Source organism: Prionailurus bengalensis, chromosome B4 (assembly GCF_016509475.1).
Source record: "Prionailurus bengalensis isolate Pbe53 chromosome B4, Fcat_Pben_1.1_paternal_pri, whole genome shotgun sequence".
Lineage (NCBI taxonomy): Eukaryota > Metazoa > Chordata > Mammalia > Carnivora > Felidae > Prionailurus > Prionailurus bengalensis.
In genome coordinates, this window is record NC_057358.1 from 125,805,452 (window position 1) to 125,949,630 (window position 144,179).

Genomic DNA, 144,179 nt, shown 5'->3' on the forward strand with positions numbered 1-144,179 from the left:
CTTCAAGCCAGCCATGGCTGGCCACTGAATCCTTCTCGTACTTGGAACCTCTGTGGCTGTCCCTTAGCCTCCCTCGGCTGCCGTGAAGAGTTCCTGTGATCGCACCTGGCCCACCTGGGTCTTCTCCCTATCTTAAGGCCAACTGATTCTCACCCAAATTACACGTGCCAGGTAGGTAGCCCATTAGGGCTGGAATCTCGTGGGGGCCCCAAGCGTGCCCACCATAGCCTCCTCCCCAAAGCCACTCTGCAATGCGTGAAATTCCCCTCCTTGCTAAGCAGGTCGATGTCACCTAGAAAATGTCTTGAAGTGGGGTCGGATGTATGCTTTAGAACCACAACTCCAGAGTCTGTGTTCCTACGTGCAGGAGTGAGAAGGGGCAAAGCAGTTGGGGAGTTCGGCTCCTGAGAGAGAAGATGAGGGTGAAAGCCAAGGTGGTGGTGGTGGTGGTGGTGGAAGGAGAGGCAGCCTGGAGACAGAGAGGGGGAGGAGGAGGGGGGAGGGGAGGGGAAGGGAAGCAGGGCTGGCTCCTCCCAGGTTTCCATCCTGTACATCCGGTGCCATTAAGCAAAATGGGAAACCAGCGAGGACGGGAAGCAGGTTTCCTGCGCGGGAGGAAGGGATTCTGATTTGAACGCAATGAACTGGAGAGGCCTGAAGTGTATCAAAGGGAACATGCATCCCCAAGCGCTGCGAGGATGCAGGCGAAACCTGAGAACACGGCAGCTAAAGCAAAAAGCAAAAAAAAAAAAAAAAAAAAAAAAAAAGAGCGAAAGCAAGTGAGAGGGGAGGAGGAAGCCGGAGAAAGTGCAGTCGAAGGAGGAAGGATGAGACACATGGCGAACATATGACCACTCTGCCGGGGAGTCAGATGCTGCTGGCTGTGGCCGCGCCGCTCCGCTGCGCGATTTAGGCTCCCATCTGCGGCAGCACCCTGCGCGGCCGCCTCTTCCCAGAGCACAAGACTCATGTGCTTCCGTGCCAAGCTGCAGCCCAGCATGCACCTGCTGTCCCGATTTTGCGGGAATAAATGCTGCTTTGGGGCTCCGTGGAGCTCCAGATGGCACTCCGGGATTCCTGCCCACATGCCTTATGCTTCCCAGCCCCAAGAGGGTCGTCGCCACCTGAATGCCCCTCCACTGCCGCCCACCTTCTCCAAATGTCCCGCGCTTCTTTGCCTCGCTCTCCTTCGCCCTTCCTCTCTTGCCTCGTGCCGCTGCCCCACGACACGATGGAAGGATCATGGGCTCTGGTATCCGACAGACCTAGGTTACTACCTTACTTAATAACCCAGCTGTGTGGCTTTGAGCAAGTTACTTAGCCTCCCTGAGACCGAGGTTCTTCACACATGGAACGGAACCCGTAACACCTGTCTCAACGGGCCTGTCACATTAACTGCCTAGTCCCTTGTCTGGCACAAAGATGAAACCCAGTCGATGTCAGTCCCCCTCCTCCAGCCTGGCACGCGGGCCTGCGGGTCTCTTGGCAGAGGCAAGAAGGCACAGCCAGAGGCGCCACGGGGACTGGTGAGCGCGAGCTGTATAGTGAGGGGAACGCGCCGTCATGTCTTTGCCACATCTTATTGCTAGAACCTTGGGCTTGTTATCTGGCCGAACGCTCTGAGCCTTGGTTTCCTTGTCTAGAAAACAGGGACAATGGCAGCATGTGCCTCTGCTGGGCACCTCCCACCCGCCCCTCCAGAGACACCCTCCGTCTTGCCCCACTTTGCTCAAGGTGACCAGTGGCAACTATGCCAACCGAGATCCCCGCCAGCGTGGTCATTTCTGAGCTTCCTCCCCACAGGGTCACGGTCGAGCAGGATTCCGCACACCAGCTCCAATCCCAGCAAGGACTCTAAACGCTTCTGCCCCCTGCATCTTGGTACCGGAGTTGCAAGAAGAACATGACACGGCCAAGTACCGAACGGAACAATGCTTTCCATACACAGAGAAGAGACAGAACAAGGTCAGCTTCGATAGTGGGCATGGGTCCCCAGGGCAGGTAGGTCTCCCCCAGTGGCCAATGCAGGGAAGTTGGCCTCTGGGCACCCTTCTGTGCCACGGCAGAAGACAACTCTCCTCTCCCCATGGAGGACAGATCATTAACAGTGGGGTTGGCCAAGCGCCATATGACATGCATGCTTTGGACAAAAGAGTATCCATCCTGCCTGAAACAGGGGAAGATATTCCCACACAAGGTGATAAGCCTGGCACGGGTCATAGAGGGTCCTTATCTCCCGGGAAGGCCTGAGAAGGCCTGTTCTTGCATGGCCAAGTGGGGCTCGAAAAACTGCACAGGAGACAGCCTTTTCCAGTGGTCACTTCTGGCCAGCCGCTTTGCCTGATGACAGCTCCTGTCCTGGAGGCCTTCCTGACATAGCTGTGTCCTTCTAGAGCCCAGGACCCGCCCCATCCTCACTCCTTCTTCATTACCCCTGAGTACTGAAGTTCCCTGGCGTCTGCCCTACTCCCTAACCATACCCCCAGAAACTGTCCTTTTATGAAAATCTCCTCAAGTTATCCTATTTCGTGCCAGAACCCTGCTGGTGAGGAACGAGTGAATAGATGCCAAGGGCTTAGAACATTTCCTGGCATAAACACTAAATATGTGTTAGCTCTTATTGGGTCATTTCATCAGGTTTTCATGAGACTTCAATGAGATCATTTTTATAAAGTGCTCAGTAGCCTGTCTGACACAGAGGAAGACCTCAAGTAATGATGGTACCAGGAGAGCACTGACTGCTCCCGTTTGGACAGAGGAGGGCGGATGTCCTTCCCTCTTGACAGAAGGGAATATTGGTAAGAGGGGCACATGCTGTCCTTACCTTTTCTCCTCTCTCCCATGGTGCGCAGCGATTATCTACCTGGTCAGACCAGAAAAGGGGCATAGGGCAAGCTCCCCTGGGGCCATTTGGGGTCACTCTCTTGCTTACCATCTGCCCACAGGAATTTCAGTTTCTTCCCCTGGTCCCAGGTGATACATCCTGCATGGGGGAGGCTGTGTCCATCCAGTTTCTCCACCTCTCCCTGCCTCCCTTAAAGACAGAAAGAGCAAAAGCCCCAATATGGCCGAGGGCCCAAGCCATAGCCTCTAATTTTTCTTTATCAGCAATAAAGCTAGTAATCAAGCTACCCACCTAGGTGGGTCTCTCCATAGACTCAGAGCTGAGAGTAGAAAAAGTGAGATTATTCGCTACCTTATCAATCTCAAACTGGAAGTTAATTTTGTCTCATGTTTAGTATTATGATTCTACTAGGAGGTAATTTGCAAGCAGGAAAGAATCAGCGTTCGTTGTGTGGCTTCGTGGGGAAAAAGGCCACATGCGCCTACTTTGCAAAGCTTGTCCGACCTGGGCCTCCCATGCAGCACACTTCACAGTTTTTGGAGTTGGGGCTGAAGATGGTATGTGCTCAAACTTAACCTTCCCTAATATGGTCAACACTGTGGGGATTTGTCATCCTATCTGGCTACCTAACATATTTAAGGCATGTGCTATGTCCAAAGACGTCCCCATCTTGTGAGGCATGATGCAATGTAGAGGTTACTAGAAAGACCGGGTAATTACTTCCGCTGCTATCAGAGTGCAGGCATGCAACCTCATCCCCACCTATTAGACAAATCCATGCTTAGCTTTGACCCAGGTACAGACCCCACAGAGGGTCTATTCTAGGAAAGGTGGTGGCAGCTACCTCCAATTTTCAGAGGCAGTCACCGTGACAGATACTGTGTTAATAGTGGCCTGTCCCCAGCATTACCCTGTCAGATGTTGGCAGTGCAGGGGGCAATGTCTATGACCACTGGGGCTGGCTGGGGAGGGGGGGGGGGTCCCCTCCTGACAAGTTCTACAACAGAATTCTGTTTCTGCACCTATAGTCTCAAAGTCTGGCCTTCCTGAAGGTTCTGTGTTTACTGAATAACCTTCAATAATTTCCATTTCTGCATAAAAGAACCAGAACTTGTGTCTGAAGTGTCTGAAGCTAAAAACTCTGACTAATACAGCCATCGAAATGACAGCCCTTTGGACCATGAACAATGTGAGTGCAGAAGCCAAGTTTGTCTTCATCACCACTATTCTACTAAGAGTTTCATTTGGCTTTTGAGTCCGTGTTATGCTCAGAGACTGTATCAGTCAAGAATCCTTCAGTTGCAAGGGACAGAAATCCAAATCAAACTAATTAAGCCAAAAACCAAAACCCAAAGCAAAAAACAGGGACTAAGTCACATAATTGTAAAGTCCTGGGTTAGTGTTTGCTTCAGGGACAGCTGGACCCAAGAGTTCAAATAAAGCTACAATACACATTTAATTTACTTTCTTAGTTCTGTTTTGTTCTCTCTTGGCTTCATTCTCGGGTCATCTTTCTTACCACCTGGTGATAAAACTGGCTGCCATTAGTATCTCTAGGTTTACATCAGTCCCATGGTCATTCCAAAAAGAAAAGAAAGAAGGAAAAGAATACAAGTCACTCTACCCCAACATGCACACTTAACCACCCACGTGGTACTGCTGGGCTCTGTTTTGGAGTGAACCCAGGACCAATAATTGGGTCCAGGAGAAAAAGAAATCCAACCAGTTAGGGTGGGTGAAGAGCTCATTCCTCCTTCAGGGTAGAAGGTGATGCCCCCCTGGAGCCACCTTGCATTGGGAGTGGTTGATCCCCACAGAAAGTGGTGCAGGACCAACAAAAAGAGCAGATTTGTATTATAGAGCTTTCAGTGACAGAATATTATTCAACAAAAGCTACTAGAATGGAAACTAAATGGGCTCGTCTAAGACTGATACATTTCTCTGTGTCCCTCTCTCTGTCTCTCTCTCCCTTTCATTGTCCCCTCCCCCCATGCACATCTCACATATGCATACAAGGCAGAGATTTCAAACAGTCCCTGTGCCACTAACAGAGGAAAAGGACCATGAGGATCAATCCCAGAATTGCTCAGAGGACAGAGCTAAAGTCTCTTGTTATATCAAGAGGAAAAGAAAAATCATGAGCTGAAGCATAAACTTCCAAATTATAAGGACCATGATTGCTGGGCAGCGAAAACCTCATCATTCTCAACTAGACCATAATCTTCAGGAAGCTTTCAATAAATAACCTGCTACTTTGACATGAATAAAGTTGAGAAGAAGTGAGCTGTGCTGCGACAGTAAAGGCTGAAAGAGAAAAACAAAAGTTGTTTCTGATGTCCCTTGGTGTCGCTCTCTTATCCAGACACTGAAATTGAAGCACCACAATGAGCCAAGTATCATATTCTCAAAAAATCTGCCAGACATTCCTGCCATTTCAGCTTTATTGAATTACTATGGAGTGCAAGCTTAGAAATATAAATCAAGGGGAATCAGGAAGTGCGTTTATTTCATTAACCCATCTAGCCTTGTCTGAGGCCTGCCGGTGCCTCTGTTGTAAATAGCCTTGCAACCTCACCCTGCAAATACGTTGCATTTTGTTTTCCAACAGCAGCAAACCAATGATAGGCTATCGCTTTGTTCCTGCTTTCCTCAGAAGCGTTTTCTGCCCAATTTAGTTGCCCAGATGGAGCACAGAGCTTTAAGATGAGAACATCTCTGTGTCCTTTTGTTTGTCATTTCTTGGTCTCCCAGGCGCTCGTTGGCCAGACTTGCTTTTCACATCCATTCCAACCGACCAGCCACAAAGGGGAAGAACTGGTTCCCAAGATGGGCCACAAACATCTGGAGGACACGCATGAGCCCAGATGACCTTTGGCACAAAACGTAGTGTTGTGTAGAGGGGTTGCACATGCAAAATGCTTAATAGATGACAGGGGTAATGAAGGCAGAGATTTTTTGGTCAAAGCAAGCAACTTTGCATTTTCAGATGACACAGCAGACTTGGGACGGGAATCCCCGTAGTCAGATTGACTGAGTTCAGGTTCAGACCATGCACTTACCAGCTGCATGACTTGAGCCCGTGACTTCCTTTCTCCAAGCTTCCATCTCTTCTGCGGTGTTGATGTTTACTTCCAGGGGCTATCGAGAGACAGGACAAAATGAGCTTGGGGAGGACCCATAACCTACAAGATGTCACTCACCTTGGTTGTCATTATGACACCCAGACCGAAGAGGGCAAGAGCCAGATCCTTAGACGGTTCAGCTTGAGGCAAAATTTCAGTATCTCTTGCCACCTTTCTTGTGAGAATTCCCTTGCCTTTGCCTTCTGTCCCAAGGATTCCCAAGGGGTCTGTGCTGTTCTCCATTCTTACTCCCAGTTAGCACTTAATAAATCTTTCCTGAAACATTAATGGCTGGCTAAGGTTCAGCTGACAATAGCTTAATGTGCGATATCCTCCCAGGGATCCTGGCGCTTATTTTAATAGGGAAAGAGGCCTTAACTTCCCTCCTAACCACTCAGAAGCTCCACCAGAATCCAGGGAGAGACAAACCTACAATGTCACCATCTGGGCCCTTTCCACATGCTCATGTTAAAGGTTTGGGGGAGCGAGCAAGGAGAGGGGGAAAGACAGTGAAAGAAGATCTTTAGGAGTTCCCTCTCCCTTCCCCTCTCAAAGAGAAGCCTAGTGCCCGGAACACAGTAGGTGTTCCATAAATAATCTTGAATGGATGAATCAATGATAGAATTGGTAAACGAGTGAGCAAATAAATGAAGAGCTGTCCCACGCTTTCTCCGCTCACTCACAGGGGAAGAAAATAAATGAAAGCTCACTTTGGCAATGGCACCTCTGAGAAGCAGCCCAACTCTAATAGCAAACTCCCTGGCTAACCCTTTTTACTGAAATTACCAGCAAGCAAAATAACCAATTTGCTTTTCACTGATAGAATTTTTACTTGACTTCTTTCTGGAATGTGATATTTTAAAAAGAGAGAGAGGTTGGGGGGAGAACAGGATCTTGATAAGAGTGAAAAACATAGGGGGCCCCTGGGTGGCTCAGTTGATTAAGTGTTCAACTTCAGCTCAGGTCACAATCTCATAGTTCATGAGTTCGAGCCATGGGGCCCTGTGCTGACAGCTCAGAGCCTGGAGACTGCTTCAGATTCTGTGTCTCCTTCTCTCTTTGCCCCTCCCTCACTCACAGTCTGTCTCTCTCAAAAATAAATAAATATTAAAGAAAAAAAAGAGTGAAAAACATAGGCTTTGACGTTTGTCATATCTGAGTTTAAGACCCAGTTCTGCCATCACCTATCTCTGTGATTGGGCAAATGGCTTAATTTCAACTTTTCTTCTATCTATGAAGGAGAAACTCCTATGAAATACCTCCTAACCCCATTGTAAAAACAAAATACAAGACAGAACAGATTATATTAAACAATTGTGCTCAGACATCAGGCAACAAGCAATGTAGAACTATGATCCCCAGTAGAAAAGAAAACACAAGGTAAACCTTCCAATTGTACCAGCTTAACCTGGGGGAAATTTCTATGGTAAATCTCTTCCCCAGAAAGAGGAACCCAAACAGAGATCATGAAGGCCATGGGCAGCTAGATTGTAGGGCACAGAGTACTGGAAAGGAGGGCACTATACAATCAAAGAGCTCCAGAAATCTTCATGGGGATACTGAGCCTTTAGATAAATACTGATCTGTGCATGTGTAGGGAGAAAGCCCATGAAGCTGGGCAAAGGAAAATAACAGGAAGAAGAAGAAGAAGAAGAAGAATCACTGGGAAGCTACAAGCTAAACAGTTCTCAGAGTTCACCCAGGGCTGGAAATATTCAAGTTTCCACCAGCCAGAGTACAGAGACATTGCTGAACGCATATGTATACCAAATGGAACTTATAGGGATGAAAAACACAAAATCTGAAATACAATTTCACTGGGTGGAATTAAGAGCAAATTAAACACTATCAAAGAAAAGATCACTGAATTTGAAGACACGCCAAAAAAAATCCAAAACAAAGCACAAAGAGGAAAAAAAGATTGAAAAATGTCAACAGCCTCATTGTCAAAAATGTCGACAATATCAAGTGGCATAACATGTATGTAACTGGAGTTCTAGAAGGAGAAGAAGGAGAGGAATAAATATTAAAAGTACTTGAATACATAATGGAAATTTTAAAAATCCAACTTTTGGGGGCACCTGGGTGGCTTAGTTGGTTAAGCATCCAACTTCAGCTCAGGTCATGATCTCGTGGTTTGTGGGTTTGAGCCCCACCTGGGGCTCTGGGCTGATGGCTCAGACCCTGGAGCCTGCTTTGGATTCTGTGTCTCCTCTCTCTCTCTGCCCCTCCCCTACTCTCACTCTGTCTCTGTCTCTCTCAGAAGTAAAAATGGAACATTAAAAAAAGTTTTAAATACAAGTTTTGATGAAATCTAGAAACTTATAGACATAAGGTCAATGAACCCAAAGAAGGCTAAACACACACACACACATACACAAAGTATCAAGAGAAATCATAATCAAATTGCCAAAGGAAAAAATAATAAATAAAAAATATTAGGTGTTGCACAGAAAAGAAAAATGTCACAGAGAACAGAGAGAAAAATGATCACAGACTTCTAATCAGAAGGTATGCAAACTAGAAGATAATGGAGTGATAACTTTGAGGAAGAAGAGATAAAAATGATCACCTAAAATATTATAACTAGAAAAAATATCTTTGCAAAATAAAGTTGAAACAAAGATTTTTATTTCAAAGAAAGAAAACCTGAGAGAAGTAGTCTCCAGCCGACCTTTACTAGAAGAAATGTTGATGAAAGTTCTCCATGAAGACCATGAAGAAGTATGATACCAACGGGCAGCTTGGAACACAGAGGATAGAAAACACAGCAAACATAAAGTTATGTGTAAATATGAAAGATACTGTCTGATTTTTAATTTTTAAGGTAATTCTATTTATTTGTTTCTTTGTTTAAAAGGTCATTTTAAGGTCATTTAAAACAAAACCAGTAATCATGCATAGGCTTCTCAACAAATTGCTCTCCAACAACTGAAGATCTGTATGTAAAAAAAATGAAACTCAACCCTTTCCCACACGGTAAACAAAAGTTTGCCTCAAAATGGAGCATACACCTAAGTGTAAAAAATTGAATGTAAAGCTACTAGAAGGAAACAGAGAAAATATTTGCAACACTGGTATAGGCAAAAATTTCTTTGGACATGAAAAGCACAAACCATTAAGTATTTTATGAAAAGGATTCTGGCAAGATTCAAAACATCTGCTTTTCAAATCCCTCTGTTAAGAAATACAAAGGCAAACAAACAGAATGGGAAAAATATTTGCAAATATATATCTCATAAAAGCCTGTGTCTAGATATATGAAGAACTCCTACAACTCAATAATATGAATATTACCAACCAAATTTCTAAAACTGGCAAAATTTTGGAGAGATACTTTACAAAGGAAGATACTCAGCCCAAAAGCACATGAAAAGGTGCTCAATATCATTAATCATCAGGAAAATTCACATTAAAACTATAATGAGATACTACGTACCCACTAAAGTAACTAAAATTAAAAAGACTGACAACGTCAAGTGCTGGAATAAATATGGAGCAGCTGGAACTCGCCTATGTTTTCGTAAATAATGTCACACGGTACAACCACTATAGAAAACTCTGTGGTTCTTTTAAAGTTAAGCATACATGTACCATAAAATCCAGCAATTCCACTCCTAGGTATTTACCCAAGAAAATGCTAACATATGTCCCAATAAGGATTTTTACACAGATGTTGAGAGAAGCTTTGTTCATAATAACAAGTGGTGGTATGTTCATACAATGGAATACCACATAGCGATAAACAGGAATGAACTACATGGGGTACCTGGGTGGCTCATTCGTTAGGCATCTGGCTTTGGCTCAGGTCATGATTTTATGGTTCATGAGTTCATGCCCCGGATCGGGCTTCCTGCTGTCAGCACAGAGCCCACTTCGGATCCTCTCTATTTCTCTCTCTCTCTCTCTCTGCTCCTTCCCTGTTCACTCTCTCAAAAATAATAAATAAAAAAAATTTTTTAAAGGAATGAACTACAGCTACTTGCAACCACATGGATGGATCTCAAAAGCGTTGGACTGAATTAAAGAAGCTGGACACAAATGAGTACATGCTGAAAACTTTCATTTGTATGAGATGGTGTCAGAAGGCAGATTGGGAGTTTGCCTAAGACCAAAGGTGTGGAGTGTAGACAAACTGGGAAGAAGCATTAGAAAGACTTGTGGATGGTGAAAATGTTCTCTATCCTCACTCTGGTGGTGATCACGTGCACATACTCATTTTTCAAAACCTCCTCAAAACTAAACTCATGTATGTTTTATTGTATGTGAATTGTACCTCAATAAAGCTTATTTTTAAAAAGACACCCCCTTTATAATGGTACAGATAATGGAATAATAGCAGCCTCTAGCATTCTAGGTTGTAGTGATGAGGAGAGATGAGATGTGAGCACCGCACCATGTGTCACTTCCAGTGGAAACGTAAAGAGCCAGGACGCATTTCCCCACCCTCCCTTTCCAGTGGTGCACTGGACACAGAAGAAGCACATGTCAAGATGCTCTCTCATTAGCTCCAACAGCCTCAAGGGCAGCAGCATCCCACGATTCTGGATCCCAAAAGGATCTGAGCATGTGATTATGAGTTGTTTCTCTGAAAAGGGGAGCTGATGTTTCCCAAGCCTCCACGACTCTTTACTTTATCACCATGGTGCCCAGATTTACATGTTTATGAGAAGCCAGTCTAAGCAGCTTCCCCTGCCAGGAACCATCTGTACCCCACAGGGACTGAACCCACAACCATGGCCTCTTAGGAGCTGACCAGCAGGCCTGGTTCAGAGGTCTGCATCTGGCTTTCTGCTCTGCACACATCCTTTTGCCTGGGCTCCAAAGCCTAATGGTTGAACCTTCTGGAATGCCCCAGGCACTGCCGCATCAGATGTTTTTCAGCTTCAGTGATTCACAAATTTCTATTTGAAGTACTTTCTCAGGATAGCTATATTATTGGAGCCCCTTTTCTCCAGCTGCCTCCAAAATGAGCAGTTCCCCACCCTCAGTTTCTCCTGACAGGGAGGTGTTCCTCTGGAAGTCTGATTTGAGGCCATGCCTGCATTGTCACCTTGCTCTAGGTTTTGAAAACACGGTGATGTTTTGTGTTTTGTGATGGAAGTTTTCGCAATGCCTGATGCCAAGCAGGTCCGTGCAGCCAGCCTGGCATCCCGTGTTTCCATGTGACTCCAAAGCAGTTGCTTTGAGCTTTCAGCCCTCGGGTAGTGGGCTCCCCTGAGATGACACATCAGCACAGGAGAGAGTTTATACAGCACTGTTGGGTGTGTGTGAATACACATCTTTGGACAGAAGAAATCTAGCCCCTGAAGGCCTACTACTGAGTTTGGAGCCACAGCATGTGCTCAGAATAAAGACTCATTCTCCATCCCGTTCCACTCAAGAGGAGTTAAGACACCTGAACCTACTCTACTAATTTTATCTACTGAGATGAAATCTTCTAGACCCTGGCACCATATTTGTTCGGAGAGTGCATTGATTTGGGCCCGTGTCTTCATTCCCGATTGTGTCCATTTAGCTCCTGCAGGAAAATGCCATTTACATGGACAAGGATAGTGACAAGAAGGGCCTTATGATCAAGGAGTTTGACTTAAGGAAGGATCATCCCAGGGGCACAACACAGCAGTTAAGAGCTTGGGCTCAGAAGCTAGTCAGCCAGGCTCGAATCCAGCTCCACATTTAATAGTTGGGTGACTCAGGCAAGATGCTGCACGTCTCCAACACCGTTTCCTCATCTTTAAAAATGGAGATCAGGAAACATTGAAACGTTAAAGGAGCATTAAAAGGGATGATGTACGTAAAGGGTAAGCACACTGCCTGCAGCACAGTAAGCACTCAGTTAATATCAACAGAAATGACTTTTCTTTGTGCTGGACCTCCCTGTGGAGAGCAGACGTAAGCTGTGGAAGAGCCGTTGTTATGTGCCCATCTGACTCCATTTTATTTTCCACTTTTTAAGTATTATAGGCTCAAAGACTACCCGGGAAATTAGGTTGGAGTCAGGTGACTGAGTTGTGGCCAACGGGAGGAGGGTACACGTGATGTATACACATTCAGGCCTGACCCTTAAAAGGTCCTCACTTGTGGTCTCTCTATCCCTCATTTGCATAGCTAGAAATGGAGGACCCCAAGATGGCGGACCCACAGGATGGAGGAAGCTCAGATCCCTGAGCGCCTGTGTGGAGAAGACATGACAAAGAGAGCTGCCCCACATGTTTTGGACTTGGTGACAGTAAGAAATAATCGCTGATCATATTCAGCCACTGACCTTTCGGGACTTGTTACTTTAGCATAACATAGCCTATCCTGACTAATTCACAAATGAAAACCAGCACAGGGGCTGGATGGGAAAACTAGCGGGTCGTGACGCAATGCACATTCCCAGACAGGTGGAGACGAGCACCATAAATTTTCCTTCACTAGGAAAATAATTGTCATAATTTAAAAACATTGACTGCCAATTCCCCTCCCCCCCCCCCAATTTCCCACCGGAACTAGACGGTTGTGACAGCATGGGGCAGGTTTTGTGACATGAAGCCCTTCGTCTGAACTTTCTGGTCTTCATAGAGCACTACTGTTGCTCTGCTTCCATGCCCCAAGCTTTGCATGATTCTGCGGATTAAAAACATCTTCTCCATAAATTTCAATAAATTGGCAGTGATTTTTCTGCAGTGGAAACATATTCTTATTTAAAATTGCACGCCATGGCATGTATCTCATCTGGGGACCACCTGTCAAAGGAGGCGGCCATTTGTAATTAAGGGTACACAGAGTCCTAAATGATCGCAGCCAGTCCACGTTAGAACCTGACCACATATGTTTAGCAAAACACCACACTCCCGGGACCAGGATCGTCCTATGCCAATGGGCCAGAATTAACCCTGTAAAGCTCTGTTTTGAAGACCCCAGGGCCTTTGCATATACTATTCCCTTTGTTCTGGAATGCTCCCTCTTCATAGAACTAGTTCTTCTTCCACTCTCTTACCAAATGTCACCTCTTCAGAGATACCTTCCCTGACTATTCTTTCTATAAAAGGTACCCCCTCCCTTAATTCTCTATCTCTGTACCCTATCCATATCCTTCATGGTAATTATTACAATCTATAATTTGGGTGGGTTATTTGCTTACTTGTGTATTATTCATTTTCTCACTCCAGTCCAGTTTGAAGGAACCGGGCCAGTAGTCTCTTCTGGAACCCAGAACTGAGACTACCTGCAAGGTATGGGGTAAGTCATAAAATCAGGGAGAAAGCAAGGTTACAAGAGGAGGAGGAGAAGAAAGCTGGTGTGCAAAGAAGGGCGGAATAAAAGGGCCTGGAGTTCTCTCGGCTCCTACTGCTCCAGTTCTGGTTCCAGCTGCATTTCCTTCTCCAAAAACTTCAAATAAGTTCCCCTTTTGTGTTTCAGCTAGCTTGGGTGGGTTTCTGCTACTTACACCCAGTCTGTCACTTAATTAACTCAGAGGAAAACAACCAAATAAAGAAGCAAGGTCCCAGTTCAGTTCAGTTCATTGCAATTTATTTAATTTAAAAAATAAAAACGGAAACAAAACAAAACGAAAAATGAAAAACAAAACAAAAATCAGTTTCCAATGAAAACACACACACTTTGGGTGGTTATCCAGCTTTTTCCCCCCCTGTAGGCTGTTCTGGGCTCAAACCAATCAAATGAATGAAAACCAATTTTGACTGGAGCCATAAAGCATGTTGCACCAATTAAATTACACCAATATATTATTATAATACCTTTGAAATGCCTTTCAGACCAATAAATAAAAAAAGACAAATTCAAATAAAAAAGTCAACTTTTTATTACCAAAAAAAAATAGAAATTAAATAAAAGTCACAACACGGATTTTTAAAAAAAAAAATGTGCAGTCAAGTTTCTCTCTCTCTCTCTCTCTTTTTTTTTTTTTTTCTTCTTCTAGGAATGATACCATGCCAGTAAATCCCTACAAAACATTTCCAGTTTGGCAATAAGCAGTCAGTCGATCATTCACATTTGTACTCAAGACAGCAGGCCAGAGCAACACTCACCTGAATTCCCCACCCCCCGCAAAGGGCTCCCCATCATCTGAAGAAGCAGCACCTTATAACAGGGATGGAAAGTCAGAGAGCACTTAGCATTTTCATTTCGCCTAGGGTCTTGAAGCACTTCCTGAAAACTGATCATGCCTTCAAATTTACCTGTAAAAAGAAGTATAATTCTACTCCTTTGGCAGATGTGTAAACTAAGACACCGAGAGGCCCACAGAGGCAGGGAAAGGACCAGGACAGCTGACACGGATTCTCCTGCTTGGTCCACCAGGTCATGAAAGTGTCTCTCACCTGTAAATTCCATGGAAATGAATCGAGCATGACTTCCTTGGTTGGGGATTGACTGGTAGGGACGATAGGACTTAATCAGGAAGCAGGGGAGCTGCTCGTAAGAGCTCTTCTCTCTATTCCAAGGTTTTCCTTGAAAGGACACAGTCAACATGGCATCTAGAATCACAGGACGTTAGCAGAATGTCGGAAGCAGGCAGGGCCTGAGAGACTGGCTAATCCACCCCTCCAGCCCTCGCTGAAGGGAGAATTTAGCCCTCAAAACACTGCAGGTGCCTAAGGCCATCGACTGGTTAGCAGCACACCAGGACTCAGCTCAGAACCTCCGCCTCTGAGTGGAGGCTGTCTTTGCCACAACCCACTGTTGGTGTTTATTGACAAAAGAGAACATGCAGGTGTGGGGCTTTGGGGGGAGGGGGAGAAGCAGAGTGATGTTCCTTAATAGTGTCATTTTAGAAGGAAGGAAAATATTAAACAAATGCAATCACTTGGCAAAAGGAAAAAACACATCAACCAGTAGGTAGGCGCTATACCTTCGTAGGTGTCATACCTTAAGTCATACTGACAGCCACCAACTAGGCTGGCTGAGCTGCCACGCGTGACGGACCAGCAGTGTGGCAGTAGAGGCTGTTCAGAAAAGGTTGCATGAAATGAGACATGGAGTGGGGAGCTCACAGGCTGCAGGATGCCCTCCATGCACCCACACATCCCCCACACACAATTAGCTATCTACAGATTTTTTTCCCTTTGAACCTATACTGGAGTTCAGGAAGGAGGCAGCATTGAAGGAAAGAGAATCGAGAAGCTTCCCGTAATGCACCACTCAGCTCAACCTGAAGGCACGCACAAGCCACAACCCCAGAGCTAGCGACAGGGGACAACTGGAGCCATCTCCTCAAGAAAAGGGCAGTTTCATTCCAATGATTGTTCTCAGTGCCTTAAGGTGAATTCTTTCTCATCTCTTTATGAACGACTGTCTATTGGTTTTCCCAAAAATACCCCCAAGACTAGTCCTCCTTATATATCTATGTGGCTACCAGAGGTTGGCCATCTTGCATCAAAGGGTTCAATTTTCCCAGGCCAGTAGGATCTGAAGTCATCCCAAATTCCCCAAAGAAACCACAAATTCAATACCCAGTATCTGAAGATGTCCCACTGTGAGACTGGCATCTTACCACCGGCAGTCTGGGGGTCCAGAAGTTAAATACTTAGTATTATTACTTTTTAACCAAAGAGTCCTGCTACACCTCTTTCCTACCTCCTCCAGAACCATCTGGATGGCTCCTTGGGAAATGTTCCCTCTCCTGTACGCTTTCTCCCAACCCACTCTGCTCTTTCAACACCTTATTCATTTGAATAGATTCAGCTTTCTTTTCCCCCAAAGCCTAGGAGTTCAAACCCATGACAGAATACTTAGATATGGGCGGGGGGGGGGGGGGGAGGGAGTACCTTCTGCCTAACTTTCCTTTTCTCATCCAAATATCCCACCAAACACGAACTCCCTGGAAGCAAACTCACCTGCCTCTGCGGATTCCACACTCGGTGGATGGGAACCCATCTGCTATTAGTAAACAGGGTAAATGGTTGAGCCCATGACTCCTATGGCAACATCACATCCAATTCGTGCAGGTGAGAACCCCAGAGGCAGCATTCCAGTTAACAGTGAGATGTTAAAGAAAGCGACAAGTTGCCCCCTTGCTGGTGAGGATCAATTTCCATTCATCTGCCCAAAGACCACAGAGGGTCCCGAGCTCAGTTACACACCATGGTTTGACCTCTGATGCCACCAACTTTTTCCCTGTCCATCCTTGGAAGGCTGTGCTGAAGAGCAAGGCAGACATCAGGAAACAAGTGGCATACGGCAAAAAAAGCCCCCAAATCACCACGGGCTGACTCTTCTAAGTCCTTAGCAGTGTTCAGAGCATTCTCCTCTGACCGAAGCCCTGTCTTCCATTCCAGGTAGACTAGCAAATTAACAAAGGTCACACTAGCGGCATGAAGGACAAACACAGAGCCCACAGGATGCCTTGACCCAACACTCCCAGGGCTGAGCTGGGTCCAGGATGGCGACTACGTGGCTTGGGCACTACCACCCTCTCTTTCCACTCCCATGGCACCACTGCGGTTCAATCACAACACTCCTTCCCATTGTGCCTAGGCGACTCGAACCAGCACCCCCAGCAGCCACTATCAACAAATCACTGACTCAACTTCAGGTTGCTGAAATCTACTTGCCGACCCCATGCAGTCAGACCAAGCCTGCCAATGGGAGGAGGAGAGAAGCAAGCTCTGAGCTCACCCCAAGCAGACGGCCCCAGGCTCTCTTGCCCCTCCTCCAGAAGCATTTGGATGATGTTTAGGGAAACGCCGCCGCTCCCATATGCTTCCTCCCCACCCTCTTAGCGCTGGCCACCACCACCTCCCCCGGAAAGCCGGTCCTCCGAGAGGTGCCGCAAAGTAAATGCCAATTCGGACCCAAATTCTGACTGGCAGCTGGCAGGACTGGCAGAGAACCCACTTCTCCCTTTCAGGTGCTGGCGCAAGGCTGCGGACTTGGCCAAGCAAGATGGTACCAATCCTTTTTCAGTCTATCATCATGGCCAGCAAAGAGGTAACCAGCTCACAAGCACAAGTAATTGCTCCCACTCCTCCCCCAAAACCCACCCACAACCCACCCCCTGCACCCTGGGGAGCTAGTTAAGCTTGTTGCAGATCTCCAGCGCTTTCTTGTAGACCTGAGTCACATCGTCCATGTCCACGAGGAGGGAGAAGCTGCTGTCTCCCAGCCGGTTCCGGTACCGCTTCAGGTACTGGGGCCGCGGCCGGTTCTGGAGCCCCTCAAAGTCCTGGATCTGGAGGAAGTTTTCAGCAGAGACGCAGCTGCGGATGCGCTGGCGGGCAGGGCGATTCTCCTGCAAGTCCAGCAAGTCGAAGGAGTCGCTGGACAGGACGCTGTCGTCACTGATAACGCTGGAGGGCCGGCTGTAGCTCCGGGAGAGGCCTTCGGCGGGGACGCCGGGCTCCAGCAAGGATTCCAGTGTGGGCATTTCGGGGCTGACGAGGGCCGGGTCCATGGTCCCTGCTGAGTACTTGCTGCTGTGTTTCAAGATGCCCTTCCTGCGGCAGGAGAGGCTGTGGGAAGTGCCCCTGGCTGGGTCTGGGGGGCTGGGCGATGGGATGCTGCTGCCCAGCCCATCATTACTGTCCAACAGCTCGGAAGATTCGCTGCGCTCTGGGGACGAATAGTACCCCGATTCTCTCTGCTGGGTCTTCTTCAAGATGCCCTTCTTGGGCATCGTGGCCGACTGCTTGGGGCTGAGTTTACCTGGCACCTCTGCCTCGGGGGAGCTTGGGAGGGGCACACCAGTCCGACATAAGTCCTGCTCCATCTTGAAAGCAGAGGGCAAGGCAGGGCTGACCACGCCTTCGATAAAGCCCGTGCTGTGGGAGCGATGTTCACTGTTGCTCCGCTTCTTCAGGATCCCTTTGGGCCTCTTGGAGCTCAGCTTGGATGGGCTTTCGGGCACCGAGTCCTGGCCAGACTGGGCAAAGTCATTCTCTTTCTTGGACTTTTTCAGTGACCGCTGCCGCTCCAGCATGACTTCTGAGGCCCCGGGTTTGGCCAGGCCCTTCATTTTGGCTTCAGCCTCAGCCTGCAGCCCCGTGGAACGGTGATGCCAATCGATAATGCGAGCCAAGAGCGGTGACTCGGAGTTGTGCAGTGCGTCACAGTCACAGACACTGCTCTTGTAGCCCCAGTTCACCCACCAGTGGTTGGCGATGTCCTCAATGGTGGCCCGGCGATCGGGGTTCACCATCAGCATCCACCGAATGAGTCCTCGAGCGTCTGTGGGACAAGAGAAGAAGAATGATACGTCGCACGGAAGCCTTTGGCCTTGACGGGGCCACCACTGTAGGGGTAAGGAGACCCCACTAGGGAATGGGAGCCAATGTCTTCCAGACAGTACATCAAAAGCATCATCAGGATGCAGAACCACAGGCCAGTGCATCGTCACATCTTGGCACGTTTTTGCATAGAAATAAAGGAATGTCCCAGAACTACCAAGCTCTCCATCAGCTCAGATCTTCATTAAGTGGGGAAGTCCAGGTAACCAGAACAGATTCCAGACCCGGCCCCAAGCAGGCCCCACCATTCCTTCGGTGGCTATCATTTTACCAAAAGGGAAAACAGGTGGAGGTTACCGAGGCTTTTCTTTCGACCTCCAAGGTAGGCTCGTGGAAACACACCATGCTCAAGGTCACGGGGAAAGTGCGTCAGCATGAAAAGGAAACCGAGGGCTGAGATGGTGAGAAAAAGGCTCCTCATCAGAGAAGGAAAGCCAGAGAAGGGTGGAGAGGGGCTCACATCTGGCATACCTGGGCAGGGAGAGGGGCCATCCCCAAGGCTGGCCTGACCCCGGGCCTTGGCCAGGTTCTGAGACCCACACCCAGTGAGCTCACCTCTTCTCCCTCTCTGACATAAGCTGTCGCCTACCGAGCTGTCAGATCCGAGAGCTCATCTAGATCTGCTATCTGCTTATAGCCTGGCTGAGACATACCGTGTGCAAGTCTCTGCTGCCAGAGGATTAGGGGAAAGGCCCAAAGGGATGTGGAGGAGGCCACAGGAACCAACTGACTCTCACAGCTTATAAACTGACTTTTCAGATCAAACTGTGCTTCCCCCAATGGGAGTTGAATTAGATCCTGGGAAGGATCTAAACTTCCCAGGCCCCACCTCCCCCCTCAGCTGCTTGTGTAGGCTAAAGAGTAGCCGGTGGGGGCCAGGCAATGAGACCAGGGGTGAGCTACGCCCCTGAAAAGTAACAGGATGATCGTTCCCTTCAGACATTCAGGAAATATCTTCTAAATTCCTGCAATGTGCCAGCCTGCAATGTGCCAGGAACTGTGTTTGTGTGTTGGTTAGCCGATGAGGCAAATAAGACCACCGTGAGGGTCACCTGGAAATTTCTTAAAAAAAAAAAAAAAAACACCAGGCTGGCCTATTTAAATAAATAAATAAATAAATAAATAAATAAATAAATAAGCATCTACATATATACATATATGTATAACACAGTAGTCAAGAGTCAACCCTCATTCTTCACAGATTCTATATTCTCGATTCTCCTGCTCACTAAAATGGATTTGTAACCCCCAAACCAATACCCGGCCACTCTCCCTGTCATTCGCATACATTTGCAAAGTGGCAAAAATTTGAGTCACCCCCAGCCTGTACGTGTGTTCCCAGCTGAGTTCGAAGGAGGCGATGACGCCCTGCCTTCCTTCTTGCTTCCACCCTCATACTGTAAAAATGTGTACTTTTTACAGCCTGTAATAGTCCATTCTTTTCCATATTTTTGTCCTTGTTTTTTGGTGATTTCACCGTGTAAAATGCCCCCCCCCCACCATAGTGCTAAAGCACTGTCTATGGTTCTTAAGTTCGAGAAGGCTGTGACACACCTTATGGAGAAAATACGTGTGTTCGATAGGCTTCATTCAGATAGGAGTCATAGCGCTGTTGGCTATGAGTTTGATGTTAATGAGCCAATACGATATTTCAAATGAGGTGTCTTTAAACAGAAATATACATAAAACAAGATCATATGCTGATCAGTTGACAAAAATATTGTGACCAGAGATTGAACCCTGTATTTCCTCTCAGAGTCGTGCTTCAGTATTCACTACCTCAGTGCTCAGAGCAACTTTGTAGAACGTAACTACTGGGAAGAATGAGAATCCATTGTGTGTGTGTGTGTGTGTGTGTGTGCGTGTGTGTATAGCATGTCTATCTATGAAGGTCTGTGTTAACTACATTTCAAAGATGTGCACAGACTTTCCATCCACACATGACCTTCTCCTATCAAGGGATGAAGCTTATGACCTTGGCTGCTTTGACCCACAGAACATGGCAGAAGTGACATTATCTGGCTTCCCGGTGCTGACATGAAAAAGGCCTGGAAGCTTCTTCTTTCTCTGTCTTAAGAGCCCTGAGCTGTCATGTTAGAAGTCTAGGCTTCCTCCCGGAGAGAGAGGCCTGGGGAGGGACTTCGTGCAGGGGAGCCCACGTGGAAGGGCAGTGAGCAGGGGTCATACAACCAGACCCAGCCAGGTGGCCATCTGAATGCAACTGTAGGAGAAACCCAAGCACGGCCAGGAGAGCTCTAGCCAACGCAGGGAATCGAGAGATACGGTACCTAGTTGTTGTTTAAACCACCGAATTTTTTTTTTTGATTGATTACTCAAGATTTTATTTTGTGATTCCATTTTACTTTGATATGAGAAGAAAAATCAGGAATTGAATTAGATTTGTTATCCAAAGTAGTAAAACAGATCGGAAAAACTTCATGAAAGAAGAAACATCCAGAATCCTTCATGACCCAGCTCATCTATTTTCATCCTAAACATACAGAGAAAAGAGCTAATTCAGAAACCACTAGCTGGATGCGTTTTGATAATTGTTCGTGAGTAAGAATATTAGAGACCCAGCTCCTTCTAAACCCTTACGTAGCTACTATTTCTCGAGGTGTGTATAGTTCTTCTCTCACTTCTGATCAGTAACTATAATTTATGAGAGAACGCCTTACTCTGTAAGAGTAAATGTCCCCTGCTTTTGTATATTCAGCTCAGCTGAATTTGTTAGTGCTGTCTCTTATAGGACAACTGGTTAGGCAAAAATTTAAAAATTGGATATATTTAAGGCGTATAACATGATCGGTATACATACACATGATTAAATGATTACTACAGTCAAACCAATTAAATTCATCTCCTGACATAGTTAAACTGTGTGTGTGTGTGTGTGTGTGTGTGTGTGATGAGAGCATCTGAAATCTATTATCTTAGCAAATTTCCAGTATAAAAAAGAAAGAAAGAAAGAAAATAAGCCACCAATTTACTTGGAGTGGTGGGGGGAGGGGTAGAGTTGCTATAGCAATAAATGATGCAATAAATGACGCCAAGCGCCATACCACATGCCCCCAGGGCACAGCAGTGAAAAAGAGCGGTTGCCACCCTCCCGGCACTGAGTCTAGTTGAAGGTGGTTTATATGACTGCATGGGCTAGAAAGGACTTCATAGGATATCTCTTCCAAAATTAAAAAAAAAAAATTTAATGTTTACTCATTTTTGAGAGAGAGAGAGAGAGAGAGAGAGAGAGAGCACGAGTTGGGGAGGGGCAGAGAGAGACAGACACAGAATCCAAAGCAGGCTCCAGGCTCCAGGCTGTGAGCACAGAGTCCGATGCAGGGCTTGACCTCATGAGCCATGAGATCATGACCTGAGCTGAAGTCAGACGTTTAATCGACTGAGACACCCAGGCGCCCCTCTTCCAAAATTTTAATTAACAGTGGAGAGACTAAATCCAAATGGTAAGGGACTTGCCCAGGTTCGCGTAAGCAGGACTCCCAGCCTGCCTACTGTATAGAGCATTTGTTCTAGAAATTCCATTTGGGAAGGTTTGGGCAGAGCAGCGTTATCAAGCCAGCTTTGCCAAAAGGCAAAAATCTGAAGAGGAAAAACAGGAGACTCCTTATAGACATTCAAACAGAAGCAGCAAGTGTGAGCAAAGGCAGGACAGCCAACCACTCCCGCTCGACCTCTGACCCTCCAAGGGCACCGCACCTGAGGGCTGCGTGGGCTCCCGGTACTCTCCACTGCTGATCTGCCGAATGAGGTTTTTGTGATCGAAACCATCGAAGGGCATCGTTCCATAAACGAGGGTGTAAAGCAACACGCCCAGGGCCCAGCTGTCCACCTGGAGCAGAGAGACAGGGTATACAGGAGCTCAGAAGCAGGTTCCAGGATGCCTTCCAATCCATCGGCCTCACTGCCTGTGAGCAGCCACCCACAACGACCCCAGGAACTGAACGTAGCCCCTGGCAGACAGGTTCCCGCCCGCAGCCTGACAACTATAGGCAAGGCAGCTGTGGGCTGCTTCAGAGCCTGACCTTTCCATTTCCAACGGAGACCAACAGTACCAATCTACGTGAGAATTTTCTTAAAAAGATTATCTTCTTGGATCCTCAGTATAATGTGAAATAGGTAGGGCCTGGATTATATTCAACTCCATTTGACAGATGAGACTACTGAGGCATAAGAAAGCCAAACGATATTTCCCCAGAGCCGCTCTCTGCCAACGTGATGGGTACAAGACTGGGCCATAGGACCCTTCACTCTGAATCCAGGAATCAATTCCTTCCTGCACCTTCTTCAGATGGGTCAGGGGCTAAAGACTCAAATGCTTATGAGAGCCAGGCACGCAACAAACATGAACAAAGCAAGGGAGAATCTGGGGTACGACGTGGAGCACTGGGGACGGAGACAAACGGTAGAGTGCATTGATCCACCTTACAGAGGCAGCCTCCCCTTGGCAAACTGCTTCCACAGAGCCAGGCGAGCCCAGCACTGCCAGATCCTCTGGTTTTTCAGGAGAAGTCAGAAACTGGACTTTGATGTGAAATCTCCCCATTATTAAAGGTTTGGTCCATTTTCTTTTAGAAAGACTAATGTGGCCAAATAAAGCCTGCTTGCTGGCCAGATCGCAGGCTGCCAGCTTAGAACCTTGGAAAGAGATCATCGAAGATCAAAGAAGCATTTATTACCTCTGATAAATGTAGTGTGTCAGGTTTTTAGAGTTTCGTAAATTGAGTCTGATGCTCCTTCCTTACACTCTTATTTTAGAAAGACTTTCTCTTCACTACAATTGGTAGGGGGCCTTGGCATCCTTCTTTCAGCCTTCAGTCCTGCCTTCAAACACTCTCAGAGAGATAAATATTTGGAAGGAAACATTTCAACCCACTGAGCAGCTGCTATTTAAGGGATAACCAGCGGGTGGATCTCTCGGTAAAGAGAACCTTCCTTTTAAAGAGAATCATCACTCACAACTCACGCATTTTCAAAATAGCATTTACACATACGCATCTCTCACAGTGGCCCTGAGAGCCTTTAGGCGTATAAAGAAATAAACACATTTCTCGTGAATTAGAAGGTGCAGTTAAAACTGTAATTCCTTAATCAAAAATACATGCTGTCAAAAATACATGCTAAAAGACAGTCACTGCAGAGTTAGGGGTTTGGGGGTTTGTTTTTTGATTTGTCCTAACAGGGAAAAACTAAAAACAATCTGTCTAAATCTAGGGAAGTGATTAAGTTATGGTATATTCGTACAATAAAACATGTCTTTATCAGAAACCACGCTTTTAAGTAATAACAAATTTAGAAAATGTCACAATACGATTTTAAGCTAATAAAAAGCCAGACACACATATGTATACACATATACATAATGACTGCAATTATTTTTTGAAATGCAGAGATCTACATTGGAAAAAAGTCTAAAAGAGAAGTCACAAAAATGTTAAGGTAACTTTATCTTCTGGATTTCTCAAATTTTCTCCCAGGTGTCTACATTATGGCTTTTATAATCATATAAGGAAAAGTCTTCTTGCATGGCATGCTTTTTTGTTTGTTTGTTCTTAAGTATTGCTTAGATCCAATTCTCGCCCTCCCTCCTCCCTTTCCTCCCCCACCTCCACCCCCCACACACCAGCAGCTTGCTCACCTCTGGCCCCCGGTAAGGTCTCCCATTGACAATCTCAGGAGAAGCGTAGAGCGGGCTCCCGCAAAATGTTTGCAAGAACTTGTCCTTCTGGTACAGGTTGGAAAGCCCAAAGTCAGCAATCTACAAAGAGAAGCAAGGCCAAGGGGGGCCTGTTAGTGTCCCAGTGAATGTCTACATTAGATCATCTGAGCACGAGGGCGCCTGCGTGGGTCTGCGGCTGGGTCACCATTCTCTCTCCGGTCCTTAGTCTTCATAAAGGAAGGAGTCCACAGGACCGGGCCAGGGACTCCCAGCTGCAGTCCCTGCCACCCACCACAACTCTGTCACATCCGCCCACTACATGCTCTCTTACTTACTCAAAATTACTCCCCACGTGGCCTTTATCTTCACTGCAGTTTAGGCCTGCCCTGAGAAACACCCAGGAAATCACTGGCTTGATGTTTCTGATGCACAACGAAGTACACAACTATTAATCTGGAAACCGCCCATCTGTGGCCCAGCTAAACTCACTCTGCACCCACAGAGCGTATCACACATTGGAAAACCCCGACCAGTGCCGCTGATACCCCGGCATTTTCATCTGCCCACACTCTGACCAGAACTCTGGGTTGAACCACCAGAAAACGGGAACCCAGGGTCCTTTCCTGTTCTGGATCACAGGCTTATTGTGAGAATTAAAAAAAAAAAAAAATCAATCAATCCAGATGAGAACATGAATGTAAACCTTTAAGTCTTCAAGCTCCACGCAAATGTTTTACCCAACGCTGATTCTCTGGTACTGCACATCCCTTAGAATCACTGTCTTCTGTCCTGGTTTCATTACCCTGTATGGCAGTACTCTTCTCTGTGTGTGTATGCGTGTGTGCATCGTGCATAAATATATACATCACATAAATACACACCCATATATACAGATAATGTACATTTATGTACGTATGTATACACACATGGCGTATATATAACTTCCCCTTGCCTGTTAGACTCCAGTCCCCGAGGCAGGTTGCATGTTCCACGTCTTCCCTCCCCACCCAACGAATACTTGTCACGCCAATAGGCAAAATATTTTGAAAAGCACAAGGTAATTAATAGAAAAATGAAGAAGGTGGAGGAGGAGGTGGAGAAGGAGGGAGAGAAGGGGAAAAGGAAGGAAGGAAAGAGGAAGGAGAAAAAGAAGAAGGGGAAGGGGAAGGGGAAGGAGGGGAAGAAACTTGCACCACTTACTGAACAACCTCCAAGTATCGAGCACTGTTCTGAGCACTTTCCCCTTCTCTAATCTCATCCAAAACCCCATTTACACAACAACGCAAATGTACTTCATGCCACTGAACTGTGCAGCTAAAAAGATGGTTAAAGTGCCAAATTTCATGTTATGGATATTTAAACACAATTCTTTAAACAGATGAGGAAACGGGTTTAAGGAGACGAGGTGATGCACCTCAGGAGAGCTGACTAGTAGGTGGCCATGGAAACCCCGTGCCTCTAAAGCTTCAGTCCACTGTGTGCACAAGACCACCCCCCGATAATCTGCAAGCTTCACCCCAGCCTTCCGAGCTGAGCTTCTGCCATTCTCCAAGCCGATTTCCATTTGGGGCTTATAAATAGGCTGAGTGATTCACATGCCCAGAGCTCAGCCTGGCCCCAGTGGCGCTGAGGCTCTGTCTTGAATGCAGCCCCCAGAACAAGGCTATTTTCTAAAAGTTGTCCCTGAATGAATGAATGGAATGTCATTGAAAGCAGCTGGTGTATAACCACGCTCAGAAAACGCATTCTCTGGGCTCACATTGCACTTAATTGCCCTGAATTCCACTTTCTTATCAAGGCCTCCGATTTGCTTGCAGGAAGTTGGTTGGAAGCTTATGAAGTGTGCCCTGTGGATCAGGAAAGGAAGGGAATGGCTGGATGCCCTGGGGCCTGCCCCGAAGTCCCAGGGCTTCGGCCTCTGCAACTGCAGCCAAGGCAAGGTGCAGACACAGCGCAGTGTGCGTCCCGAGGAAAACATATCCCCTTCCTACCCCGCGATGTCCACGGTTGCCAAATACATGCGTGAGAGGCACCCACCACCATGGCGTGCAAATCCCTGCACGCACACACTCGCACCAGACTTCTCTAAGTCTGGGCGCCCTTGCTTTCTGTGCAGCTGTCCTGAGAAGCAAGTTTATGTTAGGGACCCCTCCCGTCCTCTCAGACTGATGCCCAGTAAAACTGTCATTGCCACTGACAGAAGATTTATAGAAATGTAGATTAGCCCCGTGTTCTTGGCACTTCAACGGAAAAGAAATATTAATCAACACACACACACATACACACACACACACACACACACACACACACACACACACAGAGTTCTTAAACCTTGAACCACCTAAACTTAGGCTCCAGCTCTAAGATTTCATACCATCGGGAGTGTCTATCGACTATAAGAGCAGAAATGGCCACTGGTTAAAACTTCTCAAAGCCTCAATTTCTTATCTGTGAAATGGAGGTAGGGAGGTGCCTGGGTGGCTCAGTCGGTTGAGCGACCTGCTCTTGGTTTTGGCTCAGGTCATGATCTCAAGGTTCATGAGATCGAGCCCTGTGTCAGGCTTGGGACCAACAGCAAGGAGCCTACTTGGGATTCTCTCTCTCTCTCTCTCTCTCTCTCTCTCTCTCTCTCTCTTTCTCTCTCTCTTCCTCTGCCCAGCTCATGCTCTCTCTCTCTCTAAAATAAAAATAAAATAGGGGCGCCTGGGTGGCGCAGTCGGTTAAGCATCCGACTTCAGCCAGGTCACGATCTCGCGGTCCGTGAGTTCGAGCCCCGCGTCGGGCTCTGGGCTGATGGCTCGGAGCCTGGAGCCTGTTTCCGATTCTGTGTCTCCCTCTCTCTCTGCCCCTCCCCCGTTCATGCTCTGTCTCTCTCTGTCCCAAAAATAAAATAAACGTTGAAAAAAAAATTTAAAAAAAAATAAAATAAAATAAAAATAAAATAAAATAAAATAGTTAGGAACAGTACCCACCTCCACAGTGTCATGGTGAAAATTACATGACAAAAAGTATGTAAAATGCTTAGGACAGACATTGGCACAGAGTTGGGCCTCCATAAATATTTGCTCCCCACCATTAAATCTGTATCCATAGCTTTATCAACCTCACGGTATTCAAAACAATACTGGCTTTCCAGTTCAGGAAATTATTTAAGGCCCCTTTTTCAAATTAATACATTTTTTACAAGTGAACGGAACAAAATAAAAATATGAAGTAAAATAGCACAGAAGATACGAGGGAAAGGCAGAAACCATGAAGACAGTGTAATAAAAAAATCTGGGAAATTTGAAAAACCTGAAATTTTGGAGATAGTGATTTTATTTATTTTTTTTTAATTTTTTTTCAACGTTTATTTATTTTTGGGGGGACAGAGAGAGACAGAGCATGAACGGGGGAGGGGCAGAGAGAGAGGGAGACACAGAATGGGAAACAGGCTCCAGGCTCTGAGCCATCAGCCCAGAGCCCGACGCGGGGCTCGAACTCACGGACCGCGAGATCGTGACCTGGCTGAAGTCGGACGCTTAACCGACTGCGCCACCCAGGCGCCCCGAGATAGTGATTTTAAACATAATAAAACAAAAATAACCGAATTAAAGTCGTATTTTGCTGACACATCGGTAACCTTTGGAGAAGGTAACTACTTTGAATTTTTTCTGGTGATGGGCTTGTTCTGCCCCGTATCGGCTCAAAATCACGTCCCCACACTGGGCCAATACCCGTTCGGCCTGGGCCCCAGAAAAGAATCTGAGAAGACAACACGCAGGTCCTTAATTTTTGGAGTTTTTGTTATCATCAAGCCATTCTAGAGGGATGTCCTGCTGGATAAAAATCAAAGGTAGAAAGATACGGTAGGAAGTGATTATTCACATTTCCAAATAGCCTCGCTACAACACAGATGCACCTTGAAGACTCCCAGCTAAGTGAAACAAGCCAGACAAGAAAGGTTAAATATTATATGGGTCCACTTATACGCGGTACCTAAAGGGGAGGGGCGGTAGTTAACCCTGGGTCTCTGTGAATAATCGCTGTGAGCTCACAGGATGAAAAAGGAAGTATCTGCTTGCCGGTGGGTAAATGCTGGGGGAAAGTGCTGACGAGGAGGGTGTTGGAAGCAATGGTCTGACGGTCATTTGCAGTGTCTAAGAGGAAGTGCAGCAGACTGGACAGATCAGAAGAATCTGGGGCTGACCTTGGACGTGGCACTAGTGGGTGATGGGTGGGACCTGCCACGTCACTCAGTTTCCTCACCTGCAAAACGGGACTAATAATAGAACCCACCTCGAAAAGCTGCGTGAGAGAGAAGAACAGGCACGAGAAGCCCTTGGAATAGTCCTGGGACGACAGACTCTAGATTACAGCCGTCATGATGTTGCTGGTGGTTTGGTCTGCTTAACAATTGTTTGCTAAGAAACAAACCCACCAAAGAGCCAAAGGGAAATTACCATCACCCACTTCTGGAATAGGCATGCCCAGGGTGGGAGGCTGTTCTGCACGACGGGAGAAGTAAGGGATGAAGGGTTTGAGGGTTTGGGTTCAAATCTCAGCCCTACCGCTTACCAGCACTGAGTTTAGGTGGTTCGTTAATCCTTCCCTGCTCCACTGAGGTCCTCGGGTCGGCAGCTTCCGCACCGGCTGGGAGATGACCAATCCCAAGTGACCTGGGAAAGCTCTTAACTGAGAGCACCTCCGAGAAGCAGCTTCTCAGGGGATGCTAACGAGCAACCCATCACGGCTCACCACACACTCGACTGGGGCGTCCCTACACAGCTGCCCTGGCCATCATGACTCCGGCAGCCTGGCCGGTGGCTACCAACAGCTCTTGGAGAGTCCCTCCTAGGAACAACTGTCTACAAGCTGCCTACAGACAAGGCAAGGCAGACTGAAGCAATGGCCAAAAAAGTGCCCGTGTGTGATGCTCGCCTAGATTTGGGGCAAAATTGGGTAGTAGTGGTAGAAGGCAGAATTTATCAGGTGCCTGGGTGTTTAGAGTCTGGCGGCCTTAGGTTTGCAGCCAGCCCCATTGCCAATATCAGCTGCAGGAACCTCCTCATCTGTAAAATGGGGATAATCAGACCCACCCCAGTGGAGACATTCTGAGATCCAAATGATGCAAGGCATGTGGCAGGTCCGGCACAGGACTCCGGCTTCTAGCAGAGGCTCACTGAAGATCACTTTCCTTTCCCAGCCTCCGTGCGCTATTCTTGTGCTTGCTGCTCCTTCCCTGTAGAAGGCGGTCAGCACATTTCTATCAAACTCCTACCCATCCTTCAAAACCCAGTTCAATCACCACTGCCTCAGCAAAGGCTTTTTGGTCCTCTTATAATTAGCAGAATCACTACCTCCTGCTCAGCACTTCCAGAGCACATTATACGGGCGCTATGAGGCACATAGCAAGACCATCTGGTCTTGAAAGGAGGATCAGGGAAGGCTTCCTGAAAGAAGAGGCATTCAAGCTGAGACTGAAAGGAGGGGTAGGCAAAGAGCAGTGGGAAGAGCATTCCAAACACAGGGAACCACGTGTGCAAAAGCCAGATTGTCCTCACCACCAGACAATTACATTCTATATCTGTTCGTCTGTTGCTTGTGTCCCCAGCTGGAATTCTAGGTCAAATTCAGTACCTTATCTTCCTCACTCACCTCTATATCCTTCTCATGGCTCATTATGCTGGTTTAACAACTGTGAGTTTCCGAGCTCCGAGAAGATAAGGACCTGGCCCTCTGGTTCACTCTTAAATCCCAGCATCCAGCACGGGGCCAGGTACACAGTAGGAACTTAGCACATGTCTGTGGTCAAACATGTACTGCCCATAGGACATACTCAATTTGCTCAACAAGTAAGTGCGGAAATAGATGAGTGAATGCAGCCACGCACGGAGACGCGCATATACACAAACACACACGTAAATGGGTGAGTGAACAAATGAACAGATTAATTAATGCACAAATGCAGAGTTCTCACACGCATGTAATCAAAGCCCAGAGGCCATATCCTGGGCTGCCCCATTTGGCCTTGTGAAGCCTCAGAGATTTCTATCTCATCTTAGCCCTAGCCATTCAAATTTCTTTTCTTGTCCGCAGCCGCTTTGAGTCCATTGTCATCAGGGGCAACAGGCCATCTCCCCTATGCCCCTCTACTCTGAGCCCTGGGAGCTCACCAAATTCCCAGCCCTCTTTGAGGAGGCGAGCTGACCCCAGTGCTTGGACCTCTTACTTCAAGGCATTTTTACAGGACCCTTCTATGGGAATTGTCAGCATTCCATTCTCCCAGAGAGTGGGATGTGAATCTGGCCCATTTTTATTAATTGCAAATTACTGCTATGCCGGGCGTCTATTTTAGTAGACATAGGCTTACTCCACAGAGGCTTTAACAGGCCTCTCCGCAGTACGGAATGCAACCCAAAGAGGCACATTGCTCTCATTCTTTCTGCCAACAGACTATTGTGAATATTTTTAGAAGCCACGCCCTCTCACAGTGGCCCGATAAATAATTTCCAATGCCAGATGTGCCCTTTGCAAATCAACATCAGGCAGAGAAGAGGGGACAACGAGTTACCTGGCTCACACCAAAGTGCAGCGGCATGGATCACATTTAAACCAGTAGCATGCTTAGAGGCTTCCTGGGCCAAAGCCCCCCGCCCCCACCCCCAGCCTTGTAATCCCGGAGAAGGAATCGGAACTGAGGCTAGGGAGGCACCAGCGGGGGCTGTGAGAAGGACCTGGCTGCTCTTATCCCGCTGGCTTTCTCCCTCCGGTCCAGACGCTGATGCCATGGGCTCTCCAGAACACGGAGGCCGGTGTGTGGTCATATGTCTGCTGCCTCTGCCACCAATGCCCTTTCTAAGTATGTTTCCAGCAAAGTGCTGAGTCAGGAAGAGAAGAGCCAGGCAGATACAGCCGGAAGACAAATCAACACCAGCTGAAACGTATTTAAAAAATAAAAAAAAAAAAAAAACCTTGGGAGTGCGTGTGAAATGATGAAAGAGAATTTGCCCAGAAGTCAAACATGGGAGTTGTAATCCTGGCTGTCATCCTTTCACCCCAAACCCAAACAGCTTAAGGGTACCCGCTGTGTGGCAAGTGCTGGGCCACACTCTGCAGAAACAGAGACACAGAAAGCCCACAAGGATTCACTGCACATGATCATGGGCATGTCACCTAGACCTCCTGGGCCTTCATCATGCAAACAAGGGGGTCAGAAAATGACCCTCAACGTTCTTCAAGCTCTAGGATTCTCAGATCCTAGCAGCATCCCTTGAACAAGCAGAAGGAAAAATTCGTGTTGGGGAATGGGAAGGTCTGTGCGAATGTGGCGGGGGGGGGGGGGGGAGGGGGGGCGCGCGTGGGCCCATGCTTGTGTGTTTCACCTTGGGCAATGGCAGGAGTAGAGATTCTTAACGAAAAGACAAGGAAAAAAAACATGACCGACAGTTCAATTTTATTAACATTCTGTGCATCTGCTATTCACCTACACAAAGGACAGGGAGCGCAGACTGAAGGGCTCAGTCCTGGGAGCCTTGAGGCCCAACCCCACTGCCCTATGGCTCATTTGCATGAGCCATTCCCCTGGGCTCCTGCACCATTGTTCCCAGAACAATTGCCTTCAGAATTCTAACTGTTCTCCTCCATTGGGAAATTCTATGACTCCATAGGAAGCTATGTGCCTTATCACTTCTGGGACTACATCATGGGACCAAGAGGTCACATTGTCCCACAGAAGCCAATCCCCAAGCCAGAGGCTCACATTCCAGGCCTTGTAAAGACTACATTTCATTTCGAGAGCTCCCAGGGCAGGTGGCAGGACGAATCGCTGAGAAAGTTACCAGGGTGGAAGGCACAAACCCTTAGAAATGTGTCCCTCGGACAAGAACCCAATTATGTAGCCATGGCCTGGCCACCACTCCCCAGGACCCAGGCACCGTCCCAGCAGCTGACTCCCTGTTCAATGTCCTCTCCGGTGGCCAACCATTTGCACGGGTGCTTCGGACACGAAGACCTGAGTGGCAAGTGCTCTGAGTATATATGGTCTAAAATCCTCACATTTGCCATGGACTCCCCAGGACTGGGCACAAGGCATGGCACATGGTAATTGCTCAGGAAGTAGTCACTGTAAACTTGGACAAGTAGACAACAACCCCCAGAGACAGGACCAGCATCCCTACTGGACAGACAAGGAAACTGAGGCTTAGGCAAGTACTTTATCCAAAATACCGCCATTAGTAAGGGGCAGAGTTGCAGTTCAAATTCAAATTCCAGGCTACCCAACTCCGAAGCCGCCGCTCTGAACCCTGACTCACTGCATGGTGCTCAGCAATGTACGAAGCTACACACGGGGTATCTTGCTTAGTCCTCAAAACAAGCCTGTGAGCATCACGGTTACCCTGTCTTATAGTCACAGAAGCAGGATGAAGTGGCTTTCCCGATGGCAAACAGCTAGTAAGCCACGCAGGACAGAATTTTCCAACCACACAGTCAGTGCTCCTACGAGAATAATCCAGCCGCTTTGCCAGAAAGGGAGAGACCTTGAGACTGCACCACCTGATCCTAGGAAGAAATTGTTTGACCAATTGTTCCCTCCTTATTCTGTGGACTAACACAGAAATGTGTGACCACAGTCCACTACTCGCAAAAACAAGACGTCACCCTAACATGGCTTCTGGGAGCCTCTCAAAGGATGATGCTAACCCATGGTTGCCACCATGATCTGCAAACAGAATCCAAACTCCAAGAGAGGAAACAGTCTCCCTGTGATGCACCCCCTCAAATGAAAGCAACAGCAACAAAAAGAGGGGACGATGCGAGGTCATTCCCATGCTTTGTCCCGGGACCAGGGATGAGGCACTAACGTCACCAGAGGCCAATTAGAGGGATCCCCTGGTGGCGGGAGTACTGAGGCCATTTCATAATGAAACCCATGCGGCGGGCTCCGTTTATTTTGAAACCGTATTTGCTTATTTTGCAGACGTGATCAAAAGGACATTCAGAGAGCTCCGCGGGAGGCACTTGAACCCCGTTGGCCGGGAGAGCTTGCTTCAGCTCCAGCGGCAGCCAGCAATAACACTCTCCGTAGAAGTACGCCCACCCCTTGATGGTATGCTCCTTCCCGGCAGCACAGGCCATCATCCTGTCCGGCAGCTGCCCAGTCCCAAGGCTGGCTACGGGGGTGGGAGGGTTGGGAGGGCGACGGAGGCGGCATGGCAGTGACAGGAGGGTGGCAGGGAAGGAGTTCCAACTCTTCCATAACCTGGGACCCTGCTGGCAACTCAAGCATTCAGGAGTCACGCAGACATGGGCTCACACCCCAACTCCACTACTTACGGCTGTGTCACCTTGGGTTGGTTACTTAACTTCTCTGTGCCTCACGTCCCTATCTGTGAAATGACGCAAATGACAGTGCCCGTGTCACAGGGTTGGGAAGATTAAATGGAAGTGATATCAGGCGAGTTGCATATCAGTAACATGTGCAACCTGTTACTGTCCTAAGTGTTTTTATGGAGATGATTATAGACCATGAGCTTCCTGGGGACGGGGACTGTATTGTAGTCATCCCAGCGTGAAAATCAACGTCTGGCATCCAGTTGGAGCTGGAGAAATGCTTGTTGAATCTCAGTGTTCGAACTGAACTGATGGCTTAAGCCCCATGACTGCCTGCACCTGCCTGCCAGGGCAGGACCCAGCAGCCGCCTGATGCCTGACTTCTGGGCTGCAGCCTGGGGCTGCTTGAGCCCCACCAGCCACAATCCCCAGGCTCCGTATTATCAATCAACGAGACACGAGCTTTACCTTAATATTGCAGTTGTCATCAAGCAGTATGTTTTCCAGCTTCAAGTCCCGGTGGACCACACCGTTCTGAAACGAGAACACAGGCAGGGGACTGAATGGGATGGCTGGGATGAGATCAAGAAAGAGGGAGCAGGAGCCGGGGAGCAAAGGGAACGATTTGACAGATTAAAGAAATGCGCCAGCCCGGTGGTCTTCGCCTCCAACCTTCAGGGCCTTTCTCACTGTCATGAAGCTCTCCGCCAGCCAATGACCAGGGACAGGAGAGCATTAGTCACTTGCTGTGTGGTTAAGGGAAAAATGACTGGAATCCATTCTCCCTCAGAGCCTGTAAAACAGCAGGGGGAGTCTTTGTCGGAATGTAATTCCACTGTGTGAAAGCAATATAGTCGCAGGCAGGGACAAACAATGTCTGTCTGTAGTGTGCTTCCCAGGGAAGAAGCAGATATCTCTGCTGGAGACTCAGAAAGTGGGGCTCACAGACCTGGCTTGTCTGTCTGTCTGTCTGCCTGCCTGCCTGCCCAAGGCTGGAAAGGGGACTTGCTCAATCTATTCTGACCCATGAAACTAATCCAGATCTGTTCAGAGCAGAACAGTAACACCCCCATGGAAATTTCCTAAGCAGCTGGAAGGGAAGGTTCAATAAGTCCCTCTCTGCTGGCAGGACTCAGGTGATGGGAGGCGGTGGGAGGGGCCAATGAGACCCTAGCCACTGGACCGACCAAAGCGGGTCCCTGCCATCCTACGTGACCTTTCCATTCAAGCCAACTCTGGCAAGGCTGGACGCTGAAGTGCAGTGACAGGCTGCTAGCCTACAGAGGGTGAAAAGCAGTCATTAACCAACAGACTGCTGGTCTATACAGCAGTAACAACTAGTACTCATGATCCTTTGTAAAGCCCAATGATCTTTTAAAGAGGTGGGTGGGCGTGGGCAGAGAGGTGGAACTGAGACAACCAGCTACATTGGGCTGGGTGCACAAACAGCAGGGAGTGAGTTTTTAATATCATTCGGCATAAAGGGCATTTGCAATCGAAGCTGCTGTTGTAAGCAAACCAACTGGCTAGAAGTTCTTAGTGTTTCATTCAAGATTTCTTTAGGGGAGCCTGGGGGGCTGAGTCGGTTAAGCTTCAGACTCTTGATTTCAGCTCAGGTCATGATCTCACGGTTTGTGAATTTGAGCCCCCACATCAGGCTCCGTACTGCCGGAAGCTTGGGATTCTCTCTCTCTCCCTCTCATCCTGCCCCTCCCGTATGCACTCTCTCTCTCTCTCTCTCTCTCAAAGTAAATAAATAAACTTAAAAAAAAAAAAAAGATTTCTCTAGTTCAGAATCTGCATGTTTATAGTTGGTGCTTTATTGTTTATTTTCCTTTCCATTTGACAGTTCCTAATATCCCCAAAAGCACTGGCTGAAGACACAAAAGTTGTATTTCTGCTACGCTTTTTCTAACACAAAATTTCAAGGGTGTGTTTTGAATTCAGAAATATACAAACCAAGGCTCCTGGAGGAAAGATACAGAATACAAGCTACCCCATTTTTCTCTAGTTTTAAATATTGGGAGCAGTTTGGTTTATGTTATTGCATTCTTAGTTTTCATAGTAAGATGGAATGAGTCTGATAAAGCCCCATTCATACAAAAGCCTAAATCTTCACCCACTTCAAATAATGAAAATATGATCTGTAGTGCTTTAAGATGATGCCTGATGACAAAGCATAAAATACTGTTTGATCGGTGCCTTTGGAGTCAGCAAAGTGAAGTCCGACAGTGTTCGTGTGGATTAAAGGTTTTAGATTTGAATTATCAAATTTTTTCAATTTTTTAAAGTTTAATTTGAGAAAAAGAAAGAGAGAGTACCAGCAGCAGAGGGCCAGAGAGATAAGGAAACAGGGGATCTGAGGCAGGCTCTGTGCTGACAGCAGAGAGCCTGATGCAGGGCTCAAACTCCTGAGCCATGAGATCATGGCCTGAGTGGAAGTCAGCCGCTTAACTGACTGAGCCACCCAGGCGCCCCTGAATAATCATCTTCTAATTACTTACAGAGCCACTCTCAATTAACCAGAATATTTAACAAGCCAGAAGGCCCCATGTGGCAATCATTTGAATGAAGAAGCTGACTCTATTTTGGACGCCATGTTGGATTCAAGTCACTATTGTCCTCAAAGTGAAAGAATGTTCCTGAAATAAACAGCATGAATAGGATGGGATCATGATTAACATAATTAGTAACAATGATGGCTGAAATACGTCTTGGAATCATTTGTGCCCTTCATTTCCTTCTCCAGAGACAAAGGGTAGCCAACCTGGCTGTATCATGAGCACATCCCATTAGGCGTGTTGCAATAAAACGTACGTGTAGGGACGTAACCTTTGTGGGTGTAACCTATGTGAGGAAAGATACCAAGAGCACAGGAAGTTCACAACCAGCGGCTTAGTAACTCCATTTCTGGAATATCCCTCAGGTAAATCATTCAGATGAGTGAAAAAGGTTAATATATAAAGATAGCAATCACTACAATATATTAACCAGAAATTGGAACCAGTGTAAATGGCCAACAATCACAATAATTACAGAGAATTTTTAGTAATGTGGGAAAATGGTTTACATTAAAATACTAAGTGAAAAGGCAAGACACCAATATAAAAAATACACATACTGTGGTGCTCTGGATCCTGGAATGGAGAAAGGCCACGGGGGGGGGGGGGGGAACTGGTGAATTCTAAATAAAATCTGTAGTTTTGTTAACACCAATGCCTGAATGTTAGTATCTCGGTTTCAACAAATGTACTGCCGTAATGTCAAATGTTCCCATTAGGATAAAAATGAATGAGGGGCAAATGGGAGCTCTCTGTATTATCTTGGAAACTTTGCTGTGCCTCTAAAATTATTCAAAATAAGAAATTCGAATAAAAAAATAGATGTTAGGAGTAGGAGGAAAAAGACTGGAAAGCAATGAACAGAAGTGTCACTTGTGGGCTATGCCTGGATTCTGGAATCACGGGGGATGGTGATTTTCTTCTATTTTATAAGTTCTCCATGCACATGACAATGAACAGATATCACCTGAATTCTATGAAAAGGATCACGTGGCACCATCAAAACCATCTGTGAGCAAAGCCCCGGCGGGGCGCAGCCGTACCTTGTGACAATAGTGCACGGCGGAGACAATCTGGCGGAAGAAGTGTCTGGTCTCCCTCTCGCTGAGGCGTCTCCTCTCACTGATGTAATCGTACAGCTCCCCCTTGCTCGCGTACTCCATGATGATCACAATCTTGTCTTTGTTCTCAAACACTGTGGGGGGAACGGCAACACACAAACACCCTGTTTATCCAACAAGCTCACTTATGACCGCAGAGGGTGCGAGGGAGGACGACGGAGATGTCACTGAGCAGGGGCCAAGAGACAGCAGTCAGGCCATTCCACGTCACGAGGGGCTGGGCGAGTGTTCCGGCCAGGTAGATGATGACATCACGCTATTGTTACTGGACACACCTCTGTAACCCTAAGGGAAAGGTGTCTCTCTCCTCCGATGGCCCCCTGCCCTTGATCAGGATCATTTTCCTAAGCCCCGCCCACCAGAACAGCCCCCTGTACGACAAACAACTACCATCTATTAACCATTCGATATGGACCAGCGACCTGGACCTCACGAGCTACTCTGAACCCAAAATGGGTGGCTGGACTTGTCACCTCTTTGCTCAAAACCTTCTAGACTTTTCCATCTCACTCAAAATAAAACCCAAAGTTGCAAATGTGGCCCACCAGGTCCTGTGTGGTCCTGTGGACCCTTCCTAGCCCTATTCCGTGTATTCTGCATATTTATTGATTTAGTCACCCCCACTAGAATGTAAATGAGGGTTGGTCTATTTCATTCACGGCTGTATCCCCAGCACCCAGAGCGCTGACATGGGAGCTCAATGAACAATTATCGAATGAGCGAGCTCAAAACTTCCTAAAGGCATTCTGGACAGTTACAGTAAATAATTACATAGCCTTTACTCTGTGCCAGGCGCCTGTAAGGTTTTGAGTGCCCCACATGTACTGACTTATTTAGATCTTACAGCAAACTTTCAGGGAAATACCAGTAATCGAAAAATGAGGACACTGAGAGAGAGAGAAGTTCGGCGACTTGCACAGTTTGGCTGAGCTGCCAGACTGGGACACGGCTCACCTCTGGCTTCTGGCCTTGGTGGGGACCCGAGATGCCATAGCCTAACGTGGTGGCATGTCAGGACCACTGCAATCCGCCCCCCCACCCAGGCTGGGTTCCCTGACTCAGCCCCTTCCTACTCAACCCCCACACCACCAGGGAACTTGTTTTCCAAAATGCTTGTAACCGCTTCTCTCTCCCCAACCCTGATACTCTCTCTAGCAGTGATGTTCACACTCTGCCAGACTAAGTCCTTGGGAGGGAGCATCAAGCAGATGCCCATGGGTGCTGGTCAGGGGAGGCCACAAAGCACAGGCACTAGGTCCTCGACACCACCTGCACCAAAGCCACTCTGCTGCTATTGGGCTCCATTGGGCTTTCACAAAGATGGACATCCTTTGAGAAAAGACAAAATAAAGAATAATTGTTTTGAAAGCCATCACTCCCGAGGGACATGGTATAAAAACCTTTGTAGGGTACCCAAGACCGTCCCTGAAGGACCCCTGCCTACATCTCATCAGTCTCTACCATTCCCCCATCAGGCCCCTGATGTTCACCATTGCTGGACCATTTGTTGTTTCTCACAATCTCTCTCTGTCTCTGTCTCTGTCTCTGTCTCTCTCTCTCTCTCTCTCTCCCCGCCCCCCCCCCCCCCACCAATGACTGCTGTTTCCCACCTCCTTCCCCCTGCCTTTATTCCTCCCTGTCTTACCTGTCTGGGAAACTCCGGCCCGTCTGTCAAGATTGAACTCAAATATGGCTTCTATTTTGCTTCCCTCTGCCCCGCACGGTGGCTACTTAATACGTGTATCACTTTCAAACCGCATACATTTATGTGCTGATTTACATACCCATTTCCTCTGCCTGGACTGTGAGTCTGGACTTTTAGACATAAAACGTTTGGTTTTAGAATCAGACATGCCTAAGTAGGATTCCTGGGTCTGCCTCTTAATTGCTGTGTGACTGGGGGAGTGGTCCGCCCTCTCTGTGCCTCAGTTTGGTCAACTGTAAAATGTAAATAATGTCAGTAAGCACTTCTTAGAACTGTTGGGAGCGTTTATTGACACTGGGTTTGTTAAATGCTGAGAACAAGGCCTGCACTTATGGCATGTGCTCAGTGACATTAGCTAGTATTGTGACGATGGATACTATCGGACCCCAGGGCCTTAGCACGGAGCCAGACTCCCAGATACACTCAATGAGAACGGAATGGAACTGGAACATGCCCCAGGCCTGGGTCCTCTGTCCTCCCACACCTTGTCACTGGCTGTTAGAAGCTCCAGCCCCTCCAGTTCCTTCTTGGCTCCTTCAAGTCCAGCCAAACGTCTCTGATAGAATGAAGGGGGGAGGAGGAGGAGGAAGGAGAACAGCCAGACAAAATTGGCCGCTTCTGCGTCTGCTGGCCTCGGGGTACCCTGCAGCCTTGGCTCCTGCCAGGGATTTCAGCCTGTTGTGCCCTTTTCATTAACAATAAACTTTGGAAACTGGAAAAGCTGCCTCGGGAGGCACGGCTCAGGCTCCAAAAATGACGGAGTGATATGTCCTGGACAGGACGGCGGGCTTTCTAATTTTAAAAGGTGCGGAAGGAAGAAAGAGGGAAGGTTCTCTGACAGGGGAATAAAGAAGGAGCCTCACCCCCCTACACACGAAAGTCTGATGCGTCCCCAGGGGAGGCCAAACCACTGGTCCCCTCAGTGACTATCAGAAGGTGTGGGTCACTCGCCTGGTACAGACACAGGACCATTTCGGTCTCTTTCCAATCGGCTGACTTGGTATCATGCAGACATAAACACACTCGTTTCAACAGTTCACTGCACCGGACGTTTTCATACACAGCTTCCATCAGTAAGTCCTGCTAGGCCTCCCTCTAAAATACATCTCGATTCTGTCCTGTCTGACGTCCCCAGCCACCCCTTGCTCTGCAGGCCCCATCCTCACTGGTCTCCTGCCTTTCACTCTTGCCCCTCAGCTGGCTTTCTGTATTTAGAGGGGGGCCGGGGAACGGTTCCAGATGCATGTGCTGTGGAGCACAGTCCTGCAAGAGACTCTGGAGGAAAAATAGGGTTCTGCGATCAAACGTAGGCAAAATGTTTGGAAAATGCTAATTAATGCTCGATCGCCCTAGGAGAGTCTGGTTTCTTTGACTCTGAGTTTGGCGGGTTGATTTGGCCATTTCAACACCCCTACTGACATCCAGAGGAACTAACCAGGAGCCAGGCTGGGGAACAATGGGTGAATGAGATAATATCCAAGTGATAAAATCGGCCCCTCAACTGTTGCAGGCCGGGCTTGCGGGCAGCGGGTGACAGAACTGTCCAAGTGGCCACGCTGGGCTCTGCGACCCCACCCCCACCCCTCCCACAGGAAGCAGCACAGCCAAGCCTCAGGGTCAAGGCCCTGATTGCAACCCTAGATTAGCTAAATGCAAACAACAGTTCCAGACTTGGTACCTCAATGACTCACCAAGGAGGCCACACGGTGATATGCATGAAGCTTCCAGGCCCTTCTGGTAACAACGCGCTTACTGAAGGCTACTGTGTGCTGGCACTGAGCTGACCAGTGTTTTGCAGGAATTGTGTCATATGGCTTCGGTCCTATGAGTATCCTCATTGTACACGTGAGAAATTCTGGGTTCACCCAGGTTAACAACGGCCAGGGCCACAGAGAGTCTGAGGCGGAGCCAGGCCGAGGCCCGCAGTCTGACCACACACACCACGCTCTTAGCCACTACACTAATACACCTATACGTGAACCCCCTGACCCTTGGTCTCATCAGTCAAACACAGGGCACTCCGTGAGCTCACGGGTCTTGCTCCTCCAGTGTGCTGCCTCGGCCAGTGCTCAGTAAACGGGAGCTCTCCTCAGAATTACTTCATCTGCCTCTTAGCCAGCTCCTGCAAAATAAAACCCTACGAGACTTTGCTCTCCCCGCTGCCATCGCTCTTTAAAACGTGTTGTGGCTGCCGCAGAATCACAAAATTTTCAAACAGGAAGGGCCTTAGATCAAGTACTATTTTTTCCAGAAGAGCCCAGGGTTTCTAACATATAAGAAAGAGCAAGGCCTTGGGGGTCTGTCCTAAAGAATAACCAGCTTCCGCGCCCTTGGCCCCAGACTCCTTGCCCACGTTAAGGTCACTATCAGCGAGGTGATAGGAACTCTTGGCCATTCTTCTGGCAAAAAGGGCCGCTTCCCTTGGGCACTTTTACAACTGGTTATTTATAAGCCCAGAAATCTTGTCTGTGTTTATGTTATTAGTCACTAAGCAAAAGCTTATTTTCCACCAGTTGGGAAGGGTTTCCTTTCTGAAAAATGAAAGCCTGTGTCTCTTGGCCAGTCTTACCCAGAAGCCCAGTGGCTCCAGAATGGTAAGGAAAACTATGGCCCTTGACATGCCAGGCCTACCAGGAAAATCAAAACCCTGAATAGAAACTTAGCTCAGCTTGAGTCAGCCCACAGCACGGGGCCATGTCCATTTGCTGCAGATCCAGGATTTAAGTGTAACGATACACTTCTGTAAAGTACCCACGATGGGAATGGCACGGGGGGCGGTTACTAAGAGAAGACTTTACCAGGTTAAGACTGGGGAAGGCAGGCCAGGCAGAAGGAGCTGCATGAGCCAGGGCAGAGACAGGAGCAGAACCAGCGGCAGTTGGCAGGTGCTAGGAACTAAGGGACAAGAAAGGAGAGGAGGGCTATGAATGAGCCGCAGAGGCCTTGAATGCCCACAAGGAGTTCTGGGGGGGCGGGGAGGGTCAGATATGCCCAAACATTGCGAAGAACCATCATAAATAGACGGAGCAAGGGACAGGGCAGCACCCAGGATCCTGGGCCTAAGAAATAGACCAGAGCTCCCTTCCCCTCAAGAGCTCCCTTCCCTGTCAGATGGTAATCTCTCCTTCCTCAGAAGGCTTATTTGTGATAACAATAGTTAACACTTAGTGGACAATTACTGCATGCCATGGATTGTCACCTTTAATCCTAACAATCCTACGAGATAGGTATTAACATGATCCCTACTTCATAAATAGGGAGCCGGCACTCCGATGGTGAAACAACAGGGCTGACCCCCTGCAAGGCTACATCCTCCAGGCTGAACATCCTCCGTGATGAATATCGGTCAATACCAGGGATAAATTTTGCCAATTTTCTAAAAATGGAATCATGCAGTATATCTTCTTTGTGTCCGGCTGGCTGCATTAGCTCAACACGGTAAGAATAATCCATGACTGTTCCACGTAATGGAAGACTGTTCACTCTCGTTGCTGACCAGTACTCCGCTGTGTATGTCAGGGCTGTGTCCATTCTACTGTTGATGGGTATTGGGGCTGTTTCCAGGTGCGGGTCGCGGTGAATAGTGTTGCCGTAAACATTCTTGTGCATGTCTTTCGATGCTCATCTGTACGCATTTGTGTTGGGCGGGTAACCAATATGGATTTGACCCCAAATTTATATGACTTACAGGTTTCTGTTCTTCCCACGACTCTCCACCACTTTCCACCATCATCCATTTACTTTCCTTGCATAAAACTCAATAAAGAGCCTCCTTCATTGAAGAGACCAGCATCACTGCTTTTCTGAAAATGCTTTTTTACCAATCTGGAGCACTTTTTGCTTTGTTTAGTTAAAGGGGATACAAAGGCAACATAAGGCACTGCTTTGGCCCTGAGGAGCTGCAACCTAGCTGGATACAACCAGCAGTGTTTATAAAATAAATCAAGTGCTAACCTGTGTGATACAGACTTTAAGCACCTAGATGATCAGAGAGGAAAATCCGTGAGATAACTCGAATGGCTTGAAAAGATTGCTAAAGAAACAGGCATGGAACTGGACCACCCAAAATGCCTTGAGAGTTTTGCTTGCATGAGATGGTTTTACCATTGTTTCTGCACAGACTGATATGCAAACTCTGTCCATTTTCTTCCACTGTCCCGCAGAAAGGCCTTCTTCCCAGACACCAACTTGAATGATTTCTCTTGTTTTCTGTTTATTTTCCATTTCAAGGGAGAGTGGGGATTGGTTACTATAGCAACAGCTACCTCTCCAAATTAATTCTGAATTTCATCAGATGTTCAGTTTGACAGTCCAGCTCTGCCTTCTGATTGTCTGGCTTTCACAACCACGCTAATTACCCAGCTCCTAACGACTCCCTCCTGCTGCCCCCGGGGGGGAATAACACAACTTGTATAACTCGAGAAAATGCGTATTACAAAACAATGCTCTGGCCTGGGAGAAACACTGATGAGTGAGGAGATCTTGGGATTTTAACCATCCGCCAGCCATTTTAGAACCAAATACACAAGGCCATTTGGGAAGAAGACGGGCTTGGGAAGGGAGAGGGTGGGAACTGTTTTACAGGATGCTCCGTGGAGAGCAGGTTACAAAAAATGGAGGATGTCTTTCTGGTTTACATGTAACGTCAGAAGAGGAACATTAGTTTCTGTCGATGTGAAGCAAAATGGCCAAGGGCCTTGGCGCCTGGGTGGCTCAGTCGGTTAAGCGTCCGACTTCGGCTCAGGTCGTGATCTCGCAGTTGGTGAGTTCGAGCCCTGCAGTGGGTCTCTGCTATCAGCACAGAGCCCACTTCGGATCCTCTGTCCCCCTCTCTCTCTGCCCCTCCCCCACTCATGTTCTCTCTCTTCCTCTCTCTCTCTCTCTCTCTCTCTCAAAATAAACATAAAAAAAAAAGACAAAGACAAAGCCAAGGGCCTAGAGTGGACCAGTCAGGATTCTCCTCATGCCTTTGCCTTCAATTAACTCCGTATCTGAAATTAGTTCATTCTTTCCATGGGATTGCCTCCCTGCATGACAGCATTTTACTGCTTCCCTGAAACCTCAAACAGACACACCGTTCCACTCCTCAGAGATGTGCTCTTATTAAAGGTCATAGGATCCTCATGGAAAGTCGCTTATTTTTCATTTCAGAAATGGAGTTATCTTTCCTTTGCAAGAACTGTCTGCAACCTAATTATAGGCCCTTTAGTCAATACAAGATCCATTCTTCAAAAGTTTCCTCCCCAGAACTAAATTTCAAGCACCTCACGGGCTCATGGCTTCATAAAATGGTCCTCTGATCCCTTAAGTCCGAAAGCCCATGGCAGTGAGAGCGAGAAAATTAAACTGGGCTGGCAGCTCTCCACTGTCAATGAGTTGGTCAGAGTTGAATCAATGTGTTTCCTGGCTTAGACAATGAAAGGCTCTTTAGTTCACTAATTGTCTTTTCTTAAACCCAAACTCTCTCTGGATGTCGGTTGGCATGTGCAAGGAGAACCATAGCCAACCAGGCCACCCACTACCAGCAGTGGACCCCACAGAAGGCAGAAGAAATAGTAAGAAAGCGTATGAGCTACCTGCAGAAGAAAGGATGCAGAAGGCTTGTCAAGAACCATTCATTCCTGGTAGGACCATCAGTGCTACTTGGGAGCCCAATAACAAATCCTAGGAGGGCAGGGGATGTGGCCAGGAAAAAGGAAGGAGTTTCATGGGAGAGAGAATCAATGGCACCATGTTGGTCCAGCCATTGGACTCCATCTTCCTTCCACAACCACCCCTGGGGGTATTTCCATGGAAACAAGCAGGGCTATAAGGTGATGCGTTCCATCAACCATCACCACACACTCATCAGCCATGCCCCACAGTCTCCCTGATCGTTTTCTCTATTGCTCTGTCCGGGCCTGTCTGTCACACACACACACACACACACACACACACACACACTCACCCAATCCTGAATCTGAGAGAGCCCTGACAATTGATCAGAACATCTCAGAACCACCCCAGGCTGATGCTAAGGCTCTTGTACTTGACACAGTGAAGTTCCAAAAAAAACATGCAGTTTGGGCAACGGGTATAGTAGAACCTCTCCCCACGGTGAAGACCACCTTACTGTTCCCCTCCCCACAGAGGGCTTTGCTACAGGGGCTCATCCCACCCTTACCAGCAGTCAGGGTGGAAAAGTCAGTCCTGCTGTTATCACACCTCTGCTTCTAGCCATTGTGTGCTCCACCATGCATGGTTCAGGACTATCTTGTCAACTCTGAATTCTGATCTGCCTCATCATGCAACACAGTACCGTAGTTAAGAACCTGACTCCCTGAGCCAGGCTACCTGGGTTCAAATCCAGGCTCTGCCACTTACCAGCTGAAGGACCTTGGCAAGTTACCTTACCTTTCTGAGCCTCGGTTTCCTCATCTGGTAAGGTGAAGATCACCTATCCTCATTGTGCAGATTATCACAGCACGTGTACATGTGTTAGCCTGTTATTAGTAAGGAGCGAGTCTTAGTCATGCCTGAGTCAAATCCAGGACTACTAAGGATATGTATGGGCAAAATCTGCACCTGAGGTCACATGTGTGCTCTTGAGGGATGAAAGGGAGGTGGGAGAACAGAGAAATAGAAGACTAAGACTCAGGGACGTCTTCCTCAACGCATGCCGCTGACCTCTGAGGCAAATTAGCAGAGCCATCCCACTTAAGTTCAAAAGATCCTATATTAAACGACAACACGGTTCCATTTTTTTTCTCTTTAAAAATTAACTTCAAGTACAAGTGGTATTATTTGAGGCATTAGAAAATATTGAATTCCAGGAAACCCAAGAGGGCGAGGCAGGACAACCACGGAGTAGCATTAGTTTTTAGTTGTTTTATTTCTAATCTCCAGCCTCTAGAAAAATGACTTGGGTGTAATCAAATGAAAACAATGAAAATAATACACTCAAAGGTCAAACAGCTAACTTAATAGGAAACTCATTAGAAACGTGGCTGGACAGATTCAGGGCCGAAGAGCTCGTTCGTCTGACTAACAGTGAAGAAAACTCCGGTGCTGTGTTATTAACCAGGGAAAGTCCTCACTTTTGGATCCGGTCTGCAGAGACGTCGCGTGGAACTTGCGAATCTGGCAAGTGTGTTAAAATGCTCAGCGATTCGCCATGGGTTCAAAAGAGTAAACACAAGCATAATACACTACTTTGCCAAGTTCAACAAACTGTTTCATGGGGCTCTGAGTCCCTGATGAGGGCAGCAACCAAATGGCTAAGTAAACCCAAGCCCAAAGGTATCGCTCACTGCTCACTGGGGATCACTGCCAGACACACGTTCTTCTCTGGAATTCACCGATGACAAATGATCAGACCAAGACAAGTTTCTAGAGCAGGGCTCATTTCCTCTTGGTTGCAGGATTAAGTCCATATTTCTCAGGCTGGCCAATTAAATCTGAATCCCCAGGGGTGAGGCCCAGGCATCAGCATTTTTTACAGATGCCCCATGAAACTTCAGTGTGCATCCAGCATCCAGAATCCCTGATGTAGGCGATCCGGCCTCAACCTTCTCTTCTAGCACCTCCCAAAAGAAGGTGATACTCTAGCCATGAAAAGACCTCTCAGAGCCCTAAACACCACATCAGGAATAATCAATATGCTTTATTAAGCATATTTATTAAGCATGTACCTGCCACTGTACTTAGCAATTTTATTCATGATCTGGTTCAATCCTCACACCCTTATCTAGAAAGTATGGAGCTACTGGCCCAATATTATAGATAACAGAACTGAGCCTCAGAGAGGTTAAGTCACTAGCCCAAGGTTACATAATAGCAACTAGAAGAGCACCTGGCTCATTCAAATCGAAGCCCACTTGGATCAATAAAATACATATTCACCCTACTGGCAAAGTACCTGGGACATAAGTACTCACTAAATTTTTGTGAAAGTAATAAGTGATCAAATGAATGAATGACTAGACGAGCGAATGAATGAATGAGAACACTGGGTAGAATTAATGACCAACAGCCTTTGTTAGATCAATTCTGCCATCCCTGCCTTCAAAAAGGCCTCAGTCAGGATCTGCTTGCTGCCTGAGAAAGCTGGATTAAGGCACTCGAACCTGAGAAGAAAAATGTGAACTGCTTCGACTGTAGGCATTTCCAAACAATTGATGCTAGAAATGAGCCCTGCCTTGGTTTGTGACCTGCTGAGCTGCTGTTTCTCTAATAGAGTGGTTCTCAAACTTGAGAGTGCATCACAGTCACCCAGAGGGCTGGTTATGACACAGAACAGGGGACTCCACCTCCATCCGGGGGGGTGGGGGGGACAAGCAATGTTGTCACTGTGGTCTGGGCTCCCTCTGAGAACTGTGGCTCACGCACATTACTGGAGTTTATCAGGGTTCTGCCATTCTCAAGGGGTTACTTTCCAGAGGCAGCCATACTCTGGGACTCCAGGACCTCTGCTGTATCCCAGGGACGCACGTCTTGCACCAGCCCCACCGCCCCTGGCTGTAAGTTGAGAGGTGGAGGTAGAATGCTGTCCTCCAAGCCTGCAGCGCACAGTACAGCCTTTGCGCTCTTGCAAAGACCCTGTCTCTTGGTTTCTCCTCTGCATCTCTGGCTGGAGTTTTACGGCAGTGATTTTCGCCAGGAGGCAAGAACAATAATATGCCCTTCCAGAAAGGTCTATCACATTCTCAGGAGGCAAAGGTAGCTTGAAAAAGCGTACTGTAATGTACACATCTAGGAAGGTGGAAGGAGCTTTTAACTGATAGAAAACCCACCCAAAGTGTCTTTATGGTAGGAATTCAGAGAATTTTCTAGAATACGGACTCCTTTACATCTTCTCCAGGGCGGCAGGTCTTAGGCTCACCAGACCCATATGCTTATCGAGGAAGGCACGTTTGTTTGTTTGGTTTTGCTTCTTTAAGCTTCAGAAACTCTTCCATAGGTGGGAGATCACAGCTGACCAATGCCCAATAGGCTTCCCACTTGGTTCCAGAAAGCCAGGACCACCCTTACCTAAGATAGGAGACGTGATGAAAGAGTTGGCCCGGTCTAGCATATGGCAATGCAAAGGGCCAATGAGGCAATGTAATCTTGCAGGGCCAGGAAGAGAGATTTCCAGGAACAAAAACCAAGGGCAGACAAGTGAAGGCACCAGGGGAATCTCCCCCACTCACTCCACACACCCCCATCCCCCTCCCTCCCTCCACCCACCCCTCCCCCCCACCCCTACCCTGAGGGGTGCTGTTACCAGATGGGGTGCTAAGTTTCCCTAAAGTGTTGTGCGGCAAGAAGTTCATTTCTGGTGGTTTTGCGGATCGGGTCTCCTAGGCTTTCAAAGGGGAAGCCAGGGCGAGACAAAGTGCCTTTGATGTTTGCGCTCTGGGTCCTGAAATCAGAACCTCAGGCAAAAACTGTTTTTATCTCTTCCACCCTAGGCAGCCGAGTTGAAAGCTCTGGCGGGCACTTCCTTTTCAGCTGTTATTTCCATACTGTCAATTCCCACCCTGCTGAGAGAATGGAATTCCTTTGACTGGAAACAGGGTCCATCTCAGAGATGGTGCCGGAGATTTCTTTTTTCCTCTTCTCTCTCCATTAAGTGATTATCCTTAGTACCACGTACTAGAAGGTGTAGGTCTATCCTCTTTTATTTACTTAGCATTAGAAACCAGTTACGGCTTGTGTTGACACAGAGTTGACAAATTTGAGGGTTAATCACCTTCACCCACAGGTCAGTAGGAAAGTAACCCCAGGGTCTGGTTTGAGAAAGAAACATTTGAAAGGAAACACTTGATCTTCTAGTCTACCAGATCTGGGCCCCACACTTCTTCCTGAGATGTCTGCAGAAATATTGTCTAAAATACCCACAAAACTGGGATTTAATGCTCTCACATATTTAGGGCAGCAACCCCTATGAACGCCAGGGAATTCTCTCGATCATGGGTTCCAGAATAACGCTTGTCCCCAATTAGGGGCATCTGCAGACCACTAGATGATCTGGCTTGGATCAGGAGCACCGGCCTCAGAGTGCCAGGGACTAGGTTCAGCTCTCGGGTCCACCACTGGTTAGCTGGTGTGACCTTGGGAAGTTATTTGGCCGCTAAGACAAAACTTCCTTACCATAAACCAGAGCTGTTAACAGTATGCATTTCGTGGACATAAGGAATTAACTGAGATGATACAAGCACACATCCTAGCACAGGGTAAAACTCAATAACTCATAGCTATTATTAGTATCATTTTAAAGTGTAAATAAAAACTATTTTCTTCCTCAAAACCAGTGGCTTTGCCTTATTCCTGGAATGAAAGCCACAGCCCTCCTTTAGTCAATGTGGTCAAAATCTGGCCCTCCTCAGCCTCCTCCACCCCCTCCTGCTCACTCACTCCCTCAGCCTCATAGACCCTCTGTCACTTCTGTCAACACGAGGTCCTTCCCTCCTCTGAGCATTGGTTCGTTTGCACATGCTGTTCCCCTTGCCTGGCATGCCCGCAACTTCGGGGGGCTCACTACCTGTTCCACTGAGGCTTCAGCTCAGTAGCCACGTATCTGTTCACTCCCTGAATGTCAGCCCCGTGAGACCAGAGCTTGTCCTGTTCACCCCAATATTCTTAGTGTCTAGAACAGGCCCTGGCATGTAATAAGCATCCAATTTGTATTTTTATTTTGTTAATGAATGAATTGCTTTTTCTCTGGAACTAGTATGTCAATATCATGGATAGTACAGTCCAAGATAGCGCCTTCCCCTTGTGAAAGCCCAAAGTTCCTAAACATATGGGGTTAGATACATCATTGCTCTGCCACGTTGCTACTGCTGGGACTGCTGCTGCTGCTACTGGTGTGTGTGTGTGTGTGTGTGTGTGTGTGTGTGTGAGAGAGTGTACACGCTTTAAATCATAAAAGTCCTGGCTAAAGAAGAAATTGTAAGGATCTTCAATAGTCCTATTCACTTGGCTAATGTCCAAACAGCCGGTTAGATGCGAAGCACTGATTTTTCATTCGGCAAATTTGTACATTTCCGTACTCAGCTAAGGCTCTTGATTGGCCTGTCAGGCAACCAATCAGCTTCCAGGGAGAAGGTTCCCCTTCACACTGTGATTGGCTGAGAAACCACACACTCAGGTCCCCCCACCATTGTTGCCACCAAGCTGCCCCTACCACACCCCAGGGATGCAAAGGATTGAAAAGGCCAACCTAAGGAGGATGCCTAGGGCACAGAGGTAGGCTGAGGAGCCTGCAAATTAAGACACAAGATCAGAAATACAGGGTTGAGGCCCGGCGGAGGAAAAGACAAATGGGGTCACTAGGCCTGTGTGCCAGGGCCACCAGCTAGCCATGATACCCTGTTATGAACTGAATTGGGTCCCCCAAATTCATAGGTTGAAATTCCAATGCCCAGGACCTCAGAATGTGACCCTACTTGGAGACAGGGCCTCTAAAAAGATCATTAAGATTAAATGAGAACATCAGAATGGGCCTTAGTCCAGTGTGACTGGTGTCCTTATAAGAAAGGGAAATTTGGACACAGATGCATACAGAGGGGAGACCACATGAAGACACGGGGAGAAGATGGCCATCTATAAGCCAAGGAGAAAGGCTTGGAGGAAAACTACCCTCTGACTCTGATACCCAGAACTGGGACTTCTAGTCTCCAGAGCAGAGGAACAACACGTTTCTGTTGTGCAAGCCACCGAGTCTGTGGCGTCCTGTTGTGGCCACTACACCAAACTGATACACCCAGCAAGTCCTAACCTTCCAGAGTCTCAGTCTCTACAACTGAAAAATGGGACACCTGGCCTGCCCACCTCACAGGTTTGCCACAGGGAGCAAATAAGGTGCGACATGGGGGAGCTTTGCAAATTATACAGAGTTCTACAGATGACATCGAGAGATCTAACTTAGCTCTCAAAGCCGGGTCCCAGGGTCCTGGGCAGCAAAGCAGATAAAGTCAGAAGACCCTGGAGACTGCGGGGTCACAGGTGGAGGTGTAGGGGCTGGAAGAGCGCCTTGGCGATCCCTGGCTCCAAACCTCCGGGGAAGGGAGGGGAGCTGCCCTCCTCCACAGTTATTTAGTGGATGTGGGAGAAACAGAACTTGCGTGGGAGAAGGGAAAGAGAACAGAACAGAAACCAGAGATTTCTAAGAAATTAAAAGCCAAAAAAAAAAAATCCACATTTAAGTCCCTGGGAGTTTTTTGGATAAAAACAATTCATTTCATTTGTATGGTATTCTGCAGGCCATAAAATGTTTGGTGGCAGTAGAGGTTTTTTTTTAACCTATTTGAGGTCAGGAATCCCTCTGACAATCTAACAAAACCTACCCACCCTCTCCTCGGAAAAAACTAATGTAGGCACTGCCCAACATCTAAAACATTACATACCAGCATGGTCCTATCCTGCAAGGATGAACAAGATCTGAATCTACGCTGTCCAATATGGCAGCCAAGACTCATGTGGCTATCGAGGACTTGAAATGTGAGTAGTGGGGCTGACAAATTGAATTTTTAATCATTTTATTTTAGTAATTCTAAGTTAAAATCCATCTATGGCTAGTGGCTTCTGTATTGGACAGTGCAGTTATACACTATTTCAGGGGGTTTATAAGCACTCTGCAGTTCACCCACTGGCCCTTGCCAATGGACGAGGCCAAAGGAACCACTTGTAATGAGTACACTGTCTTCACGATAATTACCTTTTTTGAGCCTATCAGAACATGTATCATCTAATTTAATTCCTGTCAACAACCCTTAGAGGTTGAACTGTTACCCCCATCTTATAAGTGTGGTTATTGATGCCCTGAGAAACCCCTCAACTTGCTCAAAGTCTCATGTTGAGGCCACAGTGAAGGATTTGGGACTAAAACACAAGAGTCTGATGTCAGAACTCAGGCTCTTTCCTGACTCCCGAAAACCTATTGATAGGGTTTTATGAATTGAGGCCCAAACTCCCACCTGAGACCTTGAGGGAAATTATTTCTAGTCGCCCAAAGAACTTTAAATTATGTGGTACCCACCTTTAAAGTTATAAGCAAGGGCTTCTCTTCTTCTTGAAGCCTCCAGCAGGAGCTGAACTGAGACCAACCTGACCTTGATAACAGAATGTTTTTCCATTAAGTTTCATCTCTGTCCTTCCCTTGAGAGTACAGATTCCTGTTCTCCATTCCACCTTCAGGATTCCCAAGGCCAAAGTGAGCACGATGCCGGTGAAGAAGTCAGGCTTCTCTGTGCCAGACTTCAGTTATCACAGACCATCTCCCAAATAAAGAGTCTGCAAACTTCATACTGGGTTCGCACTCTCTCCAACTTCCTGATAAAGAAGGCTCCTCCCCTAAGCCAAGAAATCCCAAGCACAGCACCGCACACAGAGCATGGCACCCACACGGGTCTACACTGTACTGATCATCCTTTACAGCTGCCTTCAGGTTTTCATGGTAATCAGGTCACATGGAGGAAAAACACTCAGAATTGTATAAAACTCACTCTCATCCTGCATTTTGTATCTCCACTCACTTCTAAACTCTAGAAATTCCCCTCATTGACAGGCATATTCAGATTCATTTTATCAACGTAGAATTCTACTTTTGCCAATTCTTCCCCCAAAAAAACAAAACAAAACAAAAACAAAAACACACCTCCTTCATGGCCCAGCCTGTATGTCATGAAAACATCTAAGCTCCAGGACTCCACAGTGCTAGATATGTTGCTTGTATATCTCCATAGTATTTTTCTATCATGCTTTGTATTGTGCCTTGAAAATGAGATTTTTAACCACATTTAACACAGTGCTTAACCAGACACAGATACTCGGTAGGCCACTGGTTCCCATCCTCGTTAAAACACAGACTTCTGGGCCCCACCCCAGAGTTGCCCATTCATCAGGTCCTCAGTGAGGCCCTTGAATCTGCATTTCTAACAATCCTAATTGATACTAATGTTACTGGTTCATAGTCTGCACTTGGAAAATGACTGCAAAGGATGTTTGTGGAGAGAATAAATGAATGAACGAAGATTTCCCTCAAGCATTCTATCCTCAAGGGCTCCAAAAATGAGCTTCAGAAAAATCAAGATAAAACCTGTTACCAACATTTACTTCTGGATGAGGAGAAAAAATAGAGACAACAGGGGGAAAAATGGCAAAAAACAGCAGAGAACCAGAAGAAGGAGCACTTAGAATAGATACCAGAAAAACTTTCAGGTTACCATCTGGCTTCCTCTTAGCCACTACTGTGTAACTTATTATGCTCAGACCATAATTAAAAATATTACGATTATACCAAATTAAAAATAGGTTCATTTTTCTGACTCGACTGTATATTTAAAAATATTCTGGAGAAACACTTTGACTCAGGAAGTCCAAGCCTAGAAAATTTCTCATAAGAAAAAAAAATTACGGAAATGAATATAAAAATGATTACAAGGAGGATCACTAAAGCTCTGTTTATAATAACTAGAAATCTGAAACAACTTAAATATTTAAGAAAAGGAATTAGATTCAGTAAATTATGATACATCCATAAATGGAATACTATAGTCTTTCAAACTGTCCCTACAGGGAGTATTTATTGACATAGAAAGAGATGCATAGTATAAAACATGAAACAATTTTAAGTTAAAAAATGGTATAAACAGGGGCGCCTGGGTGGCGCAGTCGGTTAAGCGTCCGACTTCAGCCAGGTCACGATCTCGCGGTCCGTGAGTTCGAGCCCCGCATCGGGCTCTGGGCTGAAGGCTCAGAGCCTGGAGCCTGTTTCCGATTCTGTGTCTCCCTCTCTCTCTGCCCCTCCCCCGTTCATGCTCTGTCTCTCTCTGTCGCAAAAATAAATAAACGTTGAAAAAAAAAATTTAAAAAAAAATGGTATAAACAGTAAGATCTAACTTTGGATAAAAATCATGTACAGATATAGAGAAGTAGATAAAATATAAATAAATATAGCCAGAGTGATATTAGAACTGGGGGGTTAGAATTGAATTATTTGTTTATTTATTTTTTTATTTTTATTTACTTTTGAGAAAGAGAGACAGAGTTCAAGCGCAGAAGGGGCAGACAGAGAGGGAGACACAGAATCCCAAGCAGGCTCCGGGCTCTGAGCTGTCAGCCCAGAGCCTGATGCGGGGCTGGAACCCACGAACCGCAAGATCATGACCTGAGCGAAAGTCAGATGCTTAACTGGCAAGCCAACCAGGTGCCCCTGAAAATATTTTTAAATTTTAACTTTTGTATTTCAATAATTCCTGCAATAAATACATATTGCTCAAGTAATTTTTTTACAAGATATTAAAAAAAAGAAAAGATAGGCTATAGGAAGTTTATACTCTCCATTTCTTCCCAGGAAGGACCAACGAGTTGAAGTTCAAGCATTTGTGTGACTTTTTTCCCAGCCCCGCTCTTCCACAAACACCACTTATGACTTGGACTCCATTTGTGAAGCATCTGCTCCGCCAAGAGATCCCTCCTCTTTCTTGGTACTTCCCAGACCTGCTCAAAGCTAATTCCCAACTCAAAGAGCCTAACTTGGAGTCACTCATTACTCCACCACTGGGGCATTTGCGTTAGGCAATGACCTTTACAATGGATCCACCATGACCCTGGTCACCCAGCAAACTGCCATTCTTCAGAAACCATGGCTGTCTCCAATACTGGCTTTTAATAAGGCGGGTTGCCTAGCAACCGCCAAGGAACTGGCCGGGAGGCGGAAGAAGGCACCAGCCGGAGCTATTTATGACCAAAGGGAGCCGTGCTCCGTGTGTCTGGTTGCGTTCGAGGTAACCAAATAGGAGATAACACCCAGCTATTTTTGCATCATGAAGAAAAAAACTACTTGGCTCTTGCCCAGAAGGGCAATTACCTAAAAATCTTGGCAGGCCCCATGGTATGAGAAATGGTAACTGATACGCGGGTGAAAAAAAAAAAATCACTGACCTTCATAAATACTGATGATATGAGGATGGTTGAGGGATGACATGATCTCAATCTCTCGTCTGATGTGAACCATGTCTTGTTCATCCTTAATTTTGTCCTTACGAATGGATTTTATAGCAACCTATAAAGTCAGGAAATGAAATGTTACTCAGAGGACTAAACAGATGCAAATCAGCCATTGGGGGAGTTTGGAAAATAAATACAGATGTTACTTGTTGGCAGAACCGACAATAACCAAAACAAAGCTTCGAAATACCCCCTGTCACGTCTTTCATTTATAGCAAAAACACCCTTCTCCTGACAACAGAAAACATCAGAGTCCAAGAGCCTGGGGTTTGGGACGCTGGGTTAGGGGGTTTTATTTTGGTCTTGTTTCCCTTGTTTTGTTGTTGTTGTTGTTGTTTTTCCATAAAGCAGAGGTTGCTTCACGTGGCCAAATTCGTTTACTCTAGGAATCCTGATGCTTTGAAAAAAGGAAACCGAAGAGCTCAGTTGACAGGGTATAGATGATTAAACATGGATGGGTGAAATCAGTATCACTCAGCCCCAGCGGGCAGCTGCCGCAGCAATGGCTGGTGAAAGCTTCCTTGCACGGCGCTTCTCCAGGCCAGTTCTGCTCAAATGCAGGGTTTTAAGACTCCAGCCTGTGCTGTGGTTGTGCAACTGCTCAGAGGCCAAATCCTTCCTTCATCCTTCCTCTGGCCCCGGGCACCTTCCATCGCACGTGACGTGACGTGACGAGACAAAAAGGCTCTGCTATAGAAAAATCAGGATGAAACAAAGGGAGGGACAGCCAGACTCCCTGCCTGGCCCCAGATGATCCCCGTGCCAATGTCTGCAAATGCAAACTGTAGAGGCCTGCCAGGGCCAACGCGCAGAGCAATCGCTCAAAAGAAACACATAAATAAAAAGGCATTAAATGACAACGGGAATCTAATGAGGAAAAATATGTTGGCCAGTGGATTCATCTTTGCTCCTAAACAAGTTGCTTGGTAATTTAGTTCACCCTGGCTCTAAGGGAGGCAAAAAGTACTCTGGGCAGGGCGGGGGGGGGGGGGGGAGGAAGGTGTCCATGGGTAACAAGGAAGCTTGTTACCAACAGCCAGCTTAGTCCCTTCCAAAGTGGTCCTCCTATGACGTCAGCTCTCACCTGGACCACCCTCTCCTAGATGAAAGGCATTTAACTCATCCCTCTGGATCACAGAGACATGAAATACCCCAGAGAGACAGCGTCCTCATTACCAGCAGCCCACGGCCACACCTCGATTACGACAGGGGTAAGCCCCGTCAGCCTCAGCAGGAAGCTACTCACATCTGGGAACGTTTGCATCTTCTGGTTTACACCGGGTCCCCACCAGGCACTATACATGGAAACTACCATCAGCCCATCTATAATTCAATGAGAATTGGGCAGCTACTATTATTATTGCTGTTTTTGCCATTTGCTGCCCTCCCAACAAATGTCAATGGACTAGCAGGCCCACATATCTCTCCTTTGCAAAAGCCTCCCCAGCTGTAATGAAATCAGTATTTGTGTCATTACTTGGCTCTAAACTAGCGGGGATCTTATTCACTGCTTTATCTCCCGTGCTTAACTCCGCGTTGGCACGTGGCAGGCCTGAAAAACCCTTAGTGTGGGCAGGCAGGCAGGTGCTAGGTAGACAGAAGGGGAAGGAGGAGGGAGGAGAAAGAAGGGAAGGGAGGGGGAGGCAGGGGTGATGTCTGCGGTTAGGTGATGAGAACCCAGACCAGAGAAGCGACAGTGAAACCGGAGCATAAAAACAAGGACCACTCTAGTCAAACACCACCACCAAGACAGGCACACTGGGACGATGCTTCGTTTTTCTCTGGCATCCTACTGCAAGGGCAATCGAGGAATGGACAAAGCAGACTGGAAACGCTGGACGCCCTGCTGTAAACCCAGGGAGAGGCACCGTCCTCCCCTAGACTGGGAGCAGACCCCGAGGCGGAGGCCGGATAAAAGGAGGCTGCCCAGAGATGAATGAGCCTCCAGCTTCAAGGCCCCTTTTCACCAGGGTGCCGGGCTCAAGGCCCTCCGAAAGCCCCATTCAGTATGCAGCGAGAAAAGCCTCCCTGCGCTGACGTCAAATGTAAAGATATGACTGGAAGGCTTTATTTTGTCTGAGCAGGGCCTGCGATCCTGGGAGCTTGTTCTCGGAGGAAGCAGACAGTGAGCACACACAGGCCATGGAGGATGTGGGTGGCTGTTGGACCACCTCCTGCATTCCTCCATGGACTAAAGATGGGCCAGGGGAGAAACCACCCCTTTGATTATGCAGCAGGCTGAACTTGGCCTCAAGGAGGCTCTACTGTCAAAGGACAATAGGAAGAAATTCTTTCCCCATCCAGGGTCTGGGGAGGGTAAAGACATTCTGGGGGGTAAGAAAATAAGCCCACTGGTCAGCTCCCCCCAACAGTGGGGCAGGAGGCCGACTGTCTCACAGCGCCGTTTGCCAGGGGGATGTTTCCAGCCCAGTATGAAAAGGAAAGTGCTCACATTCTAACAAAACCCCACTCAGCACTGAGGAAACTAAAAGGGCTCCATAAATGTTAATAACCATGGTGGTTGTCCCTCCACAGAAGTTCCCTCTTCCTACAATGAATCTTCTATTGAAAATGTAAAAGAGGGCTCATTCTGCCCCCTCTTTCAAAGGGTTGGTGGGAAGTCCATCGAAGAAGGCGGGCTAGAAATCACTTAGAACCATGCAATTGTCAAGGCCAGGGGGAGACTCTCATTTCAACTCCCAAGGGCAGTGAGATGACCCACCCAAGGTCGCAGAGCCAGTTAACGGCAAACCACAGACACAGTAACCACCACTGTAATAACAGCAGGTGGTCGTGGAGCACTTCCTATACGGTGCAGACGTTGTGCCAAGTGCTCTACACGTCACAGATCTTTACATCCTTATTCAGGCTTCAGCTCCAGGATCCCTTAGGGAAACCCTCCCTCTGACCCCTTTAGGGGATGAGGCAGCTCCTGGCCACCTCCCTCTCTCCACACCTTTCCCTACTTCATCTTCGTGGGGACATTCTGCACCCTCTGAAATGCTTCTTGGTTTGCTGCATATTCAGCCTGTGACCAAATCCAGCTCATGGCCTGTTTCTGTAGGACCCAGAAAGCTAAGAATGGTTGTCACAATTTTAAAGAGTTGTTTATAAAAGGAGAAAGAGATCTATAAGTGTAGTTCCTGTAACTTAAGGCGGTGCCTGCTTCATGAAGTCGAAGGATAACCTGAGCCAGCACAAGGCAAAGCCGTGTTGTGTAATGGTCAGGAACATGGCTTTGAGTCCGGGCTAAAACCACTCATTAGCTGTGTGACCTTGGAGAGGTGACATAACCTTTCTGTGCTCCAGTTTCCTCATCCATCAAGTAGGGAAAGAAGGGGACGTCAGGTGCTTGGAACATGCCTGGCCCAGGATAAGTGTTCAATAAATGGCAACATGTTTAACCTGAAGAGACTGCCCCCTATATAGAGCCTTCCTGCTTTCCTTCCTTTCATTCTTGGAGCACACTTGAATTCCTCCTGGTTCCTCGTGGGCCAGCAAGTAAAGGCCTAGGGAACATATGTTCCCCAAGTACATAAAAGTCAGGAGAATCTCTCTCCAGGTCTTTAAACTGTACCCTCCTCTGACATGTCAGGAAGCCCAGAGCAGCTGGGGCTCCCCCACCATGATCACCATGGCATCTGAGCCTGAGACCAGACAGAAGGATAAAGCAACCCCAGGACTATTCCCCCCCGCCCCCATCTCCTTCTTATGGTCACCTGTGCAGGTGACCAGGGGAATAGAATGGCCTAGAATGAGGCCAGAAGATGGCCTCAAGACATCCACTTCAGCCTCTCTGCATTTGGACTGTTCATTCACTTACTCCTTTTGGGTACCTACCAGGCACCAAGCACAGTGCTGGGACTACACAAAAGGGAAAACCAGCAAGATTCTGCCCCAGCCCTCAAGGTTGGGGTGGGGGGTGGGGAGCAGAGGAGGAGAAGGACAAGGGCAACGAGCAAAAATTACACAAGTGATCACGCAATCTTCCTCATGACCGAAGGCTACCAAAGAAACACACACGGGTGCCAGAATTCTGGAGAAAACCTTCTCTCCAGTTTCCCTCAGTCCTCGCCCACATCGACAAAGAAAGATAGAGGTGGGGAAAGGGCCCAGCAGGAAGAGATTACCAAATGTCTGAAACCATACACCCTCCCCCCAAAACATCCAATTTGTTCCTGCACGAGCCAGAGAGATGTCACTCCGCCTGCAGAGTGACGGGAACTCACGCGCAGTACAACCACTTTCATAAATGTTCCCAAGTCTAGACAGCACCGTGTGCCTTATAAAACGGTCTGCCTTTAAATAAGGCCACCCTATAGTTTAATGTTTAAACCGTAGGCAGCAGCGGGGCTGGCTGCGGACCTGTGAATTCTGCCCTGCGGTGCCTGCCTGTTTAAGAGGCACACTGAGCCCAGCCAGTCCCCAACCCTTATTAAATGTAACAGGCCCAGTCTCCTCTTCCATGGAGGCAGTTTTTCCTTTTTGGAATAATCACCATCAGCCACCTGTTCTGCAGCCTGCTGGGTGTCCTTTGCCACAGCGGCTGCTGTGAATGTTAAGAGCTTGGTCACTGGGCAGGGTTCTGGGAGGCAGACGGTGGCTGCGAAAGCCAGGCTTTTACCGACTAGCTGACCTCGTTCCGGGAGCCTGACCATCACAGATCTCAGTTTCCTCATCGGTAAAATGGGGCTAGCAAGGCCCACCTCTTGGGGCTGTTGTAAGGAGTGGGAATAACATAAGTAGAGTGCCTGGAGCACAGTAGGTGCTTTTACTGATGGTGATGACTATAAACGAGGCCTGGCAGACACAGGGTCCTGGACCATGTTTTCGGGGGGACGAACCCACAGCAAATCATCTTATAGGCCTCTCCCCTCCCCTTTCAGTACATACCTCCTCCCCTTCCCCAGATTTGTAATAAGTAAGCAAGAGCAGGTTAAAATTCACACCCAGCCTGTGCGCCTGCAGAGAGGGGGGCAACCAGCCGTCTTCCTGTCCTGCTTTGGGGAGTGGAGGTATTTCTGGGCAGGTTCTACATTTGCCAGGCTCTGACCAGGAGAATCACTGCCCTTTTCCCTCCACAGCCACCTCCCACAGCTGCTCATTCACTGCCACGTCAGCCTGCAGAGACTGTCCTAGAACAGTGTTTCTCAGACAGGGGCCACGGACAGCTTGTTACAATGCAGATTCCAAACGCAAAGGTCTAGCGTGGGGCCTGGGATTCCGCACTTCTGGCAAGTGCACCCCCAGGTGATGATAGCGATGCACGTCCAGGGACCACACTTTGAGTAGTGAGGTCTTAATGCTCTTTGGCCAGGACATAGCAACAGTTTCAGATCAGTGGCACTATTCTTAATAATAGCAGTAACTAGCATTTAGTAAGTGTTAGCTGTGTGCCAGGGGACCTTATCTCATTTAATCCTAACTAAAACCTCATTTGTTACAGGAGGAAACTGAGGCACAGAAAAGACAAATACTGCCCAAACTCACACAGTTTGTAAAAGATAGTGCTAAGACTTCACCCGAGGCAGCCTGAGTCCACCACCTGCTGATTCTAGAAGCTGTGGATGAAGCTGGGGTAGACAGCAAACACGGCACGTGACAGAAGCTCTCAAAGGTCAGTGTGAAGGGACCCCTCCAAGCACATGAAGTTTTATAGGGTCATATGTGAGGTCTCAGCAGGCAGAATTGGGGGTCTGAGTAGCGGGGAAGAAACATGACCATAAACACGGCATTAGAATCACTTAGTAGGAACAAGCTTGCATTCTAATCCCGGCAATAGGAGCTGGCAGCTTCCCGGCCATTCACAAGGTGTGATCTCATACCCGGCCATGTTCCACGGGAGCTCCAGGGCACGGAGTCAGAGCAGCTCAGGGATCTTTTCTCACCAAGGGGCCCGGAGGCCACTTGCAGTGGAGGTAAGCAGCCAAATCAGGGCGGAGGCCGGCGTAGGGGTTCCTGCTCTTATCTGGTTGATGGTCAGAGTTCGTGGCAAGGCACAGTTCCACACCGGCCACACAGATCCAAAGACCCCAGGATCACCAAATGGCTTCCATTCAGAAAGGCTATGCGTGGCCATCACCACGGTGATGCCACCCAGGAGGCCATCCTGCAGCCAAAGCCCCTAATTAATTAAATGACCCCCAGCTCTTTTTGAGGAGCCTGGCCAACTCGAGACAACACTCGAGCAAGTTGCCATGATGCAACCGACCCTACAGGGACCCGAGCCAAGTCCTCCACGGGGCCCATGGGCCTCTTCCTCTCCGGCTTGTTGATTCATGTCATTACATGGATGTTTTTTCAGACAGAAGCAGGTTGGAAGCCAAGAGCTGTATCAACACGCGCTGAGGAGATGCGCCCAGACGCCAGGGAGCATGGCGTGTGTAAGGAAAAGCTTTTTCTTCAAAGAACGGCAACCCCCTTGTACCACCACCAGCCCTTTAATCTTGTAAAAGGTTCTAAAAACATAATCCTCTCTAAGTCGGTTCTCCATCCTTGATTCCCAAAAACCCCCCATCAGAGATGATGTGTCCTCCGATGATGCTCATTTTTCTCCTGCCATGAAAAATGTGTTCTATTTCCAGAATTTTGAACAGCAAGTCAGATTTTTATCCGACGGGGCTAGGGCCTGCTCATGGGACCCCCAGAGAGGCCTGGGATGTTTTTTATCGACGTGCACAAGGCTTCCCTTGCTCTCCACACCCCCTCTTCAAGGACTGGGCTAAGCGTGTCATTGTTGCATGGGGTGATGCCACAAAGGAAGTGGAATTCACAGCTCAGAAATTACGGGCACGTTTACACTCCTTGTACTGCGCTGGGGTTTGTAAACACCAGATAGCGGCCACGGCTGACCAGGCAGGAATCAAAGGATGGGGGGCAGGGGTGCGGAGAAAGGCCAATGGAAAGTTAACAACACCGGCCATGGCAAAAGCAAGCAACAAGCCAGTTCAGAGCACATAATCTGATTGTCTGGGAGCGCAGTTCCTCCTTCAAAGAGTGGGGAGCGAGAACACCACCTGCACCAGGCCCCGGCAGCCCAGGGGGGCTGTGGGTGCTGAGTGTCAAAATGCAGCTTCCGGGCCCCACCCCAGATGTACTGAATTCCAGCATCAGCAGTTGCTACAAGCTTCCCAGGTGATTCTGCCGCACTTTGAAGCATGAGAACTGCCATTATGTTACTTAAACCAGAGTTAATGTCGCCATGATGGCACTTCTTACGCCGTAACCCAAACACCATGCGGTCGTATTCAACACTGGATGATTAATGAGAATTAATGAACTGCCCATCTATATAGAGGGGGACTGAACACAAGCTGCTTCCCCGAGGGGATGCTGCGACCCGCATTAATTTAACCCCCGGCAAATGGAAGGTTTGCTCCCATGCTGCGAGGCCCCAGAAGCTGGCTGCTAACGGGTTACTTCATGCTCTGCACATAACCTGGGGCTCCCACACCTGAAAAAGTAAATGTCTCCAAAGGAGGAGAGAGGAAGCGAGCCCCGGAGCCTCGCGTTCTGACCGCTCTGTGACAGAGGATGTGGCTGGGGCTGTGGGGAGCCTTCTCTTAGCAGAAGCCTCCAGAAGTCTCTCCAGGCTCTAATGAACAACCCCAAGCCCCTCTGCGTAAAAAAGGCCTCTGCTAGCACAAGAGATGCTACACAGACCACAGCAGAGTCACAGAGAGACGGAAAACGCAGGCCTGTTTCGCTGGAACTCGAGTGGCCAGGCAGCTGTTTATTTTTGGGCTTTCACGTTTCTAAAAGCCAAATGCAACACCAACTCAGAATTCTAAAGTGCAGCTGCTTTTCTTCCAGATTCCAACTGTCCTGGGGAGGGAGAGGAAGGGCCTGGCCAGAGGGCAGAGGTTGGACAGCCTCGACCGGTAGCATCCAATAACTCTGATGCCGTTCGTAACCCGGCTTGGATATGCTTAGGGTTGTGTAATTTGTATTTATCAATCTCCAAGCCCAGCCAAGAAACCACATCAGCACCTTGGCCTTGCCCTCAGTCACGGCAACTTGGCCAGGTGCCCCTGAACAGTGGTACTCAGGCAAGCCTATCATAGACTCAGTTTCCTCATCTGCAGATGAGGATGACAAGCGGTCCAGCGCCACCGGGTTGACAGATTGTGTACAGGGTGGAAGGCTGAGAAGGCAAACAGTCACAGGCACGAGGTGTAACGATCACTGATCACCGTTACATCAGATGTCAGAGCTGCGAGGACCTCAGAATGGTCTATGCCAACCCCCTCATTTTATAGGTGAGGAAACTGAGTCCCAGGGAGGTTAAAGCACAGGCCCAAGTTCACAGAGTTAATAACAGCACTGGAGCTGCAGGAAGATTCCTGAATCTCACTTCAGTCTGAGATTAATACTCTGGGCAAGGAGTGCTAATCAAATTCCAAGCCACAGCTGGCAGCAGGACTAAAACGGCCACCCAAAGATTAGCCATGCACTCACGAGGCAGGCCCCAGAGCAGCCAAGCCCCAGACCTGCTGCGTTAGTAATAAGCCAAGATGGGGAGATACTCCCAAGCGTGCTGGCAAAGTAGGACCTGTCTCACAGCACGGCACAGTATCTCACCTCCATCTAATGTCAGGGGGCTCTCTGCCCACAGACATGCAGGGGACGCGGTCTTTAGTCCAATTCAGTCCAAACCTCGTTCCAATTTCTGAAGCCTGATTTGATATCACACATGAATAGGCATACTTGGGAGGGTTTTATCCCATTATTTCCTAATTCACTGAAAACAGCGCTTTTAAATATTAACTTCAGGCTGCTGCTGTAGCCCCGACCTTGCGAACAATGCACAAGGGCCACAAAAGACCTGAGAAACATAATTAGTTTTCCAAAGGGGGGCCAAAAGAATTAGTCACTTGAATTTAGCTGATCCGGGTGAGCAGAACAAAGAAAAAAAGTGTTTTTTTAATTTCTTAAGATGATGAAATATATAGAATGTGCAAAAAAGGGGGGGGGGGGGTGCGTGGCTTTATATTGCGTGTTTTAACCACAGATGATTTTATAAATAAGTAAAAGGAAAGATTCTTCAGACGTTATTTTTATCCCGACAGAGCTCGTATTCGGAAAGCTGAATTGTGGCAATCAGAGTGTGCAAAGACATACCAGACAGGTAAGGAACAGTGGATGGGCTACAATCCATCCCTCGGGGGCCTCATTCAGCATCTTCTCACAAACCAGAGTTTCTTTTCTGTCCAAAGGAAGCTCTCATTGTCCACTGCCCCGAGAGTGAGCAGGCTGGGCCCTGCTCCAGAGCCCCACTGCACAATCTACCCCGATGCTTCCCAGCCTGCTAATCAACTCCCTACAAACCTGCCGGGCATGCCTGTCACAGCAGCACCTCCAGCTATACATGCCCAGCCCCAGGCAATGCAGCCTGACCCCCAAGCAGCACGCTCAGTCCCCAGCGGGCATCTTCTGCCATCCCCTTAGGCAGGTGACCTCCATGAGCTTCATCCAGCACCCATCACTCAGTTCCTACCCCCGGGGAGGTTGGGGCAGGGGACTGTGGTTCTTACCGGGACCCAAAGAACAGCCCGAGTGGAGAGTGTGATGCTTCTGGACATCTGTGCTTTTCATTTTCTTTTTTTTTTTATTAAATATAGTTTTTTTAATGTTTATTTATTTTGGAGAGAGAGAGAGATACACACACAGAGTGAGAGCAGGAGAGGGGCAGAGACAGAGGGAGACGCAGAATCTGAAACAGGCTCCAGGCTCTGAGCTGTCAGCACAGAGCCCGATGCGGGGCTTGAACTCACGAACCGTGAGATCATGACCTGGGCCGAAGTCAGCCACTTAACCACTGAGCCACCCAGGCACTCCTGTGCTTGTCATTTTATCTGCCGGGATCCCTCCACTCCCTATCATCTGCAACTAGCTTCTTCAGCTGACCAACTCCTCCAGATCTGTCCCCTACCATGAGCCCCCGGAATGCAGATATAGGTCTGCTTTGCTGACCTCGGTTGCCATTCACACAGAGACCATTTCTGTTTTACTCACCTTACCTCCAGTGCCTTGCAGGCAAAAAGCTGTGGCTCAAATGGACTCCAAGATATTAAAAAGGAGCCTGAACATTTTGTTAAGTGAGATAAATCATACACGGAAAGGCAAACACTGTACGATCTCACTTATATGTGGAATCCAATAAAGCAAACCTCATAGAAATAGAGAATACGTTGGTGGTTGCCAGGGCCCGAGGGGTGGGGAAATGGGAGATGTTGGCCAAAGGGCACAAACTTCCAACTATAAGATGAATAAGTTCTGGGGATCTGATGTGCAGTATAATGACCACAGTTAACAACACTGCCTTACGTACTTGAAAGTTGTTAAAGAGAGGAGATCTTAAGTGTTACCACCATGCATGAACTTGTGCACATGCACGCACACGCACACACACACACACACAATGATAATTATGTGAGGGGATGGAATGGTTAACTAAGGGTTAACATTTTGCAATATATATGTGTATAAAGTCATCATGTTCTACACCTTAAACTTACAAACTTACATATGTTATATGTCAATAATATCTCAATATAGCTGGGCGGGGGGGGTGAAAAGGACCCTTAAAAAAATGTCTAAACACAGCCACCTGCCACTGAGTCTTCTTTTATTTATCTGCCTCTCAAGTGTTGAATCCCTACTTGTCCTGGAATCACTGAGCCTGACCTTGTCTCTAAAATGGAGATAACATGATGGTACTTAGAAATGGGGCCTTCGGGGAGTGATTAGGTCATGAGGGTGGAACCCTCAAGAACGGATTAGTGCCTTTAGAAAAGAGACCCCAGAGAGCTCTCTGGTCCCTTATGACAAATGAGGACAATGTGAGAAGATGGTCGTCCATAAACCACGCAGGGAGCCATCCCCAGACACAGAATTCCCGGGCACCTGACCTTGGACTTCAGCCTCCGGAACTGTGAAAAATAGATTTCCATTATTTACAAGCAAATAAATAAATCAATAAAAGGGAGATAATAATAGTACCCACCCAGAAGCACTGGGAGATAATTCACAATAGCTGAGAGTAAGCCTAATAATTACTGGTTATAAGCCCTGACTATGGGCCAGGCACTGGGCACCACCCTGTTTCTCAACCTTTCACTCATCAAATTCTTGCAAAAACGTTATTATTTCTGCTTTCTCAATGAATATAAACTGAGACTGAGGGAGGTGAAGTAACTCACCCTAGGGCACTCAACTAATACATAGGACATCTGGGTCTCAGTAAACCTAATAACTGTATTCTTAAGCTCTGTACCTCACCCACAAAGCGAGCGCCACAGTGCCTGGCACACAGTGGGTATCTGATAAATATGAGCTGTATCAGTCTCTGAAGACACCGCCTTATCCCCACCCCACGTCTTGTTTTAAGCTAATATTTAAATGCTTCCATCTTCAAAAGCACATCCATTGGTCTTCCTTGGTTTTCTCTGTGAGCCCAGCCAATGCACTTGGGCAAGAGGCAGAATCAGAGAGGAGGGTCTGGCAGGTGTGTCCCCAAAATGAAGCAATCATGAGTCAATTCTCCTGCAAGCAATTTTGGGAGATCTGCTCTGGATAAGGCACTGATCCAGGTCCTGCAAAACATGACCCAGGCATTCCCATCAAGTTGCTTGTAATCCAACTGGAAAAGGAGGGGGACATGGGAGCTCCTCCCTGTCCTGCACCCATTCATCCTTCTACTGGCAGAAATGCCCTGACTTTGCTCTGGGGATGCCATTAGATGCAGTTTTAAAGAGACTGTCAGTCAAGATAAAGCACCCTCCCAATACCAGTGGGTGGACCCATGATCCTAGAATTTGGCTAAGAAGACGCTCTTTCCCCAGAATTGAATTTTGAGTGGTTTGAAGATGGCTGGGGCATTGGGTTTTTTCCTTCCCCCAGCCTGGTCCTGTGGGATACACCAGACCTTACAAATTAGTTTTCTCCTTAAATGAGTCACAGAGTCATTAGCAATGTCATTTCTGTCATTAGCAACCAAGACCCCTAACTTCTACTGGGAGATGTCAATGCATTGGCATGAGAAAAGAGAACAAGGTTACTAAGGAGGCAAGCACCTTCTGTATCGTGGGCTAGAGAAGTCAAGGCAGGTGCCTGGGAGCAGGTGGGGTGGGGGATGGGACTAGAAAATACAGAGGGTTTAGCATGGACAAGGAAACTACCAGTCCCTCCTGATGTCAATAGGTAAACACATGACCCTAGAGTTTGGCCAAGAAGATGCTTTTTCTAGGACTCCAAGACCCTTCCCAGAAAAGTGTCTTTTTGTGAAATCACAGGTGAACTGATGTATGTGCGCAGAGGTGGGGCCTCCTGAGAAGTCCTTCCATGCATCACCCACCCCCCCCCCCACACACACACACACTTCTACTTCCGTGTCTCACTCACACTCCTAAATAAGACCAGAATTGAGTCTTACTTCACTCACTCATTTTTCCATCCCTAAAAAGGACACATCTCCACTGTCCCTTTTGCTCACACATAGTGCATGCCTTATACTCAGTCACCTCCTCCATAAAATGGGCCATGTCTCACTTGACTGGTATGAGTCAAGATGCCATCCTCAGGAACCATCCAGATGTAATTTTTACAATAATTTCCTCTCACACCACAATAAAGCTATATCCTATTGCCGTGCAGTTTTGCCTTTTCTTTCTGGCTGGTTGGGGGTTCCATAAGGATCATTTTGACCTATCTTGGTGGAAAAAGTCTAGCCATTATTCTCTGCCAAAGAATGTTCACGTGTATAAAATATTTACCAGTTGTTGTAGACTGAATTGCGTCCCCCCAAATTCAGACCTTGAGGCCCTAAACCCCAATGTGACTATATTTGAAGGAAGTGCCTTTAAGGAAGTAAGTAAGGGTAAATGAGGCCATAAGGGTGGAGCCCTGATCCAACAGGGCGAGTGTCCTTATAAGAAAAGGAAGAGACCCCCGCGAGCACGCAAACACCCACAAAGGAGCTGAGAGGACACAGTGAGAAGGTGGCCGTCTGCAGGCACAGAAGGGAGGCCTCACCAGACACCAAACCCTGCCAGCACTCCAATCTTGGACGTCCAGCCTCCAGAACCATAAGAAAATTAATTTCTGTTATTTAAGCCATTTGATGTATGGAATTCTGTTATGGCCGCCTGAGCACATGAATATACTAGTCCTCATCCGTGCTACCTAAATCACAGTCAACATATAACCCAACAAAAGGGAGGATCATTCATGGTCAATACCACACACACAGCAAACAGAGCCTACAGGACAGGAACCCTAACTGCCTTGTTCACCCTCGTGTCCCCAGTATCTAGGAAAGAGTCTGGCACACAGCAGACATTCCAAGAACATTAGTGGTGTTGAATTTAATCAGACATGATGAACATAATATTGTCTTAACTTCTGTAAGGATGAGAACATCCATCCACTCACTACCACCAAGCTGGCCCAAGATCTGCAAGCTGCTAAAGTCAGACAACCCACCCAGATAATATCCCGGATTCCACTCCAGTCTACATCGCCTCTGTACTTGTAGGTAAGACCACAAACCCATGGATGGAATACCCGGGTGTGCAAACAACCCCCACACACTATGTTAGAAATGCTGCCCTACTTGACTGTACTCTCCCCACCACCCCATGAGACAGGCCACTCGTTTTGCAGGACAGGAAAATTGACACTAAGAGAAAAGGACTCCCCAGGCCCCCACAGGGTCATAAAGGCAACGTGCAACTGTCAGCCCAGGTACTTGGATTTTGTGGCTGGTCCTGGGTCACACCTGTTCCTACGTTTCATCAAACCTCCGGAACCATGGGCCAAAGAAGAAACACCCTGAGTCCTGGCATTGCGACCCTCCCTTCTCCAGGGGTTCGGCCTTGGGGAAAACTAGCTCAGATATCAGACTGTTCAGACTTCATGGACGAGCCGGCCAGGGAGCTAATCAGAACAATTTGAGTGCGCGGCTAAGCAAGGACAGCCCTTCCTGGAGCGAGCCTTGCCTTTATGGCAACACTTCATAAGAACTTTTCCCTTACAACAAAACTGTCAAATCCAGCAACCACAGGCCAGAAACATCCCAGCTGAGCCCCACCAAGCTGCTTTCTGATGTACTGTACACACAAATACCAATATTCCCCAGATGTTCTCTATGTAAAACATTTGGTTTGAGACACAGCCCTTTTTCCCAAAAACCCTTACATTTGTTTAATGGACTCATACAGTTCAGCTAAAATGTCCTGGATCAGACATCTGAGGCCAGCCCGGCTCTGATGCAAGCATCCCATCTGCAGAAAAGACGAACAAGTAAATAAGACAGTCCTCCCCAAGATTTATGCTCCCTGCATCTTTAAGCAGGTCATAAAATGTAAGCTATGTACGGATAATAATGCAAGTTGCTTTCAAGTGTGTTTCTGAGTCCATCTCGGTATTAATCTAAGACTGATGTTCAAACAGAGAGTGGGTCTGGTGTGCCGAACAGGAGGCCACATTCTGCTACTTACTCCCGCAGAAAAGAAGTTTAAAAATCTGTCACTGGAGCCCCCTCCAAGGTAGGTCTTTTCCTGGTCTTAGTTATTCAAATACAGCGGCATCTCCTTCATTCCAACGCCACGTATCCCTTAACCCGCAAACACAGGGAGACGGTGAAATGGAAAATGTACTGGACCCAGCTTGGACGCGGGCTCCCTGAGTGACCCTGGCCAGCCCTACGCCCCCCACAATGGTTCATCCTGTTACAGGAGAAAACGGAAGTTCACTGAAGTCACCGTTGGGGCCTGTTCAGCTGTGAAGATTATACAAGGAAGGGAAATAAACCCTTAGGAAAGCCACCCAAGAAATGTCATCGAATCCATGCACTGAGCCCCCACAGATGGTAACCCACAATTCTCCTACTAATATTTATAACAAGCGTGGTCACAGCAAATCTTTGGGGAAGTGGAAAAATGGAAGTAGAAGGCCGCCAGAGGCAGCCTCACCGATAGAATCAAGACAGGACAACTTAATCTTTAACTTTTCTGTGTTGTGCGAGCTTTCAGCATTGGGCACGCATTATTTTTGCTATAGGGGGAGAAGAATTTTATCATTTAAAAAGGTCACAAAAAGCAATGAAAGCTGATGAGGGAGAAAGCAGACAAACTATAAATAGCAGACACAAGAACTCCAAAACAACGTTCTGAGGACCATTCAGGAGAAGTTCCCCAAAGACATCAAAAAAAAAAAAGGTACTTTGTTTTAAGAAGGAAAGAAAGCATAAGAGATTTCCATCATAAATGGCTATAATTTTTTAAAAGACTGGCTCTTCAATGGGTGAGCTTCAATTACCTGCAAAAATACACTTAGAGTTCTCTATGGTAACTCAGTATGTCCACTTACCCGATCCATCAGATTAACCCGTATTCTCCATTTCTTTGACTGAGGCTCGAGGTAGGTTGAACACTAGAGGCTGTAGCACTACCCTCTGCTTTCCCTACACCCTCTGTGCAATCAGCCAACCACCCATTGTCATCCCCGCCAAGTCGACTGCCCCAATATGGCGGCCTCTACAGTCCATGGAACCCTTCATCCTCCGACAAGGCCAGCAAATCATGACATGACTGTAAGCCCTTCCATGCTAGGGATCAAAAGCCCTAGATAGCAAACTTTACTCTCTCACTGCCAGGAAAAGGTAAAATACAATAAGATAACGCACAGAAAATGACGAGCAGTGTGCCCAATGCTGCTAAGTGCTCCAAATTACTTTTATTATTAGTGTTAACAAATGGGCCTTATGCAGAGATACGTGTAAGTAAGAAAACTACAATGAGACCTTCAAAATCTCAAGAGGTCGAGAGGACAATGTCAGAGGGTAGAGTGAGAAGGGGCTGGGAGAAGGGGACCAGCTGTGGCCTCTTTCAAGAGGACATTTCAGGTCACCCCCACTAAAAGAAGTCCCTCCAAATGTACTTCTGTAGCCCCCAGGGAATTGATTTTGCAGGACGGAATTATTTCCCTGAAATAAACAGACACACAAAGGTCGCTACAACTGGGGCCTAGAAAGAAAGCAAGCCAGCTGCCGATTTACGGGCAGCCTCTGATGCAACAGAGCAAAAGGTCCCGGCCCAGGTCCAGTGGGACGGCTTCGGACACACCACTCCTCCCTGGAGAAAGCAACCCGGTGGAAAGGCTCGGGGAGGGGACCTGCCTTCTTGTGGGGAAGGTCCCCACTTGGCCAGGCACCAACGGGGGCATCTTCAGGAGTAAAGACCCTCGGACCTCTGCAGTCAGCGTGCGCCGGCCAGGGGCTCTCAACTCGCTGCATGACAGTGACGTTGGGGGACCGTTAAAAAATGCCGATGCCCAGGCCCCATCTCCTTTCAAAAGGTTATTCCACTGCTCAGCCAGGACTGAGAACAAGGGGTGTAGTGGGAATTGCCCTCAGCGGGGTCGGACGGACCGGAGCTAACCCAGGTGCTGCCTTGACCCCATGGGCAGATCAGCTACTCTTCTTTCACTGCAAATTGGTAGTTACCATCACCCCATGACAAAGCTGCTTGAAATGAGAAGTCACGTGTCAGCTGCCCTCCTTCAGTGTGTCTTGTAGGAGACACATAGGGAGTACCTGTCGGTGTCTATCTTTCTCTCTAAGTGTCTGTCTTTCAAGGCTCTCACAAGTGAGTCGAGAATTCTGGGCCGCTCCCCACTCTAAGGGGTCTCCTGAATTTCTAAGTGGTTAAAAAATGGTGGGGGAAAGACCCCTGTCACACATACACACACACACACACACACACACACACACACACACAGAGGCCCTACTGGGTGACACAGGCATACAGCAGAACTATGTAAAACAGCAAGAATCACACGCAGCAAAATGAGGGAACACCTAGTTTTTAAGATGTACGTTGCTTTCCCTGTCCAGAAGAAAGCCTATCCTGGCTGTGACACTTTCTCAGGAAGCCCCTGCCTATCCCTCGTGTCCCCCATTAGGTCAAGTGCGAGTCCCTTCCACCTGGCGGTACCGTGCAGGGCTGGCACGTAGCGGGCTCAAGGGAATATCTGACAAATGGCGTGAGTTAATTCCGCTCCTCGAGGCCAGGGATGGGCATCAACAGAGCTCATAATGGCCACAGATGTTAATCCCCTAAACAGGCATTTCATCAACACACCTGAACTTCGCTTCCAAGCAACTGGCAGAAAAGGATATAAAGGCCCGTCCAACATTCAGGAGACAGCTGCTCAAAGCCCAGTGACTGTGAGCAGCGGCGTCACAGCATTTCAGGGTCTGAATTCCATCTACGGGTACCGCAAACGTGGCCAAGTGACTTCATTTTCTGTGCCTCAGTCTATCCACCGTAAAATGGGAAGAGCCATGGTGTGCACCTCTTAATGCTAGCACGGGGATGAACTTAGGTCAGTGATTTAACACACTTAGGCTACAGCCAGGCATGATCGCTGCTCCATAACTGTTTGCCATTATTATTACCCCATGGGAGGATATCAGGCAAAGAGACCTCAAGCTTCAGGCCCGATATAAGAACCCCAAGGTCATAGGGTGCTCCGGTTACCGCAAGAAAAGGTGTGCACTGAAGAAAGTGGGGTGGTGTATCCAGACGAATGCAGCAACTAGCTTCCCACTGTCCAGAGCTGTGTTTTTCAGAGTAGAGACCACGAACCAATTCCACCGTGCTCACTTGCGTTGCTCGGTTACAATGCTAAAGACTCCCAGGTCCCCCTAAGTCCTACCCCAGCCGTGCTGGATCAGATTCTCTGGGGTACATGCCAAGGATGGTGCATTTCGACAAGCAGAGGAGATTCACGTGTCCCCACAAATTTAAGAATCGCTGGATCGGCTAAGCTAGAGGATCCGTGTCTGTATCACCCCCGGAGCCTCCCGCATCGCCCGATACACAGTACGTGCTCAACAAATACCAGGTGAATCCATTCAACGATTTCAATCCTCTTAAGTGTTGGTTCGATTATCTGAAGGTGCCCTATGCGTAAGGCACATGCAGACCAATGCTGAATCAGACTTCATTCATCCTAAAAATCTTTACTGGGTGCTTACAACATACCAGGCAGTGTTCTAGACCCAAGATACAGAAGAGATGATGAATGAGGTCGCTCAGAGATAATCAGAGAGAGTGACAAACACTGCGTATGGAGCCAATAACGCCAAGTAAGGCGGTGGCACACTTCTCCCATTAAACTCCGCATCTAGAGCAGCGCTGCCCTTTGGAATTTCTATGGCGATGGAAAAAACATTTTCAGCACCGTCCAGTGGTAGGCACTGGCCGCACAGGGTTATCAGCCACTTAAAAGGGGGCTGGTGTGAGCAAGGAACTGAAGTTTTCGTTTTAACTGTGATTAATTTTAACAGCCACATGTGTCCTTATTAGACAGCGCAGGTCTAAAGGCAGAACAAGAAATGGAAACGGGAAATGATAACACAGGCAATATGTACTACGGGGGCGGGGAGGCGGGGTGGGCGCTTAGAGCACCATGTGTTATCAAATGCCTCTCACCCAATTACCAGATGCCCTAATGTTCTCTGGCTCCAAGAATTGAAAGTACAAGGTCAGGTACAAGGCATTGTACTCGGGCTGGAATTTTTATAGCCCATGATCAGTTGGAAGGGGTATGCAGCCCAGCCAAGCCCCAGAGACTGCAGTTCAGGAACACAGCACCGCCCGCAAAGCCTGCCCACAGCTGCCAGAGACATCTCTCCCGGCCCCGCCACTCTGTTGTTGGTCGGTCATTCTGTCCCTGGCTGGAACGTCCCACTGGGCCCAAGACACTGCATGGATTTTATGAGATTTCTCCGCTTCAAGCATAAGGACAAGGACAAGCCTCCTAAATTCCACCGGAAAATTGGTGGCTAATCCAAACATTTCATAAAATTAGAACTCATTGTGGGGCTGAAAGGAATTCAGACTGTGCCGCCACCAGAGAAATGCAAGATATTTGTTATAATTTTTTCCTTCATGAGCTGTTTTAAGAAGCAAGTGCGTTTTCTGCTTGAAATAAAGAAGGCATGCGGGGGGGCGGGGGGAGGGGGGCTGGAGGGGAGAGGGGCGGAGGGGCAGAGTTTTTGTTTTTGTTTTGTTTTCTCTGTGGTTTGCAAAAAGCATCACCAGATGACAAATGGAGGAATCCTGCCTGACTCCCTAATCCCACAGCTAGCAGAGATAATAAACCTGCCTTCCCAACCTTGGCTGCATCTTGCTTTTATAGAGACGGAGTTTTTCCTGGAACATGGTACTTCTGTGCCTTAATTTTCTTCTTGGGCTTTAGCCCCAGAAGTTTCACATGCAGTGATTTTATTAGCAAGAGAGATACCCTGAATCATTCATTTGGTCCTGTGTGCGTGCACATCACTGACGTTCATTCGCCAGGCATGGGGCTAGGCGCTTGGGATTCATCGGTAAGAAAACCGACGAAATCCCTGCCCTGGCGGAGCCGGGATTCTAGTGGAGGGACAAGGGAAGCCTCGGTGACCGCCACTTCAGAGCAGCGTGGGCACAAGACACACAGACTCACCGAATGCGGACTCTGGAAGAGGCTGGGAAGGGGGTTCTGGGAGAGCAGGAACCCCATCTCCTGACCATCACTCTCCCGCTATCACCCAGAGCAGAGCAGTGTCTGACACACAGCTGGCCCTCGACAAATGTTTGTTGAATGAATAATCAATCCTGACAAAAAATCTGTCCCAGAGCCCTCATCTTACAGACGGCCCTCATCTTGCAGCCTAGCAGGGACACATCTTGCCCCAGGTCACACAGCTCAAGTTGTGGCAAGAAGGGGACGGACCCCAAGACTCCTGACACTATTCGCTGACTCTTAACACCCCACAGCCATTCAACAAGTATTTGTTGCATTCTTATTGTGTGTGAGGCCCTGAACTAGGCACCGGGAGGACATAAACGAGAAGGATAACTGAATTAGTTGAGATTATGCAACAAAGTTCCTCCAACTGCCATGTTCACAAGCTTGGAGACCACTTCTCTGAGCCTGGGTTCAGTGGGTGTTCACCATCCAGTGTGTGGGTGAAAAAAACCAAAGCAGGGGGCTCCAGAAGCTTCCAAGGTCCCATCCCACGAAAGGCTAGGGAACCGAGGGATTATGACCATGACCCTGATGTCAGATAGCCCTGCCCTGAATCCCAGCTCTGAGACTTTGGGCAAGTCGTTTGACCTTCCTAAGACTCTTCTTCCTCAACTGCAAAATGAACACACTGATGATAGAGGACAGAAGGCATATACTCAGAACAGCGCCTGGCACACGCACTCGTCACCCAGTAAATGTTTCCTGCTATTAAGACCGTTAGGGAACATACCCTCCATCTGCTCTGAACCTTCCTACACATTCGAGAAGGTGGATGGGTCTCAGTGGAGATTTCTACTTCATTCCTCCCCTCTCCAGGATTTCTGCTGTCAGCTGCTTGCATGCCCATTCATGCAATGAGGGAGGTTTCCCTCCCTCAATGTCGCTTTTTTTTTTAAGTTTATTTATTTATTTTGAGAGAGAGAGAGAGGCAGAGACGAAGAGAAAAAGAACCCCAAGCAGGCTCCGCACTGTCAGCACGGAGCCCAACACGGGGCTGGAACTCACAAACCTCGAGACCATGACTTGAGCAGAACTCAAGAGTTGGGCGCTTAACTGCCTGAACCACCCAGGCGTCCCCTGGACGTCCCATTTGATTCTGCCTGGGAAACAGATACCCTATGACCACGAAGAAAATGCAAGCTGGGGTTCTCCCTAGAGTGAGCACACCCTTGCCTTGCCTTTCCCTCCAAACACATTCACATGCTGGGCTCGGAGTTCACCTACTCAATGGAGTGTTAGCCTCTTCCCTCCCACTCATTCTGCTAGTTGAAGGAAAAGTTCACCTTCAACTCGACTAAGAACCATTACAAGGTAATTATCCACCTAGGAGGCATGTTCTGCTATTACCGTCCCACTTTCCACATGAGAAAACTGATAGGCTCCTTAAAAGTGAGAATTTTCTGTCTCACACAGAATCTGGCACAGAACCTGCCGCACAGACATCCTTGAAAAAGCGGTGCCTGCCTTGAGCTGAAGGGGAGTGTATACAGATCCAGTGGGATCCGAGAACAGGGAAGGTAATGGCCCTCCGCATGGGAAGAGTCTCCTTACACTTGTCAAAGCCTGCACCAGACAATCGGAAAAGAGTTTTGAGAAATAAAGACACTTCCCTTCCCCTGCAACAAGGAGTCCTTTGGCCAAAAACCAAGCAACAGGAAATGAAATCTACATTTTACCAATATCCTTCAGTGAATCCCAGGATTCTCTTCCTGTGAACCTGGAGAACAGTCTGTCTCAGCCCCTCAATTTACAGGTGAAGAAAGGGGGCTCAACACTAGGGTACCTACTTCAAGTGACACGCAGCACCCAGGCGGCCGGGGATACAAGGACAGCCGGCACGCTGGCCTGCCTTTCCCAGGAGGGCTCCTTCCAAGAATAACACTTAAGGAGTGTTTTCTGTGGACCACACACTTTTCTCAGACCTTGACACACAGCTCATTTATCTTCACAGTCACTCCCATGTCACAGATGAAGAAACTGAGCCAGGCTGACCATCTCAAGGTTACACAGGAGGTTCAGGCAGGCTCTGAAACCCAACCCGCCCCCATGCTCCCTTTCAGATCCATAGATTGGATCATCCACTTCCTTTTCACCATCCTGTAGAAGACACAGAGTGTCCCTTGGCAGTCATGTCCCTGGGCAGTTAGGCAAATCACACGTGAGCTGAGCCCAGGGCATGAGGGAAAGAAATGGCCAGCAAGGATTCCAAACCTGCAGCAATCAGCGGTCTTGGTGGCTTTGGAGCCACTTGAATATGAGGAGCTTGACACAGAGGAGGGAGTGGGGGAGGGGAGGGGGCCCTTAGAAAATTCTAACACAAAGAAGCAGCTCCCTCCTTCACACTGGGAAATTGCCCTTGGGCTCTGAGACACTGGAACCCGGCTGTCCCCCTCCCCTCCCAGGGAAGGGGGAACCTACCACACATGCCTCCTAGCACGGTCCCCGGGGAAACTTCATGCTGTCTCAGTATCTCTAATGAAAGTAAGCGACATGGAATTCTTCTCTTGAGTTTAAAAGGCAAATCATGATGGTGTTTTTTCCAGACATACATTAACTCTGCACTCCAGTCGGTTTACAATTCCTAAAGCACTTGATTTACAACCCAGGGAGAAAACGGTTTGCAAATCTTGCAAATGCACTTTGCATCTAAAGCTTGCCTCCTCTGCAGAGCTGACCACCAGGCTTCTCAGATGGGGGGCTGTGGGAGCAGCCCAAGGAGGTGGTGGGGGGCGGGCGGGGGTGGGGGGGCAGGGGCAGCTGCCCAGGGTGGGAAACAGGTTCCTCCCTCCTCCTATTCTTCTTCAGCAGGGGTGCAGAGCTGCAAGAGAGAGGCACTTACCTGACAATGCTAGGCTCTCCACACCTGTCCACACAGAGGTGAGGAGGGGGGTGACCCAGAAAGGGAAGAGGGTGGGGACCCAAGGGACCTTTCCTGCTGCCTCCCATGGTCACAGAGCCCCCCTTCTCAGGATTGCTGCTGCACTCCCCAGTCATTCATTCATTCATTCATTCTTACTGAGCACCTACTAGAGGAAGGGCACCAGGCCACAGGCCAAATGCAGTGAGGAGTAAGAACGCACCCCTGCTTCCCTCCTAAAGGGGGAGGAAGGGGAGGGCATACACAGACAATTCGTCAAACCCACATAGTTCATGTGTTCTTTTTTTTTTTAATTTATTTATTTTGAGAAAGAGCACGCACACATGGGAGGGGCAGCGAGAAGGAGAGAGAGAGAGAGGGAGAGAAAGAGAATCCCAAGCAAGCGCCACACTGTCAGTGAAGAGCCCGACGCAGGACTCAAACCCATGAACCGTGAGATCATAACCTGAGCAGAGATCAAGAGTCGGATGCTTAACCAACTGAGCCACCCAGGCGCCCCATAGTTTACATGTCCTGAAGGGAACGGACCAAGGGCCGAGACAGAGTAATAAGGAAGTGGGAGTCTGGACACCCAGCTGGGAACCTTGAAGGACGTGGCAAATTCCGTGTTTAGCAGGGAGAGTCATGATCCAAGATAAGAAGATCACCGGGTACTCTATGTGGTACTTCTCACCAAAATAGTAGCACCAGCCCTTGTTTTCAAGAGCCTGCTAGGCGCCAGGCTCTGCGTCAGAAGCTTCCAAATCCTATCTCTCCTACCAATCCCACTTGGTGGGATGCCGGCAGCCACACTTTCTAGACGAGAAAACAGAAGCTCGGAGACAAAGTGTGGCTCGCTCAGGATCATCCAGCTGCCAAGTAGCAGGGACGACACTGAACTTCTTCCTCTACACCCCACTGATATCCTACCTTGCATGTTCCCAGATTATTCCAGATGTATTACTCACACGCCCCAACTAGGTTCTCAGGATCTCGGTGGCAGCACTTGTCATTTTCTCCTCTGAAATTGCCAACAGTCCTGAGCACTTAGTACGCACTCATTCAATACATCTGCTTTACCACTAGATTAAAAGAAAAAGAAGGTACGTCAGCCCCCGACATATGTTGTGTCTTTGTTATGTGTTTTTAGTATGTCGTGTCTGAATATCACAACTCAGCCACAGAGCAGCGATGAGTGGCAGCTACTAAGAATACTGAAAGCCACCGCCAGGTAAGCCAGGTGGCGGTGTGCAGAACATATACACCCGGGGGCCCAGTGGAGGGACAAGTGAATGGCATCTGGTTCTCCCAGAGCCATCAGTCTGGGGCTGCTTCAGGCCAGGAGGGGAGCCTTTTCCTATTCACTTGCCTAGAGGGACGCCATTTTCTAATTCAGACAAATGTGCCCTTTTAGACCAGCAAAAGCCCCAGCTGCATCCGCTATGCATCTGTGCATCCGCTATGTGTGAGGCACGGGTCTAAAGGCTCAGCTGCGTCGCGGCACCTTCTTCCATCTTCTCAACAGTCTGGGGAAGAAGAACCATCATAAGCCCCAGATGAGGAAACAGAGGCTTAAAGGAGATGAGTAACACCCCCAGGTCACAAAATTGTCAAGCGGTGGGACAGAATGTGGATCCGGGCATTCTGGTTCCAGGGTGCTCTCGTGGCCACGGCACACAGGTCACTGCTTTCCTCATCTTGCACAACATTAGCATGAGACTTCTGTGGACCCACAGACCGGAATCTTGGCGGCCTGACAGACATGGGCCTCCACCCCCGAGCCCCTTACTCCCCCACCCCCCTGAGCTCCGGCTTGTTGCTGTTTTGTTTTTCAATTTTTTTTAACATTATTTATTATTGAGAGATAGAGAGAGACAGAGCACAGCAGGGGAGGGGCAGAGAGAGAGGGAGACACAGAATCCGAAACAGGCTCCAGGCTCCGAGCTGTCAGCACAGAGCCCGACGCGGGGCTTGAACTCACAGACTGTGAGACCATGACCAGAGTCGAAGTCAGACGCTTAACCGACTAAGCCACCCAGGCACCCCTGTTTTGTTTTTTTAGTAATAGCTTTATTGAGATATAATTTTCATACCACCAAATTCACCCGTTTTAAATGTACAACTCAGGGATCTTCAGTATATGCCCATATTTGTGCAACCGCCATCATAACGTTAGAACATTCTCATTACTCAAGAAAGAAACCTCGTGCCCGTCAGCAGCTACTCCCCACTTCCTTCCAACCTACTCAAGCCCTAAGCACCCCCTCATCTACTTTCTGTCTCTACGGTTTGGCCTATTTGGGACATTTCACAGAAATGGGATCAAGCCATGTGAGATCTGTTGTGACTGAGCATAATGTTTTCAAGGCTCATCCGTGTTACAGCACGTTTCAGTATTTCATTCCTTTTCACTGTTGAATAATAACCCATAAGTATTCCATAAATGAAATTGTGGAATGGATCAGATACAATATTCCACAAAGAAAAAGAACACACCACGTTTGATTTACTCATTCATCAGTTGACGGATGTTTGGGTCGCTCTTACTTAGGGCTCTTGTGGATCGTGCCACTGGGAACATTTGTGTTCACGTTTCCGTGTGGACGTGTGTTTGCATCATTGGGAAGGCTGACGAGTGGAACTGGCCATCCCCATTTTAAAACGCAGTTAAAAGTTTACCGAAGGGCCCCGCCGTGAAGTCAACATCTGGCTGCTCTTGGGCTGTTTCCAGAGAATGTTATCAATACAGCCAGACTCTGCTCACGGGTGGGTCATCTGGCCGAGCCCCTCCTACTCTGGGGCCTGGGATCTTCTCATTCCTGCCCTGCGTAGCGTCGTCTGGGCCAGCGCGATGATAAATGCATTCTGCTTTAAAACAGATACTTCGCAAATCATAACTTACAGATGCTCCAGGACTTTCATGTGGGAAAGACAAATGAGACTGAGGCCGTCTGACTCCAGAGCCACTGAGGACAGGAAGCCGACAAGCCCTGGACAGACGTCTCTCTCCCTAACGAGTGCCTGAGCACATGTAACAGAAAGGGAATCCGTGCGGAGAATGGTCTGCCTGGCTTTGCAGACTTCGCTGTGTAACCGGCCATTCGTTTCCAGCCGTTGTTTTTTCTTCCCAGCAAATCAGAAAGCTCCTTGAGGTCAGAGACGATGACCTACGGCCTTTCCATCTCCTAAGATCTTCCCTTGCTCAATGCATTCACTTCAGTTCCGTCCTACAGGACTTTGTTGAGGACCTACTATGCGCTTGGCACTACGGGAGGCAGTGACAGGAGGTAATGAGACAGGGCTTCCCAACAGACAAGATACTTTGCCTCAATCCTCCTTTCCTGCGGCTTCCCAGGAGGAAGTGAGACGTCCTGTGCGGTGTGGGCACATCTCTACCTGTACGCGGGGAGGTGAACCAGCTGACCTCTCCAGACCCGCTAGGGATTCCAGAATCAGAGGCTACTCGAGGAACAAAGAACTCAGTGTGGGTCCAGATGGAGCGCTCCCTGACTTGACTCATTAAAGCGTACTCGCGGCCCAACAAGCAGTTTGCCAGAAGCAGACATATCAACGCGGTTCTGATCCTTATCTCCTCATACCTCAATTCTTGCGAAAACCTCCAAGCTAGCCTCCCCTCTCCAAGCCAGCACACCAGACTGCTGGGCTCAGAGCCCCGCTGCGACCAGAACCCAGGTCAGCCCACCTAGAGGAAGAGATATGGTCAAGGTCTCTGCGTTCACACTGCCTGGGTCCAAACCCTGACCCTGCAGCTGCGTGTGACTTTCACAGTCGGTGACTCGGTTTCCTCGTCTAGAAAATGGGCTCATTATGAGAATTAAATCAGTTAATATGTACGTGGCAATGGGGGCGCCTGGGTGGCTCAATCAGTTAAGCGTCCGACTCCGGCTCAGGTCACGATCTCACGGTTCCTGAGTTCGAGCCCCGCGTCGGGCTCTGTGCTGACAGCTCAGAGCCTGGAGCCTGCTTCAGATTCTGTGTCTCCCTCTCTCTCTGCCCCTCCCCTGCTCATACTCTGTCTCTCTCAAAAGCAAATAAACATTAAAAAAAAAAAAAAGGTAATATGTACATGGCGATGTACCTGACCCATGGTATAAGCCCTCATAAAGTATTAGCTGCTATTACCATCATGAAATATTATTATTACTAGCCCCATCCTATCTTGTCAATCTTGCCTCCCAGCACAAACCCTGCATCCTAAGCAACACGGCCTGCTCACCCTAAAATCTCCCTTTGCCTGAAATTCCCTGTATCTCAGTCTCCTGAAACCCAAATCAAGGGTCATCTTGAACATCAACTGCCCTTGCTAATCCTCCACTATGCCACTGCCCCTTCCCAAACAGCGCAAAGAAACCCCCCCGGGGAAAAGAATCACCCCATGGCTGGTCTTCTGACACCATGAGCAAAGAACCACGCCCAAATCCAGAGGCCATCCATTGTGCAACATGAGGAAGGTTCTCCGTTTCTGTAGCAGCAGCGGGTTTCGAAACCGACTACTTGACATTCTTTAGCTGTATGACCCTCGGCAAGTTATCCAACTTCCCTAAACATCATTTTTCCCATCTGTTAAATGGGTCTAGCTAGACTGCACACCTCTCAGGGTTGTTGTAAGGCTTCGATGAGAGGAAATGTCTGTAAGGCAGTTAGCATGGCATGTCACACCCCAAGCTTTCAAAAATATCGGCCAGTAATAATCATAGCAGCGGCGGCAATCGGGGAGGGGGTGTTCCTGTCCAGGATTGAACTCAGCGAAATGTACTAAGCTTCAGGGAGCTACATTCCAACATGAAAATCACCTGATATAATCCAGTCCTGCACAAAGGAGGTACTCAGACCTAGTGACTGCTTATTGCCTCCTCCACCAGATGGGTAGCCCCGTGGGTCTCAGTCATGCCTGTGTCCCGGCCTTTCACACGGGGAGAAACACAGGGGAGATGGTAATAACTCTTGGTTGAACTGCACAGAATTAGCTCAAAATTTGTAAGCACATTTTATCTTTGCTACTGGACTACGAGCTGTTTAGGAGTGAGCATCACATCTTGCTCTAGTAAAGATTTATTAAACAAGTGATGGAAAAACACCAAAGTGAGAATCAGATTGGTTAGACCCAGCTGGGTTACTTCCTGGCTGTGCAACCACAGAGAAATCACTTAACGATTCTATGCCTTATTTTTCCCGTCTCCAAGAGGAGAAGTTTGGACCACATGTTTGCCAATGTCCCTTTACTCCCTGAAAGTGGGTTGGGGCCATAATTGCAATAAGGCACCCCAGCCACCCCCACGGGACAGCCACACGTCACCTGCCTCAGCAGGCCCGCTTCCTACATTGTGCCCCTCGTTTGCAGTTTCCCGGCACCAGGCTGGGAGCAACTTTGGGCTAGGGTTTCAAACACCCATCTTTGGTGAAAGCAGTTCCTTTGCTAAGTGAAGATGCCCCATCACCCAAGCTAGAGCTCCGGCAGCCAGGAACGCCGCGGCAAACCAGGGGCACACTCTGCCCGCTGATCCGCCACTCCCGGACCAGACCCCTCCTGGAGACCTCGCCCCCCGGCTCGGGAGAGATGACCTGGTGCAGGGGAAAAGTCGAACCCTTGATGGTGAGGTGATCACATGACACCTCTCCTCAAAATGTTGTTTGTTTTGGGGGGGTTGGGTTTTTTTGGCAATAGTTTGAGCAGCCTGAAGGTCCGGGCAGTTTGGCTCAAAGAAAATGCATGCCGTGTTATGCCACAGGGCTCCACTCAGCAGCCCTGCCCAAAACTGTATCAAAACAAAAGTTGTGCAAGAAACAAAGCCCAAATTCAAGGCTGTAGAAATGCTTTCAGATCCTATCACAATCTGGCTGATTGTCTCGGCTCCTCATGGGCGCACTTTTCTGTTCACCTTGTGTTCCCTAATCAAGCCGAGAAGCCGATTGTTTCCCCTACCACTCTGAGTGATACAAGGCTAATTTGTCCAATGCACCATGTCCCTCTGATGGTCTTAAAATCTAAATGAAAGTCCACGTGAGATGAGGAAAAAAAAGAATCTGCTAAAAGAAAGCAACTAAATTGGTGAATTTCACTTTTTGAGGCTTTCTATAGACGATTTTATTCAATTATTACAACAGGCCCATGAAAATGGTACCACTGCCAGCCCATTTTACAGATGAGGAGGCTGAGGTTTCAAAGTAACATAGCCTGCACAAGGTCACAGAGCTGGCGAAAAGTCAGGATTTGAATGCTGGCCAGGGCTCTCAGCCCCTCTGCGAGAGTGCTTCCTTGTGGGATGTGTTCATCTCCGGAACAAGCCACTCGGAGCCCTTGTGTCATTGACACCCTCAGGCAGTGGCCACAAACCACATTTGGGAATCAGAGGGGAGCATGGCTGGACCAGGCCAGGCCGAGTCGGCCACTCTGAGCTCGGGATCCTGCAACTCTCTTCGGAAGTGGCTTTCACAGAACACAGAAGACGGTGTTGTGCGGTGCTCTGATTCCGAAGGCCCTTCCAGATGTGCAATTAAAAGCCACAACATTTTCAGTTTTAAACACTTGTCTGCCTCTGAGCTGCTTTCAACAGGGGGAGGGGGTATCCCACTGATTCCACAGCATCTCCCATCTGGGACGCCAGCTACTCTCACAGGCCAAGCAGCTTCAAGCCTCTGCTCCTCTTGAGAGGACGTGGGCACACATGAAAATAGAAGACTGAAAGAAAAGGCAGGCCGGAGACAGTGCTCTCTCAGGTTTCTTCAACCGCACCCCAAAAAGCAAGGTGCATCCTTAGAACCAGAAGCAAACTCCAAGTCCACGCTTCAGATGAAAATTCCTTGCTGCTCTGGACAGATTCTGAATCGCCAAGCGCTGGACAGGCAAGAACGACTTGCTGACCGATTTTTTTGTGTGTTTGTTTTATTTTCTGTTCAGCCAGGCATAGGGAATTTTCCACCTGACAATTCCTGTTTCTCACTTAAGTTCTTACACCATCTGTGAGCACTGTGCTCAGCAGGGGGAGGACTCAAGGCCAAGGAGGCCTTCCCATCTCCAAACCTCAGTTTTCCCATCTGGTTAATGCAAGGTTCTCACCACATGATTCTGCTAACATTCTTAAGTTTATGTATCAAATAGAAAGCAGTTTGAGGATTTCCAGCTTCTGAGCTGGGATCTGCTACCAGACTCAAAATCTTCACCTAATTTTTTAGTAAAACAAGAGATTTAGCTGAAATTAAGAGCACAATGGGAAACAACCAGGGCTGGACAATAAGAGAGCAGGACTTCAGTCTCCCGGCTGAGAAAGGAGCTTCTCCCGTTCTCAGGGCGCCCCCTAGCGGCCGTCCAACTAAATCCCGACGGAATGTTCAGAGTTTCTGCAAATAAAGGGAAAGACACCCACCAAAAGAGAAAGGCAGGCTCCCGTCTCCTGATGCAATCCCTTTCACTCTAGCCTCGTCTGTGGATCAGACAGCAAGACGAATGCTTGACAGGAAGCCCCAGGGAAACTCAGAAAGGTGTCTCCCATAAGACGAGATCTCATTCTTTCAAACAGCTGGCGGCCGCTCCCCAGCATTCGGGCTTCTGTGTCCTCCAGACACACCCTTACCACTCAACCCCTCACAGGCTCACATCCTCAACCTGCAGCTCCAGCCGCGTCTGTTTTTCATTATTCCGCTTCCCAGCTTCCCAGCGCGATTCTTCAACAGCTATTAAGACAACACGAGCAAGGAGCGAGGCTTACTTCTTGCTTCTTCAACATCCAGCCTGGGGAATATCACCTCAGAAGAAAAGCATGAATGAAGTGCACGTTTCTCAGCCTCTTCTTCCACCAACCTGAAAGTGCGTTCCTCAAAGTACATCTTTACAACTGTCTCTACAGAATCTTCAACCTACAAAAAAGTGGCACCTGCCCAGAATGAATTCTGAACCACTTGTTGGCTGTAGGATTTGTTTACTGAAGACGCCTTTCAAAATACAATGCACAATGTCTCGAATTTCCAATTAACCTATCACAGACCCCCTTTTTTTTTTTTTAAGCTATAGAATACAGTTGGATCAGCCCAAACAGGGGAACTTAGGATGTGGGAGTTATCCAGGTATCCAAATATTTGAGAATAGAGGGGCTAAACTTTCTGACTGGTACCCCCTACCCCCACCAGAACTGTTCCTGTAGAGATCGAAAAGAAAAATACCAACATCAATCTGCCACTTCCCTCGCCAGTTCGTTTTGCTTTTTCGCCGTGGTCATTTGTTAAGTGTATAAGCAACTCTGGGCCCCGAAACACCCCCCAAAAGGGCACGCAAGGAGTATCATAATTAGTTCCTGACTTTGGCCCTAAATCGATTAAAATACATCTGATACGCTTCAAATCAAAGAACCATGTTAATTTTCTGCCACACACCACACGAAATCTTTCTGCAACAGTCAGTCACTTTGAACCCAACCCTCTAGCCACAAGCGGTGTGGATTTCAAGGGCCTGTTCTGCAGAAAGGAAAACGACAACAAACCAAGTTCAGGACAACGCAGAGACCCCAAGGCACTCAAGGAGCTGCAAATGGGGCTGGGACCCTGGCAGGGTTTCAGCTGTCACGAAGAGTGGGGCGGCTGGGCCAGACCCCGCAATTCAGTAGCCCTGAAACCAGGACCTGAAATGCAATGGAGTCAGTCGGCTGCAACTCGGCATCTGTGTGGCTACCCATGCCCTGGGCATTTCAGTCCTCCCAGAAGCTGGAGGCAAACTGTCACAACCCGCAGGCATGCAGCTGCCTTTAACTTTTGCTCCCAAACCTTCTCTTTTAAAAACAAACAACAACAAACAAAACAAAACAAAACAAAAGACAAACAAAAAACAGAGGCAGGAGCCCACCCTCCCTTGCAGCTACAAGCAGCACCAGGGTGATGGGGAATAGGAGTGGGAGTGGGGGGTCGCATTCATCTACAGGACACAGGACTTGGGGAACCACAGCACCCCGCTGAGGATGTGGGTCTGTTCGGAGTTAGAGCAGCGAGGCATTCCAGGGCTTGGTCTGAATGCGTGCCCGCGAGGGAGACCTCCACGGTCCCAACGTTGCAAAGTGTTTGCAAATCATAAACACTACTTTGCTGCTGGGAGAAAAACCCCCAAAATATGCGCAGACAGGATGTAACAAGTGTTTCGAGAGAGAGAGACACGCCTGAGCCACGGCGAGCTGGGGAGAGTGAGGAGTCTGTCTGGGGGTTCCCGGGAAGCCGCTCTCCGACGAGAAAGTCTCGGTGCCCAAGACCCCCGCCCCGCGCGCCCTGGGTCCGCCGCCGCGTCCGACCCCGCGCCCCCGGGGGCTTCCCGCACTCACCACTCGGCCCGAAAACCTCTCGGTGGCCCTCTTGACTTTGCCGTAGGTGCCTTTGCCCAGGGTCTCCTGCAGTTCGTAGCGGTGCTTCAAGTTGTGCTTGTGGTGATGCCGCTTCACCCCGTGCGGCTTCCTGGGCTCCGGGGCCGCCGCCACCGCGGGGGCTGCGGTTGCCCCCGCCACCGCCTCGGGGGGAGAGCCCGGCGCCCCCGGCCGCAAGTCTGGGCCGTCCCCGGCCGCGGGCGCAGCGGCCCCCTCCATGTCCGAACGCGGGGCGAGCCGGGCTGGAGAGGGCAGGACCGGGCACGGCGCTCGCGGTGTCGGGGTCCCCGCCGAGGAAGCCGGGGCGCGCTCAAGGTCGCCCCCGCAGCATCGGGGAGGCGGCCCGATCCCGCTCGGGCTGCGGCTCGGTCACTGGCGGCAGCGGCGACTGCACATCTGGCGCCCCTGGCGCGCACGGTCCGCGCACCGCCCCCCGGCCGCGGCGAGCTGCGGAGCGTCAGGCGAGGTGGCGGCGGTGGCAGGGGAGGCGGCGGTGTTTGCAGGAGGGAGGGGAGAGGGGTGTCTCCGAGCGCAGGAGGGGGAGTGTTATGTGGGGCGCCGCGCCCCCCGACCCCTCCCCGGGAGGACGCGCAGACGGGGCGGGGGCGGGGGCGGCGCGCTCGGCCGGCCCCGGGGGAGGGGAGCGAGGGGCGGCGTGGCCGGGGCTTCCCCACCTCCCCGCCGCCGCCCGGGGCCCGGGGCCACCCGAGCTGGGAGGGGGATGGGTGCGTGTCGCGACTCGCCCTTTGTGCCGCGCCGGGTAGGCCGCAGCGGCGGCCAGGGGGCTTTGTCCTCGCTCGGCCGGGCCGGGGCCCGGGGGCTTCCAAGCCCCAGCGCCCCCTCCCCGGGCTCGCCCGCCGCAGCTACCGCGGGCCCGCTCCCGCCGCCGCCTCCTGCTCCGGCCGCTCGGCCTCCCTGCCTGCTGGCGCCCGGGCGGCGGGGGCGGCGGCGGCGGCTCGCCGAGCCCCGAGACGGGGGAAGCGGGAGCGCTCCGAGCCGGAGGCCGCCGGGGCCCGCTCGCGATCCGGCCGGGGGCGCCACGGGCCCGGGCGCCCCTTCATTTTCTTTTAGGTGTCGCCGCGGCCGCCAGGCCGGAGACGGAGGAGAGGCTGGGGGAGGGGAGCGGGGCGGGTGTTGGGTTACAGGCGGTGAGTCACGGCCCCTCCGCCGCAGTGCGCACCCCTCCCGCCCCGCCGGGGCTGGCACCCCGCCTCCGAGGCCCCCTCCTCCGGCTGGGGCGGCTGTGCTCGGCGGAGGACCCCAAAGGGGGGGGGGGTCGCCTCGACCCCGGCCCCGCGCGCTCGCCGAGGAAAGGCGGAGTCGGGGAGGAAGGGAGGCCCGGAGGCTGAACCTGGGGCCCGCCGCGGGACTGCCTGCCCTCCGACACCAGCCAGGGCTCCGGCCGCCTGGGAAGGGAAGGCAGTTGGGGGCGTGGAAGAGGTGCGGAGCCAGGGGCGCCAGGACCGAGCCGGGCGCCCACCCTGCCCGCGAAGGCCGCCTTCGGAGGTGGACGAACCGGGGACCTCAGAGGGAGCAGGGCCGGAGCCCTCTGAGCAAGAGGCGACCGGCAGGCCTCTTGGCCCCCTTGGGCCTTGGGAGTTTTCCTCTAACTGAAAGGACCAGATCTCGGAGGTGGTAACGGTGACTGTAGCCCGCAGGCCGAGGGTCGGGCGGAAGGGCGTCCCACCGCGGTGAAGCTGCCCCCCACCCCCATACACACCTTCTCCTAAGAAGCTGCAAGGCGAGAGAAAAAGAGGCCTTAGGGAATTTTTTTTATAATGGTGCAGTATACCAGACTGGGATAGGGAGCGTGAGGTATGAAGAATGTCCCGAGCGTTGTACAAACCGCCTGGTGGTTCTTTACTTTTCCACCAGTGAGCCGCTCTCCACCTTCCTCTGCAGCTCTCAGGTTCATCCCTTCTGCATTCCTGCTGTCTTCACTCATGTCTACCCCTTATCACCTTACCCTGGGCTCCCTCGACAGCCTGTCCTGCCTGGGAGCCCCCTCCCTGCTGCCAGAGAAATGGCCTAAAGTGCTGCAGTCATCGTGTCCCCCAAACCTGTGCCTCTGCCACACTCCAGCGTTAGGCATCCTTCTCTGTCCAAACTTCTGTCAATCTGCTGATGATGACATAAACCCCTCTCTGCCCCCTCCTGCCTTCCCCGAGAGCACACTGATTATTGCATAATACAAACAGGAAGGCCATGTCTATGCAAATCCTATTCTATCCTCCACACTTTGCAGGGCCCCCCCGCCCCCATCCTGAAACTGTATTCTGCGTATATATAAAGTCTCTAGACATTGTGCATGTAAATTAAAGCGTCAGAGTGAGCAAAGTATCGGTTTATCCCCCATGGATAGGCTGTGTGACCTTGGTCAAATGACTTAACCTCTCAGAGCTTTTGTGTCTTCTTCTTAAAACATGGATTCCCCGATCTGTTTTACAGGTAAACAGACTGCATAGTGGTGATGAAAAGTGTTCACCAAGCATTTCCTGGTTCTCCCCCCACCCAACCCCCACCCCTCCTCTTACTCCCAAGGGATGTGGTAGGAATCTACTACCTTATATGACTCACTTGGGCCAATGGAATGAGAGCAGAAGTGATACACATTGCTTTCAGGTAGAAACTTTTAAGGGCCAATGGGCAAATCCGCATGTCTTGAGAATCCCAAAAGTTCAACCCTGGCAATCTTACGTTGACAACCGTGGAAATGCAGAGACAGAGCCTCACCAAGCCAGTGTGGGTCTCTGTAAAGATGACAGAGTAGGCCCAGCTAATCTGCATTAGAAAAGTAGCGTGAGGGGCAACTGGGTGGCTACTTCGGCTCAGGTCATGATCTCCCCCCACCACCGTTCGCAAGTTCAAGCCCCCTGTCAGGCTCTGTACTGACAGCTCAGAGCCTGGAGCCTGCTTCAAATTCTGTGTCTCCCTCTCTCTCTCTCTCTCTCTCTCTCTCTCTGCTCCTCCACTGCCCGTGCTCACTTGCTCGCTCTCTCTCTCCCACACACACACATACACACACACACACACACACACACACACTAAATAAATAAATACATACATACATAAATACATTTAAAAAAAAGAAAAGTAGTGTGAGCAAATATTAAACTTGTGCTGTGTTATACCAGTGAGATCAGGGGTTTATTATAACAGTGTAATGTAGCATTCTGGCTAATAGTGTTGCTTCCAAATGCTTGCGACTTAATCAGTATTTGTTGAATGAATAGCACTTAACGTATTCTGATACTATTTTATGATAGTAAACTGTCCTCTGTAAGGTGCTTGTCATACTCCCTATTTTCCTTTAAGGCCACCACATCAGAAAACTGACTTTGCCTGAGATTGCACAGGTCATAAATAGCAACGCCAGGATTTAAACCCTACCTGTGCAGTTCCAAAGCTCATGCTCTTCCCCTTCTGCATGTGCCATGCTACCTCTCCTTAAATGGGAAGGGTGGAAACACCCAGTCCCATGCCTGGCACACAGTCATGCCTGAGCACTGGGAGTTCCTCTCCAGACTGAATTCCTATTGCATTTATAATCTGAGCCACGCTTCAGCACAATGTTATCACACATTGTGCTCAAGTGTTTTCACATAGATAAAGTGTTTCCTCCAGCAAGATCCCAGGCTGCCTGATTAAGAGCTTGAGTTCTAGAGTCAGACTGCCTGGGTTCAAATCCCAGGCAATTGACCACCTCGGACAATTCTTTTCCCTCTCTATGCCTCCACTCTCTGACCTTCAAAAGGGTGGTGGCTCCCGTGCATTCATCTTGCAGTGTCCTCCAGGCCTGAGTGTATGGATGGGCGAGAGACTACTGACAGTCAGCAGAAGGCCACAGCGGCTTGTGACACTTGGATGTTACATTTGGGGGGTGGGCAGGTGGAAGTCAGAGGGGGGACTCCCTATGAAACTCATAAATGGGGAGCTGCGGAGATGAGTGCCACCACCAGGCTTTCTATAGGCAGGCACTGCAATTCCTAGTGATTGGCAGCACATTTGATTGGCCTCTGAAGAAAACCCATTATCTTTGAGGAATTCAGTGCATTGTACAATTATTGGCTTTAATTGCTTCTACATTTCCAGATATCTTCCCCTTTCCCTAGGCAATTCAGTACTTCACTCGGCCCATACCACAAAGTACTGATTTAGCAAGTGCATTTCTCCACCCCTAGAGAAAGAGATGGGGCGGGGGGGGGGGGGGGGGGTTGGGGAGCTTAAAAGCACCCACACAGTTTTCTTTCGTTTGCCAGGACAGCAAGTGCTGTTACCTCTAGAGCAAAGGTGATTTTTCAGTATGAATTTTAGGGTCTTTAAAATCTGAGTTTCCCTGATTCTCTATTGAATATAACCTAATTATATCATGGTCTCTAAATGCTTGACGTAATATATCATATTGTTTTGGTGCAATTGACAGCAAGTTTTCAAATAAAGGTCAACGCATACAAAAGTGCCTATAATTTATAACAAAGTATGTGGTGTGAAGTGTTTCTGTAAGGTTGGTCACCTAATTACCTTGCAATTTCTACTCAGATATAAATTCTGATTTCTTTTCACTAGTTTCTATCTCCTGTATAAATTGTGTGAGGAGTGTTTTCCAGTAGTTTTCAAAAAAAGAAAAGAAAACAAATCTTTGACCTTCAGGGAAAGTTCCTAACTATGCAGTTATACTTGAGATGAAAACATTTGTTCAATGTTTCTTTGTTACATTGAATGGACTCACTGCTACCTGATCCATAACCGATAATAAACTGTATTACTTATTTATAAAAAAAGAAAATAGGGGCGCCTGGGTGGCTCGGTCGGTTGGGTGTCCGACCTCAGCTCAGGTCATGATTTCGCGGTCCGTGAGTTCAAGCCCCGCGTCAGGCTCTGTGCTGACAGCTCAGAGCCCCGAGCCCGTTTCGGATTCTGTGTCTCCCTCTCTCTCTGACCTTCCCCCATTCATGCTCTGTCTCTCTCTGTCTTAAAAATGAATAAACGTTAAAAAAAATTTTTTTTTAAGAAAATAAACAAGTTTTTTTTTTTAATTTTTTTTTCAACATTTATTTATTTTTGGGACAGAGAGAGACAGAGCATGAACGGGGGAGGGGCAGAGAGAGAGGGAGACACAGAATCGGAAGCAGGCTCCAGGCTCTGAGCCATCAGCCCAGAGCCTGACGCGGGGCTCGAACTCACGGACCGCGAGATCGTGACCTGGCTGAAGTCGGACGCTTAACCGACTGCGCCACCCAGGCGCCCCAAGTTTTTTTTTTTTTTTAAGTGTGGTGGCTATAACATAGGTGGTGTTCGGGATGGTAACAATAATATGTGTGAGGGCTGGTATGAAGGTTAAAGGATATAAAGTATGCACTCAATCAGTCATTGTTTTTATTATGCTTATTTTTCATCTTGCATGACTCCTACTAGCATTGAGGCAATTAAAATCAGTTTAATCATACTACTTGATTAGACTCTGACTCGTAGCTTCATTCTGGTTACGTGACAGAGGTTATAACATCTGAAGTTGGAAACATGACATCCGCACTGTGCTACAACTTATATTTACTAAGGCTAATGACTTGTTCTTTATTACGCTTTCTGTTTTCAAAGCATTTAAAAGAAAGGACGTTTGCTTTCTTGAGAAATACTTGTTCAGAAAACATAGTAATACCAGTATCGTGTATCCACGATCTGTCTGCCAGGACCTTTCTATGTATTACCTCCAATCATCATAAAACCGCAAGGTGGACATTATGATCCCCCATTTGGCTGTTAAGAACCGGAGGCTCAAAGAGGTCAAGTTGCTTATGACCAGACAGTAACTGCTTTAGTCAGAATTGGAACCCAAGTCTCTGACTCGGGTTTTGTTCTGACCCCTATTCCAAGCTACCTGACATCTCAGTGCATCTCAATGAATGCCTATGCTTTGGTTGACGCTAGTCTGCCATTTTTCTAGATGAGGTTTTGGAAAATTACCTAAGATTGTGACGTTTCTGACTTAAGAATTTTGCCTGGTAGACATCTTACATTAAAGAGCAACCTGAGAAGTTACATATTCTTCACTGTGGCAGAAGCTTGCTAGCTAACCACCAAATATTCATGGAGCTGACAGACAGCTGCTCAGCTGGGGACAGATTTCCCAGCCTCCCTTGCATCCAAGCCTGGCCATATGATTAGTTCTCTCTAATGGAATTTGAGCAAAGTGATGTTCATTTCTTCCAGACCAGGGTGTTTAAAAAAAAAAAAAAAAAAAAAAAAAAAAGCCTAGCTGGAAGCAGAGGGCTCCCAAGACACCAGAGGATGGTGGAGTCACAAGATAAAAGAAGCCTGTGTCACCAGGGGCACCTAGGTGGCTCTATCGGTTAAGTGTCTGACTTCGGCTCAGGTCATGATCTCACGGTCCATGGGTTCAAGCCCCACAAGTCGGGCTCTGTGCGGACAGCTCAAGGCCTGGAGCCTGCTTCAGATTCTGGGTCTCTTTCTCCCTCTGCCCCTCCCCCACTCACACTCTCTCTCTTTCTCTCTCTCTCTCAAAAGTAAATAAACAACTGTGCTGACAGCCAGAGCCTGAAGCCTGCTTCAGATTCTGTGTCTCCCTCTCTCTCTGAACCTCATGCTCTGTCTCTCTCTCGCAAAATTAAATAAACAGTTAAAAATTTTTGAAAAGGGGCGCCTGGGTGGCTCAGTTGGTTGAGCGACCGACTTTGGCTCAGGTCATGATCTCACAGTTTGTGAGTTCGAGCTCTGCGTCTGGCTCTGTGCCGACAGCTCAGGGCCTGGAGCCTGCTTCGGATTCTGTGTCTCCCCCTCTCTCTGCCCCTCCCCTGCTCATGCTGTGTGTGTGTGTGTGTGTGTGTGTGTGTGTGTGTGTGTGTCTCAATAATAAATGAACATTAAAAAAAATTTTTTTTAAATAAAAAAAAAAGTCCGTGTCCCTGAATCACCTTGAATAAGAGGAATGAAGACCCCCCTCACACCAGAACATCGGACTGGTACGTGAGTGAGAAATAATCTTCTATGAAGTCACTGAAATTAGAGGGTTTATTTGTTACAACAGCTAGTGCTGCCCTAACTAATACATACAGCTTACGCTAAGTCTGTATCTACACGTGAAAAGCAAAATGGAAGATCCTAACAACCATCTGAAGACTTAGAACTGAAAGTGCCACTTTTATATGTTCCGTGTACTCACTTATTTAAGGAGAAAGCAGATCATTCGGGGCCGGAATTTTTCTTTTCCTTTTTCCTGGATTACACGTATCAGGGATCCACTAAGCACAGTAATCAACAGTCATAAACCGGTAAGACAAATTTAGTCATTCAACAATATCTCTTAATTTTCTCCTCTACACCAGGCATCTAACACAGGCCCTGTCTCATCCTCATGAAGCTTCCAACCTATGGGTAATAAACACAATTTACAGCATTTAACTGACCGCTGGCCACCAAACTTCTTGGGAGAACCCAGGCTCCTTGAAGGTGAAACAGAGGACTAAGATAAAAAGTAAAATTTGCTCACAAGTCAAAACAGAAAGCTATGTGTCTTCCCCTGCTGAGCAGCTAGAGAAACAGGAAGGAGGGCAGGTACGAGCCTAGTCTCCAGTGTCAAAACCAGCTCAGTTCAAATCCTGGATCTACCACTTACGAGGTGTGCGATCTTGGGTGACTTCATCTCTGTTTCTCAGGTTGCCTCGCCTTTCGAATGGGGACATTCAAAATACCAGCTCAAAAGGTTTTTGTTGAGGATTGATTGAGCTAATGCAATAAACAGCCTGGGATGGTGGTAGCACCCAATAAATGTCAGCTGCGAATACGATTTGCCACCTTCCCTATGATACGCTATCGATATCTTATATTCGGTCTTGTGCCTGACAGGTTACAAGAGAAGGCCAGGAAGAGAATTATAAGTAGAATCAGTTGCTATTACAGGGGTTCAACTGAAATAACCCAGACCAAGTACCCTTGCAATGTTTCTCACCTATTTGGTGATGGGGAGGGCAGGGGATCCAACTGGGAAGGACAGCATCTGTTTAGGCATCCACCGTAGTATGGAGACAGCCAACAGGAGGAGGTAGGGTTTCTGGTCCCTGTTGTCCCCGGGGGTGTTGCCTCGGGCAGGTGCCTTCGCCTCTGTGTGGAATGACATCACCAGGTGAGATGACCTCTGATGCCCCTCCGTGCTGACAATTTTTTTTTTTCAATGTTTATTTATTTTTGGGACAGAGAGAGACAGAGCATGAACGGGGGAGGGGCAGAGAGAGAGGGAGACACAGAATTGGAAACAGGCTCCAGGCTCTGAGCCATCAGCCCAGAGCCTGACGCGGGGCTCGAACTCTCGGACCGCGAGATCGTAACCTGGCTGAAGTCGGACGCTTAACCGACTGCGCCACCCAGGCACCCCGTGCTGACAATTTTTGATTCCTTCTGGAGGCTGCAGCTTCGAGCCCCTTGCCCGTTTCTTCTTTTCCTCCCTTCTCTGCTCACGTGTGCAGAAGACAGAGCAAGCAGATGACTGCCAGTGGTTCCACTGACTTTGTTTCCTCTGTCCTGAACATTGTACTGGAAAAGAAGGTAGCTTGTCTCGGAGGGCATAAAACAGTGGGGATTCGTTGGAAGGTCCTCTTGGGGAGAAAAGAAACTGAAGAGTGATAAACTCCCCATCAACAGGGGAAGTGCGGGCAGGACTCCAGAAGCAGGAGACCACACCTTGCCACCCTGGAAAGTGGAGAGTACATATATCACATGCAGGGATGCACTGGGGTCATGTGGGACAATAACTCTAATTGGCTATCATAGAACAGCCTTCGGATGTCGTTGGGGTTACGTGGGGCGGGGGGGGGGCGGGATTGTTGTCCAGGCAGGGGGATAGAAAGAGCTCATTTCCACATTTTGCTCCCTGGATGGGTGAATACACCCAACCATATTAGCTAAGTATTTACCATGGGTCTGTCATGATTCTAGGTACTGGGGATACAGAAGTGAACAAAAACCCTGCCTTCCTTAGGTTGACAGATAAATAGTGAGCCACTGACAAATAAATGTACTACCAGTCAGGTGATGGTAAGGGCTGGCCAGAAGACTAAAGCAAGTTAAAGAGGTAGAAAATGATGACAGTGGTAAGGAGAAGACTTTCTGACAAGGTGAGGTTTGAGCAGAGTCCCTAAGGAAGCAAGCATGTGTACGATCTGGCTATATGGGGGATAAATACGGATACCTCAGGGAAGAGCCTCCCAGGCACAAAGCCTTATAAGTGCAAATGTCCTGAGGCAGGAATATCCTTGGCATGTTCGTGAAACAGTGAGGGGGTCATCATGAGTGGAATGAAATAGAGGAGAATAGTAGGTGTTAAGGCCAGAGAGTGACTGAAGGACAAAATCCTGTAGGCTTTGTGGAATGACGAAAGAACTCTGGGTTTTATACTGAGTCAGGCAGGAAACCATTGGTGGATTCTGATTAGAAGAGTGACATAATCAGACTTGGGTTTGAAAAGTCTCCCTCTAGCCATTGTATTAAAAATAGATTTAAGGGGCGCCTGGGTGACTCAGCTGGTTAAGTGTCCAACTTCAGCTCAGGTCACGATCTCACACTTCGTGGGTTCGAGCCCCGCATCGGGCTCTGTTCTGACAGCTCAGAGCTTGGAGCCTGCTTTGGATTCTGTGTCTCCCTTTCTCTCTGACCCTCCCCTGCTCACACTCTGTGTGTGTGTGTGTGTGTCCCTCTCCCAAGAATAAATAAACATTAGAAAAAATTAAATAGATTGAGGAGGGAGGGAAATGATGGGGGCAGGGGACTATGAAAAAGGCTAAGGGGAGGCTCCTGCAAGAACCACAACACCTCAGTCAGTCTCCTCAGTGCCTTCCTCCTCGTGCTCACTGTGGTTCATTCCTAAAACACATATCTATCTGATTCTGTGTCTCCCTCTTCTAAGATTCTGCTGATCTCCTGTGGCCTTCGGGACAAAGTCCAAACTCCTTAGCCAGGACAGCATCCCAGGATAAGAAGAACATTGGCTTTGACCTCAGAAAGACCCAGATTAGAACCCTGGCCTTGGCGCTCACCAACTGTGTGATGTGCCCAAGTCGCTGGAGCTCTTTCGACCTCAACTTGTCCTCTTTCCTCCTTGTCCTGGGTGTTATCACCTGCGTGTCAGCTCCATGAGGGCAGGGACTACGTTTGCCTTGTTCCTTGCTATATACTCAATACGCAGAACAATGCCTAGTATACAGTAGGCCCTCCACAAATATGGGTGGAGTCAACAAACGAGCTAATGTAGGAGAGAGCATCTGGCAGAGTGGCTGGCACACAGGTGCCCAACAAGTATACCTTTTTGTTGCTGATTAATGCTCTTTCCCTTTCCCTGCAAGGTCTGACCCTAACAGTACTCTTCCTGATTCGTATCCACACCACCTCCCCCCACCAAGGACCATGTGCTCCAGGGGCCCCTCTGTTTCATGCCACTCCACATTTATACGTGCTGTGCCCAATGCCTGGGATGCCCCCTTCCCTGTCCTCCAGATAACAAACTCCTACTCACCTTGGAGACCCAGCTTAAGACATCACCTCTCCTCTGCTCCTATGCTAGACAGAATGAAAGTCTCACTTCTCTGTCCCCAGAGTACTCAGTTCCTGGGTCTATTACAGCACTTACCTCATGGCATTACAATCATTCAGTTATGCGTCCAGCTCCGCCCCGTTGCCTGGGAACTCCAGGATAGTCAGGGATAGAATAGCACTGCCCAATTAGAAACATAATGTGAGCCACATATGGAATTTTATCTTTTCTAGCAGCCACATTAAAAACAAGGTTTAAAGAGAGAGAGAGAGAGAGAAATTAATCTTAATAATGTATTTAACCTCAGATGCCCAAGATATTATCATCTCAATATGTAATCGGTACAAAAACCCACTGATAAGATATTTTATATATCTTTCTTTTGGTATGAAGTCTTTGAAACCCGTAGTATATTTTACACTTAAAGTAAACCTCAATTCAGAGCTACGGAAAGTTTGCAATGGTCAAACTGAAATATACCCCAGCAAAACAATAAAGTTGTATTTCATAAAAAAATTATTTTACACTGCTCCAGGGTTTTTTAACTTATATTTTAGTTAATTGCATAAAATTAAATTTTTCATTCCCCCGTGACAGAGCCTCATTTCAAACGCCCAATAGCCACACGTGACTAGTGGCTACTGTATCCAACAGTATAGATCCAGATCTTATTCTTCATTTGGATAGAAGTATAGATCTGACTTGTAATCTATGAGCACTGAAAGGATGGATGGATGGACAGATGGACAGACAGATGGAGGGATGGGTGGAAAGATGTATAAATGGATGGATGGATGGATGGATGGATGGATGGATGGATGGATAAATGGAGGGATGGATGGATGGATGGATGGATGGATGGATGTACAGACAGATGGACAGACGGATGGAGGGATGGGTGGAAAGATGTATAAATGGATGGATGGATGGATGGATGGACGGACAGACGGATGGATGGATGGATTTTACTAAATTTTCCCCCTCCCTAGTTTACCTTCTTATTTCTTACTCTAGAAATGCAGAGCCCAGGAAAGAGGGAAAGAACTTAAAGGAAAGGTGAATCCATAGAAATCTTCCATGGACTCCAATTTTTCAACTTGCCCCGTGGGACAAAGTTCAAAGTCATCAAAGTTCTACTCTCTAATCCAGCAGCTCGGCAACCCAGCATATTCAACTCTTTGCTTAGATGTCAAAGCAACATGAGGTCTTTCCTGGCCATCCTGTTTAAAATTGCAGCCCACCCTCTCCTCCTCCATCCCAACACTGGTGCTACTTACCCCTTTACCTGTTTCATTCTTCACCATTGCACTTACTGGCATGTCATCTGTTACACATTCTATTTGTTTGTCGTGTTTGCCTGGAAAACCAGGGACTTTTATGTATATGATGCTCTCATAAATCCCCAGTGCCGGGAATATGATAGGTGCTCAGTAGTTGTGCGTGGAATGAACAAATGAATGGATGGATAACTTGAGTTCCAGCTCTTTCATCTGCCAGCTCTATGACCCCAGTAAGCAATTAAAGATTAGAGCTCAGGTCCTTCATCTGTAAAATGAGTATATGCTAATATTTACCTTACAGAGTTGTCTGATATGATCCTACAGGGTTAATGCTTACCTTTAGTACTAAGATTACGTCTATGCACTCAAGTACAAAACCTATGTTGGCATGTAGTAAGCATTGACAAAATCATAGCTATTCTTATTCTATTTAAATAATAATATTAGATCCATTCTATCAGGTCTTTAACAACCAGATAAAGCAATTAAATTTCCCAAGTAATTCTGTCCCAGACAAACAAACAAACAAAAATAACTAGGTCAGGAAAAAATAGTCTTGGGATCTAGATTTCCTACACGAATGCCTATATTTACCTGTCCTGTTTTTATTTATATTTCTAACCATGGGATACAGGTCCCCTCGGCCCTGCCCTGCCAAGACCCAGGGCAGCTCAGTGTCAGGCCCTGAGGCTGCTTTGTTTACTGTCACCAGGGACTTAGGCTCCAAAGGCAGGCACGAGAGACAGGGCATTCCACACAAGTCACCAGCCTGCCTGTGACGGCAGAAGCTGTCGGCCCCCCTGCTCTGGAGCAGTCGCCCAGGCCTCAGATGGCCCAGGGCCTGGCAGCTGGGCCCAAGGGGAGCCGGGCTGCCCAGGCGGCCAGCTGGTGACGGATGCATTAGCTGCCTTCCTGACAGATGAGACAAAAGCCCCAAACTCCTTTCAAGGACCTACTCCTCCTGCTCCCTCTCTAGCCTCATCCTCTGACACCCTTAATCTAACAGGCACGTTTCCAATCTGCCCTTCCCTCCATGACTCTCTACATCCACCTGTTCATCCATTCAACCAGCACATGTTATTTGAGCGTCCACGGCGATGTAGTCACCGTGTCAGGGCTGGGGATAAAGGGTAATATAAGACGGTCCTCTGCCCTCGGGAAGTGTCTAATGCCTCCCCCTGATGTGATGCTTTACAGTTTACAAAGCACTCACACATGAGTGGTCTCTCTTAAATCTCCTAATGCTGTTTTACTTGGGATTAGATATTTTTATTCACCCCCGCCTCCCGTATTTCACTGGTTGTGCTGAGAGACGGGATGCCTTACCCAAGGTCTCCCAGGGCACGCATGAGGAGCCAGGACTCAAACTCAGGTATTTGGCTTATACCCCAGGGTGTATCCATGTGACATCACATCTCACAAACAGCAGTTCTGTAAAAGTCACAAAAAGTCAGCTCACCGAAAGATAAAGACCATTTGATGGCTCCAAAAGATATTGCATGTTATACATGGGGAGGAGAGAGATGCTCCCTCCCCCACGGCAGCAGAAGGGGGAGCCTCGGAAACTTACAGGTATTCAGATGGATCGGGAACCTCACCAGATCTGCCCGTCCCTTCTTCCTCCAATGCAGGTGCCCGGCTCAGGATTCCTAGAATCTGAACACAGAGCCCAGACGGCCCAAATTAACACAGTGTGGACAAATGCTGGAAACACATGCGCGGGGATGAACCACACCTCTTTTCCCTTGAAGCACCATTTCTGGCGTCCCTATCTTGATTCCTGAAGTTTTCGGGGAGAAGCATCCAGGTGGCTTTATAAGAAAAAAACATCTTCCCACAGCACCACCAAGTGGCTGAGTCTCTGCCCATTAAAAACTCCATAAAACAGAGGCTCACTCCAATGAGCCAAGTCACAAAATATCCAACGACCAGGACTGGGAAAAAGAACTTGGCAAAACCGAGGTGGGGTGGAAAAATTCATTCAGGGGAGATCCAGGAGGCGTGGATGCCCTTAGGACAGGAAGAAGGCAAGTGGTCAAAGCTCTTTATCAAGAAGCAATTTGGCAGAAATTTATAGACTAGTACTGTGACAAGTGGCCAAACTTTCCCTTTTTATAGATGGGAAAACTGAGGCCCAGGGAATTTCATGCTCTCGTAGGGTGGCATAAGGGTGATGATGTACTCTGTGCAAAGCTCATTATCTGTATGGTCTTAGTTAATCCACACAAGCCCAAGAGAGAGGCGTTACTGCTCCCCAATTTCACAGATAAAGATAGAATAGGACCAGCACACTACGGTCTTCGCCTGCTTTTTTGTGCCTTACACAAGCTGAGAATGGTTTTTACATGTTTAAGCCATTGGAAAAATCAAATAAGGGCAATATTTTATGATCTCTGAAAATTAAGTGAAATTCAGATTTCATTGCCGTAAATAAAGAGCTATTGGAACACAGCCACACCCATTTATTTATGGACATCGATGGCCTGCTTTTAAGCTATAAGAACAGAATTGGGTGTTTTGACACAGACCATATGACTGTCAAAGCCAAAAATATTTACTACCTGGCACTTTACAAAAAATTACGAGCTCCTGGGATGGAGACTCAAAGAATTTGAGGAACTCCGGGAGAAGCGATACAAGGGAAAAAAAATAGAATCTGACGTTACAGGACCAGGTCTGTCACTGACAGTGTGATCTGCAAAATGGGAGTTAATAATAAAATTCCCTATGGGGTTTGTTGTGTGCATGAGTTAAAAAGCTAGATGCAAAAGCTCTCTGCACTGCAAAATGCTCCACCTTCGTGTCCATTGTTGTTTTATGAGATTAAAGCCACCTTAGGACCCCAATCTTCCAACTCCTCATCCTGCACACTTTCTGCTATATCACATAGTCTCTCTGGGCCTCGGCTTCCTCATCTATTAAATGGGCATAATGATACCTTTCATCACATGGACACAGTGAAAATGAAAAAAAAGAATAAAGAGCACGTTTGTGAAAGCCACTCTTAAAATATTTTGCGTATGGCTAGGCTTAGCGTCTCCATCTCCTGTTTCTAATGAAATGGAAGGCCGTGAGTTTTCAGCATCCAGATTAGAGTCCTGGGAGCCAAAATGAAGAGCTGGGGAAAGGACAGGACAAGAAAATCCAGCCTGGCTTCAGCTTGGCTTCCTGCCCTTTCCGAAAGAGCAGCCCCTTCAGTGTTCTTTTGAAAGGGCAGCTGGTTGGATTCTCAGCACCTTTATTCTGCCGGAAGGGCATTTAGGGAAACTAATGTGTCCTTGGGGTATTTCCATCCAGCAGTCCCCTCCAGCCTGACATTCTGCATCTCACCTCCGGCCCTGGGCCACCGGCAGGCTTGCTCTTGAGCTGTGGTACCAGCCACTCGCAGCAGATAGCACAGGGGATGAGGCCCAGGGACCAGATCCTGACACGGACAAAGCAGACCAAGGCAGCCAGCTGGGTAGTTAAGGAAGGGAAACAAGAGTCTGCTGCTGAGGCGGGAGATGGTGACCAGCCCACCCAGCCCACACCTGGCCACAGCAAGATAGAGCAATTGTCCAGAGTTTGGGCCCCCAAGGCCTTTACCTAAAATGTTCCAGCAGCTCTCACCAAATTGGTTGGGTCATGGGCCCACCTGCTGGCTCAGATCTCCATTTGACTATGTGACTCTTTAGCATCCAGTTGCATCTATCTATTAAATTTTTTTTTAACATTTATTCATTTTTGAGACAGAGCATGAACAGGGGAGGGGCAGAGAGAGAGGGAGACACAGAATCTGAAACAGGCTCCAGGCTCTGAGCTGTCAGCACAGAGCCCGACTCGGGGCTTGAACTCATGGACCGTGAGATCATGACCTGAGCCGAAGCCGGATTGGTTGCATCTATCTAAAACAGGTCCAGCCAGGGGCGCCTGGGTGGCTCCGTCAGTTAAGCACCCAATTCTTGATTTTGGCTCAGATCACGATCTCACCGTTTGTGAGTTTGAGCCCCACGTTGGGCTCTGTGCTGACAGCTCGGAGCCTGGAGCCTGCTTCGGATTCTGTGTCTCCCTCTCCCTCTGCCCCTTCCCTGCTCTCTCTCACTCTCTCTCTCTCTCTCTCTCAAAAACACATAAGCATAAAAAAATAAACATTGAAAAAATAAAATAAAATAGGCCCACCACAGTTGAAAGGAATAAAATACAGAGAAAGTCCAATGTAGGAGAGGCCATGTATATGGAGAAGGAAAGCCCTGGAGTCAGATCTGGGTCATACCTCAACTCCCTTTGTTACTAGCTGTGTGACCTTGGGCAAACTGCTTAACTTCTCTGGGCCTCAGTTTCCTCTGTACCTGTAAAATGGGACTAATACCTAACAAATGTAATTTGAAGATGATTATACTAAGGTATGCCTTATTGGGGAATATTGTTATTTTTTACTGTTGTGACGGCAATTTCTCCTCAGGCATCTTGGTAGCCCTTTGTCCCTTAGATCAGGACTGCAAAGAACCATTTGCTAAATGTGAATGAATGAACCAAACAAGGAAAACATAGTATGCGTCATTCTGGCTTCCTGATAACATCCAAGAGAGTTAAAGCGATTGCATAATTGTGTCCAATTCACAGATGAGCAATGTGAGGCACCAGAGCCTAGATCATCCATAGAAATGTGTAATCCAAGCCAAGGTTTTCAATTTTGGCTTCTGTTTGGGCGTCTGTTTCCTCATCAATTACACAGGTATAATTGTCAAACCCATCTTACTGGATTGTCAAGGGCATCCACTGAGAGGAGGCGATGTAAAAACATCCTTTTTCTGGTTATTAAGTGTAAAGGCTCACTCTCTGAGGAATGTATTTTAATAAGACACAGATTACCTGTTTGACTCTAGCCAGGAGGATGACATTCTAATTGTAGAATTAGATAGGCTTGAGAAGTGTCGATATAAGGGAAGGAGAACTGTCCATCAGTTTTGCAAGTAAATGGCATATGGAAATGATGGCCAGGGTAAGGGTGACCTTGTCCTCTGAGGGTGTTTTCCTGGATTTGTGGAGTCCAACATTGACTGTGGCTCTGGCCTATTGAGTGAAACCTACAGATGGTATTTTATTACAGAGACAGTGGTGCCCACAAAATCTGCACATTTAACGGAAGTATCTGGCATAGTCCCCATTTAGAAGCACCCTGTCGGAGCCACAGGGGTCTAAGGCTACAGTGAGCTGTATTTCCTTCACTCTACTGGCCTTGTCATAAGTAGAAACCCATCAGAGTCCACTTTTTAGATCTCACACACACACACACACACACACACACGGACTATTTAACAATAAAAGATCTTCCAATATAAAATTATCTAAACTGCCTAGACTAAACCTCCCTATTAATGTACATGCATATATTCCTTTGGGATAAAAGGCTTGATCAGTGCCTTAACATCCAGGGAGGTACCTGTAGGAATAAATAGAAGTTCTCACGCACACCTCAGCAGCTGTGTCCGCCATCACCGTGGGTTGGATCCAATACAAGTGTTCTCATCAGAGCATGATCTAGGGCCTCTGGCCAAAGACCTTCAGAGTTACTTAGGGCAGTGGGGAAGGGGTGCAGAGGCCACAGGATGGCCCCTGCAGTGCCAACCAATGTCATCTAAGAAAGCTCAGTTGCTGGCAATGAGGAACTCCCTTTCCGATTGGTTTCCCTGGGGGTGTTGCTGTTCACACTCTCACTCTGATTGGCTATATGCAAATAAGCAAACTCTAGTTTGTCGATCCTAGATACATTGATTAGGGGCACTCCTGCTGGCTGTGCTTTCCCCATCCAACTCTCTGCCTTGTACGGATGTATGAATTAATATGCTGATGCTAAAAAGATGCTGGTCCTTGCTGGGAGGAAGCAGCCCTCAGGTGCCTATGTTGGATCCAGAACTGGTACTTCCAGTTAAAAGTATATATGTGTATATACTCCACACACCTTGTAGTAGATGTTTAATAAGTATCCTATTTTCTGGTACGATTTGCTCCCCTCCTTCTCCCCCGGCCATGTGGCTGGTTACCCTTCTTTGTACTTCCTACCACCATTGCCTTTTCCATTTTGTGGAATTATCTGTTCACCGATTTGTTCTTCTCCCTAGGCTGTGAGATCTTCGATGGCAGGATCTGGGTCTCTTTTTCAATGTGTGTCGTCACTTAATGCCATGATACAGTTGTGGTACTAAGTAAATGTTGAACAGAGCTGAGCTGACTCAGGAGTATAACTATAGAGGAATGAGACGGACGTTTTAAAAATGCATAAATCCAAAATTAATGGTGTCCATGTCAGAGTGGTCACCATAAGAGGGGGTACACTTGCTATACTTGTTGGAGGAAGAGGCTTTTTAGCATGTGGCACATGTTTTTGAACAGCCTTAGTGATGGTGTACCTTCCTCCGATGATGGGAGGGTTTCCATGAGAATACGTTTAGTGACAAGGAAAAAAAAAAACAAGAAAAAAATGACTTAAGCAATGCAGACATGTTATTATCTTGCATGATGAGAAGGCTGGAGGTAAATCGTTCCAGGGTTGGCTCAGCACTCCTACATGGTGATGTATGGAAGTATTAAGCCACCATATTGAACACCGGAAACTAATATAACTGTATGTTAACTAACTGGAATTAAAATAAAAATGTAAAAATTTTAAAAAGGAACACAGGCTTTTAATATTCTTTTTCTCTACCATTCTTAACTTATTGACTTTTTTAAATTCTTAGGGTTATTATCTACCTCATGGTCATAAATGGCTGCCATGGTTCCAGACATCACATTCTCATACTACTGCTTGCAAAGAAATGAAGAAGTGGCAGGGTGAGAGGTCTGCCAAGGCAAAGGGGAAGTTCCCTTCATATGTCTTTCTCTCCCTTTATGAGAGATGAAAATACTTCCCAGCACACCCCATTGACCAGAATTGGTTCCATAGTTACACTTAGCTACAAAGCAGCCTAGGAAAGCAAATACTGGCATATTCAGTCTCTACAGCAAGAGGCAGAGGAGGAGAAAGGAGGTTGGGGAAGGCTGCTAGGGAGGCAGTCAAGAAAAGTTCTCAGAGACTTGATTTCCATTAGATGTCAAAATTCAGTTAAAGCTCAACCCAGGGAATCAAATGGTTAACTTTAAGGAGGAACTGTCAATGCTTATAACTGTTGAACACTATAGACCAGCTTAGTATTAAGTACTCGGCATACATTGCCTAATTAATCTTCTTAACACACTTGAGTGACCTTGAGCCCACCATTGTTAGCCCCATTTTATCTTTGATGAAACTGAGACCCAGAAAGTTTGAATTACTCACCCAAGTCACACAAATAATAAATGAGGAACTCCTGATTCAAAAGTAAAGCCTCTTCATCCCAACATTGGGCTACAAATAACTCATAAGAAGGTTTCTCTATCATGGTTCATACCATGACATTATGCTTCACAGTTTATAAAGCTTTCCTACCAGGTCATTTGATCCCCAGAACAACTTGTCGAGGTAAGAAATATTATGCTGTAGGAGGATGTTTCGTTTTTCCACACCATTCTACTTCTCTTCATTTGTGGCAGTAGAACTTATGGTTTTTAACTGGGTACATGGCACCCCAGAATAAAGACTGTATTTCCCAGCCTTCTCTGCAGGTCAGTTGGCCACATGGGTTCTAGAAAATGGGATATGAGCAAAAGAGACATGGGCAGCTTTGAGGTCATGCTTTTAGAGAGGATGGAGTCTTACCCCTTCCACCATCTTGAAAGTGAATCAGACGATGAGCCATAATGAACCACATGGTGGGTGAAACTACAGGTCGTAGCCACCAGATAAATGCAGCCCAGCAGCTAGTACTTCAGCTGTGGTCTCTCTGCCCTATACTGCTTATAACTGACCTGTTACACGGGAAATATTTATCTTGTTTCTATCTTATGTAAGCCACTGCATTTGAGGTCTCTGTTGAGCAAGTGAGTCTGTGTTCTGAGATACTCCCCTAGATGAATCTTGGCATTACTACCCTGCTTCGAGCAGGATACCTTGCCCATATGATTGTTCCTTAATGATGTTTATGCTCAATGACCCTGACTTCATGGAGATGGGAGTGGACAATAAACCCAAGGCAGGCCAATCAAAGTGTCTCTTCTAGCTATCTAAGTGATTCTAGATCAGTCTCGGCCAGCTACTCGAACAGAGAAGATGTAAACTCACGAGCTATGAGGTGTCCACCTTTGCACGTTTCATGAACCAAAGCACAGGAAGTCAGTCTACAAAGAACGAAGCCGATGGGCAGAGACAAGCTGTATGATCCCAGATGAATTTGACACTCCTGATCTCTTCCTAAGGCCCAGCTGTATCTCTTTCTTAAGTTCTGTAAAGCGTCTCTGTATCCTTACAGTAATTCCTCCTTTTGCTTCTATAGTTCCAATAAGTTTTCGTTACTTGCCCGCAGAACTCTACAGAATGCTGTGAGGCCAGTAACATTAAGCGGATGGCAGAAGAGACTCACACTTACCTTCTCTAATTCCGGGTCCAGTGGTCTTCCCACAGCAAACCTGTCATTTTGCAGCTTGACTCGGAAACCTGATCTCACCTCTCCCTTCTCCTTTTCAACGGGCACATCCAAGTAGGACAGGGTTCAGGACCTAAATTCCAGTTTGGACCTGGCCCCACTAAGTTCCGCCTGCTATTTAAGGTAGGAGCTAGGTCTCAGCTTTCTCCCTGCTTTTCTGCTTATTCAGCTGGATGTGTTAAAAGTTCAAATTTTGTTCACATCACTGTCCTAAATAGCCCTTCAATAATTCTCATTTCCTTCAGTCTAACTGCAAAGACCTTGACCGCTGACACCTATCCTCCCCAGACTGTCCCTTGCCTGCTCTCCGGCCTTGAACCCCATCGTGTTGCTCTAGTCTCCCTGAACTGCTTGCGGCTTCCTGTCCTTGCTCATGCTCTTCCTCCCACTTAGAGGTCACTGACCATCAGCCAATTACACACATTTAGTTGTCAGCTCTTCCTGCGGTAACAAACAACCCCCAAAATCTCAGGGGCTTACAACAAGAAATGTCTGTTTCTCGTGTCTGTGCTTCCCTCTCTTCTGCTGCTCTGCTGGGCACAGCGGGGCTCAGCCCCCCCAGGCCGCAGACCAGGTTCAAGTCTGCTGCACCCGTCTTTTCATCGCAGGATCCAGGCTGAAAGACAAGTACGAGGGGTATGTATTTGACCCCATGACAGAGGCAGATGCCCAGGAGGCCAAGCCAAACAGAAGCACATTTCAAGTCTCGGGCCAGAGGTGATAGACATCACTCTGTCCACTGTGTTGGCCAGTGCAAGTCACGCTGGGGAGCAAACGTCCATGAGGCAGGGGTGTGTACATTTCCCGTGGAGAAGTGAGGGACAGTGAATATCCACTAGATAAGGATACAGTCTACTGCGCCGCCTCTCATGTCTACATGTGATCAAGAGAGCTTTCTTTCCTTCCTCTCTTGGGAAAGAAGAGTATTGAAAATTCACTTCCTCCCTCCATAATCCCTAGCTGTCTGAATGGGGAGGCGGGAAGAGGGGGACCGTCCCGTGTGGGGTCTCCCCCAGGGAACCTGTCTGCCTGCATACTACCCAGGTTAATTTTCTCCTCTCCTCCTGCCCTGTGATAAACTCACCAGGGCAGGACTTAGCCCCTGAAAGGGGGTGAGTAAGCCAGTCTATCAGAGGGGCAAAAGGAGCAGGAACACCACACCAGCCTCAAGCCCAAGCTGAGGTCTCTAGTTCTAGCTCAGTATGAAACTGATCTCGCCTCTATCTGACCGCCGTGTTCATTTCTCAGCGCACAATATGAAGGGGAGAAGTGAGTAAGGTCTCACCAAGTCCCCAACCCCAAGAGTGCTGTGACTTCTCCCAGGCCCCCATCTGACTAAAATCTACTAATTATGAAAAAATAATAATCCTAGCTCACACTCATATAACGCTTATTATGTGCTGGTCACTGTTAGAAGAGCTTTTCAAACATGAGTTCATTTAAAACTCATGCAAACGCTATGAGGTAGGCACTACTTTTAACATTAAACATTAACATTAAACATGTTCCCACATGTTAAACATGAGGGAACTGAGACTCAGAGATGTCAAATGACTTGCCCAAGGTCACACAGCTATATCAGCACTGGATTTCAACTTGGGCAAAATGGCTGGAAACCATGATCTTAACCACTCCACTTTACTGCCTCTAGCTTTTCTACATCCCACCCTGCTTCCAGGCTGGATGAGGGAAGCCCTCATCTTACTAGTGTTTGCAATATCCCCCACAAACTACCATCACCACACTGACTACACTGTGTTAGAATGACCCATTTATGAGTCTGTCTACCCTCCTGGCTCTAAGTTCTTGAGGACAAGAATGATATCTCATTTTTACCATGATATTCTCTGCCTAACAAGATGCTTTTATGTATTTATCCAACATTTCCTGAGCATGACTAATGGCAAGCACTGTGCTGAGTGCTATCTCATTATTCCTCCCAGTCACATGATATCCCAGATGATATCAAACTTGTACAGTTAGAAAGGTAGATTATTGGGGGGGGGGGAAGGCCTGTAATCATGCAATCATATTTCCCTCCTTGAATCTGTGCTGACTTTAAGATTTTCTTTGGCCAATAAACCGCAGTGGAAGTGATGTCCAGATAGTTCTAAGCTTGGACCTCAAGGGCCCTTGTCCACTTTCATTCTCTCGAGGCCTTGGGCCACAGGAACAAGCCCGGGCCAGCCTGTTGGAGGATGGGAGGCCACATGGAGCAGACATGAGCCAACCCAGTTGGTGCCATTTTAGACCAGTCAGCGCCAGGCCATCTTGGAGCCGACCACTGATGCATGAGCCAGCAGCTGTAAGCCCTACCCACTTCTGCCCCTTCCGTTCTTCTCTCCCGCCAAATATAGTCACGTGGTCTGCAAGATGAGAAAGGGCCACAATGGTTCCAAACGCTCTGTGAAGAGAAACCAAACAGGCAAACAGGTCTTCCATTCCCGCCTCCAAGGATTTTAATGCACTAGCTCTCAAACCCTACGATAAATCCTGCTCTACCAAGAAGTGATTATTGTGTATCCCAGAATTAGAGCATCTCAAAGGAATGTTCAATGAATAAAATAAAGCGCCAGGAAAGCCTCTTATGTAATTCAAAGGGAATGAGGCCAGTCCCTCTGAAAGTGACTTGGATCTTGGAGAGGACACTTGTTTTTCTGGTTAGTGATGAAGGACTCAGCATTTGTAGAAAGGGATGAGAATTTTGCTGTTTTCTTGCAAAGTCTTGGCTCCTCTGCCCCGAAAGGTTTTGAATTTTCACCTAGTGGGCTCTAGCTCAATAAACTCAGATAGCTCTGCCTCCTCTGGAAGGGAGGGGCTGTCTTTTTTATTAGCTTCTTAATTGCTCTGCTGCTTTTGTGTAACCTGCCAGCTGCCTGAAGACGCATGTCTAGGAGTATAAATAGCAGGGCAGAGACAAGCCTTTCCTAGGAATAGCCTTTGTTGTTCATTCATTGAAAAAAATTCTAGTATGCTGGCACTTTGGTAGGCTCTAGAAATAGAACAGTGCAAAGACAGAGGACCCGCCTTCCAGAAAGGAGATGGAGAAGGAAGACAGACAAGAAGAAAAGATCTTTTTTTTTTTTTAGTTTATTTTTTGAGGGGTGGGGTGGTGGTGGGGCAGAGAGAGAATGGGAGAGAGAGGATCCCAAGCAGACTCCACACTGTAAGTGCAGAGCCTGATGCGGGGGTCAAACTCATGAACCCTGAGATCATGACCCCAGCCAAAATCAAGAGTCAGATGCTTAACCGACTGAGCCACGCAGGCGCCCCCGGGAGAGAAGATCTTATAACTGCCATGGCTTTTATTTCTTCGCTTAGCGGTTTTGGTTTGTTTTGTTGGAAGCTTTCCCGTCTGGAGAGCCCCGCATTGCGCCGACTAGGGAAGACAAGAGTGTTTACAAAATAAAAAGGATATACTTTCAGAAAGATAATAGCGAGTGCTGTCAATAATCATTTTAATTTCCTCAGTGTGGTTTTGTACACTTTTTGTAACAAAATATACATAACACAAAATTTACCAGTTTAATCACTGTTTTTTAAGTTTATTTATTTGAGAGAGACAGAGAGAGCACGAGTAGGGGAGGGGCAGAGAGAGAGGGAGAGAGCGAGAATACCATGCAGGCCCTATCGTCCGCGTGCAGAGCCCAACGTGGGGGCTCGAACTCACAAAACCGGGAGATCATGATCTAAACCGTGTTCCCCTCAAACACGGATTCCCTGTTCCTGTGTCCTCCCTCAGCCCCTGGCAACCCTCATTCCACTTTCTGTCGGTCGGAATTTGACCCCTCTAGCTACCTCACAGAAGGGGAGCCAACCAATCTGTGTCCCTTTGTGACGGGCTTATTTCACTTAGCGTAACGTCTTCAAGGCTCAGCCACGTTGCTGCTCTTGCAGAGTTTCACTCCTTTTCAAGGCTGGATAACACTCCAGCGTATGTGTCTACCACATGGCGTTCATCCGTGTGTCCATCGGGGGACATCTGCTTGCTTTCGCTTTGGGCTACTGCAGGTAACGCTACTCTGCGTCTGAGCGCGCAAATACCTCCTTGTGGCTCTGCTTTCATTTCTCTGGGCCACGTACCGGAAATGGGATGGCCGGATCACATGGAATCTCTATGTTTAACTTTTTGAGGGACCGCGTGAGTGCATGGCTCCACATTCCCATCGGCAGTGCATAAGGGTTCCGTTTTCTCCATGTCTTCACCAACACTTATTTTTTAGGTATTTTTTAAATAAGTCATCCTACTACTGGGGAGGAGGTGATAGCTCACCGTGGTTTTGATGTGCATTTTCCGCACGATCAGTGATGTTGAGCATCTTCCCATGTGCTCATCGGCCATTTGTATATCCTCTTTGGAGAAATGTCTACCCGGGGCCCCTGGCTTTGTCTTTCGTGACCATGTGCTGCTCTTATGACCGTATGTTTTGTGCCAGGCACCGTCGCAAGCTCCACAGGTGCGTTATTGTGTGTAACCTCACTACAAGCGAATTTGGGAATATCGTTCCCATTTTCCAGGTGAGAAAGCAGGCTCTCTTCAAGACCCATGACCTACAAAGTGGCAGGGAGGAATGTGAGAGGGGCCTGGCTGACCTCACTGAGCCGCCCTGCATTTCCGGCAGCAGAGGCCTATGGGAAGGCAGGGAGCGGTGCCCATCTGGCCCTGGGAGGGCTGTGTGTCTCACACATTCCCTGTGCTCCGCTGTCACACTCCCCCCTTCCTCTTACTTCCTTCCTTTCCCCGGTCTCTCCTTTCTGATCCTGAGCCACTAAATGTCTCCTGCCTGCCAGCCAAGATCTGATAAATTCTTAGCACCTCAGTGAGAACGGCTCCCTTCCCAGGAGGATTTTCATTTTCAAAGGCATAAACTAGAAGAAAAGTGCCCAGAAAGACCCTTTGGAGAGTCACCCCTGGAGATACGACTGGGAAAGTACAATCTAACCTGGGGTGAGCCAACCAGAGAAACGGGGGGGGGCCAAGCTGACAGCAGCCCCCACCCCATAACCCGGTGACTGGCTCTTTTTATTTTTTTTCCACAAAGTGATATGACCCAACCACTCCTTTGTTCTTAATACAATTCTACAAACTGAGCATCTACTATGTGCCAGGCACTGTTCCAAACATCTTACACGGATTCACTCACCTAAGCCTCCCAACCACCACTGGGCCCATTGTGAGATGGAGAAACTGAGCCTCCGAGAAGTCAGATCACCAACTCAGACAGACTCCCACCACTGTGAAGTGGTCCAGACACGATCCCGGCTCATGGGCACTGGACCCAAAGCCTGCACTTAGCTGCTGCCTCACACTGCCTACAGTATTCTCCTACAGGAATTTAGAGACAAATATACATGCTAGATACATGGATGGATGGATGGATGGATGGACAGACGGACAGACAAAGAGTTGGGTGAAGGCAAAGGAGAGGCTTTTGCTGCATCCCTGACTTTTACTTACTTGTAAAGTAGCTGACCATCAACATCAGCCTCCTCCAGCTCTCACCCACCCCTCCCCTGGAAAGGAAGTCTCGGTTGTCTGTTCCTTCGCACCTCTCACCACCACCAATCCATTGTGCGCTTTCTCTGGGAAAGAGCCCCAGTGGTGCTGCCCCCTGTGGCCTACACCACCAGGGCAGCCTTGACCTCTGGCTTTCAGAGGACACAGCCAATGGAAGGACCAGCAAGGGCCAAAGGGTGCCCGATTGCTGGCAGTTTCCACATCCTCCTGTGGCCATGCACCCTGCTCTGTAGCCCGCTTCAAGGCTACAGCCTCTCCAAATGGAATCCCTCTGCCTTCCTGGCATCCTTAGGGCATGCACGTCCTTCAGCCGTCGCTGGCCTCGAAGCGCCACACCGCTGCGTATTTGTTCCTTCACTCTACCCACACCTCTGTGATGTTCCCTTCTCTTCATTTAGATCTTCCCTGCCAGCTCTGCAGACTCTCTTAAAACGTTCAGAGAACGGATGGGGAAGAGGGCTGTGTCTGCTGGATCCTATAAACACATGGACAAACACATACATATACAGACACATACACACACACGTATGCACACACAGTGCACATGCACGCGGACATGTGCACACGTGTATACATATGTACACACGTGTGCACATACACACATGTGTGCAAACCCGTGTACTCGCATGTGCACATGCACACACATATATGTGCACATGCGTGCATACACACACACCCTCAAATACCAGGAGAACACAGCCCAGATGCTCACAGTGGTTTTCTCTGGGCAACAGGATTATAAGTGATTGGTTTTGTTTTTTATTAATGCGTTTCTGGATTTTCTATGATATTCATGACTCTAAAACTTTGTGTGTTCTCGCTGTTTTCAAAGAAATGCTGATCTATGGGTGAGAAGGCAGAGCCAATGGTGGGGGAGGCAGCTGCAAATATATTGAGGGGGCAGAGTTCTTGTTTCCCCTGCACATATACTGGTGGGAGAGGACTCCCCTGCCTTTGCAAAAACCCCCACCCCCTTCGCAAGCCCTCCTACGGCCCACCTCTGCTCCGAGCCCACCTCTGCTTTCTCACCAAGGCTACCTTGAGGCCTTGAGATTAGGAAAGGCTCTTAAGAACCCTTCCATGCCTCTGAAATGACCAGAAGTGTCAGCTAGCCCTCTGCCTGGACCCCTGTCTCCCAGTAGCCTCCCCACTCAGGTGTTGAAGCCTCCCCAGCCCCCTGCTTTCCATCTGTGGGAGGAGACCCTGGACTTTCCAGGCAGTGAGAAAAATGTGTGTCCCACAAACCAGGTCCTGACTTCCTTATTCTCCCCGTCGCCCCACCCCCACCCCTACAAGAGCTCCATTCAATCGTCTCTCAGGACCTGCCCTGAGATCTGAGACACTCTCCGGCAACAATAGCAGGTCAGATGGAAAAGTATTTATTAACGTTTCAAATAGAGGAGTTCTAGAAAGGCAACCCTAAAGAAGGCCTTTCATGGCAGCATTTCAGGCAGTGGTCAGGGCAGTCTGTTGAGAAACAGAGGGTGTCACGCTTCCCTTGCTGCCCTCCCGCCAGAACAGAACCAACTTTCTATTGCATTTCAAAGCAGGGCCAACCCAGGTCAGCCAGGTCACTGCCCGTGGCTACCTCCGAGGAGAAGCTAATCTAACAAGGATCTAGCAGCACCAGAGGGAGGAACCGGTTATTGAGATGTCAAATTGGGTTAAAGTAAATGAGTCCAGCCCTCTGCTCTACTCCCCAGCCCTGAGGAACCTCTGAGGTAGCTGCAGTGGACAGACCCTGTGGGTGGTAAACAGACCCAAGCCCAGAAGTTTAAAATTCCTATGTTCTGCGCCTAGCCGGCTCCTAATCTGCTGTGTGATGTTAGGCACAATTCTAAACCTCTCTGAGCCTTGTGACACGGCTGGCAACGTGAAGAGCTTGGACTGGGTGGATCTAAAGCCTCCTCCAGCTCCAATATGCTGTGATGTCCCCTGCCCTTCCCTCTTCCACCCCCTTCCTCACTCCCTTTCCCTCACACACAGACACACACACACACACACACACACACACACCCCAGTCCCAAAGATCGAATCCAAGAGAAAGGCAGAGTTTGGGTCAACTCAGTCCAGAGACTTCTGGAAACTGCAATGAACCTGCAGCTTGTATTTGGCCAACTGTCTTAGGGACTGAAAGAGCTTCTCTTCCCAGGTCAACCAAAGGTCCAGGCCTAGATAAAAGGACTGCCCCACGCTCAGTGAGTTGAGTTGCTCAGCCCGCGTCCAGGATGAACCAAGGCTCCTCGCTGACGCTCCAGTTTCAAAACAAAGCTTTGAAAGAGAACTGCATTCAGTGGAAAATCCCCCAGTAACAAGGCCCCTGGGAGCATTCTGGGAACACCATCTGTCAAGCATCATTCCCACAACCTGTGACCAGAACAGCCTTTCAGTGTCAATGCCAATCACAATCATCACATCCTGTGTCTTTAGACAGTGGTCCTGGACCCTGTAAAGCCCTTCCTCTGGACTCAGTTTGGCCTCATACAACTCTCTGAAATAGGCGAAGCAAGGGACTTTCAAGTAACTTAGTCCTGTGTTAGAGATGGGGGCTCTGAAGCCCAAAAATGTAACAGAGGTGGAAAGAGGGATACTCAGAGCTTTAACAAAGTCTCCTGAGCAAAGTTCGATGAGCTCCCCCATGCCAGTGCATCCCACGTGCCCCCGGCAGACGGCTGTCCAGCTGGCTGCGCCACAGCCATCTGGGCGCCCCCACAATGATGCGAGAGGTCTTGGAGGTTACCCCAAACCTGTATTTTTCATCTTCCCTAGTGATGCACAGATTTGGGGACCACTGCCCACCATGCCATCTGCACAGAATCTGGGAATCCTGGAAACTGCAGGCTTAAAAGGACCATCGGAGCTCCAGGAGGACACTCACCTGCCCAGCGCAAGTTGTCTCTCTGCGGCGTCCACAACCGCTGAGGATACGGATGGTGACGCAGTGACAGAGACCACCAGTAGTCACAGCTTGAATGAAGGAGCAGCATCGTTCTCACAAAACACTCCAGGGCTGATAGGGAAGCTCCTTAGGCTTGGGGACACAGGACTCTTCTGCTTGAATTTGTAGGGTCTACTGACGTTTGGGCACCGCAGGAAGCAGACTCCAAGCTGGAGGTCAGCGTGCAGGATCCACACCTGTGAAAAGGGGTACCGGCTGGATTGAGCAGAGGGAGGAGTCGGGCTGTGATACGGGCACGGCCAAGGCTTCAGCCAACCCCTTGGAGACCCCTGAGGCTGTGGTATCCTTTCAGGGTTTTTCAAACTGAGACGAGGGAGCCAAGCCTTTACACACACACATAAGGACTAGCCGTTGGATACTGGCTGCCCTTGGGAGTGGGTATGACCTTGGTCCAGAAGACCCTCTTCAGCTGAGGGCGATTCTCAGCATTGGCTGATAGCTGAGGGTGGGCAGCTGTGGGAATGAGCCCTTCGCTCCTGAAAAGGTAATCTGAGCAGCACATCACAGCACCCACTATGTGACTGTTACATGTTGAATTGTGCTCCACCCTCCCCCAAAAAAAAAAATCCGTATGTTGAAGTTCTAACACCCAGTACCTCAGAATGTAAACTGATTTGGACATAGAGTTGTTGCAGATGTAATTAGTTAAGTTTAGATGACGTAATACTGGAGTAGGATGGACCCCCCCCCCCAATCCAACACGGCAGCTGTCTTTACAAAAAGGGGAAATTTAGGGGCACCTGGGTGGCTCAGTTGGTTAAGCGTCTGACTCGGTTGTGGTTCAGGTCATGATCTCGTGGTTTCATGGGTTCAAGTCCCGCGTCAGGCTGTGCACTGACAGTGAGGAGCCTGCTTGGGATTCTCTCTCCCTCCCTCTCTGCCCCTCTCCAGCTCACGCTCTTTCTCAAAATAAATAAATAAACTTAAAAAAAATTCAAAAAGGGGAAATTTAGACACAGGAAATGCACACAGGGAGTACTCAGTGAAGAACAAAGATTGGGGTGATCCTTCCACAAGCCAAGGGATGACAAAGATTGCCAGCAAACCACCAGCAGCCAGGGGAGAGACATAGAACAGCTTCTGCCTCACAGCCTCAGAAGAGACTAACTCTGCCGACACCCTGACGTTGGGTCTTTGGCCTCCAGAACTGTGAGACAATAAATCCTGTTGTTCAAGCCACTAAGTCTGCAGTACTTTGTCATGGAAGCCCTCAGGAAACTAATATGAAGATGTTGCTTTCATCCATATGGTCTGCACTCCAGCCCAAGGAGAAAGAAAAGGGAGAAGGCAGACAGACCTCCTCCCTCACCTCTAGTCATATCCCATTGGTCACAACTTGATCACATGGCCACATTAGCTGCAAGGAAGGCTGGGAAATGGAGTCTTCTTGCTGGACAGCCATGTGCCCGGGTAGAAATTCTGCTACTAAAGAGGAATAAGACTGTGAGTAAAATGAAGTGAATCCCTTCAAGGAGGTCAAGTAAACTTGGTCAGGGGGGAAGGGGGCAGACATAACAACAAACACTCCACCTAGAAACTTGCCAGGAGGTCTCCAAGAAAGGAAAGCATATGGGATTTTGAGAGCAGAAAAGAAATCCAGTCTGATCCTGCCTGAGAGCTGGAGAAGCTTCCAGGAAGAGGTGACAAAGGAGCTGGTCCTGGAAGGGCAGAGAAGACATTCCCAAAGTTTGTTCTATGGGTAGTGTACAAGGAGCTCCACACCCATTCTCTCATTTCCTCTTCAGAACAACCCTGCAAAGCAGCCACTCCTATCTCGATTTCGCAGAGGAGGAATTTGAGCTAAGTAGAGAGATTAAGTAACCTCGACAGGTTTCTTGTCAAAGGTCCCGTGACTAGTAAGGGGCAGAGCAAAGGTACAAACTAGGTCTTCTAATTCCAAACAAAGGTCCTATTTGTAACCCAGATATCATTTTGGACTCCCCAACCCCTGAGATCTACACAGAATGCTGTTAGGAGACAGAGTCACAGTTAAGAACACTAATTCTATCCAACGTGTGGGCACATTCTCAGGGACTCATTCATCCATGGTCTCCTATCTCTGCCTCCAGAGTTCTGGGCCTTCATAAGCTGTCTGGCCCTTCCTGGTATCAAACTGGATTTAAACCCTTCACCGGTTTTCTAAATAAGTAAGTAGAATGTTTAACTAGGAGAGGTAGGGGGAAGGGTCACAGCTCTCCTGCATGACCATTTCCTGACCCCAAACCACAGCCCCCATGGCTCTCCCCAATAGCCTCCACACCCAGCTCTCTTTCAAGCTCCACCACTCTCTTTGACGCCCTGGTGATCCAGGAAACCTTTGTTCAAATCCCCCATTGATAGACTGGGCTCATAATTTACTTACTGATGCTCATCTCTGTAGCTGCCTTTCTGTGCTCTGGTCTGTACACCTGGGGCTATGTATATGCGAACTACATTTCCCAGGCTCCCTTGCCTACTGGCTTCCTGGTTCTTTCCACCAATGGAAAATGTTGTTGGTTGGAGATGAGCAGGCGGGTGGGAGGAAGTGAGAAGTTTCCTCCTCTGGCATTCTGACTGGTGGGATGGCTGGGGCTCACTACAGTGAGAGCAGCTGGGTGACTCTGGACGCCAGCCACCCTGACAGAAGCAGCTTCGTTTCAGCAGCCAGGGCTGAGGAGGCACCTCTTCAACTGACCTAGACCTCACTGCAACGACACCCCCAGCAGGGCAGCAGCTCCTGTCGGGCACACCAGTAGCTGTGCTGCCCGAGCATCTTCCCTATTGTTCTTCCTGCCCTCCTCCTCCTTCTCCTTTTTGTTTTTCCTGCCCTTTTAACATCTTTATAACAAAACCCTGAGTTAAATTCCCTCTGTTAGAAATACCGAGTGTGAGGGGCACCTGGGTGACTCAATTGGTTGAGCCTCCAACTTTGGCTCAGGTCACGATCTCACGGTTCGTGAGTTCGAGCCCCACATCAAGCTTTGTGCTGACAGCTCAGAGCCTGGAACCTGCTTCAGGTTCTGTCTCCCTCTCTCTCTGCCCCCTCCCCTGTTCATGCGCACTCTCTCTCTCTCGCTCTCTCTCAAAAATAAACATTTTTTTAAAAAAAGAAAGAAAAATAAATACCTAGTGTGTTTTTTTATTTCCTGACTGAGCATCTTCAACCTCAATGGACATTTTAAGATTTTTTCACCTCTATTTTTCAGGAAAAAGATGAAAATATATTTGACTGTCTCTCTATGCCTCCAGCGAGTCACACTGAGATCTGTGCACATGTTTTTCAGGAATATGTATTTTGTGTTGTTAACACAAATGGAGCATAGAATACTTGGAATATTACTATAAATAATAGTCATTCAATTACTGGGCCATCCTTGTTGCTTAACATTAATTTTAAATTGCTAAGAGAGACCTGTTAAAGCCACCTCAATTGAACTTTTGGAGTTTTGAGCTAATGTTATCCCTCTAATAGTAGTTTCCCCAGGGCACTTCATAAAAATGCCACCTCCCCAGGGGCGCCTGGGTGGCTCAGTCAGGTGAGCATCCTTGGTTTTGGCTCATGTCATGATCCCAGGGTCGTGGGATCGAGCTCCATGTCAGGCTCCGCATTGAGCAAGGAGCCAACTTGGGATTATCTCTCTCCCTCTCTCTCTCTGCCCCCCCTTCTAAAATAAAATATAAATCAATTAATTAAATAAATAAACATACTTTAAAAAATACCACCTCCTCCTTCAAAGCAGATATCCGTGTGTGGATGAATCTCTCTCTTCTGCCCCAACCCAAGCTGGGAGATCTCTCCAGACAGATCGAAAACAAAGTCATGTCCCAAGCTGAGGACTGAGAGTGGTGTGGCAATAGCCAAATGTTGTTCCAAGTTGATACAAAAGGTCAGGAGAACAGTCTTCGAGTGGTCCCAACATCTCCTTGTGTCCAGAAGCTTCTGCTCTGTTGCTTAATTTAAAGAATTAAAAAGTTGTGCCCAGTCTAGATAAGGAAATCACCCTGGATTTGGGGGATCTCCTAATACTCTCAGTGTGCACTCCAAGGGCCACACCCCAACCAGTTTCATCAGTGTTTTCACCAATAAAGTTCTCTCCCCGAATGGAATTCTCCTATCAGCTCTAAAGACACGGCTGCCTCCAAGGTTTTTACTACTTGCCTCCACTGCCTCAAGCAAAGCTCTATAACAGTACTGGAAACAGTTCGGTGGCTGAAACCATGAACATCAAGGCCACCTTCGATCGCCCTGTGGTCAGTAAGCACACATCTCTCCCCACCTCCAAGACGTCACAGCATAGAAGGGTCTGACAAAGGCACAGCTTTGTTTGGATACAGCCTTATTTTGCCAGTTATCTTGTGTTGAGGGGTGCAAAGAAACAAGTTGGAAATCAGTGCAGCCTGGAGGCCAGGGTACCTTTGGTGGCGGGAGTGGGGGGGGAGATGTCTGGCTGTTGCTTGCGTTAGGGCTGGGATTGAAGTAGGAAGGAGTTGGAGAGCCAATGGATGAAGTACCAAGACAGGTTCAAAACATACTCTAAACCAGGACCCAGGGAGGATCTCTGTGTAAACAGGAGTGTACCAGCCTCCATGGAAACTTGGGAAGGAAACATGACCTTCCCCTGTTCTCACACATCTTTCAAATAATGGTGGTTGCATCACCCAATCCTTAACATTCAGAGAAGCAATATATGCCTCACGGGCCTGAGTGTGAATACTGGCTGTGGCTCTTATTACCTATGTGTCTTGGGCAAATAATGTAATCTTCCGAGCCTCAGTTTCCTCCTATGTTAAAAACAAATGGGGGCAGTAATGCCTCCCTCAAAGGATTGCTGTAAGGATGAGATGAAATCACGAATCAAGGCACCGTGCCTCACTTCTAGAAACACTGGACAACAGTTTAAAAAATTCAGTCAGGTCTCGACAATAAGCACACTGCCTGGTACTTAAAGGCCTGTTAAACGCTTGTTGGCCCCTTGACCCTGACCCGAGCTGGGCCAGCTGTGTTTTGTCCATCTAAAATTTGTAACAGGTACAAGAAATTCTGGTTCTCTGTTGGTGCTTGAGTCAAGATGACGGGTAAGAGCTGAAGCGGTCATTCTGTGTCCTGTACCCAGAGACGCACAGAGAGCCCGTGGACAGAGGGAAGGAAGAAAACAGAGGAGCAGAGTGGGAAGCAGAGATGAGAAGCCGCTGCCAGAGAGGTGGGGGTTGGGGAGAAGTAAAGAAGGAGGAGAGAAGGAGCACACATTTGCTTCTCCTGGGACACCCTAGGATCCTCCCACTGAATCCCCTTTTTGCCTAAGCGACTCACTGAGCCCAATCTAAGACATGCGTTCCGTCGGGTTTCCCCTCAGCTCGCCGCCGATTCCTCTCCTTCCCTCTGCTTATGGGGATGCTGGCTCTTCCCCATGTGCCCTCCCCTCCCCTCCCCTCCCGGGCCTCTGGATAAAATACCATATGCAAATATACTTTTGACCTGCATGGGGCGCCTGGGTGGCGTAGTCCGTTAAGCGTCAGACTTCAGCCAGGTCACGATCTCGCGGTCCGTGAGTTCGAGCCCCGCGTCGGGCTCTGGGCTGATGGCTCAGAGCCTGGAGCCTGTTTCCGATTCTGTGTCTCCCTCTCTCTCTGCCCCTCCCCTGTTCATGCTCTGTCTCTCTCTGTCCCAAAAATAAATAAACGTTGAAAAAAAAAATTAAAAAAAAAAAAGAAAGAAAGAAAGAAAGACCTGCAAAGCACTGTACAGATCCTAGCCATTATTCATTCATAGATCTGTCTATACCTTTGCTTCATGGGATTAGATCTGAGATAGGAACCATGTCTACTTAAATGCCCCCCAAAGCACTTGGAAGTCTGCTGGCCCTTGGAAAATGTTAAATAACTCCAAGTTGAGAAATCGCAAACACATTTCTTTTTCTAAAGCAGAGGATGCAGATTTCACAAGGAAAATAAATATGTTAAGAAATTACTCAATTTCTTAACTCACGTTCCCAGCTGTTCTTTGGAAACACTGTGGATGGCATTTGGGGTGATTAACAAAGAAGAAATAATTTATGTGAGTGTCTGTGTGCTGTTTCTTAGAGTAGCTATTAAAAACACAACTAAAGAGCATGTGTTTTTCCATTCTCTGGAAAGCAAGAAATATAGAGCTGTTTTTACTCAAACTTTTCCAAAGCAAATCACCTTTTGTGATGGAAAATGTTGCCCTAAGGAGAGAAGTTTTCAGAAAAATTATGAGAGAGTGAAAAAAAACAGCACCAAAGAGAAGCCCTATTTAATGAGAACAAGAACCTCGCTTAGCAGGCCTGGATCTGTTTGCCGCCTCTGTTAATCAGCTGTCTCTCACCTGCATGAGCGTTGAAGTCAGACAGACCTGGGTTCGAATCCAGCTGTGCCTGTTGTTAGCTGAGTAGCCTGGGATATATCATCACCTCTCTAAGCCCTGGTGTCCTCAGCTGTAAAATGGGGATGAGATACTTTCCTCACAGGCTCCTGGAAAGACTAAATGAGGTTGTGTATTTAAAGTACCCACCATGGGGCGCCTGGGTGGCGCAGTCGGTTAAGCGTCCGACTTCAGCCAGGTCACGATCTCGCGGCCCGGGAGTTCGAGCCCCGCGTCGGGCTCTGGGCTGATGATGGCTCAGAGCCTGGAGCCTGTTTCCGATTCTGTGTCTCCCTCTCTCTCTGCCCCTCCCCCGTCCATGCTCTGTCTCTCTCTGTCCCAAAAATAAATAAACGTTGAAAAAAAAAAATAATTAAAAAAAAAAAATAAAGTACCCGCCATGTTGGGGCTCCTGAGTGGCTCAGTAGGTTAAGTGTCCAACTTCAGCTCAGGTGGTGACCTCATGGTTCACGAGTTCAAGCCCCGCACCGGGCTCTGTGCTGACAGATTGGAGCTTGGACTGCTTTGGACTCTCTCTCTCTGTCCCTCCCCCATTCGAGCTTTCCCTCCCTTTCTCAAAAATAAATAAACATTAAAAATTTTTTTAAAAATAATAAAATACCAACCATATTGTAAACTTTGAACACTGCACTGTTTCTCTAGTTGTTCCAAAGGTGCATAATCCCAGTAAACAAATAACACTGCTCTGTAAAGCACCTCCTGGGTCTAGGGACCGTGCACTTCCTAGAGGCGCTTGCTAGAATATTCTAGACCTCAAAACTGAGACCTTCGGTCTCTCATTCTAGTATCTAACAGAATAGGGATTGGGTAAAGAAACGTAAAGCTTTTTTCTCATTTTTATCATTCAAAACAACATTGCCAAGTATAAAAGAAAGATGGGGAGGAGGCCCCATCTAGACGCATGATACCAGTACCTGCAATGCACGAGGCGGGAAATGTGGGGAGAAGGAGGAAGAGGGAAGTGGATTGGGAAAGAAGGGAGAAGAGAATCTCAACTTTATCTGTAATTTTTTGAATTTTTATTCACATAAAAATATATTTTTATTCACATATATTTGTATTCACATAAAAATATTTAAAGCAAATAAGATAAAATGTTAACAGTAATCCAAGGTGATAGGTACATGGATGTTTGTTCTAATATTCTTTGTACCTTTCTGTATGGTTCACTGTCAAAATTACGTCTAACTACACGAATTATCTATTATAACCATAATAATGTTGCATGTAAAGGACTTCACCAGGGGTGCCTGGGTGGTTCAGCCAGTTGAGTGTCAGACTCTTGGTTTCGGCTCAGGTCATGAGCTCACCCGTTCGTGGGCTCAAGCCCCGCATCAGGCTCCACACTGGCAGCACAGAGCCTGCTTGGGATTCTCTCTCTCCTTCTCTCTCTACACTCCCCCCCCCCACTCTCTCTCTCTTAAAATAAATAAATATAATTTAAAAAAAGAACTCCACCAGTATCCTGGCTACCCTCACAACTGATGTCATTTATATCCTGGCATCGTGTGTGTGTGTGTGTGTACTTGTCTTTATGCATGGGCATCGCTATTTTACAGAGTATCATGTATGATCCGTGTCCACTTAGGGATATGCAAGGGTGGCAGAGTAGCAGCCCCGGGGCGGGGTGGGGGGGCGGGGGAGAGGACGGAGGGGTTCATTGGGCAGTTTGCTTAACATACATGAAAGGGCAGAAATCTGATTGTTCTCATTACAAGCATTCTGGGCTCTATGGTCTCAAGTGCAGGCAGTCTCAAGGATTTTTGGTGTTGTTTTTATCAGCCTGGACGTTAAATCTGCAAGTTCTGCATCATAACATACCGTCTTCCTGCTTCAGCTCATCATTGGTCACCAATCCATCGGTTCATTCTAGATGTCTATTGAGCATCTCTATGTACCTGGCCCTGTGCTAGGTTCCAGGAAGGCGAATGGGTCAGGCCAGGTAATCCGTCCCCCCCCCCCCGCAATAACTCAGGGACGAATGTGAGAATCAGACAGGTAAGCAGCTCCTAAGAGGTTATGCAAGGTGATGAGGAATGGAGAGAAACAGCAGGTTTGGGGGGTGAGGGGTAACTCCCCAGGAGGGGGGGATAACTGGAGGAAGTCTTAAAGGGAAAGTAACGGTTTGCTAACATTTCAAACTTGGGAGATCGCTTTAAAATCCAAATGTTTTGGCTTCTCCTTCAAAAATCTGAAGATCTGGCAGGACTGGAGAAGAGCTCCCCAGGGCGAACATCAGCTAGACCTGAGCGGAGGGCTGTGGGCCTGAGCAGAGGAGAGTGGGAGGTGAAGGAACTCGGTGGCCAAACCTCTTTAGACCCCACTGGCACCACCTGCACAGGGACCACCTTCACACACGCCTTTGGATTCTCACAACTTCAAGAGAAAGGGCGCTTTGGCTCCTCCCGGCAGAGACTTGATTCAGAGAAGCTCCTTTCCAGAATCTTTGAGGACAGAGGCAGAATTCAAAGTCCACTTTCTGATAATAAGTCCAGGCCTCCAGCCAGAGCCCTTCTCTAGGCCAGAGGAATCTGCCTCACAGGGGAGATATTGGGCACCAAGGGAGGCCACTTGGGGAGATAGGTTAGGAAGACAGAGAAGTTGGTTCTCTTTAGAGTATACCCCATGGCTCACTTCCTTCTCTATAACCTGAATAGAGAGGTGTGCCTGGGTAAGTAAAGAGACAGAAGAGGCTAGTTAAGGCATTCCCAGGTCCAAAGTGAGCTAAAAAGAGATGACAGCTGAGAAGGGTAATCAAAGAGGCCTTGACCTATTCTTGGTGAAAAGCTATAGAATGTCTGAAATGTTCACAGACTCAAACACAATAATAGGATATATATTGTGGTCGCGATGGTTCAATGAGTACCATGCCTCATTTCAGCACTTACCACTGGATCCCTACAATCCTCCTGGGAAGGAGACTTTCTACCCATATTTCAGACGTGAGAAACCACAGCTCTGAGAGAGTATGTGACTTGTCCAGGGTCATCCGGTTACTGACAGACAGCGCTGGAGTACAGACCCTGGTTGTCTGACTCGGATGCCTATGATTTTTCCATGAACCATAGTCAGCTGCCTCCAACTTCCGGGAACCTAGCCTAAGAGGATAATCTCAAATTTAGAAAAAACCTTGTTATGTGTAATAGTGTTCACCCCTGGACGATGTATACTCTTACAAAAACGGACACAAGCTAAGCGTCTAACAGTTTATATAGTGCCTTGCCCAGCCTGGGCCTCGGCAAACATCTTTCAATTGAGCAAAAAGAAAATAGTTAAATTATGAGTCATCGGTCTTGATGGAGTATTAGACGCCCTTTACTAAGTGCACTTAAGAAGAGTTTGTGGTGTGGGATGCCTGGGTGGCTCATTCGGTTGAATGTCCAACTCTCGAATTTGGCTTAGGTCAGGATCCCAGGGATGTGGGATCAAGCCCCTCATCAGGCTTTGCATGGGACATGGAGCCTGCTTGAGATTCTCTCTCTCTCTTCCTCTGTCCCTCTTCCCTACTCACGCTCCTTGCTCTGTCTCGCTCAAAAATAAAAATAAAATATTGTTTTTCAAAAAGAAGAGTTTGTGATAATATCTCAAGTGCTTTTCGTAGTTACAGAAAATACAATTATCTGTATTCCACGATCCCAATTACATTCAAACACATTTTGGACAGACAAAAAGGATGCAGGAAAATATGACATAAGGGCCTCGGTCTCTGCCCTTGGCTCTTAGTTTTAGACTAATGAAGATGTCATTCTTCTTTCCCTATTTTCCAGGTTTTCAGTTATAAGTATGGATCACTTTTGTAATAAAGGGGAAGCACCTAGGTGTCATGTCCAAGGAAACCTGACTTCCAGAATTCCCATCTCCAACAATGAGGACGTGGAACTAGAGCATGCTGGGAAAACTGGAAAATTGGCCCTGCCGAACAGCAGCGTCAACAGTCATGTCCGGGGGGAAGCAGCCACTCTGGGACTAAGGCTCAAAGGGGAAAGCAGAGCAGACGACAGGAGCACGTGCAAGGGTGAAGGATGTGTTTGGGGAGATGGATGTTTGTTGTGAGAAAGGGCGCGGGGCTGGATGAGCGTGGGCAGCTGCAATAATACACACAGCAGGTAGACAGGCATTGACGGAGCACCTGCCTTGTGCTACTGTTTTCTTATCAAGCATTTCTAATGGACAGAGCGCTGTTCATTCACCTTATCTCATGTAACCCTCACTACGAGTCTGCACACAGGTAAAGAAGATAACTGATATGGGGACACCTGGGTGGCTCAGTCCGTTAAGTATTAGCCTCCTGGTTTCGGCCCAGGTCATGATCTCAGGGCCCATGAGATCATGGGATCAAGCCCTGCATCCGGCTCCATGCTGGCAGCTTGGAGCCTGCATGGGATTCTCTCTCCCTCTCTCTCTCTTACTGCTCCTCCCCTACTCATGCATTCTCTCTCCCTCAAAATAAATAAACTTTAAAGATTTTTTTAAAAAGGTAACTGGTATGAAATCACCATACAGGTGGGAAACACCTGAGAGTTGATCGGCACCAGGGATTTCCGGAACTAACTGTGTATCACAAACTCTGGGGTCATACTTTTTAAAAGTAGGTGATGTCATCCGGCCGCTCAGCTAGCAGAGTGGACGGGCTGAGGCTCGAACCTTCGTGTGACCACTATGCCACACGGTCTTTGCAGGGTATGACATAGGAGCCGCAGCAAGCACTGATTCCCCGGGGTTGCTGTCGTGAAAGAGACCCCCCTGTCCCCAGTAATCCCCGGACCCAGCACCTCAAGCCTGATCTCGCCAGCGGTCCTGAGGTTTTCTTGTGTGTTTGTGAATCTCTACACACACGATAAGCTCATGGTTGTGGGATATTACAGTCAGGAGACAGCTTAGAGATGACGTAGTTCAACCCTCTCTTTGACAAATGAAGACACTGACACCCAGGGAGGTCAAGGGACTTGCCCAAGGTGACACAGCCAAGCCCCAAGTCTGTCTCAGCTCTGCTGGGACGAGAACACAAATGCTTTGGCTTCAAGCCCACTTTCCATTTTTCCCTCCCTACGCTCAATTTTCCCCAGTGCCATTTCATTCTGCTAAGGAGAATCAGCAGTCCCAAATAAGCGAGAAAGCAAGCTTGTTTTGTGCCCTAAAGATTTTATTTCCAATTTTCAAGGGATTATTGCAAATGACAATAATATTAAGTTATTAAAGCAATCCCATGTAAAATGAAAAAGTCACTTCTCAGAAACCAATTCCCAAATCATTTTTCTGAAATTAGAAGAAAAAAAGAAAGAAAGAAAACAAAACAAAACGAAGGTTAGAACAAGGCAGGAATATCACAGTCGATCCAAACTAAACACAGGTAAAGTCCAGGGCTGAGCCAAAGGAGGCCGAAATAGCCAGTTTCTTTCAATTACCCACATTTTCTATCCCCTAATTTAAATGAAGACTGTCATTTTATTGGCTGGCCACCCTTTAAGAAATTTGACCCCGTTCATTTATTCAGGTGTGTCCCCATCTCCAGCACTCCAGAGGAAAGCAGGTGGTCCAGCAACTCACTTGCTCCCCTGGGCTCCTCTGTTTATATTCAAGGAGCCACTCATTCCTCTATTCGATTACTTTTCACTTTCCGACATCCCTAAAATCCAACTTCTACCCACCACTCCAAGAGCATGAGCTTTGGAGTCAGCCTGAACTTGGGTCTTAAGCCCAGCAGGACCATAAAGTACCTGGGTAGCCTTGAATATTTGAGCTCTCCGAGCCTCTGTTTCCCAATGTATAAAATGAGAATAATAAGTGTATACATGACCTTTGTGAGAAAGAAATAAGATTATGTGTGTAAAGTAACTAGCACATTGTTAGTGCTCGCTCAATAAATGCCGGTTTTATCCCACACAACTCTTCCTGTGACACACTCATCAATCAACCCTTTAGCTCAGGAAACCTGGCTGGTTAACCACAAAAGATTCCAGGTACTTTAAGATTTAGAGGACACAAAGGGGAACTAGTTCCCAAAAAATAAAGGGAAAAGTAAAGTTTTCCCTTAAAAAGGAATCAGAATTAGTAAACCTAAGAAACATGAACAGAAATGGAGTTGGACAAGACCCCAGTTAAAGGCACTGAGAAGTTCTGCAGAGAGAAATTGGTATCTCTTGCTTAACTAAGCGATTCTTAAACTTATTTGGCCACAGAAACTTTTGACAAGTAATACCTATTAATTCCCAAAGAACCTGCGTTTTCTTAACACACATTTGGAACTGGTGTTCATTATTTTAAAAGTATTGATAGCTATCACTGGCAAGTTGACTCCTCCAGTTTAGGTATTTCAATGACTTCGTCTCCACTCACATGTACATGAGGGCCGTTGTCCATATGAGGTGGCGGTCTCTAAGGATTCACCCAGAATCAGCAGACAGTAAGGTAGAGTCTATCTCCAAGTCTGCCCAACTTGAAGCCTGTGACCTTTTCCCATAACTGTATGCCCTCCCAATTTTGTCTAATTTCTATCCCCTTCTCCCCAAATTGAGCCGTAGTTAGTTCTCTCTCCTTAAGTTCCACCAGCTCAAACATTTACCCAAACTCCATGATGTAGAAAGTTCTCCTTTAGTGAGCAAATACACACCATGAGCTCACGAGGCACTGTCCAGACCTCACCTGCCTCCAGACCCTTCTTTCGGAGTATCTCATAGGCCGTGCTTCTGGAAATGCTTCATTGGAGTCTCTGTCAGAAGCCAGAGAAGAGGCGGAATTCTGGTTGTTTTCACGTAATTGGAGTCTTGATTTTTCTTTACTGTGTGAATGAAGTCGAAGTCGGGGACCAGGTTCTTACACAGCTCCATTTCCGGTCACGAGTACTGCACATCTCTGAGCAAATCCTCAACACTCTTCTCAAGACTTCTAACGTGCTAGCTGTGAAATAAACAGGGCATTCTAGATAGGTAAGCTTTGGCATTCCCGACAAGCACTTAGGCAATGAGATAATCTGAGTTTATTTCATGCAGACTTAGGTTCTAAAGTCCAACTGCTTGGATTGGAATTCAGACTCAACCACTTACTGGGTGACCTTGGACAAGTTACTTAACCTCTGTTCCTCGGTTTCCTCATCTGTCAAATGGGGTTCAGTAATAAGACCCACTTTGAAGGATAAAGCAATGGGAACAAGGCCTGGCACGTGTAAGCTGTGATAATTGCTGTCATTATCAGCATGGGCCTTGTTACAAAGTGCTGCCCAAGAGGTTACAAATCCCCAAATGCCCTGTTTCTGGACAGAGCCTATCTCTCACCCAAAAGTTTCGTTCACTTCTCCCCTTTCTCCCCGTTCCTCCTCTCCATTCCTCCCCACTCCCCACCCCCAGCCCCCCACTCTGAGTCTGAATCCCTCCAAGAGTTTCTGAGGAGTCTTAAATGGAAGATTCCCTGCCTGAGGGTAGAGAGGCCAACCTCCCACAGCTGGACTGGGCTCACGGTGACCAGTTGAGCCACACAAGGTCAGGGGCAGCAGCAGGGTCACCCAAGATATTGAACGGGTCACCAGCCCATTCATGAAGGCCTGGCCCCTGCCTGTCCTCAAGCCTTAGGGCCTCAGGCCTATTCTGAGGGCAGAGTCCCCCTGCTCTGGTGGGCTCAGCCACCTGGGCCTCACAGCACCTGGCTACCCACAGCTACCCCCAGAAGGGGCTCATGGCGACAGGGGGGTTCACTGCTGCATCTGGACCAGGGAAGAGCTGGCAGGGGGAGGAGGGACATGCGGGAGTGGGCAACTATTAGATGAGCTAGGGATTTCTGCCACAAACAGACTCATTACAGGATGGTAACGTGCAGGCGCTGGGGAGGGAAACAGGTGAGCTCAAACAGCCACACCACAGTGCCGCCTACGTGTCCCATGTCACCTAGCCCATCTGTGCCTCAGTTCCCTGAGAGGGAAAAATGAAATCATATGTGGAAGGCTCTTGGAAGGATGGTAAGCTGGCAATAAATCTTAGCTATTTTTATCAACCATTACTCCTTTATTCCTCACAACAATCCTCTTAGAGACTATGTCCACATCCCCAGTGAGAGAACCAAGGTTCACGGAGCCCATAAGCTTTGGAGGCTGGGTTCAAATGCAGCTCTGCCCCCGCCCCAAGTCCATGGTTAGCAATGTCACCACCCACCCTGGGGCGTCCCACTGCCCCTATGCCCACATTATTCTCCGGTGCAGACAAAAGCTCTACAGTCTCTCAGTGCAGCCAGCATCTGGGATGTGCGGGGCACCGACCACAGGGTCAGGGAAGCGATGGGAAGGAAACGACATCGTGTCTACCCTGGTGGAGCTTAGGGTCTGTGACTGAGACAGAAACCGATCGAACCAACAGGAGCAAGGGCGTATTGAACTCCAACTTTGACCTAATTAAGACAAACTAATTGAACAAAAGGAACAATTCAGTTCTTCAGTCACGCGAGCCAAGTGCCCAACAACCAGTGCGGCCAGTGGCAACCAGACTGGTCCCCACATACATGGAGCGTTTTCATCTGAATTCACGGAGTCTTCTGTCGGAGAGCATTGCTCAAGAGGAAAGGAGCCAGAGCTCTGATCTCCGGGGGCTCAGACACAAAGAACCGGCCTGGGGAAGTGGCATCGGAGCTGGAAATGAAGGATGAGGGGAAATCCAGTGGTGAAGAAGCTTGGGGAAAGGGCAGGAAAGCAAGCTAGGTGGGGGCAAGAGAGCCCATAAAAGCCTGTGCTGGGAGGGAACCATGAGACTAGGGTGCAAGAGAGGAAGTACTGTGCTTAAGAACAGCAGCTCCAAGGGGCTGGCTGCCTGGGTTTCAGTCCCAGTCCTAGTCTTCCCAGCTCTTGCTGTGTGCTCTTGGACAAGTGACTTGACTTCTCTGTGCCTTCCTTTCCTCCCCTGTAAAGCGAGGATAACAACAGTACTTCCTGCCCAGGGTTGTCCTGAGGATTGAAAGAGCCTGGCACATGTTTAGTGCTGTTGTTTATGTGTTTGCTGTCATTATTATTATTATTGGTATTATTATTCCCGGCACAAGATGAGATTGGGAGAGGTAGGCAGGAGTCAGGCTGTGCGGGCTTGTGGGCCATGGGAAGAATGTTGGTCTGTATCCTAACAGCAAGGGGAAGCCTGAAGGGTTTTTTGAAATAATTATTTAAACCTTTATTTATTTATTTTGAGGGCGAGAGAGAGAGAGAGAGAGAGAGACAGCGGGGGAGGAAGAGAAAGAGAATCCCAAGCAGGCTCCGCACTGTCAGTGCAGAGCCCAACGCAGGTCTTAAACCAACCAATCAACTGTGAGATCATGACCTGAGCTGAAACCAAGAGTCTGATGCCAAACCGACTGAGCCACCCAGGTACCCCAAGCCTGAAGGGTTTTAAACAGAGGGCAGAGGGTGGCTGTGGGCAACGAAGAATCCCAGCCCATGTGAATGTGGCAGCCGGGCACGGGAATGTGGGACAATACCTCCAGGCCTTGCAATTTTCCAGAAGAGGCTGAAAATCCAGGCTTTTGTACGTAAAACACCCTAACTTTTTTAAAAGCAGGCCTCTTACTCTCAAATTTTTAAATGTCTTGCGGGACAAACCAACCACCTGCTGGGACCTCTGGTCTACCCACAATCTGCAGATCCCCAAACCCCAATAAGCCAAAGCCTGTAACTAAAGCCCCATCACCTGGTGAGCCAACTGGCTCCAGGAAGAAACCAATAGATTGCCTAGAACAAAAGTGGCACATCAAAAGAGTCGCCAAATGAAACCTGAACCAAACTGCTACCCCGTGGGGCTAGAGGCCCTCGGGGCCTGACTACAAAGGGCCCAGTGGTAAAAGTGTGCATTAACAGCACAGCCTTTTTATTTTCACTTTTTAACCTTTTGGTGGTAAAAAAGAAAACTGTAGGAAAGCCAATATTCTCTTCTCTCTGAGGTTGTTAAACTAATGTATGATCGGCCCTTCCATTGAGTTCATCCGTCCTTCCCTTCAAAAAATACAGGGAGCAGGTGTTCATTTGGGAGGTCTGTGGTTCGTGTCATTTCCTGGTGCCTGGTTACAAAACAAAACCACCTAATCAGGACATGGCATAGGGTGGGAGAAAGAGAGGGCGTAAAGAGGAAAGACTGGTGTGATGAAGAAAAACTCGAATGAAAGCCTTACGTCTGAGCAAGAATTGGGTATTTTGGGTTCTCACTCTGGAAATCTAAACCTTCACGAGAGTAAAGAAACATCTGATGGTCTCTAGCATCTTATTAAGTGCCTCCTTCCCCGTGCAATCCCTCAGTCCGGAAGGAAAGATGGGCCTTGGGTTCCTCGGGGAACACTTGATGAACACCAGGAAAGTGGAAACTGAAGACAGAGGCTTCGAGCACTTCCTCCAAGGGTCGAGCCAGGGAAACATCAATGAGGAAACACTGGATTGCTCTCTCCACAGGGTGGGAACTTTATGGGATGAAGTATGCCAGTTTGGCCTGGCACTGAATCGAGCCGGAGATTGGAGCTGAGGCTGAAGGCTGCCAGCCTCCTTTCCAACCTTCCCCAGCGCCCCCACACCTCCTGTAGAGGACAGAAGGGTGGGTTATGGGCTGGCTTATGGGGCCCATACGTCACGCTCCAGCTTTGAGAGCAGAAGAGGAGAAAGGGCCATGATAGAGAGACACACACAGCATGTTTCCAGATCTGCGGTCAGGGGCATCTAAATTAGATTAAGGCAGAGTTGCTAACCCGTGGTCTGTAGATTGAAGTTAAGGGCTCCCTGGAAAGCATAAGAGACTCTTAAAAAATGAGAACAAACTGAGGGCTGATGGGGGGTGGGAGGGAGGCGAGGGTAGATGATGGGTATTGAAGAGAGCATCTTCTGGGATGAGCACTGGGTGTTGTATGGAAACCAATTTGACAATAAATTTCATATATTTTTTTAAAAAGGGCTCTCTGGACTTGGACGAGAAAAAAAAATTATCTGATTTTCACTAACCTCTAACTGAAATGAAGCATGCCTTTCTATTATGAGTGGAGGCAACAAACCACAGCGGTATTAGCCGTACCTGTGACCTTTCCACAAGTTGAAATCACAGATACTCTAATATCACATTTCATTTGTGGCAGAAACCTTGAAAGAACACCTACGTGCATCATTCCAGCGAAATCATGGTAGTGATTAGACTCGCTGCTGGGTCTTATTATAAAATACATTAATAAAGAAGCACGTATATGACTATACCACTATTTCATTTTTTAAAAATAGGTTCCAAGGCATAAAAAGATTAACAGTCCCTGGGCTAAGTGATGCAGGTATGGTCTTTTGAAGGTCTGGTTGCTTAAATTTATTTATGCACTTATTTATTTGTTTGTTTGTTTGTTTTTTAAAGTTTATTTATTTTGATTTTTTTGTTTTTTTAATTTTTTTTTTTTTTTTGTAATTTACATCCAAATTAGTTAGCATATAGTGCAACAATGATTTCAGGAGTAGATTCCTTAATGCCCCTTCCCCATTTGGTCCATCCCCCCTCCCACCACCCCTCCCGTAACCCTCAGTTTGTTCTCCATATTTATGAGTCTCTTCTGTTTTGTCCCCCTTCCTGTTTTTATATTATTTTTGCTTCCCTTCCCTCATGTTCATCTGTTTTGTCTCTTAAAGTCCTCATATGAGTGAAGTCGTATGATATTTATTTATTTTGAGATAAAGAAAGAGAGCAAAGCAGGGGAGAGGTAAAGAGAGGAGAGACCGAATCCCAAGCAGGCTCCACGCCATCAGAGTGGAGCCCATCACGGGGCTGGAACCCACAAACCCAGAGATCGTGACCTGATCCGAGATCAACAGTCAGATGCCTAGCCAACTGAACCACCCAGGCTCCCCTTAAATTTAAAGGGCATGAATTTAAAGAGCAGGCAAAGGACAGGGGTAAGGGAAAGGCATCTCGGGCTAAGGAACAGCATTTGGGAGAGCACATGTTTTTCAGACACTGTAACTATTTGGTGGGAAGAGTTGAGGGGTCAAGAGGTGGACAGTGTGACTGGAAGCCCCTTTGGCTTGGGCCTCACCATCACAGAGGGCCCCAAATTCAGACTCCTGACCCTGATCATCAAATGAGATTCTATGACCTTGGAACTTTTTTTGCATGTGTTGAAAGTGTTCATTAACCAAAACATTTTAAAATGTACCACAATTTTCCCAACCCTATTTTGACATGTGCTCATTTTTCTTTTTTTAAATTTTTTTGTTTTAACGTCATACAAGTGACATAACTCGTATACCACTCATTTGCTGACTTCCCTGCCAACATCCAACCCCTTTCTCCTTGCAATAGTAGCTCAGGTTTCTTTTGGAGAACCACCCCTCCACAACTGTTAGAAATGGGGAGGGCATATGACCCAGACCTGGCCAACCAGATCATAGAATCCCTAAGCCACAGTGATTGATTTAGATGTAAGCCTATCACAATAACTCCATCCCTCTCGTCTTGTAGGGATTGTTTCAGGAATGGATACTCACCCAAGACGGTCCAATTGGAGTAAATCTTGGGATTTGTATAAGCACCACTGCCAAAAGAGTGCCTTTACTAGGCAGTATTGAACCTAGAAAGATTCAAGCCTAGAGTAGGTAGCTAATGTGGTTATCCCACTACCATATAAAGTCCAAGAATGAAGCCAAAGATGGGAAAGCAGAGTCAGGAGATGGACAGAGGTAGGATTCTGGTGATAACACTCTGGATAAAGCCGGACCAAATCTATTCTGAGCTTCTCAGTTAAATAAACTAATCAACTCCTTTTGTTTGTTTCTTTGTTTTGATCTTGTTGAGTTGGGTTTTCCGGAAACTGTAACCAAAAGAGTCTTAAGGGATACAATCAGACCTGATTTGAGAATGGACATGCCATCTGCTGGGAGAGGAATGATCAAGGCCATCCTGCACTGGACGTGAGAGGACCCAGGGTTTCAAAGTTGAAGACTACTAATTCACTTTCCCTGGGTAAGGCTGCAGTAACAGCCGGCCCCAGCTTCCAATGGCCTAGGATGACAATTTACTTCCCACATTGCTTGTTGGCTGTAGGCTGAGTCTGGCCTTGTGGCTCCACTCCAAATCACTTCTCCATCCCAGGATCCAGGCCGGGGAGTAGCTCCTAACTTGGTTTCATGGCAGAAAGTAACAGAACAGTAACTGAACCACACAGTGCCTCTTAAAGCTTCTTCCCATTGGGGTCATATCTGTCATGCCTGCCCATACGCCATTGGCCAAAGCAAGTTATGGCCAATTCCAGTACCAATGGAAGAAACACTGGATACCGTGTGGCAATGGGTGGGGATGTGTAATCCTCTTACAAGAAAATCAGTGACTAACTGGAACAGTAATAAGATACACTGCCAAGACTTTGGGGGTGGTTTGGTTCAAGCACCTCATTACTCAGAGAGGAAACTGAGGCCCGGATTAGTTAAGCAGCTCACTCACAGTCACATGGGTCACCGGTGGCAGAGCATGGATGAGGACCCCGGCCTCCCAGCTCCCAGACTAGAGCTCTCCCCTGGACCCCAGCTGCTCTCCTGAAGCTCTGCTTTGGCAAGTGAGGAGAGAATGTCCACAGTCCTCTCTGTCCGCCTCCATTCACTCACACAGTATATCTCCCAGCAGAGAGCTGGCTGATAGGGCCAAAGAGAAAGTTCTCCAGAATCTTTATTTGAGCCTGTTTCTCCCTGGCGTCCAGTAAGAAAAGAAAGCTGGTGGGCGGTGATCGAACAGAGCCTTGGAAGCAAATGTAAGAAATTATGATTCTGCAACATATTTGGATTTGGATTTGGAATTGGGGATTTGGGGCTCCTTCCTTTTATTCTGATTTTTTTTTAACCAGCTTCTAATCCCACAGAGAATAAAAAATACCGGTTAACTGAATATCTAGAAGGTATCAGACACTGATAGATCTGATACATACGTAACCTTTGTTACATCATAATTTCTCTGATAATTTGGAATTTTTAAAAATATTTCTCAAATGCTTCTCTTCCCTCTCTATCCCCTTTTCTAAACACTCCTGAGAATACACAAAATGTAAGAGAAGTCCTGTTATCATGTGGGACTACTATCTAGACTTTTGCTCCGCCAAATATTCCATAAAATATATTTCAAGCTCTTAGTATATAAACTGATTACAGACGCTAAGGATTTTGGAGAAGTCATGGTCTGAAAAACCCATTCACCTTGACTCAACCAGGTCTGAGCTTCAGATCTGGGCAGAGCATTTCGGTTTGTGTTTAGCCTCCCAATGTCCTGACATTCCACTGGACCCAGTGACCTGCATCCTGGCCCAGAACTATTCCCAGTAGGAATTCCCTCAATGGAGTGAGGGGACCCTCTATACCCCAGGCTAAATGGACGAGCCAGGCAGGAGCCTTAACCAGTCTCCTTAGAGGGACCTCTAAGGCTCTGATCCAGAAAGACAGAGTATACTAACTGTCAGTAGTCGTTGCTATTACCACTGAGGAAACGGATGAATTCTATCCTCTTCAGTGGCCCTCACTGTACCCTCTCCCCTGCCTCCCTCTTCCTGCTCTCATCCCTGTGACTTTACCACCTCTCTATTCCTTTCTCCCAGAATCGCCATGGATTCTCCAAGGGGCTCTCTTTACCAGATTTCTTTATTACCTTGTACATTAGCTTATCCAACCCTCCAGATAAACTCTGTGTGACAGACGCTGTTATCTTCACGATGCAGAGGAGAAAAGTGAGTCTCAGAAAAGCAGATGATCGATTGAGGCCATCTGGTTGTGGAGCCAGCATTTGAAACCACATCTGCCGGACTCCAAAGCCACAGACGCTGAAATCCATTCATTCCCAACTATGACAGAGTACCTACCATGTCCAAGTCCCGTGTGGCACTAGAAATAAATGGTGGATAAGACCAAGCCCTCGTGCAGCTTGTTCAAAACTCGCTCGACAAACATTGTCTGAGCTCCTTTCGTGTGCCTAGGGCAGAGTAGTTTACAATCTACTAGTAAGTGCGGAAAAATTCACAGGGCACTGACAGTGTGATTTGCTAAGGGCCTCAATACGGGTGAATAAGGGGTAGGTGAGAACAGAGAGGGGGAGTGAGAGACACAATACCTACCACTTGTCTAGGACTGGTTTTGACAAACCTTGGGGCCTACCCAACCCCACTCCCTCTAAATCTAATTAATCATCCCCTTACTGGATAGCTCATCAAAAGCAGGGACCTGCAGGGATTTATGACATACCGGCCTTTGTCCTGTTCTTTGCAGCTCTAAGAGAAATGCATCGGAGCATTGCCTTAGGCCAGAATCAATTTCCATCCAAGCAGACACGTGGATACTTGCAGTTTAATAATGAGGGGGTGCTGGGAGAAAGCCTGAGACGGTTCTGGAGAAGTCCAGAGCTGGTTCTGCAGTCCATTACTGATGGTGAGTGAGAAATGAGGTCAGCTTCCTGACGGCAAGGCCCAGGAGAAGCAGCGAAATACCACAGAACCCCCATTCTCTGTGGTCCCCAGGACACGGCCTCTAAAAATAGACACACAATACCACTGGATCTGCTGTAGATTTCACAACTGCTGGCCCAGCACAAAATGTTTGGCTTTGGCCAAGGCAGGATGCAATGAAAACCAGCCGGGAAGCTTAGCATGACCAAGATCAACATTCACCAGGACAACAGCCACCCCTCTGTCCATCAGGCCTTGACCATGCAGCTAAGTCACCCACTGCCCTAAGCCCTTGTTCAACTTGCTCTGCAACTTACAGAAAACTTGCCTTGCACGCCAGGGACTTTCTAAAACATTTCGTATCAGGGACGCTGGGGGCAGAGATACTTTGTGGAAGTTTGCCCTGAGAACTAGAAAGTTAGTGAGAAATGTCCATGATTTCGGTGGAAGGGGAAACACAACTGCAAGCGTGGGATAAGAAAACATTTTAAAGAGAAAATAATTACAAACACATGAGATGGAGAAAGGGCATGGCCCGGGCTCGAAATGTGCAAGAAAAGAAAACGAAAACAAGAAAACACTTGGCATTGTATGTGCGGATTTAAAGCCAATTGTAAAGTCGACAACTCCACTCTACAGGCAGATATCTATTTCTGTAATTTATGAGATAGTATTCACTGAGTAAGTAGCATGTGCCAGAAGCTGCTCTCGACCTTTTGAACGTATCGTTCCGTTTAGTCCTCACGCCAACTCTGCGGGGCAGACACTGAGACTATTCCCATTTTTTAGATGAGGAAATCGATCTGCAGCCCTTAAAGCTGGAACAGAGCTTAGCAATCATCTTCAGCAGTGGTTAGTAGCTGACCCGTATATCAGAACTACCTAGGAAACCCTGCAGAATCCGGAGCCCTATTCTAGACACCACCACCCCCAGTCAGAATGAGAATACGAGTGGGTCCAGGGATCTGTTTACAGAGCACCCCAACTGGTTCTCACATACAGCCTGCTCTGGAATCCACTTACCAATCCAACTGACCTCTTTGTTTTCTAGACTAGAAAATCGAAGCCCAGAGTGTTCTAATGGCGTGCCCAACATAACCAGTCAGCTGGTAGCAGATCCGGGACTGGAAGAGCCCAAAGCTTGGAATATGTCACTCTTGCCAACACATCATACATTCCTCACCGGAATTGTAAGTGGGGAGGAGGTGGTTTCCTCCTCTCCCACCAAATCACTACACTTACCACTGCGTTCTCCCAACTCTTGCCCAAACCTTTCAACTGAACCCGGTGTAGTTAAAGTTTCACTGAGCACTTGCTATGAGCTGCACACTGTATGGGTGCTAAGAATCCCATGATGAACGACACGATCATGGAATCTTGCCCTCATAGGGTAGAACATCTTTTTTTTAGAACATCTTTTTTTTAATGTTTATTTATTTATTTTGAGAGAGGGAGAGCACACACAAGCAGGGGAGGGGAAGGGAGAGAATCGCAGATGGGCTCCACACAGTCAGCACAGAGCCCGATTTGGGAACTGTGAGATCATGACCTGAGTCAAAACCAAGAGTGGGATGCTTAACTTATTGAGCCTCCCAGGCACTCCCAGAAAGAACATCTTTAAAATGTAACAGCTTACTGAATGAACTGGAATCAGCCAGAAGCAATTTTATTTTCTCATCATTGCCCCTTCAGAACCACTCTATCTTTCCATTCCCTGGAAATCCTAGACATCTTAGATGGATTCTATAGCTATTCTGGTCAGTCTTTGGTGTTAAAGGACAGCCTCATGCTTCCAGTAACTTTCAAAGTCCCATTCGGTCTAATGACAAAGCTCCAACCTCTCATCCAGTTAACAGGTTCTCCCCACTGTGGACTTGGGACTGGCTCAGGCTCAGAAGCTGCAGGGGAGGAGGGGGTTGTGTGTGCTCCTTTGCTGGTTCTTGTCTTTCTCCCTAGCTCACTATGCTTCTTTAGGCTCCTCAGGGAGGGGTGGGGAAGGGAAAGGGGCAAGGGGCTCAGGAATCAGTAAGCAGAAATGGGAAAGGTAAAGAGGTGAGGTCTTATGGAACCAAGGTCATCTCTACTAGCCGAATTCATACCAAGGTCCAAACTCTGGTTCTTTTCCTCCAAGGACCTCCTCCCCACTCCCTTCTGCCAGTGACCTCTCAAGCCCTGGCTTCTGCTATCCTATTCACAGATCCTTTGCTGGGGTCACCTTGTACCTTGCAAGGGATCTCTTGGGTGGGGACCCCTTTCAAAATGACACAAGTCTGGGTCTCCTTCCTGGGACCATATCCTGGCCCCCATTGCCATTGGGAGGACCGTTCACACCAGCATATGGTCCACCTTCCTATCTTTCTCAGCAAGGCAGCTCCCGCGGGCCCTTCTCTAGACCCTCCAGTCATGAATTGTACACCAGTCACCGAATCCTTTCAATGCCAGGGATTTTTCCGACTGATTCTCAGAAGTCCTCTTCGTCCAGCTTGGAGGAAGGGAAGAGAGGCACGCGCCTCCCTTCCCCCACTCTGAGTATGTATTCTCCAGTGTCTCTCAATCTGATCCTCCCCACCCCACCCCATTGTATGTCCTCTATGTGGCTGATAAGCTAAGAATTCTTCTCAATAAAAACTGATTTCACAATCTCTTAGCATGTACTAAACAGATGGTCTCCACTTTTAGGATTTTGCCAAAACACCAAAAGTCAAACTAAACATCCTGTGACACAAGAAATTATGAATTCAGGGTACCAAGGGAACATAACAGCAAAGGCATTTGAGGCCAGCCCACTTTACCCAGTCCTGAGGTCAATTACCAGTTCCTGCTTTTCTAGAGCCTTTCCAGAGGGCAAGTGAGTAGCTCTTTGCTATGGCTCACAATTCAACCATTCACTTCACCATACTATAGTATATATTTGACACCATTCATGTGTGGATGTTGTACTTCTGTCCCTGGAGGTAGTCTAGGACATCTCTAGAATGATGAGGATGTGGATGTTGCCAAGGACAGTGATGATGTCAATTAGCAATAATGATAATGATTAGGGGTGAAGGAGCAAAGGGAAATTATTAGTTTTTCCCTCTTATCTTTTCTATTAATACACTGTCCAGCCTTCTAGATCCAACTCAAAAATCTATCACTTCCACCAATAACCATTCCAAAGATGTGACATATTTTATCGAGTACTTTCTGTGTGTTAAACAATCTATTGTAGTGGCCAGCCTCCAAGACACTCCCCAGTAATCTTTGCCTTGTGGTATTCACACCTTTATGCAGTCTCTGTCCTCACTGAATAGGGCTGAACTATGTTGCCAAGAGAATATTGTAGAAATGATCATGTGTGACATCTGAAGCTAGGTCATTTAAAGAAAAAAAAAACCCACAATTTCCACCTGGCTGTATCTTTGAACATTCATTCACTCATTAGAAAGCCAGCTGCCATGTTGTGAGGGCACCAGGCAGCCTTCTGGAGAGGTCCATGTGGTGAAGAATGGAGGTCTCTTGCCCACAGCCACGCTGACTGCCAGCCATGTGCACGAGCCTTCTGAGAACTGGATTCTCCAGCTTTAGTTAAGCCTTCACATGACTGCAGTCCCAGTTAACACTTTGACTTTAACCTGATAAGAGACCCTGAACCAGAATGAGAGACTCTTTGCGCCCAAGGTAAACAGCTCAAGTGCTTACTCACAGACACTGTGTAAGATAATAAATGCCCATTGCTGTTTTAAGCTTATAAGTTTTGGGGAAATTTGTGGCATAGCAAGAGATAACCAATATAATATGATGGTTAAAAGCAGGGCCTGCATTTACATTGCGTGCGCTCAAATCTCACCTATATTAACCATGACTGTGTGATTTTGAACAAATCATTCAATGTCACTGAGCCTCAGTTTCTTCTGAAAAGTAAGGAAACAATGATAGTTGCTTCCTAGACTTTTAAGAAGATCAGATTAAATGTGCCTGTAACACAGACAGTCCAGGGACTGACATAACGAAGGCCCCAAATAAATATTAGCTATTATTTTTAAACTCCTCAAAAGCTTTCCTGACATGTCACATAAAATGAGCCCTGCCTTCCTTGAATGCTGAGAGTATTTGTTTTTGTGTTTGCAAAAAACAGAAAGGGAATGGGGGTGGAGAAAACATCATCCAAGCACAAGTCACTATCCTGCAGACCTGCATGTATTATCACAGTTGATCTTTGCACAGTCCTCGGGGTAAGGGACTTGCAGCTTAGGCAGGTAAGTCATGTTCAACCTAGTATTTTTCCATGTGTGGCTTGTCCAGCAGATGGATGAGGCTAGCCTGCCAGACGTCCATTTTCGTGAGGGACCAGGGAACCCCATTGGGGGAGCAGAAATTTAGCCAATTAAAGATGATCATAAATCCTTTAGTACTCCACCCACTGAGAGGTGGGATCTATTTCCCCTGAATCTGGGCTGGTCCGTGACTGTTTCTGACAAATAGAGTATGGTGGAAGCGACGCTGCTCCCATTCTAGATCTAGCCTCTGAAGAAGACTCACAACTTCTTCTTTGGTCTCTTGGAGCCTCCAGATCAGACCAGCCATCAGACAAATGCCACCTGGTGATTCTAGTTAATACCATGTGAGCAGCAGAATCGCCCAGCAGAGCCCTGGCCAAATACCTCTGTACAATTTTATGAGATATAATAAAATATTGTTGTTTTAAGCCACTGAGTTTTGAGGTAGTTTATTTTGCCACGTAAGATAGAGGTGGGACATCTGGGGTCCACTTATTCCTAAGTGCCTATGGATGGAATTCAGGAAATCTATAAATTTAGAGAAGAAAAAATTATACCTTTATTTACACAACCTATAACTCAAAAATAGCATCATATTTTTATTTAGAATGTAGGCAGGAAACTACAGTAGGTATCAGCTACATCTATGACTTTGACACTGAGAAGGGATTTATAGGCGTTTCCCAACTGCCAGATGGGTTCATGGTGCACGTACACACACACACACACACACACACACACACACAGTAAGAGTGCTGGAAGAAAGAGTAGAAACACACAAGCAAGAGCCCAGGGCAATGGGCCAGTGTTACATGGTTGAGTCTGAGCATAAGGCTGTATTCACAAACTGTCTCTGACTCAAGCCTGAGCACTGGAATCAGGGAGGCTGCATTGAAAGTGGACCAATAGGCTGTTTTACTGAGATAATGGGGAGACTGAGTCCCAAGTGGCCCTGACGCAGCAGCTCAAGCAGACAAGTCAACAAGAGCCAGGGAAGAAAGGACAGTGTGGCCAACATCTCCAGACCTCTGAAAGGGATCCTGTGAACACAGGCTTGATTCTTCTTGGAACTATTCAGAAAGGGTTGGGGATAGATAATTGTGAACCTATCTATAGTTCCACAAAGTACAAGGGGGGAAAGAGTAAAGATATTTTGGGGGCACAATTTGGCGATACCATTTTTCCCCCACGTTGAAATGGCCTTGAAAACATGGCTTGTATGACATAGGCAAAATGATCACCGTTTGGCAGGGACTCAACAAGAGTCAGAACAGAAGAGATTGAGGTGATCAGTGGCAGAACCGGGATTCAGATTCATGTCTGCCTGGCTCCAGAGCCCACATTATTTTGGCAAAGTTGGCCCAGTGTCCCCTCCTGTCACTCCTTCTCAAGGTTTCTTGGTTTTTGTAACACATCTTGAGTTCCCAAGCACCTGTGTCACTGCTCATATGTTCCCTCTGCTGATCATTCTCCCCCACTTCCTCCTACCCCCACTTGCACTCTTGAAAATCCTTTCCCTCATCCCATCAGAAGAGTTTACCATTCTCTTCTCTGTGTCTCCATAACCCTTCATTCAGTATAGACTTTATCACATTGTGAGATTTGACCTCTTTGTCTCCCTGCTAGATTGCTAATAGAATTATTAATAATAATAGCCAACATTTACTGAACACTTACTAGGTTCTATTCCAAAGACCTAATATTTAAGTCATTTAATAACAGCCCTACAAGAAAGGCACTACTATTATCTCTATTTTCCAGACACAGAAACTAAAACATAGAGCTAAACCAACTTGCCCAAGGACACTCAGCTACCAGAGGGCAGATCTGGGATTTGAGCCCATGTCTATCTGACTCCCCACCTCACATTCTTCACCAGTAGGTTATAAGGCAGAGACCATGTCATATCATGCTCTGCTTTCTCTGCCCCCAACACAGGATCTGGCCCTCAGTGTAGACTCCATAAGTAATCACTGGATGAACTATGGCATAAACACATCATCTTTGCTTGTGTACTGCTTCATCCAGCTCCAGGTCTGGTGCCTAGAGCATGGGAACATGGCCACTGATGTTGTTGATTGACTGATCGACGAAATAAGTCGGTTTTCAGCTCTGTGCCTTGTGACAGTGGGGCAGGAATACTGAAAGGAAATCATCCTTCCAGACAAGAATTGTTAGAACTCTTAATTCTGGAGTCTCTGTTCTTCCCTGGGATCATCATCACCAAAAATACTTTTGAAAAGCCTAACTGGGGGTGCCTGGGTGGCTCAGTCAATTAAGCATCCGACACTTGATTTCGGCTCAGGTCATGATCTCACAGTTTGTGAGTTCAAGCCCCGCATCGGGCTTTGCGCTGACAGTGCAGAGCCTGCTTAGGATTCTCTCCCTCGCTCTCTTCCCCTCCCCCACTTGCTTTCTCTCTCTCTCTCTCTCTCTCTCTCTCTCTCCCCCTCCCTCCCTCCCCTCCCCTCAAAATAAATAAATTAACTTTATTTAAAAAAAAAAAAAAAAGAAAAGAAAAAAAGCCTAACAGAACCCAAACCCCTGCCAAGTTCTTGGACTGACTCCCTGATATCCTAGGGAGCCCAGAGAGCAGAGCAAGAAGCAACTGAACGTGCAGTCTGTGGCGTTCATGCTACACTTATTTTCCAAACCAGACCCAGAGGCCTGGTCTTGAAGCAAGCCAAAACTCATAAAAGGCAGGCTTAGCGTTCTTGAGCCACGACTTCAATAAAACAATAATCATAATGAGTTGAAAGAATCACTGCTTCTAGGCCATTATTTATGAGTCCCTGGGCCAGCTAGGCGGGTTCAGTGTAAACCCTTTTAGGTGTCACAGGTGACAGGGAAAGATGAGGTGTGGATACAGATAGAAAAGGAGGCCCATTTGGCTCTCCTGGTGTTGGCCTTTTCTGGCTTTGCTGGAGGTGTTGGTCCCAGCCTGAGCCACATGGCAGCCCACTTTC

The 144,179-nt window shown here is 47.8% G+C and overlaps 1 protein-coding gene across 1 annotated transcript; it reads right to left on the reverse strand.

Moving 5' to 3' along the window:
* Positions 1 to 15,036: 15,036 nt before the first annotated feature.
* Positions 15,037 to 86,947, reverse strand: NUAK1 (NUAK family kinase 1). The gene is made up of 7 exons (XM_043562409.1): positions 86,301 to 86,947; positions 54,480 to 54,600; positions 36,788 to 36,939; positions 33,652 to 33,717; positions 23,851 to 23,970; positions 21,912 to 22,044; positions 15,037 to 18,138 (listed from the first exon to the last, which is right to left on the reverse strand). Exons 1-7 carry the CDS (start codon positions 86,556 to 86,558, stop codon positions 16,985 to 16,987), a joined length of 2,004 nt encoding a protein of 667 aa, XP_043418344.1. The 5' UTR covers positions 86,559 to 86,947; the 3' UTR covers positions 15,037 to 16,984.
* Between the last annotated feature and the right edge of the window lie 57,232 nt (positions 86,948 to 144,179).

Excerpts from the sequence above, each read along its gene's own strand:
- NUAK1 (XM_043562409.1), bottom strand. The coding sequence starts at position 86,558 with ATGGAGGGGGCCGCTGCGCCCGCGGCCGGGGACGGCCCAGACTTGCGG. Across the intron at positions 22,045-23,850 it reads GACCTTACCGGGGGCCAGAG|GTGGACAGCTGGGCCCTGGG; the intron begins GTGAGCAAGCTG and ends TCTCTGCTCCAG. Across the intron at positions 18,139-21,911 it reads GGAGCCCACGCAGCCCTCAG|ACGCTCGAGGACTCATTCGG; the intron begins GTGCGGTGCCCT and ends CTTGTCCCACAG.